Below are 144,179 nucleotides of genomic sequence, written 5' to 3'. Positions count from 1 at the left end.
ACTGGCAGGTCCTAGCTGTAACACAGATAATGCTCATGTGTGTGGAGAAAAAACAAACAAACAAACAAACAAACAAACAGCACTTGAGAGCTGGTTTGTTGCCTGTCTGTTTTGATTTTTTGTTTTTGTGGGGTTCTTTTGAGCTTCTTATTTTTGCTTTTGTTTCTTATTTGCTTTTGAAAGAGAGAGAAAGAGAAGAATATAAACTTGGGTGACTCTGGATGTGGGGCAATCTGAAGCTGAGAAGCTGAGGAAGGAAAAGCATGATATTGTATCAACTACTTTTTCAATAAAGCAATTTGAAGGTATTTTTTCAGTGTTTCCTTGTGTATGTGTACGTGTCAATGCATGTCACATATGTGCATGTCTCTGCAGAGCCTAGAAGGCAGCACTGGGTCCTTTGGAGTTTGAGTCACAGACAGTTTTGACTCACCTGACATGGGTGCTGGAAACTAACTCCCCTCCTCTGGAAAAGTTGCAACCACTTACTAAAAGCCACTAGTCTCATCACGCCTTTAAAATAGCACCCTCACTTAACAGCTGAGCCATCTCTCCAGCACCAAACAAGAGTGTTTAGTTAGACTTGTTCTTTTAAACCCGTACTGTTGATTGCTAAATGTAATAGTCTGATCATGACACTAAATAAATGTGTCAAGAAAGAAAGAAAGAAAGAAAGGAAGGAAGGAAGGAAGGAAGGAAGGAAGGAAGGAAGGAAGGAAGGAAGAAAGAAAGAAAGAAAGAAAGAAAGAAAGAAAGAAAGAAAGAAAGAAAGAAAGAAAGAAAGAAAGAAAGAAAGAAAGAAAGAACAGTTGAGTGTGAATAAGGGGTTGGGAAGACAGAACCTTTACTGAGAGTGTAGTTTGTTATTCTAATCCATGTAAAATATTATCTAACTTCTAAAATTATGTGTGTGTGTGTGTGTGTGTATGCACATGCACACATGTGCGTGTGACAGATACTCAAAAACAGAAGATAGCACAGAGATATGGGTAGACTATCATGTAAAGATGGAAGACCAGAGTGATGCACAAAGATTAGAAACTAGAAAGGAACCTAGGACTTAGCTCGGCCAATATGAAAGAGAACATGGCCCTGCCCTTAACTTCAGTTCAGACTTCAGCCTCCAGAATTATAAAATAAGAAATCTTTTATTTAAGTCATTTGTGGCTATGGTGGTCCTAGGATATGAATACACCTGGATTTACTTAAATCATGACTGCTTAGCTCCAAGAAAGAAAATAGTAAAGAGGTCAAAGTGAGGCACATGTTTTGGAGACCTAGTTGTAGAAGCTAGTAGCTAGTTCATAATATCACATGTTGGGGCAGTCACAGTATTTTGCCTAATTTCAAGGAGAGTAGCAGTAGATGCCTTAAGGGGAAAAGGGTCCTCATAACACAGCATGTGAGGCTAGAGGGATGGCCCAGTGGGTAATGGTGTTTACTGCTCTGCCAGAGGACTATATTTTAGTTTCCTAGTACCCAAGCCAAGCAGTTGGCAACTACCTGTAGCTACAGTGCCATTGGCTCTGTCACCTCTTCTAGTCATGGTAAGCACCTGCACATAAATGGCATACCCCCAACACAGACACACAGACATACAGATGGACACACACATGGGGAGAGAGACAGAGACAGAGACAGAGATAGAGACAGAGATAGAGACAGAGAGAGAGAGAAAGGGAAGAAGGAGAGGGAGAGGAAGGGAGAAGGAGAGGAAGGAAGGGGGAGGGGAGGGGAGGGGGAGGGGAGGGGGAGGGGGAGGGGGAGAGGGGAGAGAGGTTCTGAAAATAAAAACCAAACAAATCCAGCGTGTAGATGATACTATGGTGACCATCTTTGACTAAAATCAACTGCTAAAAGCTCACAAATTGTTAAGAGAGGTGACAGCATCACGAGGAAATGATAAAGGAATTTTGGGACTGCTTGACTCCTGTTTGACTTTGTGAAGTTACTTTTCTCTAGATAAATGAAAGCTGGTCATTATGGGAGTGGAATTAATCAGTGAATTCCAAGTGTATCTCTCATACATCTAAACTCTCTGATGTTCTCTATCTCAATTCCAATAAACTCATGAATTTCAACTCAGTTGGCTTGTTATATCCGGAAAGCCTCTCAAAGCTTTGCCTTCCCACATTACCAAGCTTACATGGATACGATTTGACTAAGATGTACATAAAAATGATTTCATGTTTCCCTCACTGAAACCTTAGGCAGCTAAGAGAACAAAGCTCAATGTGCTTGAGTCACTTTCTCATGTTCTGCAGTGGTCTCTCTAATCTAACTTCAGGCTGCCTAATTGTAGAACTGACATCCTCAGCTATCACATAAGAAATTACAGAGGATTCCCAAGGGTTGTATTAGGATTGTTCAGCTAATCCATTGTAAAGGAATTTTAATCCAGCAGAGTTAGTTTGAGGCCAAACAGAGGAGGAATTCTCTTCTCTCTCTCATGAGAGAAGTCAGATTGAATCAGTCAGCTTGGAGAAGAGTTTGATCTAGAAGAGCTGAGCTTAAGCTGCAAGCCAGAGTTCAGAAAGAGCTACAAAGGGTAATCTTACACAGCAAAATAATCCTCAGAGATGACAGTTACATTGGGCAAACAAAAGTTATTTTTATAATCCATGCAATACAGGACAATACATTGTTTTTTAGAAAAATAAATTTTAAATACTCAAAACAGGAGAATTTTTCGAAAGGAAAATTTAACATCTGAAAAGTAAAGGAACCTGATAGCAATTAGTTCTTTTCCTCCTGGGTAACCCCACAAACTATTTGGATATAACTTTGCATTGTAAGCTACTTTCTGTCATCATGCTTCATTTTTAGTGCCTATGTTCAGTAAAAAAACAAACAAAACACACACAAAAAAAAAACCCAAAGTTTAAAACTGTTACATCTAAATTAGTATACAATTGAAATAAGGTAAATACTTATTATAGACTACAGAATATACTGATTTGAACAAATTTTCACTCTGCCAGTTGATTTTTTTAAAATCAGGTAAAAAGTGACCAAAAAGCTTAGGGGAGAAACTTTAATTAATTCATGATGTGTCTATACATGCTCGTAATAAAATTAAAATAGTAATTCTAATAACAATAATAATAATTCAATGTATTAATTTAAAGAGAAAATTTTATAAGTTACACAGAGTTGTATTCTACTTCTGTAAAAGTTGTGTGACCATGATCAAAATATTGGACACAATCCACTTCAATTTTATTGATCATAAACCTAATTTTTATTTAGTCTAAATTACGTTCCTCTTTTTGTTACAATTTTATGTTGCGTTTGTGGTGCTGAGTCGATTTCAGGAAACAAACAAAAACTAGCTGCTCCTGTTTAAGGAATTCCAAGAAGGGCAGATCCGGGTACGGAAGTACAAGCGTGGAAAAGCGAGTATTTTCAACTTTGCATGATGTGTTGGGAGCAATGAGTCATACGCAGTCACTGCTTACAGGTGCAGTCTGTTTAATACTCTATCTGATAAGGAATAATTCTAACCATGTGAAATAAAGAAAAACTGATTGAGATTAAAAATCCACAATATTCTATTAGAAAAAAAATCACTGGATGTTGTGAAGCACGACTTTATATAGAGAGAGTTGTGGGTCTACGTGGTGCTAATTCTTTATAAACTCAGAATTAACATGAAAAGAAGAACAATAAAAAACAGCTTTTTGCCTCCTTTGTCATCAGTAGGATAAAGTAAGCATAGGATTGTAAATTTTTGAACTGCTCTAACCAAATAATTGATAAAAAAAATAACTTAGGGAATTATTATTTAATTTGTCTTGCAGTTTGGTTATTCAGTGTATGGCTACTTGGTCCCGCGTGTTTAGCAAGACATTAGTCAGTAGGAACATAGGGTATAGAAACTTTTGTACCTCATTATAGGCAAGCAGAGTGAGAAATGTAGTGAATTCTCCACTGATTGTCCACCACAGTACCTGGCCTCAGTGACCTCCTTCCAGCTACATTTTACTTAAAATTTCAAAAAGTTCTCAAAATAGCAACATCAACTGAAGACCAAGTGTTTAATGAGTCCTCTCCTGGGAAACACTCTTTAAAACACAACACTCTAAAAGTGGAAAGAACGTGTTAGAGATTTTCTGTGGTTCATTTAATGTAATTAACTAAGGGAAGAGTAGGTTGAACTTTATTCTCTAGAATACTTGCCTCCTGATTTTTTTTTTTAACTATGCGACTGTAATGGCTAACCTTAATCTTCCACTTTACACACCTCACTTGAAGGTGTAGAAAGAGAAGACGTCATTGAAGAAGTGCCTTCATCAGATTGGCCTGTGTGCTTGTCTGTATGGCATTTTATTGATTGCTACTTGGCATAGAAGAGTCAATGCTCAACCCAGCTGACACACAACCTCCAAAAACACCACACCCCCTAATCCTTACCAAACAGTTCCACCAACTTGGGAACCACGTATTCAAACATACAGGGGGTCATGCCATTCAAACTACCATACTACATTATGAATGAAATCAGTTAAAATGTCTAATTCCATAGAGTTTATAGCAATTCTGGAAGGGACAAAGTGTTAGACAAAAATTACTACAATTTAGTAAATGGATGATAATTTAATCAGAATCTCTACATTGTAACTGAGGTGTTAAAACTCATGCCTAAAGTCCTCTCTAGAACAATTTTCATGCTCTGAATGTGGATGCTACATTTTGTGAGTAGGGGACCGAGACAGAATTAAAAGAGGGAAAGGAGAGAACCAGAGAATACTGACTTCCCCCCTTTCTCCCTGCTCTCTAGCAGGCCATGAGGTGAGCTGTCTTGTCGTGATGGAATGAACCTTCTAAAATAGTTAAACAAAAGTTTTCTTCTTTCAAGTTGTCTATGTCAGGTAATTTGATTATGGTGACAAAAGTCTAGAAACTGGACCATAAGTTAAAGCCATGGCCTGAGCTCACCACTGTCCTGGAAGATTTGTGTGTGGAAGACTCTAATCAGCCTGGAAAACTGGGACAGAGACATTCTCTGAGGAAGCCTGAGGTCTTACAGTCCAGTGCATTGTGAGGAGGGCAGGATTTATGTCTTTTCATTCTAATGAGCCGTTAAGAGGTAGATTGCTCGCACATATGGCACATGTCCATTGGAGTTGGGGGAGCCTATGAAAAACACAGCTCAGTCTTGGAGAGTTCAAAGATGAAAATTTTGATGAGAGAGGCCTGGAGCTATATGTTATGTATTCTACCAAAGCAGAAATGTCTGTGAGTACAATACTGCTATTTAACAGGTACGTCCTGAAGCATGAGCTGGCATTGTCTGTTGGGATTGGAAAGTCTACATAGGTGTTTAAAAATGAAGTTGCTGTGAAACACGGTGTGTAACACGGGCAAGCAATGACAGAAACACCTGGCATTTATTTCTCATTTGATTTCAAAATATTTTTTGATTGTTGAGTATTCAGGAACTTTTCAGTGTCACTAAACTCTTCACAACACCCACATTTTAAGTATGTGGCCTCTTAAAGGGACGCACAGCATTTCATAAGCAGGACTCTAGAGGAACTTGAGGTGCCATCTTGTGACCAGAGGACAAGCCTTACCAAACACTAAACTTGCTGGGTTTTTGGTGTTAAACTCTTAGCCTCCCAAACTGTACGAATAAATTATTTACCTGCTACATGAGTTCTATCCCGGCAGAGTTTTGGAGTTGTTGGGCTTTAATTACAAACTGGTAGTTAGCACAAGCACCGAAAGGCCAAAAGTCTCATCCTAGCACGGTCCTGTTTGAGCCAAAGAATAAAAATGTAAGCTAGAAAGCAGAAATTATTCTATTTTGAGACATGTGAATGGACAAAATACCTGAGTATTTTGAGCCCTGTTTATTTTGAGGTAAACCTTTCTTAGAAACCAAGGGCTCTTCTCAACCTTGGGTTGGAGTACAGCCATGGGGTACACAGCAGCTCGGAATATTGCAAGCATTGTGGTCTGACTTGCAAACCAGTCAAAGGCTACTTCCTTCCCTGCTTGTGTAGGCCTCCATTTAACAGTTAGCCTTTATAGGGATCCTGTATTTCAGGATCTGTACTAAGCCCTCTGCACATTATAACTTATTTAACACTCACAATACTGACACACAGGCTAACTTTTATTTATTCCATAGCTAATCCATCCTGTTTCTGCCATGTGGGGAGATTAACTTCATTTCATGACCTTTCCTTTCAAGTTCTAGCAAAGAGTATGAATTTGATAAAGTAGACATTACTCAAAACATTCACCTTCTTGACAGAGACCTAATCACCCCCAACTACAGCCCTACTACAGAAATTAGTATCCCTCATTTTCAATGTTTTCTTTCCTTTTAGTTACCAGCAATGAGGCAAGAGGGTGGGGGTAAATAGGAAGACAATTTCTTATAAACAGGTACAATTTAATGTTACTTTGCCTAATTTTTAAACCAAACTTGATCACAGGTATGTATAAGGGCACAATATGGTATACGTAGCACCTGGAGTTATATTTCAGGAACTGATTGGAGAGGTCTTGGGACCCTGGGGAGGCTTTAACTTAGAACAGGAGCGAAAGCAAGCAGGTCTTCTCCTTCCTGTTTAGACACCCACCCCTGGGAGAGCACTAGGTAGAGACACGTCCCACCCATGTCCCAAAGCAGTTGATGCAGGTCTTAAAGGCCAACAGGCCATTTCTCAGCCCAGAGAGACTCAACACTTGACTGGTCACCAAAGTCAACCTGAGCCAATGGATCTTGAGTTCACTGTCTCCCATTAGGGAATAAGGATGTGGAGACACAAGCTTTATCAAGGAGAATGAAGGAATGGAGAGAAATACCCACGAGTTGAGAAGGGTCCCCAAATGGGAGAACTATGGTAATCCTGGAGGAAGGGACTAAAGAGGCTGTAACTGTGCTTTTATAAGGCTTATGCAAGACATGAGACAACAACTGAGGTCATTTCTATAAACTGCTTACTTCTCTGAGCTTTTCTTGGGCCAAGAAAGTTAGGAAGTCACACACTCTGTGCATTTTCTTCTGATGCAACCAAGAAGCTGATCAGACACTCAGGGCTCGTGCATTGCTCGTCCCATTGAAGGTAGCTGAAGTGCCCCTTCTGTCCCACTCTGACTTCTGCTCTATCATCTGATGGCTGCTAATATCAGCTGTGCTGATGTTACTGCCAGCATTCCAGTTGTCTCACTAGCTGTTAATCAAATTACATTCATTGTTCTCAGATTCATGCAGCCAGCTTAGAGTTTCAGCACTGGAGGGAATGGAGTCCTGACACAGCTTCCAAGAGGGAGCTGGAGTATTCCTTAATGATCTCTTCTTTAGCTCCTTTATGGGGTAGTCTGGGAAGCTGGACTAGGTGGAGCCTTTTTAGAAATTGTCTTAGTTAGGGTTTTACTGCTGTGAGCAGACACCATGACAAGGCAACTCTTACAAAGGACAACATTTAATTGGGGCTGGCTTACAGGTTCAGAGGGTCAGTCCATTATCATCAAGGTGGGTATAGGGCACTATCCAGACAGGCATGGTGCAGGAGGAACTGAGAGTTCTACATCTTCATCTGAAGTCTGAGAGTCTTAAAGCTCACACCCACAGTGCCACGCCCACTCCAAAAAGGCCACACCTATTTGAACAGGGACACCCCTTCTAATGGTGCAACTCCCTGGGCCAGGCATATACAAACCATCACAGAGACTCCTTATTTACATTATGTTAAGTCTTGTTACAATTGGCTGTGTTAGAAGCAAGACCCTGTGAAAAAGACAGTAGAGCTTTGCTTATGCTTCTCAGGAGGGCTGGGGACAGGGGACAGTGAAAGCAGCCAGAACTGTTTCCACAGAACCTTGCTCAGCTTGGTTACCTCACATGCAAATGAAAGCCCTTTGGTTTCTCCTCCCAATCATTCCTGACAGACAGCACCCATGGTTTCAGTGCTAATCCTTTTAAGCCTAAGGTGTGGCAAATAGAAGCTGACCACAAAGGGTCAAATCGGTAGCTTCAGACATAACTGGAAGCAGAGGGTGTACTTCCAGCAGGCACTACGCACGTTGCTTACCTTACTGTCTCTAACAACCTTAGAATAAAACATACATAATTTTATTTCTTAATTTTTATTATAACTACTTTATTTTAAATTTTTATAGTTTTAATTATGTGTGTAAAGTTGTGCAGATTGAGTGCAGTGCCTGTAGAATCCAGAAGAGGGTGTGTGATCCCCTGAAACAGATGTTAGAAGCAGTTGTGAGTCTGCCAATATGGGTCCTGGGAACAGACCTAGGGTGTACGTGTTCCTAACCACCGAGCTATCTCTCCAGCCCTTGATTTCTTACTTTTAAATAGTTTTCTACCAGAGTTGCCTGATGGATTCACTTCTTAAAGTTTGAAAAAATTATAATGACCTAAACACTTCCAAATCAACTAGATTGGATTGTCTAGAACAACAGCAACTTCTATAAAATTATGTGTATGCAAGTGTATTTGTGTGGGGGTGTATGCATGTGGGTGAAGCTGGCTATGGAGGCCAGAAGAAAGTGTTGGATCCCCTAGAACTGGAGTTAGAGGCAGATGTGTCTTCTGGCATGTGTGTTCCAAGCTCAGATCCTCTGAAAGAACAGTACACAATTGGAACTTCTAAGCTCTCTCTGCCAGCCCCCACCCCCCACCCCCGCCTCCAAAGTTATCTAGAAAGCTATAATGTACAATCTAGGCAGAGAACAACTTTATAAGCTCTGGTAGCTCATACTGCAACTAGTCATAATTAACATTTCGAGTGACTACTTTACGATGGGCAATTTACATAATCGTCACTTCAACTCTCAAACAGGTATGTTAGTCATACAACATCACAGGTGTGAAAAGTGGGGCTTACACAGGCTGAGACAGACAAACGACTATGTGTATCATTCTGTCTCCTGCGCTGGATACTTCACCCTACACCAGGCTGTTCCAGGGGATACCCTGGTCCAGCGATTGTTCCTATAAAATGTATTCTTTCTTCCACGGGGTCATACACACTCAAAGAGCTCATCCCAGCATTCCTTAAGGATCATTTACATTCCTTCCATGGGACTTGAGAAGAATACATTTCATGAGTGTTATGGAGAAATAAGGCAATATTCTGAGATGACTATACCTGTCAAAAGTTAAGTCAGTCTAACTCCTTTGAATAAATAAGCTGTGAGTTTTTGAACAGGCATCTTGATTCATTTTGAGATTGAACCAGCAAAAGCAGAATCTATGGAACAAACAATGGACCACAAAAGCAGAGAGCATGGGAGTCACAGATGTTTATGAACATATGACAAGCCAAGACAAACAGAACAGAAGGCTGGATGGTTGGGAAGAGTCCAAAAGCTGCAAGACAGGTGGCCTGAAGTTCACACCCTGAGCCACCAACACTGAGTCAGTCGATAAAAGGCGACCAAATTATTCAGTAATGCAAACAACTTTAAAATGTGAACACAAAACAAACAGACTCTATTTTGAATTTCTAAACCTCTTCTAAGATATAGTAATACAAGCTGGATCTTGCTTTACAGACGTTTGCCTAAAGTATGTAAGTGTTTATATGTCAGAAAAAATCTAACTCACTTAACAGTAAAAAATAAATCTGATTCTGAGAGTAATTATTATGGTAACTTCTCTAGGGTAAATAGCCACTGTTGTTACCGTGTTTGGAATGCAAATTCTCACATAATGAATATATAGGACACTGGCACTTAACTGCAATTTGACCCAAGAGAAAATCATCTCATTAGCGCCGGTGAATGAAGGAAAAGAATTTCTGCATATAAACGTGTGTCCTTGTTTCATTATTTTTCTGAGTCATGATTCTCTCGTGAGGGTTGAAAGGAGGACAAAAGACACTGCCCATGTGTCAAGGGCTATGCAGCATCCTGCCTGTAAAAATACCAGTTTGTACCTTCAAGGGCTACTTAGCTAGAAAGTTCCAAAACTTGAAAATTTAAAGAAGTTTGCATTTGAATTGAAAGTTTACAGGAAGATTAAGCATTGAAATGCCTTCACATTATCTTTTAGTCAATTAGTGTTTTAATTGTGTGTGTGTGTGTGTGTGTGTGTGTGTGTGTGTGTGTGTGTGTGTGTGTGTGTGTTTGTAAAATGTTGAGTGTTCTGTGGTGACACCCGAGTGGAACTAGGGGACAACATTTGGGAGTGAGCTATTTTGTTCCATCGTGGATGTCAGGACTTGAACTCAGATCCTGAGACTTGTGCTTGCAGTGAAAAGTTTTTATATCTGCTGAGTGTTCCGGCTAGCCCCAGATACAAATGTTAACATTTATATCATGTGAATAGTAAGTACTCAAGGTTACCTGAACAAACAAATTATAGAATTATTCTTTCTTTTAATTATACCAAGTTTTGGTATTCTCGTGGTTATCCTTAAATTTAACACAAAAGGAAGTACAAAAAATATTTACCCATACCATTTAATTATTGGAGTTGTATAGTTTTAAAATGCATTTCCTGAGTGCCATAAGGCATGTTCTAGAACACAGGAGATTAATATTACCTGGAAGGTTCCTCTGAAAAGACTGCTTAGGGGCTGGCAAGATGGCTCAGCGGGTAAGAGCACTGACTGCTCTTCCGAAGGTCCTAAGTTCAAATCCCAGCAACCACGTGGTAGCTCACAACCACCTGTAATGAGATCTGACGACCTTTTCTGGTGTGTTTGAAGACAGCTACAGTATACTTATTTATAATAAATAAATCTTTGGGCCAGAATGAGCAGGGCCAACCAGAATGAGCAGAAATCCTAAATTAAATTCCCAACAACCACATGAAGACTCACAACAATCTTTGCTTGGAAAGATTGCTAGGATTTGGCTTAGATCAATCAAAATCATTATCAGCTATTCCATATGGTTTAACTGGGAAAGAAAAACTGTTATCTTATTACCGAGAGGGCTTTATTACATTGGCAAAAAGTTACTGTAGAAGAGGATGCCCTCAACTACACAATGTATATTCAACATACAGATTGAATGTACAGGCTTTCCACATTCTAAGACACTGCTGTCCAATTCTGACTTCATCTCCACAGTTCACGTTAAAGTCACGTTGAGGTTAACAGGCCAATCCTTTCTAAGTTGCACTCCAGGTATCTTTGTTCACTTAACTTTTATCATGTCCACCTCCTACAGAAGTTGTTGAAGGGAAAGAGTCAAGAATAATTTAAGAACAATGACAGAAAGATTGGAATCCCAGCTACCCAGGTGGCTGAGGTGAGAAAGACTGCAAGTTCAAAGCCAGATTGAACAACTTAATGATGATCTTATGGTACTGAATACCTGTTTATGGTCTAGCAGGTGTGAGGCTGAGGCAGCAGATCAGTTCAAAGTTGGGCCTGGCTAGTTAGTGGATTCGAGGCTATTGTCCTACATAAGACTCTTACACCAAAAACACTAAAGTAAGCAAACAGGGCTATGGATGTAGCTCAGAGCTAGCTCATCTAGTATATACACTGCCTTTTGGTTAATGTACAGTACCAGAAGTAAAAGTAAAAAACAGAAAAGTGTGTAGAGCCGGGCGTGGTGGCGCACGCCTTTAATCCCAGCACTTGGGAGGCAGAGGCAGGCTGATTTCTGAGTTTGAGGCCTGCCTGGTCTACAATGCGAGTTCCAGGACAGCCAGGGCTATACAGAGAAACCCTGTCTCGGAAAACCAAAAAAAAAAAAAAAAAAAAAAAAAGTGTGTAGAAACTCCAGTAACCAGCACCATCAGAAGCAACTTGCCAAGGTGATCTGAACACTGGTAGTTCAGTGGCTAACTTCTCTCCTCCCAGAACACAAATATCCAGTCATTTCATGACGTCTTAGGAAAATCTAGCCACATTAAGAATAACACACAGAGATCAGACCTAGTTCAGAAGCATGTTTCATTGAAGACACTTTGTTTTCCAATGAGACAGGCTTTCCTTTTTCTGCAGTAGACTATGGTAATTCGAATGAGCCCTGTGGGCTAATGTATCTGACCATATGGTCCCCAGTGCTGTTTGGGGAGGTAATGGGACCGGTAGGAGGTAGTGCCTGCTGGAGGAAGTGCTATCACTGGGGGTGGGCTGTGAGTTTAAAGCCTTGTCTAACTTTCAGTTTGTTCTCCCTCTGTGTTACCTGTTTGCAGGTGAAGTTGTGATTTCTCAGCCTCCTGCTCCAGTAACCTCCTGCCATTATGGACTCTGCCTCAAAACTGCAAGCTGAAATAAACGCTCTTACCTAAAACGCTTTGATCATGGTGTTTTATCACTGCAACAAAAAGAAATATACAGAGGAATAACTCATCTCCCACAGAGATCCACATAGACCTCCATCATTTAGCCCCTCATGTTGTGATCTCAAACAATTTAGACACTCTACATGATTCTCTTTTTTATTTATTTTTTTAAAAAAGACAGATTTAGGATTTGGTAAGAAATTACTGAGTTACACTTTTTTGAATCTGTGAAATGCTACAATAATGGAGTAAATAAATAAGATTTTTAAGTTCAATGTTTACAGAAGACATATTATAAAAAAATGACTGAATTAGAAGACATTAAGTAATGTTGATACACACCAGGAAGGGATTTGGGCAAGGAAAGGCACATCATTTCACCACAAGAAATAAAGACCCATAAATGGAGGTTAGTAGGTGGCAGCTACAGCTTTAGATCTTGTGGTGGTAGTACCCCCAGTTCTGGGGGGTCGATATTGGTAGGACCTCCCATATAGTACTCAGCTAGAACAAAGAAGTTGAGGAATTGGCTGTGACTCTTCTCTCACTCTGTTAAAAAGAAAGTACTCTTTAATAAGCCTGGTGTGGGGGGGAGGGGGGAGGGGAGCAGCAAAAATCCACAATGGTTTGGTGGCACTGAAAATCCTGATGAGTTTCAGTTTAAAAAAAAAACAAACAGGTATAGTGTAGTACAATTAGTCAACTTTCCTCACTGAAGTGAAATTAAAAGCACAATTTCAAGTAAACATCATTTTTCACTTTTTTTTTTCTTGTAGACAATCACAGTATAAACAGCTGCCATATTTCACCTCAAATAAAGTAATGTACCAAAGTTTAGGGACACATGTTAGCTCATTTCCCAATTTTATGTGCACACATCTTGAGGAACGCTGGTTCTGCTAGCAACAACAGGAAAGTAAAGATGAAGTCTGACAGTGATAACAGATATCATACAGAAATTCATTTCTAGTTTCATAGTTACTGCACTACTGGACTGAGCAGACGTTAGCAGACCCTGTTTTGGGTCAATTTGCCACTGCTAATATTCTTTTACAAACTTGGGTCACATCTCTACAGTTCTTTCTGTCTGAACTCTGAACCTAGATCAGTGTGGTAAAAAAAGACTAAGTCACTCAGTGAAAACCACACACATTTTAAATGGTATTTAGTGGCACTGTATATAAATAAAAGGGGCTTTTAGAATACAATGGCATATCCACAAAAATAAAAATTAAAGACGACTGAGAGGAAGACAAGGGAAAACCTCAATAGTTAAAAAAAATGTATGAAAAATATTAATCATTAAGCAGGCAGCCTCCCTTCATGCCACACGATAAGCCTTCATTAAGGTGTACTCTTTCCGGTTGGTGTGGGCAGCCCAGATGAAGAGAGCGGCCGCCATGAACTGTAAGGGAGCCGAGACGCAGGCCAGGCAGAAGGACCATCCAAATTCTCCAGATACATCCTTGGGCAGCTCTACTTTCTGATGTAAGAGTTCAATGCCGGCAACATAGCAACTCACGGAGCCCAGTGTGCACAGACCTTAGGAGGAAATTAGACATGTAAAGGTGACTGTGAAAGAGCACAGGGCAAAGCTTCTCAAGCAATGTGACAGGACAGACAGGACAATGACACTCGAACGTTCAGAGGTTCAAGACTAACCTGCAAGGAGATGGAGAATGCCAGTGGCGAGGGTGGGATACAGGCTGCGGCAGATACAGGCACAGAGGCCAATCAACGCCCCAAAGCACATCAAGCCCAAGCTGACGAAGGGTAAAAGGAACTGGCAGCGCCACAGGTCTGGGTTAAAAGAGGAAACACGGATTTCACACCACTTCTCTACAGCGGCAGGTTCCACGTGTTCTAAAGGATCGGCACAGCTCTTCTCAAAAAGTGAGAGACGGGTATTTTCATATCAAACCCTTTAACTCCAAAAGGATTCCAACTTTCTCCTGACACAAAGGGCCACTAGCACTTAAGTTACTGAAGGGTTAGAATGAGCCCTATACTCATGCTTGAATTACACCTTACATTATTGGTGCTACTACTGTTTAGTCTTTGTCACTGAAGAAACTGAGGCAGGGGTGTTAGTAACTTGTACAAATAAAGGGAAGTGAAGAATCACAGTTTGAAGTGAAACACAGCTTCCTTCTATGGACAGACAGAATGAAAGTCTTTGCCTGGTCAAAGGCAGATGCTAGCCGTAACGAATGCCCATGACAATGAGGACATGGTGAACCTGGAGTGTATCAGTCACTTAGTGGCAGCTGTAAATCTCATTTCGTACTCGTTCTGTTTTCTAGAATGTCATGCAAGTCTCTGTTTCTGAATATCACACCGTCCCTTAAACTCCTGCAGCTGACAGACTTCCTCCTCTCGCTCGCATTGCAGAGGTAAATAACTGCAGTGATTCCTTTGACAGCACCGTCTGAGTAAACACAAACATAGCCCTACCGTCTGCAGCTCTGAAGCTCGGATCTGGAGGCAGCAGTTCATGGCAGCCTACCCATCAAGGATTAGAATACTCGTGACACTGTTTCCTCTGACATCTCCTCTGGTTACTGCGGCTCCCTGGCACTGGAAGGGCACTGAGCACAGGCCTGACACCTGCTGAGCCACTGAGGGCTTGCAGCAGCTTCTTCAGGTATGCTCATGGGAGCTCAGGCAATGGCAGTGGGCACTTCAAGTAGAAATTTTATTTGGTAAACCTACTAAACTCCCCCTAGTAACATCCTTTGGTGATCTAAGTCCCACCCTCCACTGAATTCGGTCCCTCAACTACAAATTATTTGAAGTTTGTGAAGTATGTTTCTGTCTTCCGAATCATAGTAGCCATGGAGCAGAGCTCCCTGGAACGTTTCTGAGGAAGGCAGCTCACGGTGACACTGTGTGCCAGCACATCATTCCCACGGCACACCTCAACCCAGCACATATTCTCCAAGTGTCCTGCTGAGAGCCGAGTACTCACAGGTGCGAAGCAGGTCGATGCCGCTATTGTGGTTGCCGGGGTCCACATACTTCTCCATGAACTGCTCGTTTAGTGTGAAACTCATGCATTTGGTAACCACATCAAATGACTCTGGAACAAGAACAATGACTGCTTGTTATTTTCCTGGAAAAGATGCCATAATAATCTTTCAGTGGTTATCTTTGGAAGTAAAAGGTGATGCAGGAAGACATTCCCCCAAGCATGCATAATCTATGGCTCCCAGTGACATACAGATGACTCTGCTGCCATCAATGAGTTTCAGGGACAGTCTCAAGATTTAGACACAAGGATGAGAGAAAGGAAACATAAAGGAACAAAGGAGAACGTATGTTAGGAAACCAGGAAATACGGACAGGGACACAATCTGAGGAATTCTGATTTTCTCACCGAAACATTCCATATCAACCACCGTCCTCAAAAGTTGACATAGTCAACCTTCCTAGGTTTCTGGACAAAAAGCTTCAATCATTCTTACCCATATACATTCTAACAGAAAATCCTAACAGCTACTCCTTCAAAGTAGACTCAAGATCTAGCTACTACCCAGGGTTACTATGCTGCTCTGATTCTAGTGATCTCACATCTGAATTACAACCAGCTCCTAAGCAATCCCAAGCTGATAGCCTTGCACTATGCCCATGGGTTTAGATATGAGCCAGTGACAAGGTCAGCTCTCCTCTTCGGATGTGTCCCGCTCACACCTGCCAGGATGTCTCTGCTTATGAACCGGAGGTTTTACAATACACTGCAGCTGTGTTCCCTTTCTTTGAATGTAAACCTACTTTTCAGATCTGGTATTCCTTTTAATAGATGGAAACTTAAGCGTGTTCTGCTATGATTTGAATACAGTGCTTACTCAGTGAAAGGCCAAAAGAAGTAAATATAAACAAAAATAAACTGTAAACTTTCTAATTTAATACTTGAAAAATTAAAGTCTTTGTGTTGATAGAATTTTTGAAGAATAATTCTGAGAGACAACTTAGATTCTTCTGTAATTTTGTTTAGGTTATTAACTCGTTATAGTTGTACAAGTCTCAAATATGTACAGATTTAAAGGCAGAGTTGGTCAAATTACATTCTCTAAAATACAAGGCAAATGATGGAAACCTACTATAAAATAGGTAATCATTTTTGGTTTTGTTTGCTTTATGAGAGAGTCAGAGCTTCTCTGCATAGCCCTGACTGTCCTGGATCTTGCTCGGTAGACCAGGCTGGCCTCAATTCAGAGAGATTCACCTGTCTCTGCCCTCGGAGTGCTGGGATTAAAGGCTTGTGCCACTGCCGCCTGGCTAACATAGCTAACTGTAAGAGGGCAATCAACTCACAGTTTGACTTGATTCTGCAACTCACATTCTGACTTGATTTTGAATACCACAAACTGTCAAATATTTCAACTGTTCAAGCGAATTCCTCGTGACATGTGGCATGAATAAAAAACAATTTAATTGGCAAATAAGTATGAGGATTCAAGTGTTGATCACAATATGAGGTGCCGTGGTATCATCGGGGACAATGGGATTGCACGGAAGTTGAGGCAAGACAATGATAGGAATAAAACAGATGCAGAAGACTTTCTTAGGGGAAGGAAGCACAGACAAGCTTGCACGTCACTGGGCCATCATTATTAGGACGTAAAGGACGTACCTGTCCTTTCCGGTGGCGCATACCAGTGAGTGTTTTTGGGTATGGTGATGCACCGTCTCCACAGCCCCAAGCTGCCGTTGTATCGGAACAGAACATCGTTGTAAGTCTTCTCATCCGCCTCGTCACCGAGGAAATCTTCCCAGGCGATTTTATTCGAGTCACTTGAATTCTCTTGAATGGGACTTCGATACTCATACCAGAAGTCCGTGCCTATGGAGGCCGCCATGTAGATGGTGGAAATCAGACTAAGCACACAAGCAATCACAAACGCAGTAGCAAAACGGTTATCCATTCTGGCATTCAGACTGCTCTGTTTTAAGTTAAAGAAAGAAAAGTCAGACCTCAAGAGCAAATCAGAATATGCTAAAAAGAAAAAAAAAGCCCCTTTACCCTACTCCCCATCCCTTCTTTCCATAACGCAATGCATTTATCGATGTAAAAAATTTACAAACAAAAGGGCAACAAATGTTAAGTTTAAAACAAAAGGCATTCTCATGAAAAGTACTTATTGAATGCTCACATACCCAAGATGCTACGGAGACAGAAGTCTTGTTCTCTAGTCTATCACCTGCATACTAAAACAGACAACACTGAAAAGGACATACACATTACAGGTACAAACAACAGACATGCCCATGGTCAGCAGTGCAGCGTGCACACCTTAAATGCAGAGTGGATTTTTACACAAGCTATAAACATGCTATGTGTTTTCAGGCTTGTGTGAGAAAAAAGACAGCAGAATAGGAAACGAAGACCCCCCAGCTTTTTTAGTGGGGAGGCTTACAATTATAAATAAGGGCAGAAGTGAGGTGTAAGTTGGAAATCAGAGTTGAAGGTGTTAACCCGAGGGGAAAGTTTAAATGTATGTCATAGCAAAGAGAGCAAAAACACCATGTTAGTTATCAATCTCCTTCAATTCAATTAAAGCTAAGCCAAGCCTCTTGACACAACCGGATTCTTCACTCCTTACTCTCCCCGCCCCCCATTCCATTACACACTTCTCAACCTCCCAAACTGTAATACTGCTCCGTATATCCTAAAATATAGCACAGATCCATAAAAACTAAATAATCCCTACTCGCAAACAGAAAAGTGACTTAGGCAAAATCTGAACACTCCCTAGGCGTGGACAGGGCTCCACGGCGGTAGTAAATGGCCGCGGTAAAATGACTCAAGGCAAGATCACGCTGAGTCAAACCCTGCCAAATGTATGCACACCGTGACAGCACCAAACCCCTCGTCTCAAGCACCCGTGAAAACAGGCTTACAAACTGGGGAGCGGAGTTTGGAAAATGGGGAGTGACTGGGGAAAAGACCGGGGCGACTACAGTCATCAATAGCCCAGCAAGTGCGATTTGTATTCTGATTCTCAAAATTCTCGTCCATCCTGGTGCTCTCGGATGACCTTAAAGGCCGGGTTCTGGAAGCTGCGCCTAGCGCAGTCACCCTGGGCCGCACAGCAGGGCCTGGCATGGGCGGGCGGAGACCGGCAGGGCTGGGCGAGCGCCCTGGGTACCCGAACCCAGCCAGCCCCGGCCCCTTGGCCCGGAGCCCCGCCCCTCCCCGCCCCGCCTGCCGCTCCAGCCCCCGGGCCTGGCCGCGCCAGCAAGGAGCCCTTTCCCCAGGTCGCGAGCCGAGCCGGCCCGCGACCCCGCGAACTCACCGCCCATCCTCTCACTCCACCGGCTTCGCCCTCCAGCTCCGACCACAGCACCCTACTCTCCCCGCGCCTCCTCTGACGTACTTCCCTGCAGAGCCCGCCCCCTCCATAACTCCCGCGCCTCCGCCTCCACCTCCACCCCAGGCCGGGCCAAAGCGGCCCTGGGCCGAGGGGCCTTGTGGGACTTGTAGGAATACTGGAGGAGAAGGGGCTAGAGCCAGAGGAGAGCATGCCTGACGACGCGCGAGGAATTGTGGGGAATGTAGTTCTCTCCGAAGAAAGAACTCTGAAGATCAGTGAGGAAAGCTGAAGTCTTAACTGCGGGATTGTTACACCTCAAAAAAGGAGGGACCAAGCTCCAGAAAGTGATGGGGGAGGATCTTTGGTCAACCATAGTCAAAGGCTTTGATTTAGCCGAGATCTAACGTCGAGTCTTCTGTTTTCCCTACGATAACACCCTACCTCTAAAAATCAGTACTACGGAGTTGATGAACTTTAATGGAACTCTACTCTTCAAATATCAACCCCCCTCCCATTTCCTACATCGTCCCTCCCATTTGAACAACGTGTTCTTCTGTTTTGTTTAAATGTAACTAAGGATCTAACTAAACTAGCATTATAACCTGATATAATTACGTTATTCTTGTTTGAAGAAATCTGTTATTTGCTCTCTACTGTAATCAAGTTCCCTGTTTGTTTCAGTTGTAAAAAACAAAACAAAAAAACAAAACAAAAAAAAAAACCCAACTTGTAAATCCGAAGGATACTAGATTTCAAAAATGTTACTTTAAAGTGTGAATGTAATATGAAATGGAATTTAGAGATCATTTTCAACAGAAAAAGTTGTGGGTAGCCTCGGAGACAGATGGCTGTGTGACATGGAAGCAATGGAATGATTCTAAGCCCTCAAATACTTCACAGGAATTTCTAAACAGGTAGAGAAGATTTTTTTTTTTTTTTTTAAGTTAGAAATCGTTTGCCTTTAGCTTGTGGTTCCGGTTCACCATCACAGGCTGTGTCTGGAAAAGGACTTCTGGCAGAGCCCAGTATCCACAAGGCATGACTAGATTTTCACGGATAGCATCAAATGAAAACGTAATTTGCCTCAGGTGTCATCTTGAAAGCTCGATGAGTGTGTAGAGTCGAATAGTGAATCCACAGTAAGACTTGTGAATGCACTTATGCAGCAGATGTCTTCATCCACCGGCCTTCATGAGACGTCTACTTCCTGAAGTAACTTGTGCAACCAATTCTGGTAAAGAGACATTTTTTAAGAAGAAAAGAAACAGCCTAAGTTTGTAGACAGAGAAACTGAAGCCCATGAAGATGAACTAACTTGGCAAACATCAACACTGAGGTTAGTAAACCAATCTTAAGACACTGGACAATTTACTTCATAATCTTTAAGATAAGATTGCCTTTGGTTTTCAATATATGGACTTTTGAAAATAGAATCTATAGATAAGAAAATGTAAAAAATGTCAGGCAGAGGACCTGAGGATTGTTAAGGAATCATTAAAGCATTATTTACAATTGAATGTCCAGTGTTTGAATAAGATCAGTAGAAGTAGCTTTTTACAACTCCCGATTGTCCCAGATGAAGAGGAGAAGCCTGTCATAAATAGTGGTAAGTGTTCTTGCACACCTCAGCTGGCTTCCGGACCTGTCTGCTAACTACCCAGCTGCTAGACTTGCCAGGAGGGCATTTCAATGTGTTTGTTTAGTCGTGTGCTCTGGAAGTTCTAAGTCCTGGGCTCACAGTACACTTAGTCGTCATGACACAGGAGGTACGAGGTTCTGGAGTCACTCTACAAAGGACAATGATGCCTTCACCTTCCAACAGCACAGAACACCCAGAAAACGCTCAGAACCCTGTTCACTCACAAGCTTAGGGTCAACATGGAAGTGTGTCCTTGGGGTTTTGGCCACCCTGAAAGCCACAGAACAGAAGACCTCAACTTCCTTCTCAAACACAGTCCCACAGACCACACATTCACATTTCTGAGTTATCTCTGTATCTTTGGTGTTTTCCAATTTTTATTTATGCTATGTTCTGTGGGTAGCAATCATCTGTAATCAATTTTTAGAGTTAAATGTTTACTCCTACTTTTTGCTGGGCTGCTAGTCTCATATGTATTATTAATGAACCAAGTAACTTAGCAACTATCACAGATTATGGGATATAGGCTTCAAACAGTGTTGAACTAGGCTTCTGGCTAAATTTTCTAAAGCTGATGTTTCTAGTGTTCAGAAGGAAAGTGTTGTAGTTATGGTGCACTATAAATGAGCCCAGTAACAGAAAAATCTATATGGTTAGATAATGCTCTTTCCACAATAATTACCTTCCCTCTCAGGTTCCCTAATATTCTTAAATACAATTCTTATTTAAAATGTTCACTGTTAACTTGTGTTAATCAAAATATAGCAACCTTGCATATTCATCTTAAATATTTGTTCTATTTTTCTTATAAACTTTGGTGATCAGAAAGGAAAATAGAAATAGTTTCTGAGTTCTAGCCAAAGGCTAAAATTGTGATCAAAATTGCTTTGTATCTGTCTACTATAGAACAATGGCTAACCTTGATTCAGAAAAAAAAAAGCAAATAAAAAATTGCATCTTAAAAAAATTTACAAATTGCATCTTAAAATAACTGTGGGGCATTCACCAGAAAAGACTGCTCAGACATGGGTTTAAACCAATAAAAAGACTTTATTAGCAGGCTGCTGACTACCCTGGGTGTTCAGGATACCAGTGTATATCTGAGCCTTTCTCAGGGTAAGCTTTTCAGCACAAAAACCATATTCTAGATTGGCATACTTCAGTTAACAAAAATAAGTAGCCAGAAGAAGAACTACATAAGCTAAGAAGAAAGCAAGGTAGAGACTTTCCCAGAACTATAGACTTTGATGGGCTACGTGTTTGTTTCCAGGTGATACTGTGTACATGCCGAGTTCTATGGTCTGCGTGGCCTTAATGGAGTCACCTGTGCTTAGGTCAGGGGCTAAGTTCTGGGCTAGTTTGTCCCTGTTATTTATAAAATCCTATTAAGTGTCTCAAAGTGAAATAAATTATAGTTGTTTGATTCCTATTGCTTGTGAATGATAATATAATAAATAACCATTTGGAGATGAGAAATTTGAGTTAAAATTGTACTTTATTTTAAAAGACTATGGGTCTTTCTGGGTCCGAGTGACCTCATTAGTTAAATAGCTATTAAACCACTACTCAAGTCCTAAATTGTATGACTCATAATTCAATTGAAAAGATATAACCGTAACTTCAAATTACAGTTATCATAGATTTGGCAGCAGCAGAGATTGAGGTATATACATAGTTGACATGTATTCAAGTTTATAGGTTTGTGAATTTCTTCTGACATAACAAGATATATTAAGTTAAAACATTGGTATAAAACAAAAAAGTATGCTATGTTAACTAGAGACATCTTTCTGTGTTAGTTTATGTTGTGATGAAATTGGTAGGGCTATTGTAGAACAGAAACTGTCCAAAAGGATTGTGAAAAGTTCTTGTTGGTTAGAAATGGCTCCAAATCCAAGCATGATTCAATCTAGACTTATAAGCGTTTATTGGCTACCTACTGCAGCCAGACCCTGTTGAATTGCTAGGGACACCAACATAAATAACTTTGTTATGCATATCATAAATGACTATCAGATCTATTTTTTTTTATTTGTGTGAGTGTGTATATGTATGTGGGCATGCAGATGCTATAATCACACTTATGGAGGGTAGAGACAATCTCTGATAGTGGGATGTCTTCTTCCATGATGTGGATCCAGAGGATCAAAATCAGGCTTGGCAGCAGGCATTTTTTTATCCAGTGAGCCATCTGCCATCCCCAGATCTACTATTATAAAGAGGCCTAAAGCATGTTCTTCTAGAATAATAGCGTAATTTATCCATGAGTAAATATGATTTAGCAAGAAAAATAATAAGCTAAATGTGGGTTCCCTAATAAGAGCAAATGTATCCCTCCTAGTTTGGCATGCTATTTTAATAAATTCTAAATTCTCCAAGTAACTATGGGAATAAAAAAAAAAAAAACTCTTAGAGTATGAACTGTTTCCTTAAAGGTAACTATTTAAATGATTGCATATTTTATTATATCCATATAGGAAGTGAAGAAGAGAGTATTTTTAACATAAATAATCGCATGTCTGTAAGCACAAAGAGAAATAGTTTGCTTCATGCTATTTTCCATTTATCCTGGGACCTGTTAGCAGAACACACATCAGTTATATTCAAGATGGCTTTGTACCTTACTTTTGTGTGTAATCTGATGACATATCAATTGTGTCAGCTTTGGAAGGGGGCAGAGTTGATGAGTGGAAAGAAGCCAGTAATTTAATCCCAATGCCAAAAGTTAGAAACAAATTGGATTGGCTCTTTTCTTACAAAATGCTTAACACTTCAGAGTTGGTGGCTACAGACTGCAGTTATAGCCATATAATGGGGTAGTAGACTTAACTGAGAAAATGTCTCAATGGAGTAAATCTACCGTCTTCTTGTTCAACATCTTATACATTCCTGAATGTATTTTAGGAATTAAAGTAGAAAACAGTTTGGTTTTTATTTTTTTTTTTTTAACATCCCGAAAATGTGAACTCTAGGCTAAAAGCATTCTGCAGATTTCAGCTTTTGACATACCTTTAAACCTCCCAAAAGTAGCCAACATAATTACAAAGCACAGTATATCATGGTGGTCATTTTATGCAAATAAGCATAGTATTCTAAACTTTTGTGTGTTAAATATAGCACTCCAGGCTACTCAGTCCATAAATTCTAGGGTTGAAGAATCTATAATTAGTAGATAGCATATGTAACTCTAATGTGAGCAGTGGGCCTTGGCATACACAAGTTCAACACTGTAGCTTTGAAAGTTTAAAAGGACTATTTTCAGAATAGTCTGTTTTCAACTTAAGAACTACAGGAGGCAGAGGAACAGAGGGGCAGAGGGGCAAAGGAAGGCAGATTACTGTGACTTTGAGACCAGCTTGGTGTGTATAGTAAGACCCTCTCTCAAAGGGAATAACAAATAAAAAAATAAAAATCCAATAGAATCATTTCTGGCAAGGATTGTAAAGAAAACTTCAGTATTTTGCTGTTTTGTTTTGTTTTGTTTTGTTTTGTTGGATTTTTGGTTGTTTGTTTTAGATAAATCAGTCCCCAAAGGGTACATTGATTCAGTTATCAGTCCTTACATCCTTCTTTTTCTTTTTGAGGGAACCTTGTCTCCATTGTTTTTTCCCATGTTAATGGACTCGCTGATGTTTTTGAGTTTTGAACTATGTTCCACTGTTGTTGTTTTTTTCAATCATTAGTATCTACATGTTGTATTTCAAAGGATGTTCAAAGTGCTATAAACATGACCCTTGCACTCAGGTTTCTTGGAACTTCCCTATTTTATAGCCAGCCTTTACTGTGGGTTTTCTTTTATGCCAACATTGTATTCTGAGTTACTAAAATCCCTAAATCATCATTATCTTAAGACACCCCATAGGTTTCCTAATGTAGGTGTAGAGATACTATCAGACCACCATGGATATTCTCATCATGAAGAAGGCTCAGACTCATATTCTCACCACACGTCATACCTCAGGTTGCCACATAGGCTAAAGTGAGTCGCCTTATCTGTAACTGCTTCAAGAGTTTGCTGTGAATGTCAGATTCATTAGATAAGGTTTACACCACCAAGTCAGCAACTTCAGAAGCTTGAAAACAAAAATTTAGGCCTACAGAGATTAAATAATATTGTAAATATTTATTAATTTTCTTTTCTTGTTGTTCTTCTTCCTCTCCTTCCTCCTCCTCCTCCTCCTCCTCCTCCTCCTCCTCCTCCTTCTTTTAAGACTGGGTCTTTCTGTATAGTCCATCATGTCCTGGAACTCACTGTGTAGACCATCCTGACCTTGAATTCACAAAACTCAACCCATCTCTACAGCCTGAGTACTGAGATTAAAGGTGTATGCTTCCATGCCTGGCTAGCAATTCTATTTTCTTTTCTTTTTTAAAAGATTTATTTATTTATTTTATGTATATGGTGCATTGTAACTGTCTTCAGACACACCAGAAGAAGGCATCAGATCCTATTACAGTTGGTTGTGAGCCACCATGTGGTTGCTGGGAATTGAGCTCAGGACCTCTGGAAGAGCAGCCAGTGCTGAGCCATGTCTCCATCCCCTAGCAATTGTATTTTCATCTACAGGTATGCAGTCTAGTAAACTCAGGTTATCATGCTTGGTAGCAGAAGCCTCCAAGCAGCTGAGCCATCTCACTGGTGACAAGAAATGTTCTCGACACATATCTAAGAACTAAAAACTCTTAGCACTCAAGGGGACTGCATGAATCTCTCTGGGAAGGGGAAATAGAATAATAGATCTTGTGGGTGGACTGGAGGTGGGTGGGAATGGGAACAGGAGGGATCAGGTGGAGGAAGAATAGAGGAAGAGAGTACTCCTGGGTGAGATGACTGGAATTGAGGGTGGGGCATTTCAGGGCAAGGTAGAAACCTAGCACTATGGTAACTTCCAGGAATCTATGAGGGTGACCTTAGCTAAGACTCCTAGTAATGAGGGAAGTAGAGCCTGAATCAACCATCTTCTGTAACCAAGCAAGGTTTCCAGTAGAGGAATTGAGACACTAACCCAGCCACAAAACTTTCAACCTACAATTTGTCCTGCCTGTGGCGAGATGTGCTGGGGTAAAGGTGGTACAGAATTTAGGGGGGGGGGTTGGAGAAGGGCAACCAATGACTGGTTTGACTTGAGACCCATGCCATGAGAGGGAGCCCACACCTCCACTCCCTGGAGGACCATGACCCAGAGGCTGGATAGCCCAAAGGCCTAGAATAGAACCAAAAAGCGGAGGTTGGGGGAGATGACTCTTAATACTCTTAATACTTGTAGACCAGAGCCTATCATAACTGTCATCAGAAAGCCTTCATCCAGTCACTATTGGAAGCAAGTGCAGAGACCTACAGCCAAACATTAGGCAGAGCTCAGGGAATCCTGCAGAAGAGAGGAAGGAGGAATTGTAGGAGCCAGAGGGGTCAAAAACACCAAATTATTCAACTAAGCAGGGCTCTTAGGGACAGAGACTAACCCAACAATCAGGGAGCCTATATAAGTCTGACTTATTCCTCTGCCTGTATGTTAGGGTTGTGTACCTTGGTCTTCTTGTGGGATTCCTACCAGTGCGATCTGGGACTGTTTCTGAATCTTTTGCCTGCCTTTGGGAGTCTTTTCCTCCTAGTGGGTTGCCATGTTCAGCCTTAATATGAGGGGAAGTGCCTAGTCTTACTGCAACTTGATAAACATGTTTGGTTAATATCCTTGGAAGGCCTGCCCTTTTTTGAAGGAAAAAGGAGGAGTGGATCAGGGAGCAAGAGAAGGAGGGGAGGGAGGGAAGGAGGAGGGGAGGGAGGGAAGGAGGGAGGGAGGGAGGGAGGGAGGGGTGAGGGAGGGACTAGAAAAAGAGGATGGAAGAGACACATGGCATCAGGATGTAATATATGAGAGAAAAATAAATTTTAAAAACTCCTTAGCCCAAATAAGCCTTTGTGTTATCAAATGCACAGTAACTTCTGACTGAGCCAGTTTAGTGTTACAACTAAGGCACAATGAGAGAACATTTCTGTGATTAGTCCTTCAATATATGCACATATAGATACACTGTCTAAATATTCCATTTTAAACAACTATTCTTTTCCATGCAGATATAGTTCTATTTTGAAATATTTGGGGGGTGGTGGTGAATTATTCTCTTAAATAATTAAAGTTTACCCAGTGGGAAGGATTTCTGTCCCAGAAATGTCAAACTGTTAATTAGTTTCTCTGAACTGCAGCCTATATTTAGTGAAGACTATACCCTCCATGATGTGACTGAACATTACAAACAGTTGGGGACAACGGGGAAGGAAAGGCATCCTGCAGGTCAACCCCTGGTGAATTCTTGTCTTGCTCCGGAAGAGGCAAGTCTCCACCCTCCCCTGATTGTACTTCTCTGGTGTAGAGATGACCTTAAACCACAAGGAGGGAGAGCCAATTGCTGCCTTCAGCATACCAATTATTGAAGAAATTAAGTTTCAGTAGAAAGGATTTTAAATAGACACTTTATATATATGTATATAATGTATATATAGTTATAGTTATATATATAGTTATATATTTATATATAGTTATATTTTCATCTGTCAGTATCCCTTCTTATGGACAGTAGTGACTACTGTCAAAACTGACATTTAGAGCATTAAATGAGATGGCTAGGAGGAGGAGAGGAAAGGAGAGGCAAGTGCAAGAGTCTCCCTGGGCCATGAAGAATTGAAGTTAATGAAATAAATGTCAAAAGTTGCTATATTTTACTATAGTCTTTATGTATGAGAAACACACATGAAAATGTGCACTTGGGAGGCCTTCAATTTTAGTTTGTTTCTCAAATATCTTATTTTACTGAAATTCTAGGGCTAGCGTCTCTCTTCTGAAGGTACTTGGTGTGGTATTTACTCCTGTTGCCATGTCACTGATGTGAGGTGACACTTAATGAGAAGTGATAGGTCAAAACTTAAAATAACACATGCTGGATGCAATAGCAAACATTTTTCCCCCCAGTACTGGATAAGATGACACAGAAAGGTCTTAAGTTCAAGGCTTCTCTGGATAGAAGTAGTACAGTACAGAGAGCAAAGATAATCCAATGTCTTTGTACCATAGCAGGTGAAGGTAAAAACAGCACCTAGTGTTTTTTAATTCATCTTTCACTACTTATAGAATTGCAAATTGCTGATGAAGATGCTGTTTTCTCCCAATATATATGCATGCATGCATCTCAGAGTATGTATATATGTGTATCAATACTGTGAGAAAGCAGAGTCTTCATTAGCAATTTGCAATTCTATAATAACTGTATCTTAAAGGTGACAGAAAAGGCCTTAGAGTCAAATAATTTGGTGTCAAAAAAAAAAACCTTGATTCTTAAAAGAAGTGAAAATGAAAATATTGATTCAATTTTTTTTAATTTTCTGAATTTAAGAAAACAAATCAAACATCTTGAATAAAGAAGTTTAAAAAAAAAAAAACACCTAAGTTTCACAGGCGAGTAGAAAGAAAGAAAACCACAACCACAGCCAATACCAATCACAGGGTGCTTCTTGTGGGCCTTCAGAAGACTGGCAGTAACTACACTTGAGTCTGTTTTCATGTTCATCCAAGATCTTGAAAGAGAGGGGGTGACGGAAAGAACAGTGAACAGCAAGAAAGGGTGTACATCAAGACGCTCCCTTGGTTTCTCAAGTTCGTAAGACGCAAGGTAAGGCACTTACCAGATTCAGCGTCGAACCTCCAGTGATGGAACCAGCAACAGCCCTGCTGATTGTGGATTACTATGACTACACAAGCCCAGATCCTCCTTTCCTGGAGACTCCCTCCCACCTGTCCTACACATCTGTCTTCCTCCCTATCTTTTACACAGTTGTATTCTTGACTGGAGTGGTGGGGAATTTCATCCTCATGATAGCTCTGCATTTCAAACGCGGCAACCGAAGATTGATCGACATCTTTATCATCAACCTGGCTGCCTCTGACTTCATTTTCCTTGTCACAGTGCCTCTTTGGATGGATAAGGAAGCCTCTCTAGGACTATGGAGGACTGGCTCTTTCCTGTGCAAAGGCAGCTCCTATGTGATCTCCGTGAACATGCACTGTAGTGTCTTCTTGCTCACATGCATGAGCATGGACCGTTACCTGGCTATCATGCACCCAGCCTTAGCCAAGAGATTACGAAGGAGAAGCTCTGCATATGCAGTGTGTGCCGTCGTCTGGATCATCTCATGCGTCCTGGGGTTGCCCACTCTTCTGTCCAGGGAGCTCACTCACATTGAAGGCAAACCATACTGTGCAGAGAAGAAACCCACGTCCTTAAAACTGATGTGGGGCCTGGTAGCCTTGATTACCACCTTTTTCGTCCCCCTCCTGAGCATTGTGACCTGCTACTGTTGCATCACAAGGAGGCTGTGTGCTCATTACCAGCAGTCGGGAAAGCATAACAAGAAACTAAAGAAGTCCATAAAGATCGTTATTATTGCGGTGGCGGCCTTCACCGTCTCCTGGGTACCCTTTAACACTTTCAAGCTCCTAGCCATTGTTTCAGGGTTCCAGCCAGAAGGCCTTTTTCACTCCGAGGCTTTGCAGCTGGCCATGAATGTGACTGGGCCCTTGGCCTTTGCCAGCAGCTGTGTCAACCCTCTCATTTACTATGTCTTTGACAGCTATATCCGCCGGGCCATTGTACGTTGTCTGTGCCCTTGTCTGAAGACCCACAACTTTGGGAGCAGCACTGAGACATCGGACAGTCACCTCACTAAGGCTCTTTCCAACTTCATTCATGCAGAGGATTTCATCCGGCGGAGGAAGAGATCTGTGTCACTCTAAAAGGAACTGTGACATGTCAAGCTCTGTTGGCACTCTTTGGAAGCTGGGGTTTGTCAGCAGCAGAGAAAGAGAAGAGCATTAAAGATGACATTCATTTTGATTCATAAATCCAAGGAAGTGTTGGCTTTTTTTAAAAAGCCTCCCTGAAGAGCTCTTGTGCTGTGGGTCTAATCAGAACATATGCAGTGTGTTCACCTTAAAGGTCTTCTTACTTGGTAATCCAGCCAACCAGACAACATACAAACTCCACTGTCTTTGAACTCAAAGGCTGTTTTCTTCATGCATGCATTGGGACCTTTCTGAACCATCCGCTGTTTGTACTGGGCTATGTTTGGACGAGACATTTTGATCTGGTAAGAAGTGTAGTGGGATGCTGGATAACAAAAGCAAAAATACTTGTACTCTGTAACTCACTGTCCCCGAGTTACTGAGATTGACTCTGGTCCCAATTAAGAATCTGTCTGGTTAGTCTTCCTCTCTGTCCTGCATTGGCTTTCAGACCATAGCTTTGGACTGGGAAAAACAAAAGAAAGAAAATCCATATGAGGAAAAAGACACTGTGCATTGTGTTTATGAATCGAGAGTCACGTCATCACCTGATCTGAAATGTGCTAGCAGGTATTCATTGCGTAAGGCTTGATCTTTGCCTTGTAAGAAACACTGGTAACAACAATTCAGCTTATCATATGCGATGGTAACTGCTTTTTAAAAAGATTTTTAATATGCTGTTTGTTTTCATTGCCTTTATAAATTGGAATTTGACTTTGTTGTAATTACATGTTTTGAATTACCTATCATCTTGTTATCAAATGAAAATGTTACTACTAATGTAATTGGAGCCGGGAGGCTTGGGCCAACCCCCATGCAGATGATCACTTAAGGTTCTAATTAAAATGTTACTGTGCACATTCTTTGAACAATTCCTTTGCTTGGTGTATATAATTTCAAGATGATGTGGGATGCTCTGTATCCAGCTGAAATAAAAGACCTATCAGAGAAGTGGTGCTAGTGTATTCCATATGATTTCAGTCTCCAGAACCTTGCTGAGTCTCCTCACCTAGTGCAACCCTCACTGAATCAGCTTGTGCCCGTATTTAAAGCAGAACAGCACAGCAGTCCAGTGGGTTGTTCTAAGCTTGGGCTTTGAGTTAAGAAAAAGTGAGGTTTTATTTCCATTGTTGACCCAAACAAAGTACCTATTTATTTATGGGCTTAGAACTAAGAAAATACAGATTATTTTCAGAGACTAGCTTACTTAATTTCCTCCCAAGTACCTTTCACAGTAAAAAAAAAAAACCTCAAATACTGGGTTTTTCCTATATTGAACCTATTTTTGAAGCTGAAAGTACAAGTTTTGGTTTGACAAATTATTTGATTTATTTCTCTACACTGTTACTAAATAAAATATTACATTGTATAAGTATTCTTCATATTAAAATATTAATTTTAATAACATTAATACCAGTACCAAATATAGTAGCAGCTACTTAATAGATTGTTTCGTTTATAGAAAGAAGACTGTGTAAACTGTAGCTAAAAAGGTTTTCTGAAAACTTCAAAATTGAATACAAAATAGTTAAACAGTTCTTTAAAGCTTAAGTAAAAACAGAATACAGAACATCGAAGACGCACTTTTATAGCACAAAACAGTGAAACACCTTACTAGCCATGGAAGTTACTGCTCTTGAGAAATGCTTCTAAAAATTAAGCAGAGATAGAGATTCAAAATGAGAAAGGCTGGGACATTCCTTTAAACATTGCCATGATAATATCAGGTCTTAACTATTCTTAAGACCAATCCAATCAAACAACAGACATTGCCAAGAATCTTCAGAAAATAAACCTGACACCCTAACACATTTTATCTTTCGGGTTGCACCCAAAGTTAATAAAATGAGATAAAAGTAATAATCTCAAGGAAAATATATAGTAAGGCTGCTTGTTTTCATTTACGTTAAGCTATTCTGTCTTTAACAGCAAAGCCAACAGTACACCAGCGTCCAAAGCATTTCTACAGTAGTTTTCTTGAATTTATTCCCAAAGAAGCCCTCCATAAAACCTTGGTAAAGTGTTGCCTTATAATCAATGGTTAGTTTTCAAATAAATATAATGAAGACTGCATAGACCCAGGATACATCTAAAGATTCATACTAACCTGATACCTGATGCTTGTTGAGATTAGTATATTTGTGTCCACTCTGCCAAGCCAAATCACCTCTGTGCTGACCATAGCAGTAGGGGCCATGAGAGAAGAGCATGTGCATGACTGAGAGCGAGATATTGCAGGGGTCACAAGTTAATTTCTTTTTTAAAACTGCAGATAGCACAATATGTGGTGATGGGCAGAAGAAATCCTGTCCTGTGATTCATCTCAAGCCCTCAAATCACTCTCCTTTCACGCTGGCAATCTCAGAAGTGAGAAATGACTCGCCTGCTTTGTCTGGCCTCATAAAAGAGTAAGCCTCGGTTTTTCTACAGAGCTCATTCACAAAAGCCAAGCAATACTAAAATAACTGTAAGTTTATTTTAAAAAGCCATGTCATTGGTGTAGCCTGCTAACAGGATGATGGCTGAAGCCTTGTCAGAGAGACCCAGAGCATCACATTGAAACCACTGAACTATTTGCATTATCAACTACTTGCTTTAAGTCAACACTTTTTTTTCTTTATTGGAAAGAAAGTAATTATGGCTAGAATTTACATAGACTTGTCCAGGAAAAAAAGTCTACCGATATTATGATTCTATTTTACAGATGTAAAAAGAAAAATTCTACTTACATTAGAATAAGTTGCCTACATTGTTTCTGGTTATTTTAGTCATTTCCATAATAGAGCTGTATTTCATAGCCAAATTGGTAAATGAAAATCATGTCCTAAAAGGGTACAGCAACCCACCCCCACCCCTAAAACACCTACTTTAAATGTCTAGTACACTAAACAATTAATGTATGAGTTCTTGGGACAAAGTGAACTACAAGTACTGATAAAGAGTCTATTTGTGTGGGGCATGGTGGCGCACACCTTTAATCCTAGCACTTGGGAGGCAGAGGCAGGCAGATTTCTGAATTTGAGGCCAGCCTGGTCTACAGAATGAGCTCCAGGACAGCCAGGGCTACACAGAGAAACCCTGTCTCGAAAAAAACAAACAAAAACAAACCAACAAACAAAAAGAGTCTATTTGTTTTATATATATAGTATAAAGTAAGTATGCACAAAGTTTCTAAGTTTTAAACATACTTTAAGATTATCGTGGGATTTCGTTGTTATTTGTTTATTTGTGGTTTTCCAAGACTACAGGGTTTCTCTGGCTGTCCAAGAACTATAGCTGTGTAGCCTGAGTGCTGGGATTAAAGGCCTGTGCCACCACTGCCCGGGCATGGAACATTTTTTTAAGTTGGCTCCACATGAGTAAGTTGAAATACATCCAGTTAGACAAGCATTCATTCAGAAGACATGCAGTACAATGTTGGCCTTACCCTTATGATTTCTTAAATGTCTGATGTTGACAATCTAACAGTACTTCATTATTTCCACTCCTTTCTAATTAAGAAGGTTTAATAATTAGCTGATCCCCTATCACTCCCTTCTAGTAATTACTCTTCGTCAATAATACTTTATACTTCTTAACACTGATAGGAAATATAATACTTTTGTTATTGTTTATCAATTCTTTTTTTAAAATGTTACTTTTAGCTCAACACCCATTCAAAGGAAAATGTAAAATGGTCTTCCTAGCATATTGTAATCTATGTTCACTAAAAGCATTTTTTCATTTCCTCTTGATTATGTATAAGGCACAAGATATAAGCTATTTGTATATCAAATAAAATTTTATGTATAAAAAATGATACAGCACTAAAGACTATTTCAAAAAGAAACTCTCTGTTAGTGCTCTGCAAACTCACCTTTGCTCTGTCCCTTATAAAGTTCAGATCATCTGTAATTAATGACTATAGATTTTGAAATTTTTACATGTCCTTGAATGTGTCAATTCCAAAATAAAATAATCAACTCCATAAAAAGTTAATGAAATGTAAGGTTTAGAATCTGTTTGGATTATAGAAAATGAGGTGTTAGTGCTCAGTGTATGGTCTCACTCTACTTCAGTGACTCATTTCTCATTATGATGAATAAGTGGGTGGTCTGAATTTATGATTTTTATGCTTTAGATCCATAGGGTTCTTTGAAAACAATCAAATATACACACTAAACACATAGTGTTAACCATACACAATGTATTGCCACAGTTGTTGAATCTCCTTGCTGTATGCAGGCCAACAAACTGCAAGTACTCACTCTGCTGACAAAGCCATTTTCTATAAAGCAATCACAGACAATTAGTGTCTATTAAATTTTGTTACTATGATTAGATATCTTACTGTGTTTTCGCAGAACACAAATCTTTCACCTTTTACCAGTATTCTAGATGAATTACTTGAACTGAATGCAACCACTCTCTATTTCCTTGCTTAAATATGGAAGGCAGTGGGGCTGTAAAACAAAGAAAAGAACACAGCAAATGCAAACTACAAAGTGACTTGTGTACATGCATCAACGCTTGCACGACAAATGCAAATGGATTAAGGTGCCTGGTAACAGTTTAAATAAATAGGTTCTCCTCAATCTATTTTATCTATCATTCATATGTCTATTCTCCCCCATCATCTATCTAGGACTTTATTAGCATGTGAAGATGCCAAAGTAGAACTTGTTTCTTCAAGAAGTTTACCACAAAGCTGACTTTTTTTTTAATAACCAAAGAATGAAAAACTAATACTCAAAAGAGTCTCACATTTAAGATTACAAGTCAATTACATTTCTTTGGTCTTTTCTGATGCTGACAAAAAACATACATTTGCTTATTCTGTATAGCAGTCATTTCTTACTACTTTAGATAATAATAAGACAGCTATAGTCACCTCCTAAGTTGTGGTCAATCCCTCAAGGAAATGTTTAAGTTGGCATTTCCAGGAAAAGTGCTGCCTCTGATCTCAAAAATTGTTTTAGGCTCTAGAGACTATTTTAATAGATTGTTCACGCGAAGAAGAATCCTGACCAACACTAAATTTCAATTTACTTTGAAAGGACAAACTAAACAAGCACGCAAAGCAAAGCAAGGCGCGTCTGAAGAACTTTCCAGATTCTCTGGTGGGGTGAGATGCCCTCTCGCTTGCCCTCAATCTCCAGCAAAAGCAAAACTAACAGCTCGGGTAGAGAAGTGGTAAATGAGAAGCAGAACTCCGCCTGCAGTTTCACTTTTGAAGCAAAAAAATACAATCTCCCAGGGCTTGCAGGCAGATGGAAAAGCCTACTCCATTTGTAGTGGGAAATGTTCTTGAGATGCAGACCTGACATTGGTAACACTAGCTTAAAATCAGAAAAATTAGTCAAGAATTGAAAGAGTCAGAGTAGAGCTGCCCAATGTATGTGGCTCAAAGGATTTAAAGTCAAAGCCATTTCATTCCTGTGATCAAAACAAAACATACTGGTAATAGTCTTGTGAAAAATATTCACATAAATATTTAAAGATGACCATAGTAACGTGACAATACACAGTTTTACAGGTAAAATCTTGGAAAGCTGACAACTATTTAGAAATTAAATACTGTTTGGCCAGGAATAGACCTGTGCAATGCAAGGGGGTGTTACTAAGCATTGCTTGACTAAGCTTTCTAAATGCAATTTAGAAATATATCAAGAGCAATTCCACTTCTAGGATTTGACCCTGGGGAACAAATGTGGACAGTGCAGTGCATGGACATGCACAAGGAAGTCTCTCCTTGTATTTTTATTCAGCATTGCTTGCAGAAGTAGGAAAATAAAAACTTTTATGTCCAGGATTGACCAAGCAAGGTCCATGTACACCCTCACTATCAAATACTATGCAGTCATTAGAAACTATTCTGAGACCTTTGTCATTTCAGGGGCCTGGTATCATATCAAGCAATACCTGATTTCTTAAAAGCAACCATTTGAGAACTGTTATGTATTTAAAATCTTTAAAGATGGTTGTTAACCTGAAGTTCAAGCATCCTTTCATTTTGCATTAGTACACTTAATTATCAAACCTTAAATTTTTATGTCTATCTCCCAGAAGGAGAGAGCATTCTCTCTAATCCTGTATCATTAGTGGGGTCTGGAGAACTGTTCTAGTATTTGAAAATCCCATTTCTTTCTTGGTTCTACATGAAGCACTTAGCTAAAACTAAATCAGAATATTATCTACTAAAATTAAAATGGAGAAATTTTATATTAAAAATTCATGTTTTTGTTTATTTATTGATTTTGTTTGCTTCTGACAAATTACGCTCATGAAAGGTAAGGTGTATGCTTCATTATACATAATTTTTAAATTATTTGAAGTTTCTTGGCCATTCTAGCTATCATATGATTAAAGAAATGGATGATTCTGTAAACTTCCCATTTGATTCCCATTCAAACCTTTCTCTATATTATAGATTTATTATTTAGTGGAATACTTTTCTAGATGTAAGTTCACTATGACTGTAGCTAAAAATAGTGATACCCAGTCACCATGTGATAGAGTAGTGCTTCCAGCTATGACTGGGGTATTATAAATTTTTCCACAAGCTCCAGGCCTAGATTCAACATTTAATGTTGCACAACTTAGTTGACTATGAACTTTTGAGGGTGGGATGTTATAAAGATAAATAAGGCAAATTTTGTAAAGGCTCTAAGAAACACTATACTGGAAAATAATCACTTGCTTAGTATTCCTTTAAGAAGACAGAGAAAATTCTACAAATAATATTTTTACATTTCTACTGAATATATTTATCATTTAACTCTAGTGACTCTGGCCAACACGTATTTGAAAACTCCTTAGACCTGTGAATCTATGATTTCCTTCAGAAGTTCCGGTAAGGTTGTATCTGGTTGCTTAGCACAAATGTATCTACACTCACAGTTAAGTCATAATCATACACAAAGATGAGAAGAAATGCCTAAGGATCTCCTGAGCCATAGCTATGAGGTGGAAGCAAGCAAGAGATTCTTTCTTCAAAGGTCAACAGACTTTCTTGGTTTTGATGACAACGTGCAAAATAATCTATAAACATAAACATAAATGGTTGAAATGTTCCATCAAACAGATTTTAAAAAACATTGTAAATACTCCAAACATTTATGTCAATACATAAAAATTTAAAATAATCTTCTTCTCCTCTCCTGTCTCTAATTGTGGTGCCTACCAACCTGCCCCCTGGAATAATAAACTCTAATTTGCATTGTGCAGGGAAGAGAGAACAAAGAAATATCTAGGAGGTGGAATCAGTACCATCACTGTTGCAGGGTTGTTTTGTTTTGTTTTGTTTTGTTTTGTTTTGTTTTGTTTTGCTTTGCTTTGCTTTGCTTTGCTTTGCTTTGTTTTGTTTTGTTTTGTTTTGTTTTGTTTTATTCTAACCCCTCTTCCATGTGTTTTGTATGCTAGACACATCAGGAACTAAAAATAGAGAATTTCCATAAATGTTACCTATGAAAAGTTCATATTTTAAGTTTTTTATTGATGTTTGGTGAAGCAAAACCTAAAAAGACTGTGTAAAAGTGTTAATAAATGTCAGTATAAGCCAGAGAAATCCTTGGGAGTTAGGGGCTGGGGGAATCCATGTACCATGGAGGATCTTTGGCCTGGCAGGAGAGGGTTAAAATGTCTATAGCCCCTTCCCTCTCCCTTCACTTTGCATGACCCTGTCAAGCGCAGTTAATGAATCAATTCACCCATTGGAACATCTTCACACAAAGAAATACCTTTGTTTAACTGTAATTTTTCTGTAACTATTTCAGATTTTTTGTGTTTACCTTCTCTCTCTTGAGGTCAAAACATTAGTGGTTTTTGAGATGTCAAATGAATATTTTTCTCTCCCCCTTTCTATATGCAAAACATAGAAAATGAGAAACCAGAAACCGCCTGTGTGCTTAGGAACAACAGTTTAAAAATCTGTGTCAAGCTCCAGCTAAACTCAGTTATAGTTAAAGTGCCAAATTTCAAATGGAAATTTGGTTCTGTGCATTTTAAGTAGCGTAAGGACTATTGATTCTAGAACAGGCATATCCCAAATGTGCATTATAGATAGAACAAAAGCTCGTTTATATAAAATGTTACAGATTACAGCACAAACATTTTTTTCAGGGGAATAGTTAAGACTAACTCAACTCACTCATTTTTCAAATAAGAAGACTAAGAGAAATAAAGAATATACTCAAAAATCCAAATTTCATGTTTCTTTCAAAGCTAGAACTGTGGATATGATTGATAACAAAGGTGTTTATAGTGGTGACCTTTAGTTAGTCTGGTTGGTAACAGCCACAGAGCTGAGTGTTCTGTGCGCCCCACCCAACCATGACCTTGCACCTGCTCTAGTTATTCTTCTATCTCTCCACATCAAGTAGCTAGGGAGTTAACACCTGAAGTAAAAGAGACCTTAGAGATCTAGGCTCCTGCACTGAGAATTGTGTCCTTTAGGTCTGGGTGTTGTCTACAAGGATGGAAATTTGTAGTCTGCTGGTATCAGCCCTGCTGCCATTGGTAACGAAAGTTCAAGTCTTTAGCTCTAAAGACCATTGTTGGGGAGGCCCCAACACCCATTCTCACACTTTCTATTTTATGCTAATAGGTTAAGGATTTGAGGACTCTCACCCTCAGGCAATTAACTGCCTGTACTTTCCATTGTTGATAGTGTGCTTCGGTAAAACTTAACTCTCACCTACACAGTAAAACTTTGGTAGAATTCTGGTCCTCCATGCTCCTATACCATAGCCACAGTCACCACAGGGCAAGTTAGAGGCCATCAGGCTGTTTGAGAGGCCAGTTTCTCTTGTTCCCTCCCACTGCACCACACTGAAACATGTAGCCCCCTTGCTGACCACAAAGGAACTGATCTTAAAGTGTACTCAGTTCCCTGTAAAGAAGAAGATAAAAATACTAATCAACTCAGACTAGAAACTCTGAGCCCTTCCTGGCATGGCTAAGCCTGCAGATAAATCCATTCCAAAGTTCCTCCTGTATCTATACTTTCCAAGTAATTGGACTTGAAAACACTTGCTGGAGCGTATTTATTTTAACTTTCTTTCACTTGAAATCACGGGACCTAGTTCACACCAGCTCCTCAGGAGGTCTGACAGCACCGCCTATAAGTTAGTTGTACCACAAAGTACAAGTTTTCCATATTTGTCCCTAACAGCATAAATTCAAAGAAAAGGCAGTAGTCATGGTTCAGGGAAAGAACTATTTAGTAAACCAAGTTAAATGGGGTGCTTGGGATTATTTAACAGAGTTGTACTCATTTTTTTTTATTTAAGTTCATTCCTATTTAGTCCTTTAAGGGCATATTCAGTAGGGCACTGTTCCTACACAGGTCCATTGGCTTGTGCTTGTTAATGTGCTTAGAACCAGAAAACATGGTGCCAGTTGAGAAGTTACAGAGCAACTCATGCACTTTCCCACCCCTCACTGATCAGCTGCTCAGGGAAAAGAAGACTATGATCCAGTTGGCAGATTTAGTAAATTGAAATAGAGGATATATACATATGTATGGATTTTAAATCAATAGCAAATAACATTCCAGTATAAGTATATCCCAAGGGTTGCTTGGGAGATTCTTAATGACAAGGTGAGTTTATTATTCATCTGACATTCGAATTTAGCTGAGTGCTGTGTTTTATGTGACCATGCTGTGTGAGGATAAGAAGGGAAGAGAGGACAACTGCAGGCTTTTGAGCACTGCAACAAACAGACCTCTTCCACATCAGCTCGCAAGCCCTGAATGGTGCTCCTCATTTCTAGGGTGTTCACAGCTGCTGGTTTTCCATCCAAGAAGCTCTATCGCACTCACCTCGCCCCTGGGAGTGAAACAGGCCCTCTTCAGTTACCAAGTCCAGCCTTGCTCTAAAGTGCAAGTGAGATACTTTCTCACTGAAATTTGAGTCACCTATGCCCAGTATCCCTGGCCCACAGGGAACACACTGATCTCCTCAAGTCACCACACTGAAGCACCTGCCTACTGAGCTTCACATAGAAAGCAGTGCCTTTCTCCAATGGCAAAGACTAGGCTGCCATAGCAAAGGCACACCCATCCCCTAGGACTTCCTGTGCTCTCTGTAGGGTTCCAAGCTTCATGGAATATGTTCCCAGGAGGCATACTTACTCATCTGCATACTGTGATTTTATTTTCAACCCACATGGGGATCTTGCATTTATTTTATCTGGATGTCTACTTGAAATTTCAGTTTCACATTCTGTTATATAGGTTTCTTTTCTGGGAAAATTCTCACAACTTTTAATATAGCACGACTAAAGTAAAACCTGAAGGAGGAAATCAACCACATTCCTTGGAGGACTGTCTCCTGCATGGGCCCAGTCAATCCTGGGATATTTATTAACAATATCTTCCCTATTTAAAAATGCAAGGAATTTTAGGGGCACTGGATTGTTAGAGGATTCTTGATGAACCACAAGTCTCAAAAAAAAAAAAAAAAGAATCAAACAAACAAACAAAAAAACCTTTAAAAGTCTTGTATGAACTAAGAGCTTTTTTTATTCTATTCTTCCAGCTATCTTGTCTTATGAGTTTTGGTGAAGAACACATACGAGACTTTAATGTTTTATGTATAGTAGGGGTAAATTGGACACAACGGATCAAGTAATAAGGAGGAATGTATAGACACTGCAAAGGCTATTTTTAAGAATTAAAAGAACTCTTGATTATAGTGACAGAGGGACGATAAAGAGATCTGTATGGTAGATTAAAGAGGAAAATATTATAAAATTAAATGATCACACTTGGGAATGAAAGAGTAAGACTTCCAGCTGTAATCCAAGCCAAACACAGGGAGTAGATTCCCTGGGTAAATAGAGAAGTTGGTGGCTCTCATACAGCTGGCCCATGTTTGATAGTCTTTACTACATGAGATTGGAGGATGGAGTCTCCTTTTAGAGAGAACTGCTGTGGAAGCAGCCTGATAGGGTACCTCAGGAGAGTAAGTGCCTTGGATGCCTGCTCAAGGAGGAAAAGTACCTCAGCCCTCGCCAAAATATCTCAAGCAACAGTTCCCTACCATCATCTCTCTGTTGAAAGTGAATCCACAGTGAGGAGAAATCAGAAGTAAAATATTCTCTGGTGTATGCAATGGTGTCTGAGTTTGGAGGCTGATTACGCCAGCAAGATTTTGCTGAAAGGACCCTGATAAGCTGTCCCTTGTGAGGCTATGCCAGTGCCTGGCAAACACAGAAGTGGATGCTCACAGTCATCTATTGGATGGAACACAGGGCCCCCAATGGAGGAGCTAGAGAAATTACCCAAGGAGCTAAAGGGGTCTGCAACCCTATAGGAGAGACAACAATATGAACTAACCAGTACCCCCAGAGCTCGTGTCTCTAGATGCATATGTAGCAGAAGATGGCCTAGTCGGCCATTATTGATAAGAGAGGCCCCTTGGTCTTGCAAACTCTATGCCCCAGTAGAGGGGAACACCAGGGCCAAGAAGTGGGAGTGGATGGGTAGGGGAGCAGGGCGGGGGAAGGGTTTAGGGAACTTTCAGGATAGCATTTGAAATGTATATAAAGAAAATGATAAATAAATAAATAAATAAATAAATAAATAAATAAATAAATTTTTAAAAGATAATAAAATAAAAAAGTAGAGAAATTTAAAAAAAAATATTCTCTGGCAAATCCGCACTCCTAAGGACTGAGGTGAGGGAGAAATGTGTGTGCACGTCACGAACCTAACAGGATTCCCTAACTCTGCCCCTCCTCAGGCTAAGGGACTAGGGAATACAGTTTGTTACTCATTCTGGTAACAAATTGCACAAGGGACTGTTTTTTCTTTGGATGCACTCATTGTAAGTATACTTAACACACACCGTGACTAAAAGCCCAGATTTAAAACAGGGAGGACATCAGCCCTGAAGCCCTCCCTCAAATGCCCATCATTGTGTCCAGAAGGCTGCTGTAGTCAACCTGACAAGGCCTTGCCATAGAACTATTTGAGTCTGAAACCCTTAATGGAACACATCCTCCAGCCAGTATTTCCCTTTGTCTCAGTTGGCTTCATCTCTTTAACTGCCTTTCTACCCAAAAGAATAAGCTAAGTTTTCTCCAAGTTCTAACTAAGCCAGATTGGCAAATGATGCAGCAAAGGGCTTCCATTCTCCATGCCTCTGCTCCATGGGTGTGACTAACCAGCTGTACTGGTTTCTGCAAATGGTAAAATACAGTCAGTAGACTTTTTCTCTGTGAGCAGTGTCTATTGGCCAAAGGGTATTGGCTTCTGCTTCCTTCCTCATTTAACATGGGCCTTTAAACCCCTCAGTAATACAGACTACAAAGGCTTTGGCAGGGTCCCTTGCAATAAATCCATTTCCACAGAGTAATAACATATGCCCAGTAATTAGCCTTCTCTCAGCATTGCTAATAAACCAGCCTTTGCTATCTGTTCCTGCTCATCTGTGTCACCCCTGAATTAAGAAGTAGTCATAACTAATTAACATCCAGCCTTCAAGAAGGTCATAGTGCTTGCTATAAATACTCTGCAAAGCAATGTGTCTTCTTACAGGCTTAGGGCTTATAACCTAAGCCAGTGTTTTTCAACTTCCTAGTGAGATTGGGGTTCAACTGGAGTAGAAAGTATATAAAATAGGAGGGTGCCATTGCTTTAATATTAATCATATACCACATCTTGAGGGAAAGTAAGTTTAAAGCCTGTCTAAGACATTTAAAATAAAAGCTTTGTGACACACAATGTGTAGCAGGGGACTAGTTGAGAGAAGAATGAGGATAGTTACATGACAGAAAACATCGTCCTTTATTTTTCTGTTCTCAAATATGCAGCATTACTAAGTCAAATACTGACAAGTCACTAAAAGTGTTCTGTGGAAGTTGTTCCTAAATGTTAGAACCTGTTTAGAAGGAAACCAGCAGTCACCATGGGTATTAACCCCAGGTCTGAAACTGGTAGGATTAGAGTAGATGGACTATAAATGTGCTCCACCTTAAGCCATCTGGCAACATTCGTCTTGTGTGTCTTCATTTATTCAGCTGATCATCAAGATGCTAACCTATCTAAACACTGTGGTCTAAGTAATCTTAAAGAATTTTCATAAAAAGAAAAAAATAAGCAGTTGGGCCAGGATGTTACCTGCTTCCTTGATCAAAATTGTGTTGGTTTTTGCTATCCTTCTCTACTGGGCTATAGAATTTTCTCCAGTTTCTAGCACTCTCATGCACCATCCTAATTTCCAAATCTCCTGTGTTCAAAGACTCACTCTATCCAGGCTTATACAATAAAATCAGGAGATAAGAAAAAAAAAAAAACACTTTGGAATAGGGCTTAGGGCTAAGGGAATCCAAAGCACTATTGGTTTGCTTTCCTCCCAAAGGATACATGAACTGAGCAATAAGAAAAAATCCTTCCCTACTCTCTTCTTATGTGACCAACCATCTCCTTTATAAGCAGGTGATTATTTACAAATCTGATCTTATAAAGTGGTTTAGAACTGAGTCCCATTTGGAGTCACTCCACACTGTATTTTTGTGTTTCTCCCGTGACTTATGAGAGTGATTTAACTGTGAAACATTCCAAGCATTTAAACAAAGAATGGTTGTAATTTAAAAGATAAGAAAGCAACCGTGGCTAAAACACAGGGCAAGGGTTATGAAAACACTCACCTAAGCCAAGTTTATCTCAGAAGGAAGAGGAAACAGAATGCAGGCTAAGCAGAGTTTTCTAAAATTGGACCAGGTCACCCGGGGCGACTGCGAATTAAGAGTAAACACCTCTGCCCTCCTCTTTTCAAAATGCCTTGTCTGTATGTGCAGAAATGTACCTTAAACGACAAAAAGTCACAGAGTACTGCTTTTCATATTTCAAATAAGATTCATATTTGCCAGTTAAAACAGTTCTGTGGAATCCAGAAAGACAAATGAGAGGCAAGAAGAGAGAAAGAGAGGGAAGTGGGAGAAGCATCCCAGAAGGCTTTTTCTGGAACCTCTTCAGCTACAGAGGAGGTGGGGCCAGCCTGAGCCTAGCGTGCCATTCTTGAAGCACCCTTGGGGTGACTCATTTGTTTTATCGTTTCTCATGAAATCGAGAGGTGGTGGCCATCACTGGAGAGTAAAGTGTGACATGCTGACTGATCTCATTACTTAACAAAGGAAAGCAATCACACGCAAGGAGCAGAAACTCCCCACTCCTCTACTCCCAGGGGCTTCATAGAAAGGCTATTTCCACCCAAGAAGACAGGTGTCAAATGAAAACATGGTCAAGAAGAAGAGAATAAACATCTTTTTATAAAAATGTAACACTAGTAATGAACAATCGGGATTTCCACCACTCCCCTCACTGCAGAATTTATCTTCGTATTTTTAAAGTTCTCTCCTTTTCTAAATGTAACACACAGCTTTTAATTGTCCAAAGATCCCCTTGTGGTTTACTTCCTCTCAAATAGATACAACTCTAATAGAGCAATAGGATAAAAATGTCACATGTCTGTCCTAGAGATTGCTGGGGTTCGAGAAGTAATACCCCAAGTATGTCACTTGAGCATGCTGAAAACTTTGAGCTAAGCAGAATAGGAAGACCTCGGAACCAAGGTCTGTAACCTTCTGCCCTCTCACTCTAACTCCCTATTCTCTCAAGGTGTGGGGAGAAGCTTTTCCTGACATGTTTCATATGCCAAAAGATGCACAAGTCACTGCCATTGTCCTGAGTCCCCTCTGAAGGAATTGCCTCCATGTGGAAGAAAGCAAATTACATTGCAGAAAAGATGGAAGATACACCGTCTACTGTGACAGGCAGGCTCTGTCACAGACTGTCACCAGGTCTTCAGAGAGATGCTCAGACACAACTTGTCTGTGTAGCAAATCGGCCTTGTTTCCATTCCACTGGCTCAGCACAGGCTCCATCTCAATCTTCTTGAAGATGCTCCAAGCTCCTACTCTCTTCATCCTCAGGGTGCTTACCTGCAAATATGAGCTGTTCGTCATGTATCATGTCTGCGGGACGTTTGTGCATGCGTGCAATTTAAATGGTTTTTCTCTGGTCAGTCTGTCTATGGTCCGTTTATTTAGATTTATTTATTAAAACATCAAAGAGAGTGGGAGGAGGTTTCCATCGTCATCAGACACCAATGAGCTAAAAGAAGGAAGTGATCATACAGCAAGGAAACACGGAAGAAGTCAGCTTCCCTCTCTCCTGGAGCAATGGGGGCATTAATTTAGCCTGAGCTAAAATAAATGGCAGAGACAGGTTTCTGATGTTGTGCCACACTTGGAAAAGAAAGAGCACAGCTTTCGTGGGTCATTTACTGGGGTAAAATGGATAAATGTACTTCACTAAATATGTTCCAGACATATCTAAGTTGTCCTTAAAACAATAAGATAAACTAATTCTTCAGTCTTATAGATGGGAAGGTAAGCGCATCCCATTCAGGGACAAGCAGAGACAAACTGGCAGAATCCAGGCAGGCAGACCTCAATGCATGTCTGCGGCTTGCATGCTTCAGGGGCATCGTTCTCTTTGTGAGTAATAACCAAAATCTTGGCATCACTTCAGAGCAAAGAGCAGAGGATGTACTGTACTGCAGAGCCTCCTTCACTGTGCTGGGAAGATACTTGTCACTCAGGTAAGAAAAATAAGTCTCGGGGCGTTCTCACAATCACTCACACAGGAAGTAATCCAGCCATGGCCAGGACCCAGAGCCGATGCCTTCAATCAGTGTTTCCTCTTGACTCTGGGGGTTGCCCCCTCCCCCCCTGGCGATCTGTGAGAAAACTGTAGATCACACCAGCTCTCACACCCATCCAGAGCCAGAGCCAGAGCCTTTAGCCCAGCAGCTTATGGCTTTCTTCTCCCTACAACGATTTTTGTCTTTTTTGGACTTTAGCACTTGACTCTTTCATAGGCCATCTGCACTTCCAAGTAACAAAGGATTGGAGGTGGTATTTTGGTATGGTTTTAATGAAGGCTTTATTTTATACAGAAAGTTTAGCTCCCCAAAAGACTGCAGGGAGGTGCACTCATAACCTCTCTGTTATTTACCTCCCAGCAGCCAGTTTGAGGTAAATCCATTGCAACCGATGGACATACATTGCCATGTCTCTCCCATTTAGTCTCATAGAGCAGCTTGGGGTTCACATGTCACATTATATATTGCATGTTTTGGGGCATCAGCATTATAAGCCACAGAGTGGTTCGCTGCACTAAACATCCTTTGTATTCTTTCTTTTCAACTCCCTCACTCCTCAGCTATTGGTCTTTTTCACTGAGGAGTTACTAACAGTTTGTGTGAAACAAAAAATAAACCAGCAAGCTAGTGTAAGATTCCAGAGAGCCTTAGATTACCAGGGAGCCCCTGAGTGAACCACGTGGAGCCAGGATCGATGCAAAAAGCAAGAGGAATTTGTTGTTCCAGTGCACTGGGGTCGTCCCAGACCCGAAGGAGAGGCGGCGACCCCCAGTACCCATTCGGTGAGTTTTTGTATGGTTTCCAGGGACAGAACAGAGCATCAGCAACTAGGCACAATAAGATTGGTGGAACAGCGCACCCTTTAAACTGATTGGTCTTTAGGGAATAAGGTGACAAGGTCTTCCCTTGTCTGAAGGTGAACAACGGTCAGTCCTGCAGAATGTGTTCCCATCTGAAGGTGGGTTCCTGCCCTGTGGTCTGAGAAACGTTAATTAGTCTCTCCCTTCTGGAGGGGTGAGTGTTTCATGACCTTCGAAAAGTTCCTGAGCAAATCTTATCACTAGATGCCCAATGTAATGTGTCTGCAACTTGGAAGAGTCGTGAGGATCACTTGAGGTCTACTTGTAAGCCAGCTTGGGCAATAAAGCAGATTCCATCTCATACAAACCTAATTAACTTCTTAATTGATTAATCAATTAATTAATTAAAAAAATAAGATGGAGAAAGTAAGAAGAGAGAAAGGCATTAATAAGTATAGAAGGTAATATAGATGCGGCCTAAAGAAGACCTAAAGAAAAACTTCATTAACTTTATTCATGACTTAAAGGCACACCTCTGTGTCCCATCTGTCCCTACATCTGGATGAAAGAATTACATGGTGACTTTGAGCTGTTTTGTTGTTGTTGTTGTTGTTACTTTTATTATTTTACAGCTCAGTCATTGCCCTTCTCCCAGTCTGCCCTCCCACAGTTCCTAATCCTATTCCTCCTCCTCCCTGTCTCCAAGAGGATGTTCTGCACCCCTCCTCCACTGCCAGGCCTCCTTCCTCCCCGGGGCCTCAAGTCTCTCAAGGGTTAGCTGACTGAGACAGGTGCAGATACTTACACCCAACCATTGAACTAAAGATGGGGACCCTTGTGGATGAATTAGAGAAAGGCTGGAAGAAGCTGAGAAGGGCGAGCCCATAGGAAGACCAGCAGCCCCAACTAACCTGGATCCCCGAGATCTCTCAGACGCGGAGCCACCAACCAGACAGCATACGAGCTGTTTTGAGCTGTTTTAAGAGTGACAACCTATGTTGAAAGAAAAGTTCGCTTTAGCACACAGTATATTAAAATGCCAACATGGCTGTAGTAAATTATGTTGGCCTGAGGTTTAGTTATTTTAATGACTTCCTAAGTTGGTTAGAAATAAAGGAAAGAAGAAACCGGGTTCCCAGCTCTCCTGTGATACCGTCTTCAGTGGAACCTGAGAGCCACAAGAGACCGGCTGGCCTGAGCAACGTGTGCAGAGTTCTTTGAGTTTTTGAAATTTTCTTTTTTCTTTTTTTTTTCTTTCTTTCTTCTTCTTCTTCCCCACCCCCCACCCCCCGAGACAGGGTTTCTCTGAGTTTTTGAAATTTTTTAACTACCTCTGTTTTGTCGAATCGCGTTGTTGGCTTGAAATCAGACACGAGGCAAGCACTTAGACACTGGAAACTGGCAGATAATGGAAATCAGAGCTTTTGCCAGTTTTTGTTGAGAGCCGATTTCTCGGTTACCATTGTTGACAGGGAAAGCATAAAGGCTACAAACTAGAAGATAACTTTGTATTTCTTACCCTTAACAGTTAGAGATTGTTTGGGTTTCTTTTAGGGCAAGGTCTCATGTAGCTCTTGCTAGCCTAAAACTCTATGTGGCTGAGACTTACCTAGAACCTAACACTTCTGCCTTCACCTCAAAGTGCCAGAATTGAAAGCATGGTCCACTGTGTCTGGTCTCCAGAACCATTTTTTAAAATGATACACTATACCAAATTAAGTTTTTGAGACAAGGTCTTATTTTGTAGCTCTGGCTGGACCAGAACGCACTATGTAGACTGGGCTGGCCTTGAACTCACAAAGATCCACTTGCCTCCTGTTCAGTGGTTGGACTAAAAAGAAAAAAAAAAAAAAAAAAGGTGTGCCACCATGTTCAGCTTTTTAATGTTTATTTATTTTTGAGAAAGACCTGCTTGTATAGTCGTAGCTTGGCTTAAACTTACCATATAAACAAAACTGGCTTCAAACTCCTAGCGGTTCAACTGCCTCTGCCTTCCAAGTACTGGTAAAAATACCAATTTTTAAAAGTAAAGAATAAAGGCAAAATAAATAAATTTTTTAAATCCACAAAACAAAACCCTTTATATTCTGAAAATAATGCATAATGTGCAATAAAAAGTTCACAGTAGGGAAAATATGCACACATATAAAAAGAGACCAACTTTTCACTGGAGAACGAGTTGTGAGCTGCAGAAGTTCAAGCCAATAAAATCCAGGCATGGATAGGGGAGGAGGACACTGTAGCTATGGAGCTATCAGATTAATAGGCACTGGGCGAGGAAGAATCAGTTTTAGGGTATAGTCCCTAAATGGTTTATCCCCTTTGTGTTCCGGTAGCAAGTCATACATCTAAAAAGTAATAGGACTTTATAGGCAAAATTAATTAATTAATTAATAAGAAAGACACAACATTGAGTAGTGAAGGCAGGGAGAGTAGAATGCTATATTTGAGAGGTATTGGGGAATGTAAATATATGCTCAAAACACATTGCACAAAATTTTCAAAGAATTAATAAAAATGAAGAAAAAAGAAAAATGAGCACTCTATGTATAAAAGACATTAATTTCCCGGTAACATAAACATAAGTATATAAAATATATAAAAGTCATCTCATGCTTTTAACTATGAAGTGCAAATTCTACAAAAGAAAAAAACTACAAAGTACATAGTAATAATTTTATAGATAGATAGATAGATATAGATAATTTGACATTTCCCCTCTTCCCTTTCCTCCTTCCAGCCATTCCCATGTACACCACTTTTTCTCAATCTCATGGCCCTTTTTTCTTTCATTGTTGCTGTTGTTGTTGTTGTTGTTGTTGTTGTGTGTGTGTGTGTGTGTGTGTGGGTGTGTGTGTGTGTATTTCTAAATATACACATACAACCTGCTTAGTCAGGATAATGTTACCTGTAGGTATGAATTTTCTGCTTAGTCAGGATAATGTTACCTGTAGGTATGAATTTTCTGCTTAGTCAGGATAATGTTACCTGTAGGTATGAATTTTCTGCTTAGTCAGGATAATGTTACCTGTAGGTATGAATTTTCTGAACTGAGCATTTGGTATTGGGTAAGAATAGTCTCCCTAGGAAGACCATTTCTCATGCTCTCAGCATTCCTTATTGCCTGTAGTTCTTTCTCTAGGGTTGAGGTCTCCTGAGCCTCCTCCTTCCATATTAATGTGCTATTGGTGTTGTCTTTGTTCAGGTCTCTTTTAGTCAGCCATGTTGGTGAGACTTCATGGGAGTAACTTCTATGACACTTCTAGGAGACACAATCTTATATCAAACTCTCCAATTTTCTGGATTTTCCAATCTTTCCACCCCTTCTTCCACAATGATTCCATAGTCTTAAATGTAGGCATTGTGTCAGTTGGGACTGGGCTCCACAATTCTGCATCTTGATTGGCTATGGGTTTCCTGTAATGGTCTCCTTCATTTGTTGCAAAAAGAAGTTTCCTTATGAAATGAGAACTGTACTTATCTGTTACATTAAGTATATTTAGAATGTAGTTGGGGATTGTGCTAGTTTAGCAAAATAGTGTCTGTAGGTTCTCCCCTAAGATCCATGACTTCAGTAGCCTTGGGTAGTCAACAAGGTCTGCAGTATCAGGCATGGTTTTCTTCTTGCGTAGAAGAGCACTGGTTACAGCCAAGGTGTCACTATTGCACTCTTAAGGTATTGTGCTATGTTGCTCATTCTTCTGCATTTGACTCCCTCCTCCTCTCTAGTTGAAGCCCTTCCCCCACTTTTCCACTTTCCCCATTCAGGTCACTTGTACCTTGCTTTTACCCTCTCTACCAAAATGGCAAAATTTTAATGTGAGTTACAGTGTATAAAGCTACTCATCCATGATGAGACACTGTTCAATTAAACAGGACATCCATGTTTTAAATCTTTTCAGTTCTACTTCTAGGAATTTGTCTAGGAGACTTGCATATTTTAATAGAAATAACCAGATGCGCATGGCCATTGTGGTATTTCTTGTCTATTAGCTATGCTTTAATCAACGTAGAAAGCCATAATGGCAGTACTGACTCCAAGAATGCCACTGCCTCAGCCATGGAGAGCAAGCTATAGCTGCCATGTGGCAGAGGCTGGTGCAAGAAGGTTCAATTTCAGTCTGACTCACTCAGAGGCTGCCAAGTTGCAGATGTTACGTCTCACCCCCCCAGACCTTTCAATATGACTACTGGAGAATCCCCATGACACCATAACTGCTGTCTGCCAGAGTGAATGATCCCAGAGAGTAAGGCAGAAGCCACCAGGCTTCCATGGCCCTGTCCTGGAATCAAATGTTAACATTTCCACAACAGCATTCCATATAGGTCATCTGAACATCCATGAATACATCCATGAAGCAAGTAGAAAGGTGAGCTGTTAGTGGGAGATAGGGTTTCTGATAGGAGGGGAAGAATGAGAGAAGGAAAGAATGCCCCAATGCCCATTATTAAGGTATCGGTTAAATAAATGTTTACATTTTGCAAAATGTTATAGAGCCTCGAAAAGACAGCCTGTGTATGCTATTACAGGAAATGCCCAAAATATAAAGTACGTGAAGTTCATATTTGTAAGATTTCTTCAGTGTTTTATTGAAAGGGCTATTTGCAATAGTTGTAGCAGAAGAGTAAGAAATGTCTGTGGCACATTTAAGGATATTTATCAGTGCGAAGTGAAGCAGGGAAAATATTTAGGGGGGTATGCAAGCATTCTATTTTATGCTTTACACTTATACCACTGTTTTTTTTTTTAATATTTCAGTTTACATACAATTGGGAATGAGTGTCCTGAGCTTCGTGTAGCTAACTCCCCAACATGGGGAGGTTGCTGTATAAAGAAGACCCTGCTCTCCTGAATGGTTGAGTGGGTTACTGGGGCACATCATCATGGTTACAAAGTGGACTAGCTAGCATATTTGCACTGTCTTCAACTAGGATGTCCTGTACTGTCTCAGGACTGCAGTGCATCAGCACCAAGGTCCCTTTGCCTGAGTTTGCTTGACTTTGAGTTTGGGGGCCTCCAGAACTGTAAGGAATACATTTCTTTTCTTAGTAAATTATCTAGTGCGTGCATTCTGTTTTAGCCATCAAATGGACCAATGCGATTAGCTCTTCCAAGACTAAAGATTGGATGAGTCTAACCCAGAGGTTTTTCAACCTTCCTAATGCTACAACCCTTTAAGACAGCTCCTTGTGGGGGCTGGTGAGATGGCTCAGTGGGTAAGAGCACCCGACTGCTCTTCCGAAGGTCCGAAGTTCAAATCCCAGCAACCACATGGTGGCTCACAACCATCCGTAACGAGATCTGACGCCCTCTTCTGGAGTGTCTGAAGACAGCTACAGTGTACTTACATATAATAAATAAATAAATAAATAAATAAATAAATAAATAAATAAATCTTAAAAAAAAAAAAAAAAAGACAGCTCCTTGTGTTGTGGTGATCCTCTAGTGTAAAATTATTGTTGTTACTACTTCATAACTGTAATCCCGCTACTGTTGTGAATTGTAATATAAATATCTGATATGCAAATATCTGATATGCTACCCCTATGGTGAAAAGGTAGAGGAGCTTTGACCCACGAGTGAAAATCCCTAATAAAATGGGATAAGATAAAGATAGTCTCAGCTTTCTGGTATAACCGAGTCAAAATTATTGTTTACAGAAGACCAAACCAGGACTAGTAACTAAAACGTGGGATCTGAATGATAACTGTGAATACTTATTATGGATCTAACCTGTGTTATACATATATTAACGTATTTATGCTTTCTCCCACTGTATCAAGGTACCTCCCATTTCCAGGGGATTCTGGCCTGAGTCCATACATTCCTGCTTTCTTTGATTTTCATAATTTGTCTGATCCAAGTAGTATCTTAGTTACAAGCACAAGCCCCTAACCAGTGGGGAAGACTTTGGCTCAAACATTGCAAGTTAATGAGTAAACATGCAGAAAGTGGGTTGGTGCATAATAGTTTCTATCCATAGTTCTATAGCTGGATAATCACACATTGATACTTTCCAAAAAAAACCAGCACCAGGAAGACCTTGATGTTATTAATATTTGTTAATTCCAAGCTCAGCAAAGCACAATTATCTATTTTTTATTTAATATGGAAACAAAAGATAAAGAAAGAAAATGACAGACTTTTTTTCATAACTATAAGATGTGTTTCCCAGAATCCCAGCTGCAAGACATTTATAAATCCTCAGATAATGCAAATCAAGATTGGGGCCTAGATACAACTGAGATATAAGGAATATACTGGATGTCTCTCCTCGGTGACTCAGATGCATCTCCGAGATGGCAGAGCTGGGCCAACATTTGGCTATGAGATATCCCATTTCTTCCTTCAGTGGGAATGAATCCCCCCGCCCCCCCAGAATTACTGCAGATTGTAAGGATGTTGACATATGGTTCCATAACAACTGGTACAGTCACTCCTCAGTGTGTCTTAGTTTCAGGATTAGGCAACGAGAGACAAAGGGCGTGGTGGTGCACACCTTTAATTCTAGTGCTTGGAAGGCAGAGGCAGGTGTATCTCCAAGTTGGAGGCCAGCTTGGTCTAAAGAGTGAGTTCCAGGACAGCCATGGCTACCCAGAGAGACTATAAAACTAAAAAACAAACAAAACAAAACAACAAAAGAAACAAAGTAGATTATTTAAATTTACAGAGAGATCAACCACATTTCTAAATGTCATGAGAGAGTCAGATGAGACATAAAAATATCCAATAAGCGTGCGTTTAAAGTGGGTGAGTTGTTCTAGGTGGACCAGTGGGGTAGAATGTCAGGGTAAGAAACCTTGAGTAGATACAGAAAACCTTCTGCTTTGTCCGCCTTTGATGTGGGCCAGGTTCACTTGCTGTCTCTGGTGTGACACCCTCAGCTCCACCTAGATGGCCTTCAGTTTGTTCTCAACCACAAAGACAGCACAAAGAGAAAGGAAAGCCAAGAAATAGACGTGAAGCCGACACAAAGTAAAACAGCTAGCCCTCTGTGGAGAAGATAACATCTTATTTTCTTCCCAAGCAAAATATATATATATCTACAAATACGCATCTAATATTTTGACTATGGGTAAATACCCATCACTAAGTTGCTCTGTACTTTTTCAGCCAAGTTCTACAGATTATTTCAAATTTTTAACTTAAGAATCTTTATGACGTGATGTTCGATGACCAGAGAAAGTAAGAGGCACCCTCCTGGTGCTTCTGTGAATATGGAGTGAATGGATTCTCTCATCTGTGTTTCACCTGGACGGAGGGAAAGCCGAGACCGAAAGAACCAAGTTCTCCTCTCTGTGTCTTCTTCCTATCTTTAAGTGCCAACCAATCACATGATTTCCTCTGTCATAGAATTGGTTTATTGCTTGTATTATGTTAACTGGGTTCCCAAAATTACATGGAAATTCACATACCTGCATGTAAGATGCTGAGGGTCCCTGCCCCAACTTGGCTTTGATTGGTAAATAAACTTGCAAGTGGCCAGTGGCTGGGTAGGGAGACAGAGTCGAGACTTTTAGGATTCCTGAACGGGAACCCCCGGAGGGAGAGAAAGCAGAAATTACCATGCAGGAAAAGGAATAAGATCCAGGCTTGGGGCTGCAGAAGAGAAAGCATGCAATCATGTAAGAGCAGAGGGAGAGTGGTTCCAGCCCCACCCCCAATTGAGTCTAAGGTAGCAAAGATGCAATATAGACTTTAGTAAGTAATAATTCAGGAGTATTGGAGGTGAGGCACTAGCAATGTGGAAGTTTGGGAGTGTCCCAGTCACTGAGTTGTTTAAGGCATATTAAATATAAGGCTGCAATGTGTGTGTCTTTCTTTCAAGAATCCAGAACACTGGGGCTGGTAGTAAGGAACTTGAGCTGCTGTCTCCACTGCAGCCGGGGAGAATAGAGTGGGTTAAGCTATTACAGCAATGATTTACCCAGGTGAAATATCTGGTTATTGGTTTTAATGTTTTCAGTATGCCTCAAACGGATTCACTTAAACAGTATGGGTAGCCACTCATTTTTTTTTTTTTTTTTTTAGCATGGGTACTAAAGATTTAAATTTATCAGTTTACAGAACTTTGCTCCACATGCTATTTCATTAACCTCTCATGGGAATGTTTGCAAGTACACATTTATCACACAAGTTAACTTGAGAGCAGAATCTCCCTTGGTTCACAGGAATAAGTGAACTGAGATACAGGCTTGATTGATTGAAGGTAGCAAATTTAATCTGACCCAAAACCCTTCAGCAGAAATGACTCATTAGGGTCTGCAAACACATAACGAATTTAATCAAGAGCTAGGGTTGGCAAGGACAAGGAGGCAAGAACACTTGCAGGAGAGCCAATTGGGCTAACCCAAGGTCCAACATGGTCCAAGGTTATTCAGAGACATCCATTGCCCACAAGGAGACTGAAGCTTCACTTAGCCTGGGAATTATAAGCATAGGGATTGATAATTCTGAAATCCTGAATCTCTGAAGTGCAAGTATGAGGAAGAAAGAGTGAAGTCAAGAATAAGTGACACTTCCTGAACTAGACAAATGAGAAAGGGCACACAGAAGAGAAGAAAGACCAGATGGAAGGCAGTGATAAGTGAGAAACTATGTAGTAGAATTTTATAAGTTGGGCAGAGTGCCTAAATTTGTCATCAAAAGCTGTTTGTTATTCTAGATGCAGAAGGCAAGTGTATTTTTTCATTATTCTTATATATTTGCTTTATTTGTTGTTTTGTTTTATTTGAGGCTGGGTCTTATGTAGCCCAGGCTGGCCTTGAACTTACCTGAAAAAACATCTGATTCCCCTGCCTCTACCTTCAGAGTGCTGAAATTGAAGACATGTACCTGATACCATACCTGGTTTTGTTCTGTGCTGAGAATCAAATCCAGGGCTTTATGTGTGTTCTGTGAGTACTCTGCCAAGAGCTATATACACAACACCTGCAAGACTCTCCTGTGTATTTTTTTAAAGTATGAGTGCTCGGGGTGTAGGCACACATGTTGGGGTACTTATGCAGCAGCTAGAGAAGGATGTTGAGTGGACTCTTCCATCACTTCCTGCCTTGTTTGAGACAGCTCCATCAATGAACTGGAGATTGGTCCAGCCACTCCTCTGTCTCTGCTTCCCATAGCCTTCCTTTTTTGAATGCTGGAGGATCAAACCCAGGTCCTAGAGCTTACGTTCCCTCTGAACCATCTTCCCAGGCTTGCAAGGGTAGTTGCAAGAGAGATCTGCATTCAAATATGTGGACTCTGAGGAAGGTAGTTTGTCTTCAGAAATCATCTAATTAGTGGAAACTCTAAATTAAACAAGATTGGCTTTTACACACACACACACACACACACACACACACACACGAGGGAATCTACCAGCGAACAACTGTGGCGCCTGAACTTACCAGCTTCCATACTCATATGAGTCAATTCCATCAAACTGATCTCATTCTTGGCATGCACATTACACGGCCTGTGGGTCCTGCTTCTCGAGAGAACCTTAATAGCAGGAGGTTCTGCCCATCTATGTACAAAGAGATGTGTAGGAAGCTGCTCAACAGAACAAGGAGATGGCACCAGTCAAACTTATGGCCCTGGATTTATTGACCTCACTCTTTGGTTCATTAGTAGCTACTTCTATTCCTTTTGTTAGCACTCATATCTGAGTTTATCCCATTGTGTCTTATGCTTCATTATGTGTCATGCTAATTCTTTTAAGGGGACAAATTAAGAATCTCAACAAATAGAACCTTATCACATAAAGAAGTTACATAATATATATTTTGACATTTAACATTCACTGGAGGAGCATAAAGATTACACAAATCTAAAAAAAGATGATGATGACAATGGCAACGATGATGAGAAGATAAGAAGTCCCAATGTGCAGGCCTGGGAAAGCATTTTTTATAATAAAACAGGAGTCTTGAGATCAAGTTAGAGGCTTAAACATCAAACCATAAAGCTGTAATTTAGACCCCCCCAAAAATTATAAAAGATGAAGTGTTGGGCATTCATGCTATTCCAGCACTCAAACAGATGAGGCAGGAAGATTGTAGTAAACACAAGATAAGCCTGTGAGACTCTAAATAATAATAATAATAATAATAATAATAATAATAATAATAATTCTTAATCAAAAAGTTGAATAGCAGTAAAGGAAACATGAATTTTGTTTGACCACCCCTACCTGAAGTTTATAAGTACTATGCAACCAAAACATTTTCTGGTGGGAGAAAATTAAAGTGTCCAAGGGCAAAATAGTATGAGCAATGAGAACACGAGGCTATGTTGTCTCTGTACACACCCTTCACTCTAAAGCGTTTTTCTGTGCCAACAAATATTTGGCACGGTTTTATGCTTGTCAATAAGAGAAGCCAAGAGCCTTTCTAACTGTATCGAGGAGTTCAGAAAAACACAACCGGAATTGAGGAACAAATACTGATGAGCTGAGAATGTCACCACAGTGTGAGACCCAGCATGGAGGGACTCCACCCTGCCTGCCCACACAAGACTCTGGTCAGAGCAGAAACCAAACCACGAAACAGCACGCAGAACAAGCTCAGAGATTTCAGGAGGAAACACTTATTGTACAACCCACTTGTCCTAAACAGAAAGTGTCTTTCAATCCCCTGTGCTTGTCTGTTACATCTCACACAAATAAGACCATGAAGTGAGTAACGGCTCACGTACTGTGACTTTTCAGTGAATGGAACACATGCTTTCTCTGTGCACCGGACTAGCTACTTCCTTCTGTTGTGCTCCTTCTAATCTGTGAAGGACAAAGGAGGAGCAGCAGAGGCTATAAGGACTTTATTGCATGACCTACCTTTCATTTCCCTATTCTGCCGATGGCCAAGAAAATGATGTTGAGGTTTTTGAAACTGTTTAGATAGCATCTCTTTCAATTTGTTGTGAAAATATATACTTTGAAAAAACATAACACGGACTTATAAAAACCACAATATGCTTTTTCCAATGTCCTTCTGTGGAAACACTACCCAAGGAGTCCTACTGAGCACATAGGATATTTCAATGCCTGGGCTGGAGGACGTCGGAGGTGAGGAAACAACACCAGAAAGAATAGTCAGGTTGTTCCACAGTTGTTACCTTCAATGTAACCCTAAACCAGGAGATGAAACATTTCAAGAGATCATACATCTCTTATCATTCGGTACCCACCCTAGGGAGTACATTTCCCATGACCTTTGTGGCATGCAGAAGCTGTGATTTAACAAACTGAATTTTATGAACAAAAGTTGTATTCAATAGCAACAGTAGACAATGTAAGAGTTTGGCGGGTCCTTGAGAACTACTAGGACCTGTGGAGTAACTCTTTCCTCTGACTTCTTAAAGCCAGTTGGAAGCTGATTCATGTTCATTATTCTTAGCAGTAATGAACAACAGGAAGAGGTTTTTAGAACCGAGATAAATTGGTAGCACTTCATGATATAAGTATTACTATAACAGGAAGGAAGCCCTTTCCAATAAGAAGCATGAGCTGATGGAAATCTACATGTGATGTTAAAAACATGATGTCTTTGAGGGTCTTTAATATCTAACTAATCTAACCATGTTTAACAGTTTTTAAATGTCCATGGTAATAAAGGCTTTTAAGGGAAAACGCCAGTCTTTCCCTCATCTTGACTTTTCGTCTTTTATCCTAAAGCAACCACTCTTAAATCTTTTCACCTTTTTTTTTTCCTCCATCTTTCTTTTCCCCCTTGAGTCAGGATTTCTCTGTGTAGCCCTGGTTGTCCTGGAACTCACTCTGTAGACCAGGCTACCCCTGCCTCTGCCTCCTGAGTGCTGGGATTAAAGATGGGTGCCACCACTGCCTGACTTACCTCTACTTTAAAAAAATATTTTTATTGTTTGTGTATGATCATGTTGCCTGCATGTATATAAGTGCATATGAACATGCCTGTTGCCAATGGAGGCCAAAAGAGGGTGTGGGATCACCTGTAAGCGAAGTTACAGACTGTTGTGGTCTACAATGGATGCTGGGGCCAGATCCTGGGTGTTCTAGAAGAACAGTAAGCAAGCACTGAACCACCAGGATATCTCTGTTGTTCCTATCTCTATGTTATATATCAAGTTTAATCTCACATTTGTCTGAACATAATAATTACATATTTTGCTTGTCTTCCTTTGTTTATTTTCCTTCCTCCCATATTTGGAGATTCTCTACAGGGCCTAGTGACCCCCACCTGTCTATTTGCATACATAGGCTCTAAGACACTGCACACTCTTAAGAATGCACAAAGCTAGAGGACAAAAAAGAGCTAGACAGTTTGGTGGGCCACCAAAGCCTCCAAAGTAAAGCAATTTTCTTCAGAACTATTTTTTTTCCTGCAGAAACAAACTTATGAGTCTCCTGCACAGAGGGAGCCCAATATCCTCTGAGGAAGGGAACAGGAGTTGGGTTAGAGTCCCCAACTCCTGATAACTTTCAAAATGGCTCAGCGGCTAAGAACACTGACTGCTCTTCCAGAGGTCCTAAGTTCAATTCCCAGCAACCACATGGTGACTCACAACCATCTATAATGGGGTCTGATGCCCTCTTCTGGGTGTCTGTAGAGAGCAATGTGGTATACTCACATGCATAAAATAAATCTTTTGTAAAAAAAAAAATCCCTTCTTTTCTGATTTCTGCCTCTGATGTTTGTTTCTCTTTTCTTTATTTCCGATAATTTTGTGTGTATGTATGTGTGCATGTGTGCATGTGCACTTGTGCAAGCGTGTGTGTGTGTGTGTGTGTGTGTGTGTGTGTGTGTGTGTGTAAGAGAGAGAGAGAGATCTAATGTAACAATAAAACCCATGAGAGAGAGAACATGAAAATGATTCAGAGTCTGGTGTATTTCACAAACATGATGCTCTCCAGTTGAAGCCATTTTCTGCCTGTAGACAACTCAACTGTGTGCTCCTTATGGCTCCCATCTCCACTCGGTACATTCATTTACTGAATCCATGTATGTGCTCACAGACACTGAGCCTGATTGGGCTACTGTGAATCTTCTTTTAAAAAATTTTTTTTTATTTATTTATTTCATAATAGTACACTGTAGCTGTCTTCAAATACACCAGAAGAGGGCATTGGATCCCATTAGAGATGGTTGTGAGCCACCAAGTGGTTGCTGGGAATTGAACTCAGGACCTCTGGAAGGAGCAGTCAGTGCTCTTAACTGCTGAACCATCTCTCCAGCCCTGGCTATGTGAATCTTGCAACACAGAAGTGTAAGTCACTCTCTGGTGTTTACTGTCACAGGAGTAAAATGCTTTACCTGCTCCAAGTGTGCTTAAGTCTAGTTTCTTCTCATGTTTATCTCCGTGTTTGTTCACTTTTCCCTGTGAATGAGGTGATGGTGTGTAGTTCTTCGGTATGTAGTTCTATGTTACCACATTTAAATACTCTGTTTTCTTCCGGTTCTTTGGATGTTCATGTTCTTTCTATTTTATCTTAACTCCTTTTTAAACTTCTGTACCTGCCTAGAATAGCTGCTGTGTATTACGTTCTAAAGCACTGTGTCTTGAGTTGTCTCTGCTACACATTACCTCTTAGTTTTATTTTATAGTTTCATTTAAATTATTTTAATAAATGCTGTGATGCTTTTATTGATATACGATGATAGATAGGCTTGTGATAGGTCTATTATTTTGTATTACCTGTTCTAAATTTATGTTTTAAAAGTTCTCCAGTTTGGATTGGTTTACATTTCTACATTATACTCTACTTTTATTTATTTATGTTCCTTTAGATAGCACCTATGAGGTTTTAGATAGTACCTATAAATGCCCTTTAAATTATGAGTAACTACCATATTTACATTTCCTCTGCTTTAATTCCAGCCAAAAGAAACCAATTTGAACTATCATATTCTCTATCTTTTTAAAGACCTTTATGTGAATGAGTGTTTTTCTGCATGCGTGTGTGTATATATGTGCACCTTTGCTGGCCAGAAGAGGGCATCAGGTTCACTGAAACAGGAGTTACAGTTGGTTGTGAGCCACCATGTGGGTGGCTGGGAATGGAACCTGGATCCCTGCAATAGTGGCTGGCGAGTATTCTTACAGCTGAGCCATCTCCCCAGCTTGATTTGTCAAGATATTTTGTATCCTGACTTCTCCTCTTTTGGTTTTTTTTTTTAACTAAAAATGTAAAAGTCTAGAGTGTGTTTGAATAGATAATTTTGATTGCTTATTTATTGTATGTGCACACACACAGGAGCATATGCCCAGGGATGGATGCCTGTGGAGGTCAGAGGATGATTTGTGGAGATCAGTTCTCTCCTTCCACCATGGGAAGTCTGGGGATTGATCTCAGGTTGTCTCGCTTCTCAGATGTGTCTTCATCCATCGAGTCATCTTACCAGCCCAAAGGAGAAATAAATTTTGAAAATTTTGGTTAGGTGCTGATGATTTTTGTATTCATAAATAAGCTTGATGATGTAAATACATACAGGGTTGTGATGATTTATAGTGGAAATAATTTAATGGCTCACAAAAATAGAGACTTGAAGTCTTGCTGAAACTTCTTGCTGAAGTTTCAAACACACCCTGTGGTGTCCAGAAACTACACACTAGAGATGCCTCTTTGAATAAGTGTCTTTTAAATTTTCTTCAATGTCATTTATTATTCGAAAGTCAAGATACTATGCTTGTTCCTTCTCAGAAAGAGGCAGACACTTTCTCATGGAGTCAGACAACTCCGGATTGGAACCTGTAGGGATTCTGATAAGAACCCAGCTGCAGTCGTTCCGCTTTCTTGCAGCTGTAGCACACAGCAAACGCTGAACTTCAGGCGGTTGTGGGAAACCTGGTGGAGTCACGTGACAAGGCATGTGTAGCAGGCACACTGTGTTGAGTTGCTAACAGTAGTCTGGAAAATCTCTCCAGAGAAGCGCAGTTTAAGAAGCACAGGATTCAAAGGCTCTCACATCTTGTTTTATTCTGCCTTGTCCTTCTCCAGAAATCTCTCTGCCCCCTCCCCCTCTCCCTCTTCCTTCTCTTCTCACTCTCCCTTCTTCCTCAGTTTTCTTCATTCCCCCTCCACCTTCCTCCCCCAAACCAAGAACTACATTTGAGCAAAGCTGTTCCGCAAGGTTCTTACAAGATTGCCATGTTCATGCACAGTTAGAACCTGAAGACACTGCGCACAGCAATGAAAATAATTTTTATTTAGCTTTTACTACCGAGAAAACCTTGTTGTTAATGGATTACACTGTTTATGAAATATTGTGATTCCAAACTGACCAGGCGTGTTGACACAGAGCACAAGCTACATTATCGCCTTCCCTTTCCTCCACAGACAGCAGCTGTACAGTCTTCACCCCGTAGCAGTCACACCTCGTGTAGCCTTTCAGTTTCTCTCTTCTCTGTTTCATTTATATGAGCTGTTTCTTACGCTTCCTCCCCTGGGATTTCCTCCCTTGATTTCTCTGCCCTGATTCAGTCTGTCGCGTCCTTTCTTAATACTGCACTTACTTCCTTGGCCAGGTCTTCTTCTACTTTTTCAATTACCACCTTTATATGAACAATAGGTATGTTTATGCTTCCGGGTTGAATTTCCTCAAGAGCTATAGATTCGCATAAACACTAGCATGGGTAGCTTGTGGGCATTTTAAGCTCTTCCATAACCTCCCCTCATTTTTGTTAATGGCACTTAACACATTCTAGTTATCTATGGCTATTTAACAATCTTTACATTTAATGAACTATCACAGCAACTACCTTATCATGTACAATGATGCTGTGGACAATGATTCTGGAATCTCAGCTATAGCTTGACTCTGCTCACATGCTAGGTGGGTGTCACCTGAGAAGACCGCCTTTGGTTGTCAACAAGGCAGGTCCCATTCCTTACTAAAATGAGGAAAAGTAGGTCCTTGTTCATTGCTTCCTTTCTTATTTATTTATTTATTTATTTATTTATTTATTTAGTGCATTGATGTTTTGCTGCATATATACCTGTGGTGGTGGGGGGGGGGGTTAGATCCCTTGGAATTGGAGTTACAGTTGTGGGCTGCCTTTTGGGTGCTGAGAATTGAACCCAGGTCATCAGGAAAAGCAGCCAGTGTTCTACCTGCTGAGCTGTCTCTCCAACCCCAAAATATATTCTTTTAAAGTATCCCTTCATGTTGAATAGCATAAAAGAGGAAGATAATAAAAACTACCTTGAGTAGAAGCTGCCGAGTTGTATTGCTGGAGATACTAATTAAAATATTTTAAAGGATATTTATTTATTGGCTGGTTGGGTTTTTGGTTGGTGGAGCTGTTGGTTTTGGTGGGGGGCATGCATTGGAATTTTTTTGTTTTGTTTGTTTGGTTGGTTTTGTTTTCTTTAAGGTATATTTATTTAATGGATGAGTGCTCTATCTGCTTGTATACCTGTGTGCCAGAAGAGGGCATCAGATCCTTTTATAGATGATTGTGAGCCACCATGTGGTTGCTGGGAATGGAACTCAGGATGTCTAAGAGAGCAGCCAGTACTCTTAACCACTGAGCCATCTCTCCAATCCTTTGTTTTGAGACATGGTTTCTCAATGTCCAGGAACTTGCTCTGTAGACCAGGCCAACCTGAACTCATAGATCTGCCTTTCTGCCTCTGCCCCTGCCCCAGCCCCAGCCCCTGCCACTCAAGCACTGGGATTAAAGGCATACATCACTATCCCAGCAAGGATATTTATTGACCCAATTATTTTCACAACAGAACTTCAAGAATTTGATAAGCTGGGTGGATTCACATATTATATGTGTTGTTAGCAGGATGTACATCCCAGATGGAACAGATCATGTAAAGGGCTTTCTGCCTTACCCATCTGAAAACTGGAAGTGACCTTAGTCACACCTGAACATGGAAAAATTGCCATGAAGACTAATTTATATATGTGTTTTCATGCCAGATGATGGTGGCCTGTGCCTTTAATCCCAGTACTCAGGAGGCAGAGGCAGGCTGATCTCTGAATTCAAGGTCAATTTAGCCTACAGAGTTCCAAGACAGCCAGGCTACACAGAGAAACCGTGTCTCAAAAAAAAAAAAAAGTGTGTGTGTGTGTGTGTGTGTGTGTGTGTGTGTGTGTGTGTGTGTGTACTAAAATGAACTTTTTAGTTGGGGGCCTTACCAACCACTTCATAAGCAAATTACCTATGACAGGGTAGTGTGGCAACTCTCATCCTATGGCCAGCTTTGTGGTAACTTATTGAGAATACGGTGGCTTAGATCGTGACAAATTGTGTGTTAAAACGTGTTTTTTTAATTATTGGATATTTTCTTTATTTACATTTCAAATGTTATGCCCTTTCCCAGTTTCCCCTCTCCCCTCCAGAACCCCCTATCCCCTCTCCCTGCTTCTATAAGGGTGTTCCCCCATCCACCCACTCCCACCTCCCCCCCCCCCTGGCATTCCCCTACACTGGGGTATCAAGCCTTCACAGAACCAAGAGCTTTTCCTCCCATTGATGACCAACAAGGCCATCCTCTGCTACATATTTAGCTGGAGCCATGGGTCCCTCCATGTGTACTCTTTGGTTGGTGGTTTAGTCCCTGGAAGCTCTGGGAGGAACATATATATATATCCTTTATTTACATTTCAAATGTTATCGCCTTTCTTGGTTTCCCCTACAACCCCCCCTATCCCCTACCTCCTTCCCCTGCTCACCAATCCACTCACTCCCCCTTTCTGGCCCTGGCATTCCCCTACACTGGGGCATAGAGCTTCATAGGACCAAGGGTCTCTCCTCCCACTGATGACTAACTAGGCCATCCTCTGCTGCGTATGTAGCTGGAGCCATGAGTCCCACCATGTGTTTTCTTTGGTTGATGCTTTAGTCCCTGTGAGCTCTAGGGGTACTGGTTAGTTCATATTGTTGTTCCTCCTATGGAGTTGTAAACCCCTTCAACGCCTTGGGTCCTTTCTCTAGCTCCTTCACTGGGGACCCTGAGGAACGTGTTTCTCAAGTGTGAAATAGATACGAGACTGCAGGGGAGAGTTCAGAATACCAGCTGAATGAGCTTAACGTGTAGACTTGAACTTGGAATGTGGTTTAATGACCTTGCTCTGCTGGCACACCTCGCTCATAGAAACTGGTCTGTGAGGTTCTCTATTGTGACTGGGACTCCAGGAACGCAGGAGGATTAGTCAAGCATTTGTAAGCCCTAGGCTCACTAACTTAAGTGTCCTGGTTAAGGGTTATTATGAAGTTAGACCTTCTATATTTCTTTGGGAGGCACTAAATTTTAAAATGCGGGCTTTCAAACACCTAGCTAGTATTTATGGTGGGGAACACAATTTTTAAATGGACTTTTCTAGATACACCCTTGGAACTCTGCTTTCATGGATTAGGAATCACATACAGTATTAGGTTTGATATCAAAATATTCTGCAAAAACAGTTGTAAACAAAGGATTAACAGGGTCCTCCTAAGTAATGTGAATAAACCACATCTAACACAATTTGTTTATAATGAAATTTACATCGAATGACTACTGTAATGACAGTAATAATAAAAATAAGAAATATGTTGCACAAGATAAGACTATTTCCAGGGCAGGATTCTTAGAGATATGACAAAGTGTGAAACAGTCCGAGCAAAGACAGCAAGTACCAAAAGACCAGAGGGGACACAACTGAGAGGATGCTCATAAGACAGTCTGAAGGCAAAGTGCACAGGAGAAAAAGGACGAGAGGCCAACATCAACAAGGGCCGAATAATGGACTGGTTTCAACGTCAGGATAACTTAGAATTGTCTATAGGACTTGCTTTGACTATTCAGGATGGAAGTGTCAAGGGATCTAGATAAACAATTCTGAAGGACCAGAGTGACTAGAGGCAAAGCAAGCTTTAGGGAATAATTCTGCGCCCCCTGCCCTCCGCTGTGGGAACCAGAAGAACACATAACAACACAGAACTTCAGAGGTTAGACCAGAACACAAGACATGACACTTCCCTCTTGTCCCATGGTGGGTGTGCTGAGCTACCAGGAGGCACCACGCCCTACTGTCTAATATGGAGGGGACTTTGAGTTACCCAGGCAAGGCTCCTCACACAGTTTCAAACTTTCAAGTAACGTATATCTCGTTAAAATATAACAAAAGACCCATGAAAGATTGTGTCCTAATGAAACGCATTATTTGGCTCAGATCTGGGCATGTCAAAGTATTACACTTAGTTGACCATTGTTGTTTGACTCCTGGAAGTTCACACGATGCAGATTTGGTCCTCTCTGTGGGTTTTTCAAGATGGTGGAAACTTGAAGAGATCCAGATTAATGTGAGGGAGTTAGGTCACCAGATACACTGTTCTGAGAAGGGATAAATGACGATTCCTCAGAAGTCAGTTGTCATGAGAATGATACAAAGGACATCCCCTGCACCTGCTTGGCTTATACTGTAGATGGCCACTTCTCTCTTCTCTGACACATTGTGAAACAGCCAAAAAGGCCCCGTTAAAAGGCCAAACTGATGGAGCTGCCTGATTCTCAATTTTCAGCATCCAGAAGGACAACCTAAACCTTTCCTTATGAAATACCTAGCCTTTGGTATTCCATTACAGTAAAAGAAATCCGACTAATCTAAGCAAGCGCAGTGCAGTAGTAGGATGGCAGTTATATACGTGTCCCTGTGTATGTATATCTTGCCTGATATACCCTTATAACCAACAACACGCCTGTGTCAGACAACAGGAGTTAGGTGTTTATACCACATGGGGGTGTACCTTCACCTTGTAAACTCAGAACAGATGTCAATAAGATTTTGAAAGAGCAATTAATTTTGAAGAATAGGGCTAGAGAGATGTCTCAGCGATTAAGAGCACTGACTGCTCTTCCTAAGGTCCTGAGTTCAAATCCCAGCAACCACATGGTGGCTCACAACCACCTGTAATGGGATCCAATGCCCTCTTCTGGTGTGCCTGAAGCAACTGTGTGTGTGTGTGTGTGTAGCAAATGAAAAAAAAAAAAAAAAAAAAAGAATGTTCTTCAGGTTTACATCTGTTCCTGGTCTTCCAGACAGAGTTCAGAGTGGATACTGAAGAATCCAAACAAAGGTGGTAGGATTTTAAAACTTCATCTGTGTCTGTGTCTAACACCTACAAGCCTTAAATACAATTAAATCAGCCAGGGATCTTTGTGATCCACCACCACCACCACCACCCCAGTTCTGGGAATAAAATTCAGGACTTCATGCATGCTAGACAGGCTCTGCCATTAAACCATATGCTCAGCTTGACATTTTTAGCTCTTTAAAAGGTATCCAGACAGGGGTATGTGAACATCTGTTCTTATGTCTTTCTTTACTGAAAGGTTACCTACAGATATAAGAAAATTCTCTGATGTTGTAATGCTGAGTTCAAGGGAATTTGATAAATGTACAGAGTATAATCACCTTTGTCACCTCAGCCACAGAACAGGTAACACCTTAGTGCCCCACCTGCAGCCGCTGACTGCTTCCCTGGTGAAGTCTTCACAGGTGACATTGGACAGCAGGCACTTTTCTGACATCTTCCTGATGCCTTGCACACTAGCATTTCTCAGGCAGTACTCCTTTCTGTTGCTGAGTTTTAATGTCTGCATAAGTCACAAACTGTTTATCCATTTACCTGCTAATCTGCACTTGAGTTTTTAATTTTAACTATTTTTAGTAAAATGGCTAAGAAAATAAAATGAAAAAATGGATCTCTCTCTTGGGTAAAATATCTAGTAATAAAGAACTACTACTATACCGAGAAATATTTGTACTAAGTTATCACAATAAAGGAAACAAATACTTTTCTTATGTTATAATAAAATTTATTAGCTGAATCTATGTAAGACATGTTGAAGAATCTGTAGATTTTCTTACCCTAAAAGTGGCAAACACAATCACATACATCCAACATATTCCAGGATAATATTTAAATATTGTTCTTTACAAATTCAATATATTATAAATCAAGTAACATAGCGCAGTCAGACTATTATTTAGACAAGTAAACCACACATTAAGAAATCGGCTGCATATGTAGCAGAAGATGACCTAGTCGGCCATCATTGGGAAGAGAGGCCCCTTGGTCTTGCAAACTTTATATGCCCCAGTACGGGGGAACGCCAGGGCCAAGAAGTGGGAGTGGGTGGGTAGGGGAGTGGGGGGGGGGTATGGGGGACTTTTGGGAAAGCATTTGAAATGTAAATAAAGAAAATACCTAATTTTTAAAAAAAAAGAAAGAAAAAGAAATCTGCTGTGACTTTTAAAAGAAAAGATAAAAGTTGAAGAATCTCTAATTTAAAAAGTAACACAATTTCTATTGGCCCATTTTTTAAATAAAAAATATAAAATGCCCAGGTTAGACTCCATTCTCTTTAATTAAAGAGAAAAAAAATGTGTTTCATTTGTCCTTAGGCTAATCTCCCATATCTAAGTCTCTAAAATATAAAACTTTTAAGTATCAGAATCCAGGGATATAAGCTTTCACTTTCAAAATTACATAGAATCCTAATGTTAGCTAATTATGATCTCACAAAAACCTTACCACTGAAGATATCACTTATTTAAATAATAATAATGCCATCTGCAGTTGTAAACTAGGTCATCATTATATAATACAAAAACTGACTAAAGAAAATTTCCAGAGCTCTTAAATAGCTATCTTTAAAAAAAAAATGAGTATTTTTTTATAATATTCTGGAATATAGAGAAAGATACATGAAAATTACGTCAAAGAAACTTCAAAAGCAACAAAGAAAAACATGTTTCTTCAAATTGCTTTCTTTCTTTCTTCCTTTCTTTCTTTTTTTCGTTTTTTTTTTTGGGGGGGGGGGTTGGTTCTTTTTCAAGACAGGGTTTCTCTGTGTAGCCCTGGCTGGACTAGAACTCCCTTTGTAGAATAGCCTGGCCTCAAAATCACAGAGATCCACCAGCCTCTGCTTCCTGAATACTGAGATTAAAGGCAAACATCACCACGGACTGGCTTCAAATTGCATTCCAAAGTTCCCAAGAAGGGCATCCTGACTGAACTAATGAAGATAAAATGTATTCCCTGATAAACTTCTGTAGCAAAAACTAAAACTTCAAGCAACATATAAAATGAAGAGTTTCCTGGTACCTATCATAGTATTTACATTCCCTTATCTCAAAGACCTGGAAACACAATGTCAAACTGACTGGTCACAGAAAATTATTCTAAAAGTACAAATGGATGTCACAGACAAGGAATCTGACAGTTTGACATCCCCACCCACCTCTGAGCCACCTCCTCCCACAGCACTGGAAAAGATCAAAACCGCCTGCCACAGACGGGGTGCCCAGGGTGAAGAAGGCGGGGACAGTAAGGCACGGAAGACACTGCCTGCCACACAGTGGCCACAGTGCACGAAGACACCACCTGTGTCCACCAGGCCCTGGAGCAAGGCTCTGTCTGATGCATCAGTGCACCCAGTCCTTTGGATGGCGCAACACTTCCAGAATTTCAGCTTCTTTGGAATTCTCTGGGGGAGAATGCATGTACTCCCATCTACGCATGTCCAAAACGAAACAAAAAAAAAAGCAAACAAAATAACAATAAATGACATACATAACTAATGGAGAATAAAACCCTAAGAGTAAAAACAATGCATAGTTCCTCCACCCCACTGTGACTACTGTGTCTCTACTATATATATATAAAAAAATCAGCTACTTAAGAGAGTAAATTTCTTAATAAGTCTTAGGAATATCTGGGTTAATACTAAGATCCTTTCATTACAAACTTGGGTTTCATAAAGTATAGAGCCTTGGGTAGTACACAGGTAGCTTAAGTTTTACACTACAAATGTATCTTTCTAGAAAGAAGGCTGTGAGGAAAGGCCAGACTCAGCTTCCCACTTGCTCTCTCCACATCCTCAGATACAAAGCGCATAGGACACACATCCTGTCACTTCTTACAGAATCCAATCTGGGCTTTATTCTCTCACAGTTTTCTTATAAAAATCAGACAAACATAAATGAAGTATTAGGTAACACCCTGTCAAGGCTAATGTGCAGATTCCATGGGGCACAGGAAGTTACTATGACAGGAGTTACTCACTATAGGACACTGAGTTACTATGACAGAGTTACTATGTCAAGGGTTACTATGACAAATCAGCTTCTTACCTTGCTGTTAGAGGTAAAGACATCAAGATACTTTCGATCCTGGATCCTGGAGTAAAGAGGCCAAACTTGGTGCCCCGATCATACAACAGATTAAACTCCACATACCTGTCAGAAAGACACCAGATAGTCGTAAAGGTGTGTTGAGCGAAACTTTCTAGAAATCCTTAAGGAAAACGAAGAGTGGCCCTTCTCCCCATATCTCATACCAACTAGCTTACACACAGCACACAGCTTACACAGCCCAGCGAGCCCTCTCCTCTGGAAAGCGTAAATAAAAGGGCATTCTACCCGCCAAACAATTGGATGCAGATTGTGCCCAACACAGAGCCCAACACAGAGCAACCACAAATCAGCAAGGTTATGTTCTCCCCATGAATAAACAGTGCAAACACAAATTGGGACCAGGCACGCACAACAATTAAGAAAGAAGCAGCATTGTTTCCTGGGTAACCCAGCCTGGGTCCTCACTGTTGCACAGGCATTCAGGAAAAGGGCTTCATCAGGGGCTCACAATACTACACTAGGAATACCCAACTTCCATAGGTTAAGTGCCAGGAACTGCTGAGCAAGGAACTTACGACTGCTGCTACTGCTGCTGCTACTACTACTGTTATTATTCTATAAGGAATAGGTTTATGTTATTCTATAAGCAACAGTGACTAAAACAGCCGGGATCTGCCTCCTTCCCTGCCAGAGTTCACAGCATCAACAGAGATGGGACCACTCATACCTCCTCTCTTTACAGCCATCACTGTGAAAGCTACAGCCTTGCTCTTCAGTGCTTAGCTTAACTTGGTTTTGTTTGTTTGTTTTTGTTTTTGTTTTTGTTTTTTTGCTTCTTTTCTTCATGAAAATATCTTGGTATCAAGTAAAGTTAGGCTCAGTGTATTGTCCAAATTTTCTACTAACTGTTAGGGAACCAGATCTGAATTCTATCTAGCTTAAACATCTGTTTCTGATGTTAACATCACAGGATTCAAAAATCTCTTCAGATTTAAACTTGTACTTTCTACTGTCCTAAAGAATTCAGAATGATTCATAAAAATGGTTTTTTAGGGGTAGGGGAGGGACGAGATCTATATAGGGGATATAGATGACAAGTTATGACTAGACTAAGAAACTGAAGCCAGCGCTGACCATAAAGGGCCTTTGCGATGATGCTGGAGCTATCTAAAGCCCCAGAGTCTACTGCTATCTTCCAAGCCAAAGATAACAGTGGCAGACAGCTTCTCTTTTGAACATCAGTGACCTACTAAGCTATGAGTGAGTAACCTCAGGGGACCCAAGATAAATCTAGAGAAAGGGGGTCAGAATGGGAAGCATATGGGTGACAAATTGGCAGGGGTGGGGGCCTTGTATTGCTTTAAAATTTTCTAAAAGAAAACTGACTCTATTCTCACTTCATTAGGCTGTTACACGGGGACCTGACAGGGCACACAGTTATGTGAGTAAAACAAACACCCAAACTCAGAAAGGTAAATACAAACATATTTTATCTTTAAACATGGAACATGTAAGTTGACTTCTTCAAGGCCTCTTCAAGGCACAGCTTTAGCTCCTTAGGGCTCAGGTGCCTGAGAGTTAACAGGAATTAGAAGAACTCGGGCTATGACTGCGACTTATGGTACACATGCAATTAACATGAGCAAGGAAACTGCCGGGGGCTGGGAGAGTGGGTGTGGCGAGCTGGCTCACGAGGGTCACTGAGCCTGAACACAACCTATCTTGCCACCTATGAATTCATCAATACAATCAGGGGCCGAGGTTAAGGATGGGTGATACAGGAGGACTTTCACATCTGGTGTGCCATCAGACCTGCTGTGTAGTTTGGGCTTAAGGACTTACTGGTAAGGACACCTTATGGTCCGTATATGATAACACCATATATACCACAGGCTTCCTGGGAAAACCAGACACACAATGGCTCCCTCATACAGGGGTTGTGCATAAGAGGTCCAAAATAAGTAAAGGTGATCACGAAGACTGTATTACAATAGCTTCTTCATAAAATATTTAAGACGAATATTTTAAAGTGTGACTCTGAATTTATAAGCAAAAGAAGAAGAAAAAATAATCTTAAATGATGCCCTCATCTTAGCAGAAGGTAGAAGCTGTCACTGGGAAATGAAGAGAAAAATATTCCACAAGTTCTTACCACGTAAATGCCTACCACAAATACACATACAGGTGAATTAAGTAAATCTTGTGACATTGATTATACAACGTCGTTAAGTTAATTTTTTTTTCTTAAAGATTTATTTATTTATTTATTGTAAGTACACTGTAGCTGTCCTCAGACACTCCAGAAGAGGGAGTCAGATCTCGTTACGGATGGTTGTGAGCCACCATGTGGTTGCTGGGATTTGAACTCCTGACCTTCGGAAGAGCAGTCGGGTGCTCTTACCCACTGAGCCATCTCACCAGCCCATTAAGTTAATTTTTAATGTTCGTCTACTTAAGAAAAAAAAATCACCGTGGATTAATATGACTAGTTATAAAGTATTTAGCCAAAACAGCACAACAGCCACTGTGCCTGGAGGCCCTCCAAGTCTGTGAGCTGTGTAGACTGTTCACCCTCCTGTCACTCACCGCCCTCTCCTCAGCTGCTGCCACAGCTTGTCCCTGGGGGTGTAGGAGTCATCGCAGTGCTTCTTCACAATGGGAACATAGGAAGGGACCACAGCCTCAGCACACGTCTTCACGAAGCGGAAAGCCTCCTCCTTGGAGGGGGAGTCAAGATCGTCAAAAAAGATGCCGCCGATGCCCCTCCGCTCCCCGCGGTGAACTATAAAGAAGTAGTCGTCACACCTAGAACGGGCAGCAGAGAAAAAGCATGGACTAAAAGATGAGAGATGCGTGCGACTTGAAACGATCCGTTGGGTTCAACGCCCGCTCCTCGGCTCACCCCAGCAGTATCTTTGTTTTCTCTAGGACTACAAAACGAGGACTCTAGCCAGACTTTCTACAGCTACCAAGCAATTCAAACCAAGCCAATCTAAAGGACAAGCAATACTAAGAACTTGTGCAGATAAAGCGACAGTGCAGCTGGCTACCATACTTCCTAAGACTTCCGGGGGCACCGCTGCTTTTACAGGGGGCAGGGGATGAGGGTCTCCTAACATGGGCACCAGCTGGGGTACGAGCCTGAGCTTTCATGTGCCTAGTCTCAATTCAGCAAAAGCAGAATGCTGTCAACAATTTTAGTATTTAGTATCTCTTTCAGTGTTAAAAGCGGTGACTCTCAAGCATGCACAACTAGGGAAAAGGCTGTCAGAGGAAACGCTTACAGAATGTCTTCACGTGTGTTCAAGGTTAGCCTCCTGACCAGCACAAGAAGCCATCAGTCTACTCTGGGTGCTTTCATCTACCGTCTAAAAAAACAAGTCTCCCAAGACATCACTTACTAATGCTAAACATGGAGAATAGACCTTAACTTTGAAAGAGTTCTTTTGATGATCTTTATATAAATCAGGCCTACGGGCAAGTCTTTTCAAACAAACATAGAAAATACCAGTGTCGACAGCTCACCATTTTTTAAACTTTGGGTAGATGTCTGGCCCATGCTGATCGCAAGCTTCCTTTAGAGTACGGTGGAAATGGACAGCATCCTCTTGGTTCAAGTATGTCGGTGTGAGGTCACAGCCACCCCCAAACCACCAGTGTGTGTTACCTATGAAAGCGAGGAAGCTCAATCTCGGTTGCCTTGAGACTAGAGCGCACCACTGTTTATACTAGCAAGCTTAATTCAGCAAGTTAATTCATCACCATGAAATAGGTGGCAGTCAAAGAACATCTAACCGAAAATAGCGCCAACAGCCGGTAAAGCTGAGGCTGGCGAGACGCAAAAGCAGAAAGGAAAGGAGACAGGAAGTCAGGGAGAGAGAAGAAGCCAGCAGGGAAATGGGACGGAGGGCCTCGAGTATTAACGGTCTGGACAGTTGGTCTCGGCTGTGAATCTCAATGGTGGCTTAACATTAGGATCACACAGCTCAAACGCTGATGTGTGCATGGGTGCTCATGCGTGCATGTTCATTGGTATAGAGGCCAGGAGTTAATGTGAGATGTCTTCCTCACTCATTTCGCCATCAGACTGGCTTTGAGTTAGTGTTTCTCACTAAAACAGGTTACTAATTAGCTATAGTGCCTGGCTCTAGATATCCTCCTGTCTGTTATCCCTAGCTCCTGGCTTTTTAAATGATTGTGGAGTGGGAACTCAGGTCCTCATGCACTGTATATAGGAGAACACACACACATACATACACACACACACACACACACACACACACACACACAATTTGTATACACGCCCCAGTGGCAAGTCCTCAATTTCAGAAATAAGAACTTTATATTTGCAGAAACTTTGTGTGTGTGTGTGGGGGGGGGGGTGAAGTTTGTGTTCACAAAACTCATTCTGTGAGGAGGAAACATTGGATGAGAGATGGAGTCCCATTCTGATGTTTCGGGTCCTATACATCCCGCCAAGGCTAAGCCTCTGGGATAACCCTGGAAAATCCTAAATGTTTGTACTTTCTCTCTTTTTGATAAAGTACCTTTTGATTTTTTTTTTTAAATACAGTCTTGGAAGAGCCCTTACGAAGCTTACCGTCAGCTTCCTCTACTTCAAAGTATCTGTAGTTGAAATGCATGGTGGGCGCATAAGGATTCTTGGGGTGAATCACAGAACTTACACCCATAGCAGTAAATGGCAATTTACCTGGAAAGTAAAACAACACAGTTAGATGCATCTGGCCGCCTGGCTTGACACAATTTACTCCCTCCTGATCTCTGAACCCACTATCAAAGGCTGCTTTGTAACTTGTCTCTGAGTCACAATTTTCACAATTCACGCATGCGGACACGCTTACTGGGTGTCTTAGTCAGGGTTTCTATCAACATGACCAAGAAGCAAGTTGGGGAGGAAAGGGTTTATTCCGCTTACACTTTCCACTTTGCTGTTGATCACCAAAGGAAGTCAGGACTAGAACTCAAGCAGGTCAGGAAGCAGGAGCTGATGCAGAGGCCACGGAGGGATGTTACTTACTGGCTTGCTTCCCCTGGCTTGCTTAGCTTGCTTTCTTATAGAACCCAAGACTACCAGCCTAGAGATGATCCCACCCACAAGGGGCCTTTCCCCCTTGATCACTAATTGAGAAAATGCCTTACAGCTGGATCTCATGGAGGCACTTCCCCAACTGAAGCTCCTTTCTCTGGGATAACTCCAGCCTGTGTCAAGTTGACACACAAAACCAGCCAGTACACTGGGCATACACATCCAAGGGTAGTTCCAGAAAATAAATAAATAAATAAATAAATAAATAGCGCTATTTTTAAGTAAAACTGGTGGGAAAAGAGTTGGCAGGGAGAGTTATCGGACTTACTATCTTTCGTCTTCAGAGTTTTGCCTCTGCCTCTCATTTGGTTCGCTGCTTCCTCAGAAAGATTCCCATGAACGACGGAAATGCTCACCCCGGCCTTTTCAAACACACGCCCGTCCTGAAGCACACAGGTGATGCCACCTCCTCCTGTCCATAGAAACAGAAAGCCAGAGGATAGAGCACCGTCATATGGGAGACAACTCTCCCATGAACGTGGCGACATGAGATGCCTGCTTCCTCCCCTACTTCCTGAACCATCTACGACAGCATATATATTTTCTATGTGTGATAAGTTGGCCTAGCTTTGTGTCTTAAGCTCCTTATTCTAGGAAAACATTGCATCCAGATACAAACCACTGAAATGGCTGCTTCTTCTGTGTTCTCGTGCCATGGCCTAACAACTCCAAGGAACTTTCTCCAGATATCACCAGAAAGAATCCGTTTGTTATTCACAAGACAGAAAGCTAATGTTACAGGCAGGAATGGGTTTACCGAATGGTGTTTTACTTTCACTGAATACAAGAACTCCGTATTCCTTCACATTTTTCGACTCTCAATTTTACCCTATTACCTTTAATTTTTATATGCAATTCAAAAACATAGCTATTCAAACTCTTAAGGGGTTCAGAGTTTAAAATTAAGTAAAATTTTATGTGTGTGTGTATATATGTGTGTTTAATAGGTTTTTTTTTTTTCTTTAAGGCAACAGGTCACCGTAGAGTCATTGTTCTCAAAGACTAATGTCTGAGTTGTTTTATTTCTAAGAAGCAGGGCACCATATTCAAGATCACACCACCGGAGTGATTTAAGTGCTGACCATGTTTCTGACATTCTGAGTTCTCGGCATATATTCATTAACTATGAAACAGAGGTGGAAAACAGTAACTTCCAAAGGTTACACAAAGCTGGCTATCTAGTGTTTGAGATTGTGTCTGGGTCGGTCAGTGACTTTTACCCTAAAACATTACAAGATGAAAAACCATGAAAATCAGACTGACTCCCATTTAATATAGACGTGGTAGCATCATAACTCACAATGGATTGATGATATACTGTTGTATTTCCAGCTTGGAAAAAGTCAGAAATCCTCAAGTTTAAAATTAAGGCGGGAGGGGAGAACAGGGAAGGACTACTCTGTTTGGAACAACATGGCCACCAATACATGACTCAACATGAATGGCATTCTAAGGAATCCTTCAAGAAATTTGATGATGCAATTTAGTAAGAACTACTGGAAGACTAATCAAATATTCCTTATATAACCCGCCAAAAAACAGTAGGGAGACTCTTGACATAGGGAATCTAGCAGACATAAAGGATCAGTGTTTCTTCTGCCTCTAATAGGGCAGGGACAAATGCACCCAGATGGATAAATAAAAAATGTGTGTGTTGGGGGGGGGGGGGGGGGGAGACGTGTTCAGTAACAAACTGAACATGAAAGCTTCACTTTGCTGCCTGCAGATGTTCTTTAACAAACCTATAGAAAAAAAAGTGCAACTATGAATTGCCAATATTTTCAAGTGACTTGTCCTACATTGTTGGCACCTCTGGGTCCACATCTGCAAGTAGAAAGCGAATGGCTCTCTCAATGTCAGTCATTCAAGTCTGTCCCTTCTGACAGATCACCCCCCACCCCCACCCCCCTGTAAAAACTGTTCTACTTTAAATCCCCAATCCTAAACTGCAACTGGTGCCCAACCAAGAAACAGGAGCTCTCTCCTCACCTTCTTTCCTCTCCCACCGGTCCACAGTGAAGTCGGCAACGCCATCTACCTGCGCCAGTGCCCGACACACCTGAGCCTGGGTCTCCATAATCATCAGCTCCATCTTGGTCTTCATGTCCTCCGGCCTCCTCCGCAGCTCCCGCAGCTCGGTCACCGGCGAGGACATGAAGGTGCTGCAGCGGCGGGCCAGCTCGTCCCCGTCCTCCTCCCGCCGTCCAGGTGAGGGGCTCCGCGCCCCCGAGCTCTTGGGCACCATCTCCGCCCGCTGCACGTGCCCAAAGGCGGCGGCTGCCAGCCCTGCCAACCCCGCCAGCGTCGCGGCCAGCCGGGTCCCCAGCCCGGACCCGCCTCTAGCCCAGGGGCCGTAGCCCAGCCCGCGGCGAGGCTGGGGACCAGCCGTGCCAGGCAGCTGGCAGACGCGGGCGGACGCGCAGCGCGGGGACGCGGCGCGCAGCTGAGCATAGTCGCCCAGCACCGCTCGCCACCAGGGGTCCGAACCCAGGCGGCCCAGCCGCAAGGCCATCTCCCGCCGGGACTGGGCAAATCCGATCCTGCAGACCCACCGGAGCTCCCAGGGTCCTGAGACCCAGACTCCCCAGCACTGCTACGTGGAGTTCGGAAGAGCTGCTGCGAGTGTAGGTCGCAGGCTGCTGGCGGGAGCCGAGGAGGCTGCTGGGAACTGTAGTCCCGTCCTATCGCCTCCTGCACTCGCCTGACCGCTCCCGGAAAGAGCAGATAAGACTGCACCCTGCGCACAGAGGTGGGTCCTGCTGCTCGCACGCGGGCCTCCTGTGCTGCCAGAGGACTGTGGAGGTGCTTGGACTGATAAGATAGGCGCTTTAGTCACGTACACCTTGGATTGCCCTGCTCGCTCACCCACAGTGAGCAAAAGTGGGGTTAGAAGGCTGACGACAAACGGGCAGAAATAACAACTCGGAGACACACCCCTTGTCTTCGTCCTGGCTGTGGGTCTGGAGGATGCACCCTTGTCCCTGTGCTTGGCTTACCCAAAGAGTTCAGGGTAGTGGGCTCCTGAGTAGATCCAGAGAAAATATTCGCACTCCGGTTTACTATCCTGGATCTCTGTTCTTCCCCATAGCCCTACCCGTTGAAAATATGAGGACAGAAGCTCACACATTTAATAGTTTTGTTCCAAGCATATATCATTGCCAGCATTATTTTATAGTATCAGAAGGGCTCATTTGCCCTTTAACTATCCTTGATGATTCTAATTTCTACTAACAAATAATAATCGAGGCCACTGGTTATTCTTTCACAAGCTTCCATTCTGGCTGTAGCAGGAATTGGAGCTCAGTGGGTATGGTTCTGACCGATATGTTCACTCCCCTGCTTCTTACACAAATGCAACCACAAACTACCTGGAGCAGCATGCGTGCTCAGGCCTGGCAGATGTGGCAGGCAAATGAATTCACGAGAAGTGACAAAGCTTGCAGAGGAGAGAAACCCTTAACTTTTAGCTGTAGTGTGCCCTGGCTGGAGGCCGACTTGGAAGAGAAGGAAAGATAAGAATTATCTTTTGGAAGGTTGCCTGGGTCTGGCTGGGCCTCCTGGTGATAAATGAAGCTCTTTAACGAAAAGGAATCTCTCTAATTTTCTGTAAGAAACTTCTCCTTTATGATCCTGCTCTGCTAATGTGAAGCTAGCCAAGAATAAGCCAAATGGGAAATTCAGGAGACTTGCCCAGACAAATAACTAATTGTGTACTTACCCTGAACAAATTGTGTACTAGCTTCCAGCCTGTTTGGATGTCTCTCTCTCCTGTTCTCTGATTCCACCTTAATCTTAATGTACAGTGCTTACTGGAATCCTTAAAAACAAACAAACAAACAAACGGATTTGTATGAGAAAAAAATAAAAGCCACCATCTTCCTAGAAGGGCATAGTGGCACACATATTTAATCCCAGCACTCAGAATGCAGAGTCAGGTAGACCTATATGAATTTGAGGCCACCCTTGTCTACTTAAAGACTTTCAGGATGGCCAGGGCGACATAGTAAGACCCTGTCTCAAAAGAAACAAAACCAGTCACACACACACACACACACACACACACACACACACACACACACACCTCTTCCTGGTAAATTACTCCCAAGTCCTATTTGTAGTATATGAAGATGTTCCCTCTATAAGCAATTTGATGCATCCAAAAGCTGCCTTGGACAAATAAGAAGTCAGTAAGTTGTAAACAGAAGCTATGCAGTAGGGGTGCTCGTCTGCGTGTAAAATTGGCTCTCTATTGTGTACTATGATTTCATTCTCTGTGTAACCCCACAAGCCAGGACATTCTGATGAGCTGTATGCTATCTCACTAGGTACAAACATACAACTCATCTTCAAACTCCACATGCTTCTCCGAATCCTTGCTAATTTGATCCTTCCCCTGTTAAAAATAATGAATTTTATGCCCTGATATCAGTGTATTCATTTTCCCTTTTAAGAGAGAGTTTGATGAACCCACTTTATTTCTCTGGTATTTCTCTTTATTTCTATGCATGCACGCATGTGTAACAATTAGTAACAAGGTATTGCTAAACTTGACCTTGTTAGAACTCTAATGCCGTTGAAAGAGAAATTAAATTAACAGAAAGTGAAGGTTTTGAGATTTTAATATTTTGCCCTAGATTTACATTTTAAATTTGTCATCTTCTTACAGATTAAAAAAATCTTAAGGGATCATATTTGACTTAAATCAATATACAGTTAGGCATAGTACATACCTGTTCTCCCAGCACAAGTGAAGCTGACACAGGAGGACTACTCAAACTGTAAGTTTGAGACTAGTCTGGGCTATTACAACCCTATACATTAAATATACAATTAATTTAGTATGGTTGATTTAACTTGCTCTTTCTTTAAAGTAACTTTAATTGGCTGTTCAGAGAGATATGTGAAGAAACCCCTCAAATATTCCAAGAAAAATTTATGTATGAGACAGATTCACAGCGCCTGTCCCTTCTAACTTATCTTTTGTCCTTAGCTTCTCTCTAATTCTTTTTCGACAGTAATCTGGATGCAGTTTGATCACAGTGACTCTGTGGCCGAGACTGTGGAAGTTTCATAGAATGCCTTGGACAGCAGGTAGTTGAGCAGAGCCTGTGTTCTGAGGGCATCTTTGAGCACATACACTAGGCCACGGTGCTTACTGCTTTTAAATATCATGTGATTAAAGCGCAAATAATTTAAGGAATGAATTTGTTCCTTAAGTCTTATAGATATAGACTCTGTCCATTTTGGTTCCGTTGCCCACCTTGGGAACCAGATAATGTAAGGATTTGTAACTTCCAAATGTAATTAGTGTTTGGGACTTGGGAAGGGGATGGTGAAACTGTACCATGTTGTCTCTAGAAGACAAAAATGAGAAGACAATAGCACAGACTCACATTAAAAGGGTGGATAAAACTCAGGCCTAGCAACCCGAGTTTGATCCCTGAAACCGATATGGTAAAAATTGAACCAACTTCTGTAAGCTGTTACCTGACACACGGGAGTTAAAAAAAAAAAAAAAAAGGAACTGGGGAGCACACAGAACAGTTGTTTATGGATGGGGACGGAGGAGAGAGCAGGAGACAAGTATTTAATTCATTTGGCTAATAATATAGATATTTCTTTCTAGTTAGCCAAAGTTCTGAAGGTGTTACATTTTCAGGGGTTTAGGGCTTTGTGGCCACATGACCCCATTGATAGTAAAGGCTCTTCTCCAACCATTCTTCTGCCAAGGGTCAGTGGGCAGGTTGAGTCACTTGGGAAGAACTTGGGAACAAGGTAGTGGCATGTGAGCATATGTGTTTGTTTAAAATTTTTATTTATTTTATTTATATGATGGTGTACTGGCTGGTTTTGTGTGTCAACTTGACACAGCTGGAGTTATCACAGAGAAAAGAGCTTCAGTTGAGGAAATGCCTCCATGAGATCCAGCTTTAAGGCATTTTTCTCAATTAGTGATCAAGTTAGTATCAAGGGGGGAGGGCCCATTGTGAGTTGGGCCATCCCTGGGCTGGTAGTCCTAGGTTCTATAATAAAGCAAGCTGAGCCAGCCAGGGGAAGCAAGACTGTAACATCCCTCTATGGCCTCTGCATCAGCTCCTGCTTCCTGACCTGCTTGAGTTCTCGTCCTGATTTCCTTTGGTGATGAACAGCAATGTGGAAGTATAAGCGGAATAAACCCTTTCCTCACCAACTTGCTTCTTGGTCATAATGTTTGTGCAGGAATAGAAACCCTGACCAAGATATATGAGTACACGAACCAGAAGAGGGCATCTAATCCCATCACAGAGGGTTGTGAGCCACCATGTGGTTGCTGGGAATTGAACTCAGGACCTCTGGAAGAGCAGTCGGTGCTCTTAATCACTGAGCCATCTCTCCAGCCCATAAAACCAGTCAGGAGTAATGACTCTTGGGTACCTGTAGAGGAGCCCTCCTCAGACAACAATGAGAAATTCAACGTTGCTTCATTTCCTTCATGTCTTTATGGCACTCACAACAAAAGGTCCTGACTCAAGAAAAGCAAATCTGCTCCCAAGGCTACCCCTAAACATTCATCTCATCGGCAGGGATGGATCACTCTTGGAGAGCACGCATTCAAGAAGTTCTGTGTTTAGCCATACTGACATCGTTTTTAACTTGGATGTCAAGGATCGGTTCTCTTTGTTTTCAGCATCTATCCAGAGTCATCTTTCTATCGAATTCTTGGAACCTGCTTCTTAGAAGTAAAGAGAGTTAGGTGAAAGCAGAGAGGCGAAAACCACACTTGAAAGGCTTTTTGCTGCAGATGGGTTGCTGTATAAATGGGGGTGTGGACGTTCAGGGGTCTAAGGATGAACAAGCAGGCTCACACAGAAGCCTGCATAGAGCAAAGTGTTCAACAAGAGCAATGGATCATATCAAGGACAGAGGAAAGCAGCTGGAGGGCCTCAGGTGTAGGGTCACTGAAGCAGTGGAGGAGGCCTCATAGAACAGAGTGAATCAGTGCATTATTTACGTATCTCTGTCTGATCAACAGAGAATACAAGTGCCAAATCAAGGGAAGTATTGGATCTAGGAGGTCTCCAAGTATTGGATCTAGGAAGTCTCCAACTGCCTTTGAGACAAGAGCTTCAGAAACAGAGAAGCTTCTAACTTTCCCAGTACAGAATCAGAAGCTCAGGTCTTCAAATGAACTCTCCCTTCTGCAAACCTCACTTGGCGTGGTGCTGCTGAACTATACAAGTCACCCCTAAGCAGAAACCAGTGTGCTGTTCTTAATAATAAATGGAAAGTGTTATGTCCTTCTGGGGTCATTAATACTTTTGCCAACACATCACATGCAAGTGATAATAAATTACAAAGAGAGATGTGAGTTGTTAATTACTTATGTTGAAAAGTAGAATGTTTTAGTTCTTTGTACTTTCTGAGCATAACTTGAGCCAAGCTTGCCCTCTTCTTACTGTGTAAGATCCTAGAGCAGGAATCCTTCCTGAGCCTTCCTGAGTTGTCACACTAGTCTGGATCACTTCACTTTCTCTGGGCCATCTTTATTCAACACAACCAGGTTCTTAGTGTATGTTAAGTTTGACTTCTTTGACTGCTTCTTTAAACAAGTGTATCCAGGGCTGGAGAGATGGCTCAGTGGTTAAGAGCACTGACTGTTCTTCCAAAGGCACTGAGTTCAAATCCCAGCAACTACATGGTGGCTCACAATCATCTGTAATGAGATCTGACACCCTCTTCTGGTGTGTCTGAAGACAGCTACATTGTACTTAGATATAATAACAAACCTTTAAAAAAACAAAAACAAACCAAGTGTATCACATTTTAGTGTGGTTGTGTGTGTGTGTGTTTGTGTGTGTGTGTTTTTCATGTTTACCACAGCACCCTATGGAGGTCAGATGACAATTTGCTCCTCCTACCATGTGGTAACCAGGGACTGAAATCAGGTCATCAGGTTGGGGGCAAACACTTTTACCTGTCACAGGATTTCCCCTGTCCAATTACACTAGGGCAGCAGGAGGCCTGTGACTGGACAGGGAAAAGGGAGGCAGAGCTAAGAGTTGCAGAGACAGAGAGCATCTCAGGGGAAGAAGAAGGAAGGCCAGCATGGAGGTGGATGTGAACCAGCATGGCTTTAACCAGCCATAAGTAGTTATTTTATTATAAGGATAGAATAATTCAGATAAAGCTTTTATCATTATCAGCTGGTTCTGAAATTACTGTATTGGCATCTTGAAAAATTGGGAATCTGTTGATACATAAATCTGATTGGTTAATTATAAGCTTCAAGAGTCTTGTTTCTACTAGGTAGATCAGTGTTGTTGTGGCTGACCATGGGGTGAATGCAAGAGGAACTTGGAAGCTCCAGCCCTGCCAGAGAGTTGGTGGGTAGAGACAGAATTAGCAGGGGCCCAGAGTTGCCAGCACCTGTTCAGGAACATGCCGGTTCTTTTTTAATATTCCCCACAACATTTACCTGCTAAGGAATCTCACTGACCCTTTCTAGAAGTTCTTAGGGATGTTAATATGATGTATCAGATATACTGAGACACATTTCCTATATATTTTGTCAAATATTTTCTGTATGTTCATATAAGCGTAGTTGCACATGAAACAAATGTGTATTGGTGGGCATTCCACCTTCCCAGATGTGTATAAATCTAAGCCAATACTTGAAAACTCAAACAGAATAATGGATGAGCTCTCTAAACAATAAGAGTCTTTGCACCTTTACTCCCAGCACTCAGAGGCAGAGGCAGGAGGGTCTCTGCCGGTTCAAGGCCAGCCTAGTCTACAAAGCAAGTCCAGGATACCCAGGGCTACTTTGAACCTGTTCTACTTTCAAATGTGTAGTCTGAGAAAATTGATAGAGCAGCATTCTGCACCCCCAGATCACTGCCTGTTGACAGTTGCATCAGAGAGAACAAATAGCATTGCTGTTTGATCCTCTGTCCTTGGGGACTTTGGACTATGGGCACTTGGCTCCAGTCTGGCACATTTTACATGTCACCTCCTGTTTGGAAATAACGATCTAATATGGAAACAGGGAGATCTACACACATGTCACTGAACAGTTTAATAAATTCTCATCCTTCCACCTTCCATAGAAAAAGGACAAGAGGAGAAGATAAGAAGCACAGATCTGAAATTATTCCTGTTGTCAAATATACTGAGCAGATCCTACTTAAGATGACCGGTGGAGGAAACCCCTGTAGCTGTGGTCAGACTGCCTCTGCCCATAGTGTTTCCCTCATGCGAGTTGGGATATAGACTTCTAGTAATAAAATTAAATTTTGAGCTGAAGAGATGGTTCAGTGGGTAAAAGCGCTTGCCCCAAAACCTAATTTTGATTAGGGTCCCGGGGACCCACTAGGTAGAAGAAGAGAACTGACTGGCATAAGGTTGCTTCTGACCTCCACAAGTGCTCTGATGCATACAAGCACATGTGCATATATACATTAATTAATTAAATGCAATTTAATTTTTAAATGAAATTTAATTTCCAAGACTACATGAGGGTTGATGACAGTCATCTGGCACTATTCATAGACTATCGACAAATTTGAATTGAAGGTAATTTAAAGGGTCAGTCATTGTAATGAACATAATTTATCTTACGACAGCTGTAGAACACATGTATCGAAGTTTGGCTCATGCATGAGAGGATATGAAAGGAGGAAAGAGAAGAGGGAGGTTATGTAAATATTGTATTATGATCTCACATAGTGTAACAGTAGAGTATATCCACTAGATGGTGATCATGTACTAGCAATACTCAAATATTTATCGATATATGTAAATATTTCTTCTGGTTGCCAATGGGCCTGTGAATTTGCAATTTGGTGAAGGTTACATACTAGCATGGTTAAGAGGATGGCCTATGGAGTCTAAATGGCAGGCTTTGAAACTTAGGTTTTCCAATCGAGAACTAGGGCAGTATTTATTTGAATTTCCTGACCCTAGGCTTCCTGATCCATCAGGAAGGTTAGAAATAGAACCTATCTTTTAGAGCTGTTGTCACAAACTCCTTAAAATTCAGGTTAAGTTAAAACACAAACATGGGATAATTATAAATACATTATCACGAGTACTGTTGTAACAAAGGTGTTCACAGATTTTCTCTGTGAACTATAGAATACATGGTTATTTTAAAAAATAATGATGATGATGATTCTCCCTCTGGTAGTACAGCCTATCAAATCCTAAGTTCTGATCCTCAGCCTCAATGATTATGGAATGATGGCCACCAAAATTACAAGGTAATGAATGGGTGAGGTGAGGCTGGTTTTACACTTTGTTTCAGACTTTATACTTTACTGAGAAGTAGGTGGAATCTGTTACAAAGGGCACTAAGGCAGAGGTCAGATAGCAAAACCAGATTTGTACTTGACAGGATCACATCAATAAGAGGAGGAGGCTGTGGAAATGAAAGGTGGGTCTGGAGTCAAGTAAACAGGAATTCAGGTCAATAAAAGATTGCCTCATTTCTAATCTAAGGATGAATCTTTGGAAATGCTAGAATTATGCAGATCTATGACTCTAATGATAACTTGAACCTCACAAATGTTTTCTTCTTATGGGATAAAAAATCTTGGGAGTATAACAGGTTTAGTCTAAAACTTTGCACATAGCTTCCCTGACACAGTTCACATTGCAAAATAATCCTGCAGGCTCTTCCCTAAGTTTTGAGCATTCAGCCCCACAAAGAGGTGTCTGTGAACTTTGCAACCACAAGGAAAAGCTGGGCTGCTTTTCACAGAACACACCAAGAAGGACCAGCACTCCTCAGAGAGCCAGGCTGAGCTTACCTAATATGATGGATTTCCCAGAACTGTGGGCGCTTTGAAGTGTCTGACCCGAGAGATACTGAAATATATTTCGGTTTCCTTTTATCATCCTGAGCCAGAATGGGTGAGGCTGCCTGGGGTGGGGGTGGGGGTGTGGATCTAGCGAAGAAGAGAATAATCATTGTGGTTGGCTTTAACAGTGTCCTTTTCACACTTATGTCTTGAATGCTTCCTCCCAACTGATGAGGATACTCTCAGAGCCTGTGGAATCTTTGAGAGGTGGAGCCTAGCTGGAAGAAACGTATGGCCATCAATAGCCTTTGAAAGCAATAGTCAACCCTTGTTTCTCCCATGTTGTCTGTTTCCTGACCCATTGTGCTGTGAACAGCACTGCCTCATGTGCCCTGGCCTCCATGAACTGAGCTGCCCCAGACTTCCCTGCCATGATGAACTGAAACTCCGGAAAACAACAAACCCAACTAAATCTGCCCTCCTGGAAGCTGCCAGGTATTGTGGTCCCAATGCTGTGCAATTAACTATTACAGATGACTGGTACCATAGAAGTAGAGTCACTGTTATGACTAATCTTGATCATGTGGCTAAGTCTTTGAAACTGGTGTTTCGGATGAATTTGGGAAAACGTGGAGATGTGGGCTTGAGAAACCATAGAATGACTTAAGTGGAATTTGGTAGCCATTCCAGTTGGCATTCAGAAAACCAAAATGCTGAAAGAAAACAAAGATAGTCAAGGTTATGTTCATACATTTTCAGACCACATAAGATCTCTGTTGGGATGAATGGAGCTAGAAACTAGCAAGTTGTGTTACTGTCTGGCAATGAATGGGTCAGTGCTTTGCTGATGTCCTGGCAGTCTGAGTGAAGCTCAATTCAGAAGTAATGGACCCATTAACTTGGAAGAGGACATCTCGCTTAGGATGTGAACATAACATAACACTTAGGATGTGAAGTGATTATTGATAATTATACAAGTCTCAAATACAGCAAGTTCCAAAGAGTGGCCATGTGGGCTACAAGCAGGAAAGCCACAGAGATGGGTCTGCCAAACCCATCAGTGCTCATATCATGATACCATAGGCCCCAGCGCTGAACATGGAATTATAGAAAATAAAAGCTACTCTGATGGGTTTTGGTTGGTGTTGTTCCCATCCCTCATTTCTATGTTCCTCTTTCTCCCGCCTGAATGGGAATATTTCCTCAGTGCTGCTGTAGTTTACAAGTTTTTCTTTTCCTGTCTGTATTGTATACAGAATCACAACTAACAGACGGCCTCGAGTCTCAGTAGAGACACTGGACTTTGAACAATGGAGGAACAGTTACGATCATGTGGACTTGAAACTGGTCTGAGTGAACTTTGCGTTTGGAGGCCAGAGATGGGATGGTATACTTTACATCTGAAGACTCCTCCTCGGGCTTCTGTTTTAAATGGTCCCTTGCTGACAGTGCCATTTTCTTTCAGAGAGTGTGAAACTTCTATGAATTCTGGCTTAAAAAGGTAAGCATGTCGTTGGGGACCAGTCTTTGAAGATGATACCTGGACCCTGCTTCCTGTCATTCTGTGTTTTCTGACCCACTGTAATAGCAACAGCTATAATCCTACATTCCCAATCCCCAAAATCGAGTCGCTCCACAGTGCCTTCGGAGCCATCTAGGAGACAGCATTAACAGTTTTCCTCTTAGGAGGTTTATGCATGGGATTGTGGTAAGAGTATCAGAAGTAACTAAAGTCTGGGATCTTCTTGGTTCTACCTAGAACTCACTAATATTTGGTATGAGGGAAAAGCAGGTACATTTTCTCTCTGACATCTTCTCTCTTGTACCTGAGTAATAAGTAGAAATGGCTCCACGAGGAAGGATTTCACTCCTCCTTGGCATTCTTTCCTCTGGCCTTCATTTATCATCCGTGCACCTAGTCTCTAAGCTGAACATGTGTAAAATATAAACAGGCAAACTGTTCTCCCCCAGTTAAAGTTTTCAAAATTACATCTACATAGGATTTTATCTTAGACCGCTTATTTTTTTTTTAAGATGAAAGGAATTCAGGGATGCTAGAGGGGTGAGTTGGGGGTGGATGAGTGGTTTGGAGAGCCTCCTCTTAGAGGCAAAGGGGAGGGAAGATGGGGTGGGAGACTCGTGGAGGGGAGACTGGAAAGGGGGGATAACATTTGAAATGTAAATAAATAAAATAATGAATAGAAATATTTCTTCTAAATAAAAAAAATGAAAGGAATCCAAATCATAAAATTATTTTCTTGCTATCTCAAATCTGTAATTTTGCTACTGTTATGAATCGTAATGTAACTATCGGATATGCAACCCCTGTGGGGTCATGACCCACAGGTTGAGAAGCACGGATCTAAATCATTTCAAGTCGACAAGTATGATTAACCATCACAATTCTGCTCCTTGTTAACTTAATACGCAAGCACAATATTTTAAAACTGAAATGTCCCCCTCCCCAGCGCCTACCCGCTCATGGTCTCCTCATAAGAGATTGCAAATGTCTCAAGTCATTAACAGCCACAATGTTCTTTAAAAGTCCAACATCTCATCATGAACCCCAGCCCAACTCATCTCCATCCCTTCATATCTGCCCTCCATCCTGGCCATCTTCCCTACCAAGACAAAACAAAACAAAACATAAAATAAATAAAAAACAAAAATTCACAAAGAATCAATACAAATTTTTTTTAAACCAGCAAATTATGAACTTTTAGTGAATGCAATGCAGTTTAGCAGACTGGATAGAACTCATTTGTGATGAATAATGAGCTCTTTAGTTTCATCTTTCATGGATAGATTTTGTTACATACATACATACATACATACATACATACATACATACATACATAATAAATCCAAAGTCTCTTCTGAGACTCCAGCCACTCACTCTCCTCACTGTGAGCCTCTGTGAAAGAAAATGTTTCAAAGGTCTTAACAATTGGAACAGTGTTAGAATATAACATTTTTACCATGGCACTGAATAAATAGTACCACCCCAAAATGTAGGAATGGGGACATAGCAAGGAAAGGTTGGATCAAAACAAGACCCAAAACCACATAGAGAAAACACCAAGTCGTATAATTGCCACATCTGGCATCTCTGGACTCCACAGGGCTTAAGCCCTCCATGCTTCTATCTGTGTTTCAGTACACACAGCCTCACTCCCGAGCCGACTACACGTTGTTCCTGGATTGTCTTGTCAGAAGTCAGGTGTTTCATCTTGAACGTCCTGTGGTATCTACTGCACCTTAAGCTTTACCTTCATAGTTTCATGCAATGGCCTCTGGGGACCTCCTTGCAGACACGCCAGCCCTGCCACACCTTGCCTATCTACAGAATCCTTCTGGAACCTTGACACAGCTTGGATCTTTCATACCTGCAAAGCCATACTACCAGGCAACACCGCCAAGTTCTCTACCAGCTCAAGGGGTTCAGTGGCCATTACATGCCTAAAAAAAAATATTCCTCATGTAGTTCAATTTGGTCCATCTCATTTCAAATGAAATTTCATATTTTACAACCCTGGAACTTTGATGGGCAGGCTTAGCTTCATAGCATCTTAGTATTGTCCCAGGAGAGAGGAGTAGGAATAGCATCTTCGATGATGCTAATAGCATTAACAATGACAGATGAGAGCTGTTTTCATATTAACCCTGCTTTAAACTCAGTCTTTCTGTACCCAGCTGCACAGTATTCTGCTGTTTGTTGTTCTGTCTCATCTGTGTACCTGGGTGAGAACAGTGGGAGGTAATGGTGACACAGACTGAATGCCACCCTGTTTTGACACTTCTTCCATCTCACAAATTACCCCATTGCTTCTAAACTTCGCCTCACTTAAGTTGTGAAGACCCAGGCAGGATGCAGCTGGATTCTTTACCAGACCATAAAGCAAATAGCCACCAGTCCTGTTCTCCATAGCATCCTTGTCTCAACCTAAAATCACATGTCAGGCCTCCAATGCCTGCATCTCTCTCCATCTTCCAAAACCGCACAGAATGGACCATTAAGTTGCACTTACTACATTCTAGCACTCTTTCAATTCTTCCCCAACCATCCCACACTGAGTACCGGTTTTCTGTCTCAGTTTCTTTTCTCTTAACAGTGACAAAATGCCTGACAAAACAGCTTAAAGAAGAGTCTTGCTCCACCAAGCAACCAATGGAAAGAGATGCGGAGACCCACCACCAAATGTTAGGTGGAGCTCAGGGAGTTTACGGAAGAGTTGGGGGAAGTATTGAGGGACCCAAGGAGGACAGTGACTCCACAGGAAGACCAACAGAGTCCACTAACCTGGACCCTTAGAGGTTCCCAGAGACTGAATCATCAACCAGAGAGAGAGTACAGGCTGGACCTAGTCCTTCTACACATATGTAGCAGATGAGCAGCTTGGTCTTCATGTGGGTCCCTAAATAACTGGAGCCACGGCTGTCCCTAAGCCTGCTGTCTGCCTCCCTGCCTGTGAATCCCACAACCCTAAACGGGGTGTCTGGCTTCAATAAGAGAGGATGTGCCAGATGTGAGGGGAGGCTTGGGGGATGGTGATAACTAGAAGAAGGCTTCCCTCTTCTTAAAGGAGAAGAAGAGGAAGAAATGGGAGGAAATCTGTATGAGGGAATACTGGAAGGAGAGGGGGACTGGTATTGGAATGTAAAGTGAATGAAGAAAGAAAGAAAGAAAGAAAGAAAGAAAGAAAGAAAGAAAGAAAGAAAGAAAGAGAGAGAGAAAGAGGGAGGGAGGGAGAGAGGTAGGAAGGGAGGGAGGAGGGAAGAAAAAGAAAGAAAGAAAGAAAGAAAGAAAGAAAGAAAGAAAGAAAGAAAGAAAGAGAGAGAGAGAGAGAGAGAAAGAGAGAGAGGGAGGGAGGGAGAGAGAGAGAAAGGAAACAAGGGAGGGAGGGGAAGGAGGGAGAGGGGAGGGAGGGAAGGAGGGAGGGAGAGAGAGAGAGACTTTTTGCCTTGTGGTTTAAGAAGAGATATTCATCCACCACAGCAGGAATATCAAGGCAGAATACATTCAGGTTATATATAGGCAGTGATCTTTTATTCAATCACAAGACTATTCTTTTTTTTTTCTTAAATGTGATTTCATATGTTAAGAAGAAGGAAGACCAAAATGTGGATGTTTCAGTGCTCCTTAGAAGGGAGAACATAATACTCACAGGAGGAAATATGGAGACAAAGTGTGGAGCAGAGACTGAAAGGAAAGGCCATCCAGAGACTGCCCCACCTGGGGATCCATCCCATATACAGCCACCAAACCCAGACCTTATGGTTGGATGTGGGGAAGTGCTTGATGATAGAAGCCCTGATATGGCTGTCTCATGAGAGGCTTTGCCAGAGCCTAACAAAAACAGAGATAGAAGGTGGCAGCCAGCCATTGGACTGAGCTAGAGGACCCCTGATGGAGTTGGAGAAAGGACTGAAGGAGCTGAGGGGGTTTGCAGCCTCATGGAGGGAGCAACAGTGTCAACAGGCCAGATGCCCCCGGACCTCCCGGGGACTGGACCACCAACCAAAGAATACACACGGGGCCATATGTGACAGAGGATGGCCTTGTTGGATATCAGTGGGAGGAGAGGCCTCTGGGCCTGAGTGTGTTTGATGCCCCAGTGTGGGGGAATGCTAGGGCGGGAGGATAGGAGTGGGTGGCTGGGGGAGCACCCTCATAGAGGCAGGGGGAGTGGGGATGGGATAGGGATTTTCCAAAGGGGAGACCTAGAAAGGGGTAAACATTTGAAATGTAAATAAAGAAAATATCTAATAAAAAAAAAAGACAGAGAAAAATCAGTAGGTATCTATTGGAAAGTAATTCTGCCTGCTCTCTTACATTTTTTCCTTTTAATTTTTTACTGTTTGAGGTTTTCTTTATTTTTGTTTTTCTTTTGTGTGTGTGTGTACTTTATTCTTTGTATTTACTTATTTTTGTTTGTGTTCCTTTTTTTAAAAAATCAGTTCTTTGTGAATTTTTGTATGTGCTCTGTTTAGACTTACCAATCTGTTTTCTTTGTTCTTTGTATTTATTTATTTTTCTGTTTATGTTCCTTTTTTAAAATCAATTTTTTGAGAGTTTTGTATGTATTGTGTTCAGACTTACAAATTCCCCCAGTTCTTCTCATATCCATTCCTCTTTCCTTACCCATACAACTTTTTGACTTAAAAATAACAAACCAAACAAACCAAGCAAAACAACTCTCAAGATCAATGTGTACTGCCAAAATAAACTTGGATGTGTTGTCTTCAGAAAAAAAAAATGTGATTTCATATGCTTTTCTTTGAATTATATGTAAGAAAGTGCTAGACTGTAGGGATTTATTTAGGGAAAAAAATAGGCATGCTGAAAGTTTACAGAATTAATTTCAAATATGTATTATTCTAAGTAGGATTATTTATTAGTTATCAAATTTTATATTTTGTTCATTATCTTTCTATTTTGAAAAAGAAAAGAGTTCATACATACCTAATTAATTTTTGTTTGTTTTGTTTGGTTGGGAGATGAAACCCTCATGACTATTGAGTAAGCCCCCTGCCTGAGCTACACCTTAGAAGTCATTATGTTTGAGTGGGTATAGTCCAACAGAGCAGGGAAGCCATGAGTGCTACAGCAACTGTGCCCACAGCAGTGGTCGATTAGTGTACAGCTTGCCACATCTCAGCAGAGCAACAGCAAGGAGCTTAGGTGTTGGGAGCCGCCCCCACATTCGCCGTTACAAGATGGCGCTGACATCCTGTGTTCTAAGTGGTAAACAAATAATCTGCGCATGTGCCAAGGGTATCTTATGACTACTTGTGCTCTGCCTTCCCCGTGACGTCAACTCGGCCGATGGGCTGCAGCCAATCAAGGAGTGACACGTCCGAGGCGAAGGAGAATGCTCCTTAAGAGGGACGGGGTTTTCGTTTTCTCTCTCTCTTGCTTCTTGCTCTCTTTTCCTGAAGATGTAAGAATAAAGCTTTGCCGCAGAAGATTCTGGTCTGTGGTGTTCTTCCTGGCCGGTCGTGAGAACGCGTCTAATAACAATTGGTGCCGAATTCCGGGACGAGAAAATCCGGGACGAGAAAAAACTCCGGACTGGCGCAGGAGGGATACTTCATTCCAGAACCAGAACTGCGAATCAAGGTTATAAGGTTCCCGTAACACAGACTGTTGAGAAGGATTCAACTGCCGAATTCAGAACTCATCAGCTGGGGAACGACGGTGATAAAGGTTCCCGTAAAGCAGACTGTTGAGAAGGATTCAACTGCTGAATTCAGAACTCATCAGCTGGGGAACGGAAGTGAGAAATGGCTTTACCAGGTATGTTTGGCCTTGAACTTTTTCTAGTGTTAGGAGCCCTTTTGTTCCTTTTCACATGTTATATAGTGCTTAAGATAGGGCTGAAAATTCTAGAGGAAATTCAGGACAGTCTATCAGAAGTAAAGCGGGGAGAGAGAGTAGGAGCAAGGAGAAACGGTAAGTATACAGGCCTTTCCAAGGGTCTTGAACCCGAGGAAAAGTTAAGGTTAGGTAGGAATACCTGGAGAGAGATTAGAAGAAAAAGAGGAAAAAGGGAGAAGAAAAAAGATCGATTAGCGGAGGTCTCTAGGAGATACTCGTCACTAGATGAGCTCAGGAAGCCAGCTCTTAGTAGTTCTGAAGCAGATGAAGAATCCTCCTCTGAGGAAACAGACTGGGAGGAAGAAGCAGCCCATTACCAGCCAGCTAATCGGTCAAGAAAAAAGCCAAAAGCGGCTGGCGAAGGCCAGTTTGCTAATTGGCCTCAGGGCAATCGGCTACCAGGTGCACTCCCGCCCTATGCGGAGTCCCCGCCCTGCGTAGTGCGTCAGCCCGTAGTGCGTCAGCAATGCGCAGAGAGGCAGTGCGCAGAAAGGCAGTGCGCAGACTCATTCATTCCCCGAGAGGAACAAAGGAAAATACAACAGGCATTTCCAGTCTTTGAAGGAGCCGAGGGTGGGCGTGTCCACGCTCCGGTAGAATATGTGCAGATTAAATATGGAATCAATGCTAATTTTACCTTGGTGCAGTTAGACAGGCTTGCCAGCATGGCACTAACTCCTGCCGACTGGCAAATGATTGCAAAAGCCGCTCTCCCTAGTATGGCCAAATATGTGGAATGGCGAGCTCTGTGGCAGGAGGCGGCACAGGCGCAGGCCCGAGCAAACGCTGCTGCTTTAACTCCAGAGCAGAGAGATTGGACTTTTGACTTGTTAACGGGTCAGAGAGCTTATTCTGCTAAACCTGATAAGAGGTATCAATGGAAGGTCTTACCACAGGGGATGTCCAATAGTCCTACAATGTGCCAGCTTTATGTGCAAAAAGCTCTTTTGCCAATGAGGGAACAATTCCCCTCTTTAATTTTGCTCCTTTACATGGATGACATCCTCCTGTGCCATAAAGACCTTACCATGCTACAAAAGGCATATCCTTTTCTACTTAAAACTTTAAGTCAGTGGGGTCTACAGATAGCCACAGAAAAGGTCCAAATTTCTGATACAGGACAATTCTTGGGCTCTGTGGTGTCCCCAGATAAGATTGTGCCCCAAAAGGTAGAGATAAGAAGAGATCACCTCCATACCTTAAATGATTTTCAAAAGCTGTTGGGAGATATTAATTGGCTCAGACCTTTTTTAAAGATTCCTTCTGCTGAATTAAGGCCTTTGTTTAGTATTTTAGAAGGAGATCCTCATATCTCCTCCCCTAGGACTCTTACTCTAGCTGCTAACCAGGCCTTACAAAAAGTGGAAAAAGCCTTACAGAATGCACAATTACAACGTATTGAGGATTCGCAGCCTTTCAGTTTGTGTGTCTTTAAGACAGCACAATTGCCAACTGCAGTTTTGTGGCAGAATGGGCCATTGTTGTGGATCCATCCAAACGTATCCCCAGCTAAAATAATAGATTGGTATCCTGATGCAATTGCACAGCTTGCCCTTAAAGGCCTAAAAGCAGCAATCACCCACTTTGGGCAAAGTCCATATCTTTTAATTGTACCTTATACCGCTGCACAGGTTCAAACCTTGGCAGCCACATCTAATGATTGGGCAGTTTTAGTTACCTCCTTTTCAGGAAAAATAGATAACCATTATCCAAAACATCCAATCTTACAGTTTGCCCAAAATCAATCTGTTGTGTTTCCACAAATAACAGTAAGAAACCCACTTAAAAATGGGATTGTGGTATATACTGATGGATCAAAAACTGGCATAGGTGCCTATGTGGCTAATGGTAAAGTGGTATCCAAACAATATAATGAAAATTCACCTCAAGTGGTAGAATGTTTAGTGGTCTTAGAAGTTTTAAAAACCTTTTTAGAACCCCTTAATATTGTGTCAGATTCCTGTTATGTGGTAAATGCAGTAAATCTTTTAGAAGTGGCTGGAGTGATTAAGCCTTCCAGTAGAGTTGCCAATATTTTTCAGCAGATACAATTAGTTTTGTTATCTAGAAGATCTCCTGTTTATATTACTCATGTTAGAGCCCATTCAGGCCTACCTGGCCCCATGGCTCTGGGAAATGATTTGGCAGATAAGGCCACTAAAGTGATGGCTGCTGCCCTATCATCCCCGGTAGAGGCTGCAAGAAATTTTCATAACAATTTTCATGTGACGGCTGAAACATTACGCAGTCGTTTCTCCTTGACAAGAAAAGAAGCCCGTGACATTGTTACTCAATGTCAAAGCTGCTGTGAGTTCTTGCCAGTTCCTCATGTGGGAATTAACCCACGCGGTATTCGACCTCTACAGGTCTGGCAAATGGATGTTACACATGTTTCTTCCTTTGGAAAACTTCAATATCTCCATGTGTCCATTGACACATGTTCTGGCATCATGTTTGCCTCTCCGTTAACCGGAGAAAAAGCCTCACATGTGATTCAACATTGTCTTGAGGCATGGAGTGCTTGGGGGAAACCCAGACTCCTTAAGACTGATAATGGACCAGCTTATACGTCTCAAAAATTCCAACAGTTCTGCCGTCAGATGGACGTAACCCACCTGACTGGACTTCCATACAACCCTCAAGGACAGGGTATTGTTGAGCGTGCGCATCGCACCCTCAAAGCCTATCTTATAAAACAGAAGAGGGGAACTTTTGAGGAGACTGTACCCCGAGCACCAAGAGTGTCGGTGTCTTTGGCACTCTTTACACTCAATTTTTTAAATATTGATGCTCATGGCCATACTGCGGCTGAACGTCATTGTTCAGAGCCAGATAGGCCCAATGAGATGGTTAAATGGAAAAATGTCCTTGATAATAAATGGTATGGCCCGGATCCTATCTTGATAAGATCCAGGGGAGCTATCTGTGTTTTCCCACAGAATGAAGACAACCCATTTTGGGTACCAGAAAGACTCACCCGAAAAATCCAGACTGACCAAGGGAATACTAATGTCCCTCGTCTTGGTGATGTCCAGGGCGTCAATAATAAAGAGAGAGCAGCGTTGGGGGATAATGTCGACATTCCCACTCCCAATGACGGTGATGTATAATGCTCAAGTATTCTCCTGCTTTTTTACCACTAACTGGGAACTGGGTTTGGCCTTAATTCAGACAGCCTTGGCTCTGTCTGGACAGGTCCAGACGACTGACACCATTAACACTTTGTCAGCCTCAGTGACTACAGTCATAGATGAACAGGCCTCAGCTAATGTCAAGATACAGAGAGGTCTCATGCTGGTTAATCAACTCATAGATCTTGTCCAGATACAACTAGATGTATTATGACAAATAACTCAGCAGGGATGTGAACAAAAATTTCCGGGATTGTGTGTTATTTCCATTCAGTATGTTAAATTTACTAGGGCAGCTAATTTGTCAAAAAGTCTTTTTCAGTATATGTTACAGAATTGGATGGCTGAATTTGAACAGACCCTTCGAGGCTTGCCATCATTCAGGTCAACTCCACGCGCTTGGACCTGTCCCTGACCAAAGGATTACCCAATTGGATCTCCTCAGCATTTTCTTTCTTTAAAAAATGGGTGGGATTAATATTATTTGGAGATACACTTTGCTGTGGATTAGTGTTGCTTCTTTGATTGGTCTGTAAGCTTAAGGCCTAAACTAGGAGAGACAAGGTGGTTATTGCCCAGGCGCTTGCAGGACTAGAACATGGAGCTTCCCCTGATATATCTATGCTTAGGCAATAGGTCGCTGGCCACTCAGCTCTTATATCTCACGAGGCTAGTCTCATTGCACGAGATAGAGTGAGTGTGCTTCAGCAGCCCGAGAGAGTTGCAAGGCTAAGCACTGCAATGGAAAGGCTCTGCGGCATATGTGAGCCTATTCTAGGGAGACATGTCATCTTTCATGAAGGTTCAGTGTCCTAGTTCCCTTCCCCCAGGCAAAACGACACGGGAGCAGGTCAGGGTTGCTCTGGGTAAAAGCCTGTAAGCCTAAGAGCTAATCCTGTACATGGCTCCTTTACCTACACACTGGGGATTTGACCTCTATCTCCACTCTCATTAATATGGGTGGCCTATTTGCTCTTATTAAAAGAAAAAGGGGGAGATGTTGGGAGCCGCCCCCACATTCGCCGTTACAAGATGGCGCTGACATCCTGTGTTCTAAGTGGTAAACAAATAATCTGCGCATGTGCCAAGGGTATCTTATGACTACTTGTGCTCTGCCTTCCCCGTGACGTCAACTCGGCCGATGGGCTGCAGCCAATCAAGGAGTGACACGTCCGAGGCGAAGGAGAATGCTCCTTAAGAGGGACGGGGTTTTCGTTTTCTCTCTCTCTTGCTTCTTGCTCTCTTTTCCTGAAGATGTAAGAATAAAGCTTTGCCGCAGAAGATTCTGGTCTGTGGTGTTCTTCCTGGCCGGTCGTGAGAACGCGTCTAATAACACTTAGGCAACATGCAGAAATGACCTATTGCCTCCAAGCTCCACCTCCAAGGCCTAGTCTCTGCTACCTGCACTCATTTCAAAAACATTCCACAACCTCAGAAAGCAGTGCTGCCACCACCTGCAAAACATGACACTACGCTGTAAGCATCAGTGTGGGCGGCCCTGCTTTAAATACAATTTCAAAATACTGCCAACAAAATGAGATAAAAAGGGACCACACGAAATCCATCCGCTTCTGTTCTATAGACATGGAAATGACCAGTGCAGTGCAGAGACGGAGGAAGAATCACAAAAGTTGCAAACTACTCAAAAAGGGATATATAAAAATCAGAATGTAAAATAGAAAATAAAAATCTCAAAAGCGAGAGTTGAAAAATCAGATTTTAAAATACATGGGTGGTATGAATATACATCTCTTCAGAAGATATTTATAAGCAGGGAGTATATAAAAATGATCAACATCACTAAAGAATATACATTAAAGCCACAGAGAGATAGTATCTGGCTCCATTTATAAGATTTGTAAAAGGTGTTGGAAAAAAAAAAAACAGAGAAAGAGAAACTCATGTCCTGTGGGAAAAATAAAAATAAATGAATATACACCATTGGAAATTAGCACAGAGGTATCTCAAAAAACTACACTAGAAGCCAGTAATGGCTCAGTGAGAAAGACACTGGCCACTCAAGCCTGGTGACTTGAGTTCTATCCCAGGAACCCATGAAGAAGTGGAAGGGGAACTTAATCTATTCTTTGACTTTTTCTTTCTGTATGTTATTATTTTTTCCTTGCATCGACATTATAGACTTTGAGGACCTCATCAGACCAGTTTAAAAGTGAGTATGGGAGGGAAACGACAGTCAACATATATTTTTTTAAAGATCTTTAAAATAATGCTTCTGTCTGGCATACCAACAAGAAAGCGTTGATATTGTAAACATTTGTGATATGTGTATTAATAAATAGAGCAATTCAAAAAAAGAACAGGTCATAGGAAATCAGACTCTTCTGACTATTTCTTCTTTGGTGACCAGCTTTCCACCTTTGACGGCCTTTTAACAATGTTTTCAGGCAAGCATAATTCACTATATGGCTCTGAAAGGAAAGGCAGTCTATAAAGTGGTCTAGGAAACAGGAAGAACTAACACCAAGTCCCCTTCCTTCACGAAGTTTATAAAGCAATGAAGCACCTTTATCCACAAAGAACACAATAAAACAATAACTGCTCTGCAAAAGTTATTCTTAATGATAAGGACTTCCCAGTTAAAGAACCCCTTGCTTCTTCTTTGTTAGAGATGACAAGATAGAGTAACACTGAAAACACAAGGACTTGGATTACGTTTTTTAAAATGTAAAAGGAAATATAGAACACACATGCTCACAAAGTCTTCTTCATTTTTTTCAACATACACACACACACAAAGCCTTCTTCATTCTCTTTTCAACACGTTCCAGGGATGAAGATACAAGGACATTAGATAACAAAATTGATCTCACATGCTAATCTGAAGGCCAACCCCAAAATATAACAGTTTGGAGGAAATCATACTTTCAAATATATATATATATATATATATATATATATATATATATATATATATATATGACAGCCAAAGTACTTGTGGAAGAGCTTCAATTTCTACCTTATATATTTCTGTAATGTTGGAATATTTTATAATAACCATGCTTTTCATTTCCAATTAGAAAGAGAATATGTCATAAATGTGTATATTAACATCTATTAGGGAATGATATTGGAATAATTCCTTAGAATGGTTCTGTTACTTTCCTTTATCATAGCAAAAATGATTACAAAAGCTATAAAAATATGGAAAAAAATTTTAAAAAAATCACCAAAGCTCTTTCAAAATGGTTAAATTGAAACATTAACAATGTTTTTTAGTCATGTCTGACCATGGGACAGAGCTAGTATTCATACATATGAGTGTGTAAATATACATAGCATATATGAATATAGATACATATATTCAACTTTATGCAGAAGGAATGGTAGAATCATTAAATGTTTGTATTGAAGTATCATAAGGATCATGGAGAGATATCCAAATGTTCATAAAAATCTTTCTATGAAATCTATAGCTCGTGGATTCATTCTCATATAAACTTTATCATATTGAGAGTGATAAGCCAAACTTCTTTATCAGTAGCCCCTGTTTCTTGCACAGTATTCTGATCTTTTGAAAAGTGTCAAGAAATGGGGGAGGATGAGTTGGGTTCTTATTCTACTGAGCAGTGAGCAGAACCAGTAGACAAGCCTCTCGGCTACTGTGTTCTTGCCCCTTGGCTTGTTTTGACCTTCAGAGTCAGGTACCCCCAAATGTCTGAGCACTTCTGCTTCCCAAGGACTCTACCATGGAGATCTTGACAGTCCAGACATGTCAGGGCAGCACACTAGCTTCTAGAAAATGTCTCCTTCCTCAAAGATCACCAGCAGTGCGATTTCTTTCTTTTCTTTTTTTTTTTTTTTTAATTTTTAATTAGGTATTTTCCTCACTTCTATTTCCAATGCTATCCCAAAAGTCCCCCATACCCTCCCCCCCACTCCCCTACCCACCCACTCCCCCTTTTTAGCCCTGACGTTGCCCTGTACTGGGGCATATAAAGTTTGCAAGTCCAATGGGTCTCTCCAGTGATGGCTGACTGGGCCATCTTTTGATACATATGCAGCTAGAGAAAAGAGCTCCGGGGTACTGGTTAGTTCATATTGTTGTTCCACCTATAGGGTTGCAGTTCCCTTTAGCTCCTTGGGTACTTTCTCTAGCTCCTCCATTGGGAGCCCTGTGATCCATCCAATAGCTGACTGTGAGCATCCACTTCTGTGTTTGCTAGGCCCCAGCATAGTCTCACAAGAGACAGCTATATCTGGGTACTTTCAGCAAAATCTTGCTAGTGTATGCAATGGTGTCATTGTTTGGAAGCTGATTATGGGATGGATCCCTGGATATGGCAATCACTGGATGGTCCATCCTTTCCTTACAGCTCCAAATTTTGTCTCTGTAACTCCTTCCATTGGTGTTTTGTTCCCAATTCTAAGAAGGGGCAAAGTGTCCACACTTTGGTCTTTGTTCTTCTTGAGTTTCATGTGTTTAGAAAATTGTATCTTATATCTTGGGTATCCTAAGTTTTGGGCTAATATCCACTTATCAGTGAGTACATATTGTGTGAGTTCCTTTGTGATTGGGTTACCTCACTCAGGATGATGCCCTCCAGGTCCATCCATTTGCCTAGGAATTTCATAAATTCATTCTTTTTAATAGCTGAGTAGTACTCCATTGTGTAAATGTACCACATTTTCTGTGTCCATTCCTCTGTTGAGGGGCATCTGGGTTCTTTCCAGCTTCTGGCTATTATAAATAAGGCTGCTACAGTGTGGGAGCGCTTTGCCTGAGCATCGGCAGCAGACATCTTGGTTCCGGGACCCTGCTGAGTGTATTCTGCACAGCTCCAGAGAATACCAGGTGGCGAAAGGCAAACGTAAGAATCCTACTAACAGAAATCAAGACCACTCACCATCATCAGAACGCAGCACTCCCACCCCACCTAGTCCTGGGCACCCCAACACAATCGAAAAGCTAGACCCGGATTTAAAAGTATATCTCATGATGATGGTAGAGGACATCAAGAAAGACTTTAATAACTCATTTAAAGAAATACAGGAGAACACTGCTAAAGAGTGACAAGTCCTTAAAGAAAAACAGGAAAACACAACCAAACAGGTAGAAGTCCTTAAAGAAAATCAAGATAACACATCCAAACAGGTGATGGAAATGAACAAAACCATACTAGACCTAAAAAGGGAAGTAGACACAGTAAAGAAAACCCAAAGCGAGGCAACGCTGGAGATAGAAACCCTAGGAAAGAAATCTGGAACCATAGACGCGAGCATCAGCAACAGAATACAAGAGATGGAAGAGAGAATCTCAGGTGCAGAACATTCCATAGAGAACATCGGCACAACAATCAGAGATAATACAAAACGCAAAAAGATCCTAACTCAAAACATCCAGGAAATCCAGGACACAATGAGAAGACCAAACCTACGGATAATAGGAGTTGATGAGAATGAAGATTTTCAACTTAAAGGGCCAGCAAATATATTCAACAAAATTATAGAAGAAAGCTTTCCAAACCTAAAGAATGAAATGCCCATGAACATAGAAGAAGCCTACAGAACTCCAAATAGACTGGACCAGAAAAGAAATTCCTCCCGACACATAATAATCAGAACAACAAATGCACTAAATAAAGAGAGAATATTAAAAGCAGTAAGGGAGAAAGGTCAAGTAACATATAAAGGCAGACCTATCAGAATTACACCAGACTTCTCACCAGAGACTATGAAAGCCAGAAGAGCCTGGACAGATGTTATACAGACACTAAGAGAACACAAATGCCAGCCCAGGCTACTATACCTGGCCAAATTCTCAATTACCATAGATGGAGAAACCAAAGTATTCCACGACAAAACCAAATTCACACATTATCTTTCCATGATTCCAGCCCTTCAAAGGATAACAGAAAAAAGCCAATACAAGGATGGAAATCACGCCCTAGAAAAAGCAAGAAAGTAATTCCTCAACAAACCAAAAAGAAGACAGCCACACGAACAGAATGCCAACTCTAACAACAAAAATAAAAGGAAGCAACAATTACTTTTCCTTAATATCTCTTAATATCAATGGACTCAATTGCCCAATAAAAAGACATAGACTAACAGACTGGCTACACAAACAGGACCCAACATTCTGCTGCTTACAGGAAATCCATCTCAGGGAAAAAGACAGACACTACCTCAGAGTGAAAGGCTGGGAAACAATTTTCCAAACAAATGGACTGAAGAAACAAGCTGGAGTAGCCATTTTAATATCAGATAAAATCGACTTCCAACCCAAAGTTATCAAAAAAGACAAGGAGGGACACTTCATACTCATCAAAGGTAAAATCCTCCAAGAGAAACTCTCAATTCTGAATATCTATGCTCCAAATGCAAGGGCAGCCACATTCATTAAAGACACTTTAGTAAAGCTCACAGCACACATTGCACCTCACACAATAATAGTGGCAGACTTCAACACAACACTTTCACCAATGGACAGATCGTGGAAACAGAAACTAAACAGGGACACAGTGAAACTAACAGAAGTTATAAAACAAATAGACTTAACAGATATCTACAAAACATTTTACCATAAAACAAAAGGATATACCTTCTTCTCAGCACCTCATGGGCCTTCTACAAAATTGAGCATATAATTGGTCACAAAACAGGCCTCAACAGATACAAAAATATTGAAATTGTCCCATGCATCCTATCAGACCACCATGGACTAAGGCTGATCTTCAATAACAACATAAATAATGGAAAGCCAACATTCACATGGAAATTGAACAACACTCTTCTCAATGATATCTTGGTCAAGGAAGGAATAAAGAAAGAAATTAAAGACTTTTTAGAGTTTAATGAAAATGAAGCCACAACATACCCAAACCTATGGGACACAATGAAAGCATTTCTAAGAGGAAAACTCATAGCTCTGAGTGCCTCCAAAAAGAAACTGGAGAGAGCACACACTAGCACCTTGACAACACATCTAAAAGCTCTAGAAAAAAAGGAAGAAAATTCACCCAAGAGGAGTAGACGGCAGGAAATAATCAAACTCAGGGGTGAAATCAACCAAGTGGAAACAAAAAGAACTATTCAAAGAATTAACCAAATGTGGAGTTGGTTCTTTGAGAAAATCAACATGATAGATAAACCCTTAGCTAGACTCACTAGAGGGTGCAGGGACAACATCCTAATTAACAAAATCAGAAATGGAAAGGGAGACATAACAACAGATTCTGAAGAAATCCAAAACACCATCAGATCCTTCTACAAAAGGCTATACTCAACAAAACTGGAAAACCTGGACGAAATGGACAAATTTCTAGACAGATACCAGATACCAAAGTTAAATCAGGATCAAGTTAACGATCTAAACAGTCCCATATCCCCTAAAGAAATAGAAGCAGTCATTAATAGTCTCCCACCCAAAAAAAAGCCCAGGACCAGATGGGTTTAGTGCAGAGTTCTACCAGACCTTCAAAGAAGATCTAATTCCAGTTCTGCACAAACTATTCCACAAAATAGAAGTAGAAGGAACTCTACCCAACTCATTCTAAGAAGCCACAATTACTCTGATACCTAAACCACAGAAAGATCCAACAAAGATAGAGAACTTCAGACCAATTTCCCTTATGAATATAGATGCAAAAATCCTCAATAAAATTCTCCCTAACTGAATCCAAGAACACATTAAAGCAATCATCGTCCTGACCAAGTAGGTTTTATTCCAGGGATGCAGGGATGGTTTAATATATGGAAATCCATCAATGTAATCCATTATATAAACAAACTCAAAGACAAAAAACACATGATCATCTCATTAGATGCAGAAAAATCATTCGACAAGATCCAACACCCATTCATGATAAAAGTCTTGGAAAGATCAGGAATTCAAGGCCCATACCTAACCATGATAAAAGCAATCTACACCAAACCAGTAACCAACATCAAAGTAAATGGTGAGAAGCTTGAAGCAATCCCACTAAAATCAGGGACTAGACAAGGCCCTCCACTCTCTCCATACCTATTCAACATTGTACTTGAAGTCCTAGCCAGAAAAATTCAACAACAAAAGGAGATCAAGGGGATACAAATTGGAAATGATGAAGTCAAAATATCACATTTGCAGATGATATGATAGTATATATAAGTGACCCTAAAAATTCCACCAGAGAACTCCTAAACCCGATAAACAGCTTCAGTGAAGTAGCTGGATTTAAAATTAACTCAAACAAGTCAATGGCCTTTCTCTACACAAAGAATAAACAGGCTGAGAAAGAAATTAGGGAAACAGCACCCTTCTCAATAGTCACAAATAATATAAAATACCTTGGTGTGACTCTAACTAAGGAAGTGAAAGATCTGTATGATAAAGACTTCAAGTCTCTGAAGAAAGAAATTAAAGAAGATCTCAGAAGATGGAAGATCTCCCATGCTCATGGATTGGCAGGATCAACATTGTAAAAATGGCTATCTTGCCAAAAGCAATCTACAGATTGAATGCAATCCCCATCAAAATTCCAACTCAATTCTTCAATGAATTAGAAAGAGCAATCTGCAAATTTATCTGGAATAACAATAAACCTAGGATAGCAAAAAGTCTTCTCAAGGATAAAAGAACCTCTGGTGGAATCACCATGCCTGACCTAAAGCTTTACTACAGAGCAATTGTGATAAAAAGAAACTGCATGGTACTGGTATAGTGACAGACAAGTAGACCAATGGAATAGAATTGAAGAAGCAGAAATGAACCCACACACCTATGGTCATTTGATCTTTGACAAGGGAGCTAAAACCATCAAGTGGAAGAAAGACAGCATTTTCAACAAATGGTGCTGGCACAACTGGTTGTTGTCATGTAGAAGAATGCGAATCGATCCATTCCTATCTCCTTGTATTAAGGTCAAATCTAAGTGGATCAAGGAACTTCACATAAAACAAGAGACACTGAAACTTATAGAGGAGAAAGTGAGGAAAAGCCTTGAAGATATGGGCACAGGGGAAAAATTCCTGAATAGAACAGCAATGGCTTGCGTTGTAAGATGGAGAATTGACAAATGGGTCCTCATGAAACTGCAAAGCTTCTGCAAGGCAAAAGACACTCTCAATAAGACAAAAAGACCACCAACAGATTGGGAAAGGATCTTTACCTATCCTAAATCAGATAGGGGACTAATATCCAATATATATAAAGAACTCAAGAAGGTGGACTCCAGAAAATCAAATAACCCCATTAAAAAATGGGGCTCAGAACTGAACAAAGAATTCTCACCTGAGGAATACTGAATGGCAGAGAAGCACCTGAAAAAATGTTCAACATCCTTAATCATCAGGGAAATGCAAATCAAAACAACCCTGAGATTCCACCTCACACCAGTCAGAATGGCTAAGATCAAAATTTCAGGTGACAGCAGATGCTGGCAAGGATGTGGAGAAAGAGGAACACTCCTCCATTGTTGGTGGGATTGCAAGCTTGTACAACCACTCTGGAAATCAGTCTGGCAGTTCCTCAGAAAATTGGACATAGTACTACTGGAGGATCCAGCAATACCTCTCCTGGGCATATATCCAGAAGATGTCCCAACCGGTAAGAAGGACACATGCTCCACTATGTTCATAGCAGCCTTATTTATAATAGCCAGAAGCTGGAAAGAACCCAGATGTCCCTCAACAGAGGAATGGACACAGAAAATGTGGTACATTTACACAATGGAGTACTACTCAGCTATTAAAAAGAATGAATTCACGAAATTCCTAGGCAAATGTTTGGACCTGGAGGGCATCATCCTGAGTGAGGTGACCCAATCACAAAAGAACTCAAATGAAATGTAGTCACTGATAAGTGGATATTAACCCAGAAACTTAGTATAGCGAGATATAAGGTACAATATGTAAAACATATGAAACTGAAGAAGAACGAAGACCAAAGTGTGGACACTTTGCTCAATCTTAGAATTGGAAACAATCACCCATAGAAGGAGTTACAGAGACAAAGTTTGGAGCTGAGACAAAAGGATGGTCCATCTAGAGACTGCCACATCCAGGGATCCATCCCATAATTAGCCTCCATCGATGACACCATTGCATACATTAGCAAGCCTTTGTTGCAAGGACGGTGATATAGCTGTCCCTTGTGAGACTAGGCCGGGGCCTAGCAAACACAGAAGTGGATGCTCACAGTCAACTATTGGATGGATCACAGGGCCCCCAATGGAGAATCTAGAGAAAGTATCCAAGGAGCTAAAGAAATCTGCAACCCTATCAGAGGAACAACATTATGAACTAACCAGTACCCTAGAGCTCTTGACTCTAGCTGTATATGTATCAAAAGATGACCTAGTCGGCCATCACTGGAAAGAGAGGCCCATTGGTCAGACAAACGTTATATGCCCCAGTACAGGGGAATGCCAGGGCCAAAAAATGGGAATGGGTGGGTAGAGGAGTGGGGGGGGGGGACTTTTGGGATAGCATTGGAAATGTAATCGAAGAAAATACGTAAGAAAAAAAAAGAAAAAGAAAATTGGACATAGTACTACTGGAGGATCCAGCAATACTTCTCCTGGGCATATATCCAGAAGATGTCCCAACCAGTAAGAAGGATACATGCTCCACTATGTTCATAGCAGCCTTATTTATAATAGCCAGAAGCTGGAAAGAACCCAGATGCCCCTCAACAGAGGAATGGACACAGAAAATGTGGTACATTTACACAATGGAGTACTACTCAGCTATTAAAAAAATGAATTTATGAAATTCCTAGGCAAATGGATGGACCTGGAGAGCATCATCATAAGTGAGGTAACACAATCACAAAGGAACTCACACAATATGTACTCACTGATAAGTGGATATTAGCCCAAAACTTAGGATACCCAAGATATAAGATACAATTTTCTAAACACATGAAACTCAAGAAGAATGAAGACCAAAGTGTGGACACTTTGCCCCTTCTTAGAATTGGGAACAAAACACCCATGGAAGGAGTTACAGAGACAAAGCTTGGAGCTGTGACAAAAGGATGGACCATCTAGAGACTGCCATATCCAGGGATCCATCCCATAATCAGCTTCCAAATGCTGACACCATTGCATACACTAGAAAATTTTTGCTGAAAGGACCCAGATATAGCTGTCTCTTGTGAGACTATGCCGGGGCCTAGCAAACACAGTAGTAGATGCTCACAGTCAGCTATTGGATGGATCACAGGGCTCCCAATGGAGGAGCTAGAGAAAGTACCCAAGGAGCTAAAGGGATCTGCAACCCAATAGGTGGAACAACATTATGAACTAACCAGTACCCCTGAGCTCTTGACTCTAGCTGCATATGTATCAAAAGATGGCCTAGTCGGCCATCACTGGAAAGAGAGGCCCATTGGACATACAAACTTTATATGCCCCAGTACAGGGGAATGCCAGGACCAAAAAAAATGGGAATGGGTGGGTAGGGAAGTGGGGGGAAGGGTATGGAGGACTTTTGGGATAGCATTGGAAATGTAATTGAGGAAAATATGTAATAAAAATATATATATTCAGCCCGCAAAAAAAAAAACAAGAATAGTTTTGCTAAGGGGTGGGAGAAGAAAGGGGTATTTTCATGCTAATATAATTATGGTTGTTCCACTAAATTGTATACTGGGTATATTTTGTTCTTCATTGAAATTTTATTTTGTATTAACTTACTGAGTAATCCCTTTTAGCAGTCCTGCATCTCATTTCACAGATACTACCTCTGAAACATATTATCTCCTTAAAACCATATCAGCTTGTAATGTGAATTTTTTTAGTTTTTATTTAAACTTTCATACATGCAATAAATGATTTCCAACTAACAACAACAACAAAAAAAAGGCTCCTATGAACATAGTAGAGCATGTGTCCTTCTTACCGGTTGGGACATCTTCAGGATATATGCCCAGGAGAGATATTACGGGATCCTCTGGCAAATAACCCCATTAAAAAATGGGGCTCAGAGCTGAACAAAGAATTCTCACCTGAAGAATACCGAATGGCAGAGAAGCACCTGAAAAAATGTTCAACATCCTTAATCATCAGGGAAATTCGATTTCTACCATACAGAACTTTATTAGAAGTTTTTCAAGAATGTTCTTATAACCGTTTCTCTCAAGTTGTGTTCTTGCATTGGCAGCAGCAGGTTAGAGATGCAGTGTGTCAGGCTCCACCAATCAGAGGTTTGCACTTGAACCAACACCCCAGGTGATTCCTATGCAAAAACTATGGTTTGAGAAGCACTGTCTTAAACCACCTCTCCTTTCTAAAAATGGAAGCATCAATTCAACTGGGACAAGGGCAGTGTTGAATCAGGAATCAAAAGAGACAAGTGAAGTAACATTTTTATAATCATTCCTTCCTTAAGATGACCTTGTATGTGAAACTCAGTCCTGAATGCTTAGCTCTTAACATGGCTCCTCCTCCCTCTGGAGGCTGTTAAGCCCCTCACCCTCTCATAGAGATGAACTTCTGGACACATGTTATTCCCATTTGCATTCATCTAGACATGAATTTAAGTCCAAGTAGAGATCCACCAGGCAGATAGAATAGTTTACCCTTTACTTATATGGAAAATATAATGTAATCAGCACCAATTCAACACATTGCCTAAAATCACCCCAGTATAAGCCATAGAAATAGTGAAATAAGTACAACAGCCCTTGTGCTCAGGAGATAATGAAGAAGTTGATGCCAGGATACACAGAGACTTCAGAACGATGGAGTGAAGCCAAAGATCTCACAGAGGAACTGGGAAATGATGACCTCATCGTTGTCTGCCACTATTAACACAAATTCGAAATGTATACTTACCAGAGACTCTGCCCTACTCTCCCAGCTGCCATGATTTTGATTTTTCAGATCTCTCCCACATTAAGCTCAGCTGTGTCTTGCTGAGGCCTTATGTACTAGGTTTGGAGTCATGGGGTAGACTAACTGTGGAGCCAGCATGCTGCTATCCTAGGTTTTAAAAGAGAGGAGTGAGTGAAGGAAATGAATTACATTACGTCACTACATCACTATCCTAGAGTATATGAGCCTTCTCTAATCATCTTCAGAAATATGAGCAAGAACACTGAACATGGAGGTAATTAGAAAGAAAAGCTCCTCCCACAGACAGCTCCTTCCGGTATCCTTTGACTAGAGTCATTCTTTCATTGAGAAACGGTGTCTTTCTTGGTTGGCTAGTTACTATTCATCCCAGCTGGAAGAAAATTCACCTTGTTGCTAGAAGCGGGCTAGCACATCAGATTTAAGAAGCGCTCTAAAACCGTGAGAAGCTCGTTTTACGGTCGAGTTCCCCTAATGCTGAAATGTTTTCCTGCCATCCCTTCTCTGAAGAATGCACAAAGGCTTTGAACCAAGTTGTGGCTTACCACCTGCACACCTCCCATGTGTATTTTGCAATGGTTAGTATGGACTCTTAAGGAGCTGCGTGGGAGGGGTTTGCTCTCATCTGGGTGATAATGGATTTGCTATCCTTGTAGAAATGCTTGTGGCTACATCTGCAATTTGATATTAGGCAAAACGGCAACTCAATGGTTAGGATGTGGATGATTTGTGGTCTGTTGATTTAGAACTCTAATCATGGGCTACGAGAAGGAGAAAGCCAACATTTTCAGTGGGTGTTTCCCCCACCAAATACACAGGCATTAAACAGCAGAGAGAGGCAGAATAAGTGGGTTTATACCAATATGTGGTTTTGTTTTAAGTGTAGACATGTTGGGATTAATGGAACTTTCACTGCACCTCTGTTCTGAATCTAACAATTACTGACTGCAAGTGTTAGTAACAAAACTAATCTTTCCTCGTGCCCAGTGTCCTCATAGTCTCATCTCTATCCTAGGCCCACAGTTTCATGACTGGCAAGAAGGAGACTTTTCCTTTTGTCCAGCACTTTGAAACCCTGGCTGATTCAAGGAGGGAATATGCAAATAGATTCCTAAACCATCTATGGACCCGTAACAAAAAGATCTGCCCTCCTCCAACGTATGAGGTAACGACAATTTTGCTGTGATCATCTCTGCAGGGCGTGGTCTAGTCCAGGAAACAATGCTTGCTATCTTAGCTTACTCATGTTGTTAGATGGCCTGCTTTGTAGCTAAACTCAAGAGTAAGCATGTGTACCTTTGGGGTAAAACTTGGTCACTGAATGCTGTTTAGTTTTTCTCAGTGAACTAAGCCAAGGGTGCTCTCTACATCAGGAGCACTAGCTCCACCTGAGGATCCTAAGAAATGCAAATTCATCAACCCCAGTCCTGGACCATTAACAGTTTGTTTGGAGTTGTGTGTTTAACAAGTTCTTCATTCCATCCTAACTTGATCCAGATGTTGTATAGACTGAAAAACAGCATATTTACAGACCCACTAACACCCTCTTTTATTTCACTAATTTATCCACAGGTTCAGGTATTTATTGCCTGTCTTGTCAGTGTCTTATTCTGCCTTATTTCTCAGGGAAGACACGCAAAACAAATGGTCTGAAACTCAGGGACGTTACATGCCTGGTTATCTAAAACATTGCTGTTGTTTGTAACCGAAGCTTTATAAAAAGAAATGTCTGGAATTGAGAAAATAGTCCTATCACCATAGAATTCCAAAGCTAGTGAAATAGTTGAATATATACCCGCACCATTCACCCTCCATGTCCTTGATCTGTAGCACAATAAAAATGATCTCTGTAGGTAAAATATATGATTTTATAAATCCTTTCAATTAAAATCAGTGTTTAAAGTGAGCCACCCAGACTCAGCTGATTCCAAAGCACTCCAGCTTGTGGGAACTATCGGATTGTGCAAGTCTCCTCATTATGTGTAATGCAGAATGTAACACTGCTCTGCGGAAGAAAATTAACCAGTCTGTTCCTCTCCAACAGAAGGTTGATATGAAGGAAATAACTACACCTAAAAGTGCCTTACTAATGGCCCAGAATATGGAAGAGACATTAACCAAAATCCTGCTAGCCCTAAAGGCTGCTGCACGTCGTGAATCAGATGTAAGTAGTTAATTGAGTCTCATGGTGCCACCTCTCATTTTGGGCTAGCAATTTTCCTATGGAATGGGCAGATACAAGTACAATGTGTGGATTGAAGGGTCAAGAGAATTGATCAAGAGCATTCAAAACCTCTAGGTGAATACGGGCACCCACCCACTTAGAGCATGCTGGGGTTTTTCATCAGTAGTGTAGATCCCTTCATGGAACAAGCACTCACATTATGTGTGTTTATCCCCAAAGAAGGGCAGAAACTTCTTGCTAAGAGTGACTGGGGCATGAGAGGTTAGAGATCTTAATAATCCTTATTAAGATTGCAACACATTATGGAATAGACTTCTCAGAAATAATGTGCCCTGGACAATTATACAAAATAATGGTCTGGTGCCAGCTTGCAAACTTCATTCTGAAATACCTAAGCTCATCCGTCTCCTGAAATATTTGGAGAGCTCACTACCAAAAACTGCTGGCATCCACTCACGAGATGTTTTGTTTGCTAGGCTTTGCATAGGGTCTCTAATTTGCCTTTGAACTAAGTTCCAGGGAATGCTACTGCCAGCTGGGAGGTACCATTTGAGATGCTATTATACTCTAGTCTTGATGACATCTTCCTGCCAATTGATAAACTAACTCTTCCTCTGCAACGTAGAACTTACTCATCAAGCCCATGGCATCTCAGGAACCCAAAAGGAAGAAATCACCATAGCACAAAAGTTCTCCACCCCAGTTAGACAATACACTCAGCAAGGGAACTCTAAAGAGATGTAAATAGCTGGGCTTTAGGCCTGAATACTACATCTAAGTCTTTGAAAATGAGCTCTGGGTACCTAGTCAAAGTCTCCATGTGATTCAAGTTAAGGGAGTTGAGAAGCATGTGTTTCTTAAAGAGATCTACACCCCTGAAGAAATACCCAGGCATGCTAAGTGCCTATACTCACCCAGAGATTTTGAATGTCTTTGATCTGCATGCTTGTCCCTTCGGTCTACAAATGAATTGCCTGGTTCTTAGTGCTCCGGGAGTGATTTGGTAGGTTTGGGCAGAACTTGAGATTCTGGGTATCTGCAGTGCTTTGGACTACAATTTGGGCATATTGCCTCATGTTTCAGACATGGTCCTTAATGAAAGTCCTTTCCTGTTGTTTATGTCTGTAGCTCTTAAAATTTTTAACATCGGTCCTCTGTAAACAAAGAGAGTTTAAAGAGTATCTGGAAAGTCAACTTTCTCCTCCGCAAAAAGGTAAAAGAAAGAATGAGAAGGAAGCCCAGACTGAACAACCTTCTACTTCATCGGGTGTAAAAGGGTACCTCAGTAGCAAAAGAAGCAAGCCTGGAGATCATAAAGCCACCACCACCTCCAATTGCTGAAGACTGCTTTCTTTTTCATTTTCCTAATGCTCAATGTTTAGATAAAAAAAATAAATCTGTTTTGCATCATAAATGTGCTTAAGAGTTTAATGCATAAGAAGGGGCAGATGGGGAACTGATAAAAGTATCCTGAGGGTATGCATACATTAAATTTGCTTTCACTTATGGTTCTCAAACATTCTGTGCCGATCAAGATTAGGGGAATTCAAATACAAGTGATTGTGTAGAAATTAAGTGGTAAAACTCTTCTTTTTATCTTATGTGTATGGGTGTTTTGCCTGCATTGCTAGCTACCATGTGGGTGCTGAGAATCAAGCCCAGGTCCTCTAGACAAGAAGTCAGTGCTCTTAATATCTGAGCCATCTCTGCAACCAATGGTTAAAGTTCAAATCCCCGTATTCTGCCCTCATTCCTGTATGTATTTTAAATTGAAATTCTTTTCTTGTCTTTTTTGGTTTTCTTTCTTTTTTGTTTTGTTTTCAAATGAATGCAGTTTGAAAACAAGAGTTGTTCATGTAGAAAGGACAACCCTCACCTGAAGGATGCCCAGCTAGTGCCATCTTGTGCCTTTTCATAAGCAGAGATATGGGTGGAATGAAACAGAGGCGAGGAAGTCACTACAGTCCAGCATATGGCTTCCTCAACTCCAGTGAGCTAACTAGCAGCTACTGGAGCAGGTGTTTTCAGGAGCAAACACTTAGAATGTAAACTTAGATGGGACTTGCCATGGCTAATGAGGAGGCCAATGCAGGCACAGGAGGCTTTATAGCATGTATTCTGACTCCAAGCCTTGCTAGCACTGCATCTACACTCCAGTCCCCTCTTCCTGTCTTCCTTTCTCCTCAGCTCTGCATTCTGAAAACATGAGGGCAGAGGTTAGTGCACTTGATAGGCAGGATTCTGTTCCTGTAACATGCCGAGCCTGAGGAGAAAAGGCAAGAGGAGGATTACCACTCCTGGAAGGGTCACGTCTAGGGCCTCCTGCTTAAGAGAAGCTACATTCAAATTAAGCAAAAATTTCTCCTGGTGTGATCCTAATTCTTGGATTTTAGTTAATTCCAGAAGTAGTCACGTTGAGTAGCCAAGAATAGTAACCAGCTCATCTTAGTGCCCTAGCTAATACAAGATTGAGGTGACTTCTGCTCCTGATAGCACTCAATTATAAGATTTAATTTTTCATTTGAAAATTGTGCCTGTCTGTCTATGGCTACGTATTCCTTTTAGTGCAGGTGCCCAGGGAAATAGAGCACCGTATACCCTGGAACTGGAGGTACAGGCAGTTGTGAGCTGCCTGATGTAGGTACTGAGAAGAGAATCCAGATCCAGTGTAAGAGCATGGGGAACTAAGAATTCTTAACTCTCTGGCCTCTTGAATGGAAGGTTCCTTCCTGCCTGACTGCCTTACTTTTCTTTCTTTCTTTCATTCTTTCTTTCTTTCTTTCTTTCTTTCTTTCTTTCTTTCTTTCTTTCTTTCTCCCTCTCTCTCTCTCTCTCTCTCTCTCTCTCTCTCTCTCTCTCCCTTCCTTCCTTCCTTCCTTCCTTCCCCTCTCTCTCTTTCTTTCTTTCTTTCTTTCTTTCTTTCTTTCTTTATCTGTTTTTCTTTTTTTTATAGAAAGCTGCTCTTTTGGTTATTCTTGTAGGATACAATCAATTCACATAGCAGTTCTTTTGGAGGTCGGGGGTTGAGACAGGGTTTCTCTGTGTAACCCTGGTTTTTCAGGAACTCACTTTGCAGACCAGGCTGGCCTTGAACTCCCAGAGATCTGCCTGCCTCTGACTCCTAAGTGCTGAGATTAAATGCATATACCACCACTGCCAAGAAGTAATTCTTTTTACATATATATATATTATTAGGTATTTTCCTCATTTACATTTCCAATGCTATCCCAAAAGTCCCCCATACCCTGCCCCACACTCCCCTACCCACCATCTCCCACTTTTTGGCCCTGGCATTCCCCTGTACTGGGGCATATAAAGTTTGCAAGTCCAATGGGCCTCTCTTTCCAGTGATGGCCGACTAGGCCATCTTTTGATACATATGCAGCTAGACTCAAGAGCTCAGGGGTACTGGTTAGTTCATAATGTTGTTCCACCTATAGGTTTGCAGATCCCTTTAGCTCCTTGGGTACTTTCTCTAGCTCCTCCATTGGGGGCCCTGCGATCCATCCAATAGCTGACTGTGAGCATCCACTTCTGTTTGCTAGGCACCGGCATAGTCTCACAAGAGAGAGCTCTATCTGGGTACTTTCAGAAAAATCTTGCTAGTGTGTGCAATGGTATCAGTGTTTGGAAGCTGATTATGGGATGGATCCCTGGATATGGCAGTCTCTAGATGGTCCATCCTTTCGTCACAGCTCCAAACATTGTCTCTGTAACTACTTCCATGGGTGTTTTGTTTCCAATTCTAAGAAGGGGCACAGTGTCCACACTTTGGTCTTTGTTCTTCTTCAGTTACATGTGTTTAGCAAATTGTATCTTATATCTTGGGTATCCTAAGTTTCTGGGCTAATATCCACTTATCAGTGAGTACATATTGTATGAGTTCCTTTGTGATTGGGTTACCTCACTCAGGATGATGCCCTCCAGGTCCATCCATTTGCCTAGGAATTTCATAAATTCATTCTTTTTAATAGCTGAGTAGTACTCCATTGTGTAAATGTACCACATTTTCTGTATCCATTCCTCTGTTGAGGGGCATCTGGGTTCTTTCCAGCTTCTGGCTATTATAAATAAGGCTGCTATGAACATAGTGGAGCATGTGTCCTTCTTACCGGTTGGGACATCTTCTGGATATATGCCCAGGAGAGGTATTGCGAGATCCTCTGGTAGTACTATGTCCAATTTTCTGAGGAACCGCCAGACTGATTTCCAGAGTGGTTGTGCAAGCTTGCAATCCCACCAACAATGGAGGAGTGTTCCTCTTTCTCCACATCCTTGCCAGCATCTGCTGTCACCTGAAATTTTGATCTTAGCCATTCTGACTGGTGTGAGGTGGAATCTCAGGGTTGTTTTGATTTGCATTTCCCTGATGATTAAGGATGTTGAACATTTTTTCAGGTGCTTCTCTGCCATTCGGTATTCCTCAGGTGAGAATTCTTTGTTCAGCTCTGAGCACCATTTTTTAATGGGGTTATTTGATTTTCTGGAGCCCACCTTCTTGAGTTCTTTATATATATTGGACATTAGTCCCCTATCTGATTTAGGATAGGTAAAGATCCTTTCCCAATCTGTTGGTGGTCTTTTTGTCTTGTTGACAGTGTCTTTTGCCTTGCAGAAGCTTTGCAACTTTATGAGGTCCCATTTATCGATTCTCGATCTTACTGCACAAGCTATTGCTGTTCTATTAAAGGAACTTTTCCCCTGTACCCATATCTTCGAGGCTTTTCCCTACTTTCTCCTCTATAAGTTTCAGTGCATCTGGTTTTATTTGGAGTTCCTTAATCCACCTAGATTTGACCTTAGTACAAGGAGATAGGAATGGATCAATTCGAATTCTTCTACATGATAACAGCCAGTTGTGCCAGCACCATTTGTTGAAAATGCTGTCTTTTTTCCACTGGATGGTTTTTAACTCCCTTGTCAAAGATCAAATGACCATAGGTGTGTGGGTTCATCTCTGGGTCTTCAATTCTGTTCCATTGGTCTACTTGTCTGTCGCTATACCATGCAGTTTTTATGACAATTGCTAAATTGTAGTACAGTTTAGGTCAGGCATGGTGATTCCACCAGAAGTTCTTTTATCCTTGAGAAGAGTTTTTGCTATCCTAGGTTTTTTGTTATTCCAGATGAATTTAGAGATTGCCCTTTCTAACTCATTGAAGAATTGAGTTGGAATTTTGATGGGGATTGCATTGAATCTGTAGATTGCTTTTGGCAAGATAGCCATTTTTACAATGTTGATCCTGCCAATCCATGAGTATGGGAGATCTTTCCATCTTCTGAGATCTTCTTTAATTTCTTTTTTCAGAGACATGAAGTTCTTATCATACAGATCTTTCACTTCCTTAGTTGAGTCTCGCCAAGGTATTTTATATTATTATTTTATATTTTTTTATTATTTTATATTATTTCCCTAATTTTTTTATCAGCAGACCTGGGAGACTAGCTCTCTCCTCTGAGTTTCAGTGGTCAGTGCACTCTCTGCAGGCAAGCTCTCCTCTTCCAGGGAAGGTGCACAGGTACCTGGCATTCCGACCTCCCTTCTGGCCGAAGATGAAGGCCCAAAACAGAACCTTTCCCAAAAGCTGTGTTGTGTTGGCCTATCACAGAAGCTGTCAGCTTCTTTGTGGACACTCTCACCTGTGTAGACTACTTTTTGGTGAAGTCCTGGAACCAAGATGGCTCCCGCCGTTCCTGACAGTAATTCTTTTAATGAACAGCAGATCTTAATTTTTTCAAATATTACCCTTTTGGTATAAAAATAATAGCACTATACTTGATAATCGCATCTGTCAAATACTTCAAAAACAAGTCTCTCTCACAACTCCCAGAATCCAGCATGGTTGTTAGTCCTTGTGCACTCTCCCCAGAATGCCACATCCATAGATTCTAACTCTGTTGCTCCTATTCTCTTCCTCCTTTTTCCCACACCCCATGGACCCCACTGCTCAATGTGTCCCCACCACCCAGAAGGAAATGGATCTTTTTTTTTAAGAACCACATAAAAGAAATCTTTCTAATCTATTCTTTTCTAGAACAAAGAAACAAAAACCCTTTGCTAAGATAAAGTTAGTAAAAATAACTTTTGAACATTAGACAAGTCACAGAAGTCGCTCGTGGGCAAATGGTGTATTACCTTTCAACTATTCCCATTCTAGTCTCACTGGGCAAAAAGCTGTCACCTTCAATGCTCAGTTGAGTCCTTAAGTAGCCTAATTAATGTGAGTTGAATCATCTCCCTGGGGTTTCAGATTGTCCCCTTTATCAGTCGCTTTTGACAAAATACATGCCAGAAGAAACTTAAGGGAGGACAAATGTATGTTGACTCTCAGGCTCAGGGTGGGAAGGCAGAGCAGTGTTCACATTGACAGAAGTGACTTCTGTCGTTGGTGGCAGGAGCACATGGTATCTGGCTCGTGTATCTATTAGGAGTAGAAAACTTGAAACAGAATGAGGATTAGCTGTAATCCTGCATCCCCACTCACAGGGCCTGTTCAGCTGACCAGATCGCAAGTCAAAAAATTTCTCTGATCTCCCAAAGAATACAACCAACTTGGAACTAACTGTTCAAACAAAAAAAGCTTTGGGGGTCGTTGGGGTGAGGGGGCTGTGGTAGTTTGAATGAAAATGGCCTCATAAGAACTGGCATTGTAGGAAATGTGGCCTTGTTGAAGTAGGTGTGGTCTTGTTGGAGGAGGTGTGTCCCTGGGGGCAGGCTTTGAGGTCTCAGAAGCACCTAGGCCTAGTGGACTATTGACTTCCTGCTGCTTGCTGATCCAGATGTAGAACTCTCAGCTCCATTTCCAGCACCATGTCTGCCTGCACGCTGCCAAGTTTCCCACCATGATAATGGACTAAACTTTGAAACTAAGCCAGAGCCAATGAAATGTTTCCCTTTGTAACAGTTGCAGTGGTCATGGTGTCTCTTCACAGCAGGAAAATCCTAAAGTGGGGACATTTCACAATCAAACCATAGTAACTTCCAAGAGGGACACCCTTATTTTAGTCCTAATTGGTTACTTGGTAGACTGTTTTACTGTCTTGGAAAATATACATGTAAGATATTTTATCTTTGTCCTTTTATACTTAGAAGTCAAGAATCCACTCTCTTGGGTTTTGGTAAAGACTTGTACTACCCTTTGGGCCTTTGTCTACTTACCATGAAAGGTGAGTTCAGAGCTGAAGAGGTTGAATGATCCAGAGGGAGAGAAAAACAAACCCACACTTATCTCTTACTATAGGTTTATTGCACTGGCTGACAAATGCAAATGTGTCCCAAGAAGAGGACAGGACAGGTATATATGAGCCTCACAATGCTGAAAACTTGAGTTCTCCCAGAACAACTGAACAGGTCACTGTCAATGTCAGAACATAGGGCAACAACAGATAATCTTAAAGAAAACAAGAAGCCTTTGGGGCTTCTGCTGCAGTGTCTTGGGAGTGGGGCAGAAGACAGCACTAAAAAGGAAAAGGAAGAGGTTCAGGGGTGATAATGTTCACCGTCCAACCAATAGAGAATAAACAAGAACGGGCCGAGTGCAGAAGTCTATGTAGTGGCTGGCTATCATTGAAGCAGGAGTTTCAGATCACATGTGAATGAAGATGGGAAGTTATGGTACTGTCTTTTACTGAAGGTTGACGATCAGTACTTTTTCCTTGTTTTGGTAAAAGAAGTGAGGCGATACAGAATAACTAAATAAGAATATACACTCTAGAGACCTCACAGATACCCAATGATTTCTTTTCTTCTCTTTCTAAATTAGACCAGGAAGGTTCCATCCAGCAAGCATAGAAGTCAAGATGAATAAAGCAGGGTTGGAAGTAGTAACATAGCCACATCCAGTCCCAGTATGTATCCTTTCAAGAGACCCCTCTCTCTTGCTCCAAGTATTTGTTCAGATTTTCACTCTCATTGTCACCAGAATCTGTGCAGTTTCCATATCCATATTCCATATCCATAGTTTTAAATATGACATGGCTCAGGACTCAGAAACTAGAGTTTGGCTGCCAGTTGATGGTCTTTGAGAAGTGATAGGACCTTCCAGGGCTCTACCCTCATCAAAAGATTGTCTCCTAGGGGGTTATTAGAAGGAATGTGGTAAGAAGTAGGTGATGCAAAAAAGTCACTGGAGATGTAGCCTGGGACTAAATCTCCTGACTACGCCTTCGCTTCCTCTCTCTCTCTCTCTCTCTCTCTCTCTCTCTCTCTCATTTTCTTCCTCCCTCATTGGTCCTTTCTCTCTTCCCTCATTCTCCTTCTGATATGACATGCCCAACTCCTGCTGGACAGCCACAGTCCATACCTGCTGAAACCCAGAGCCAGAATAAACCTTTCCTTCCCTTCAGTTTTTTTTTTTTCCTGGCATTTCTCCTGGCAATGAATGTCCTGTGTTAGATAAGAGCTAACCTCAATTGCAACTGAATGTTAGGAGAACACCACAGGGCAAACATCATTGACCCATCTAAACCCAAGATCATTGATTTTTTTTTTTTTTTTTATCAGCACTTTCTTAGTTCCCATCAACCTTATGTGTACAGAGGGCCACGGCAGCCACACTCACATGTTAAGTGAGGAAACAATAGCTTGGGAGGCTTAGAGGAGACCAAGTCTGGATCTTGTCTTTAATTCTCTTAACATTATTATACTTATTGCTCTGCCTTTCACCTGGCATAATGTTACCACTAATTCGATGTCATTGATATTTATAAGCACGTCCCTTACTGGGAACTTTGGGGTTACAAAGAAGCTACCAGTCCCCGCCCCAAACCAGTAGCAACAATCCCTTTGAGCCTTGAGAATCCTGTCTTCAAGTGCATGATCTCATTTTGTAGAATGCTCCAGGACCATGAAAATGATTCCCAAATATTAGCCCAGTCATTCTTAATAGTCAGTGTGAAATACTAGCCCCATCTAGTGGCTTTGCTAATATAAAAGAATAAGGTTATACTAAATTATGAGTAAAGATAGATAAAAGTACATAAAGTATTATTTGGCTAGAATGTTTTCTTTACCCTTTTGAGAATGACTTGAGCCATGCTTGCCTTCTTTTCCTTACTCTGTGTACTGGCTGGTTGTGCATTGTTAACTTGACACAGCTGGAGTTATCACAGAGAAAGGAGCCTCAGTTGAGGAAATGCCTCCATGAGATCCAGCTGTAAGCATTTTTTCTCAATTAGTGATCAAGAAGGGAGGGCCCAGTCCACTTCAGGTGGTACCATCCCTGGACTGGTAGTTCTGGGGTCTGTAAAAAAGCAAGCTGAGCAAGGCAGGGGAAGCAAGCCAGTAAGCAGCATTCCTCCACAGCCTCTGCATCAGCTCCTGCCTCCAGGTTCCTGCCCAGTGTCACTTCCTGTCCTGACTTCCTTTGGTGATAAACAGCAATGTGGAAGTGTAAGCTGAATAAACCCTTTCCTCCCCAAATTGCTTCTCAGTCTTTGATGTTTTGTGCAGGAATAGAAACCCTGACTAAGACACTATGCATGGCACAGATGGAGCAGGAATCTTCCCTGGCCTTTGCTGAGTTGTCACACTCATTTCTACAAGTGAATCAATTTGTCAGATTAGATTCCCTGGGCTTTGATTCTCTGAAATAACCTAATAGGTCTTTTGATGTGCTTTTGATATTTTTTTCTTTTCTTTTTACTTTCATTCCTGTGTTACTGTGCTTATCCCATGTTCATGTAACACAAACAGGTTCTTCATGCATGCCCAAGAGTTGACCTTTGGTCAGAGCCTGTGGTCATTAATTTGGTGAATCCATGTTGGATCACATTTCCTAGATATTTAGCCAAACCTTATCCTGTATGCTCCTGTTAATTTATATTTTAGGTGAAATGAAGGTTTATAATGTGGACGGTGAGTCTCTGTTTATCACCTGAAGACTGTTTCCTGAGCAAGAAAGGATACTGCAAATTCTCTTTGCAAAGACACTTGAACCAGAGCATGCTCTCCCTAGCTCTCCAGCCTGCTGGCCCCTCCCCCATCCCTAGAGATAGTGGACTTGCCAGAGCCCAAAGTCCTTAATATAAAGATCCCTTCTCCCCTCTACCTTGTCTTAGTCTCCCTCTTTTTGTCTTACTTTGTCTCTGTCTCTCTACATAATAATACATCTGTGTTTGTTCTATGTGAACACATGTATACCCAAGATCACTCCTGGTTCTGCTTCCCTGACTAGAGAGAGAGAGAGAGAGAGAGAGAGAGAGAGAGTTAGAGAGATAAAGAGATGTATTTACCCTATTATCTTCTATAATTTCATTTAGGGTTGACTAGATTTTCACCCCTCAGTGTTGTCATTTTCCACTTCCTTCTTTCACTCTCATCCATGTTCCTTCTCCCTATCATTATTTTTTTTAAGATTTATTTATTATTATAAGTAAGTACACTGTATCTGTCTTCAGATACGCCAGAAGAGGGCATCAGATCTCATTACAGATGGTTGTGAGCCACCATGTGGTTGCTGGGATTTGAACTCAGGACCTTTGGAAGAACAGACACCAAGCCATCTTGCCAGCCCCGCCTATCATTCTGTTTTATAAACTGGCACATCAGTCTACTCCAGGGAGACACAGAAATAATACAGCTATGTACCTCTATGCACTGTGCATGAACTGAGCAACATACCAACAGTAGCCAAACACTAGAAGCTTACTTTCTAAGTGACAGGATTAATCAGTGAACATTGAAGACACTCTTATTCCCTAATGAACTGTGGACTGAAGAGCTAACATAAAGTTTGTATCTTTCACAATAAGCGCATTGTCCTGCACACAGTAAGTAGAATGGGGTAACTGACATTTGAACAGTGTTCTTGGGGGGACTGGTGACATTTAATTAAAAGCAGGGTAACAAACTACAATTTGTGCACAAGAAGACCAGAAATACCATCACAGCCGGAATAGATTTTTCAGTTATCTAGGTTTATAATTACTCAGGTGACTATCATGAAGGCCTCTAAAACAAAGAAAATAGGGGTTCCCATGAGAATCAGTAGCGCCTCTCTAAGAACACAACCATTTCATTAAATGGAATTCTACAGATAGCTAACACCTCTAGCTTAATAAACAATTGGCACTTTGAAAATTCACATTAGAACACGCAAATATGCAGCACGACTTGTGGTAGAGGCAGTTTCATCCCTACAATCGATTACTTCTCCCTTTAACAGCAGAACTTTAGGTTTCAATATGGACAAATGGTTTCCTCTCTGACATTGTTAATTTCCCTGTCTTTTGAAGCTTTTGACCAAACATGGAAGAATCTGTGTTGTGCCACTCCTGGATTTGACCATTAGAGGCACAGCAATCCTTTCCTCTGGCCTACTCTCTCCGACTAGGATACGGACAAAAGGTAAGGAATTAAATCAGACAGTGTGAACCCAGAAATGGAATCTGAAAGGCCATGCTGAAGATGACTAGTGGTTCAGTGAGCTACTGTAACTGTGGTGAAGGAAGTCTGCCTCTTGCAGAATGACCCACTCGTTCCTGGTCTACACAAAGGCTACAGACTTACATGATGACACCAAACATGTTGGAGCTGTAGGGACAGCCTCTTGTGCACCGTGTGGAAACATCACCTGCGAATAAAAAGCTGGTAACCAATGAACTGAGGCAGTATTAGAAGGTGGGACATCCAGCAGAGAGAGAGAGAGACAGAGACAGAGACAGAGACAGAGACAGAGACAGAGACAGAGACAGAGACAGAGACAGAGACTAACTCTGGGAAAGAGTGAGGCGCAGAAAGATTCTCTATCCAGACTCTGAGGAAGTTGAATATATGAAACAGAGGAGCGGTTACAAGCCACCATGTGGCAGACATAGAATAGTATAAATGGGTTAATATAAGTTACGATCTAGTCAGGGAACAAACCTAGAATATGGTCTAGCCATTCATTCATTAATAATAAACCTCCAAGTCATTATTCAAGAACAGGAGCTTGGGAGGAAAAGCTTGAGTTATATAGAACAAGGGAGAGCTTTCAATATACAAACTGAATTTCCTAGAACACCTAAAACTCAGTGGTGGGGCTGGAGAGATGGCTCAGTGTTTAAAAGCACTGACTGCTCTTCCAGAGGTCCTGAATTCAATTCCCAGCAACCACATGGTGGCTCACAACCCTCTGTAATGGGTATCTGATGCCCTCTTCTGGTGTGTCTGAAGACAGTGACAGTGTATCCACATACATGAAATGAAATAAATAAGTAAGTCTTTAAAAACAAAACAACTCAGTGACATTCATTGTACAGAGTTTTGTGACGAAAGCAAATTTAGGGTAATACTCACTATTCAGTGAATTACATGGAAATCACCTATCCTGTATGCTGATACAGCTGTGCATGTGCACCAGAACATCTGGCTCTGGCATAGGGAATACACTTTAAAAACAAAACAAACACAGATTTCCTGCTGAAATTCAGGAGTAGCCACAGCCATTGTGTAATGCTCTGGGTACCCATTAGAGGGCATACACCAACTAGTTTTCAAATCTTAATGGGACAGAATCACAGATTGTGTGTGTGTGTGTGTGTGTGTGTGTGTGTGTGTTTGCACACCAGCACACGCGCATGTATGCGTGCGTGTTTTAAGAAAATGGCACCAACTGAGGATGGGCAGGTGAACATTCATTTTAGTTCACTACATAAAAACATGATTCTGAAGTTGCCTCATACCGCCTAAACGTCACCCTGAACTTGGCTTGGCCACTTGTAAATTCAGGCAATTACTTTACTTCTCTATTATACCTAGGTTCTTTCATTCACCAGAAAAAAAAAAAAAGTTGCAGATAACACCTGTTTTTTATAGTCATGATGATTTTTAAATGAGTTCATTTAAAACATAGCACATAAAATGCATTGAAGATGTAATAAGGTTCATGGTCCACATGAGAAATTCAAGAGTTATAGAACACAAGCAGAAATCCCAGCATTAAGAAATCAATACAAGGAAATTTCAAAACACAAAGTTGAAAACCTCAATAACAGAATAAGTCAAGCAAGAAAATTAATTTCTAAGCTTCAGGAGAGGTCTTTAGTGTTGGGTTCTCAGGGCATGCAAATAATGAGGAAAGGACTACCAAGTCAGAAATAAATTTAAAAAAAAAAAAAACTACTTTATTCACCATGGGAAAATGCTTCTAATCTGTTAGGGTTATGGTCAGTCTCGGGAGTTGACACAATGACCTTGAAAGGGTGTGAGTAGTCCCTGTTTGAAGTGTAAACTCATGAGCATATGTTCAGGGGATAATAAAGAAAGAATTCGTAAATTGAGGGTTAGTTATTGAGCCCAGGGCATGGCAGATTGCAAAGTGTTGGTACAGGCTCAAGGCTATTCTAAGGCAGTGATCTTAACTCAACCTTTATGAACCTCACACAGGTCAGGAATTTTTACTACAACTAAAAAGAATGTAGGCCTTGAGGACATGCAGCAAGAAGGCAACGGTGGCAGACCAATGCCTGGAATTTCTCTGGGCTCTTCACTCCCCCCTCTAATTTGTAACTGAGTTAAATCCTTGATTTGTCAGTTTTCTCAAGGTCTCGGTCATTGGCCAAGAGGGTAAATGGGCTCTTAAGTTTATATTGTAATGCAGGCCTGGATAAAGTAGGTAAGGGGGTTTCTGAGGAAGGGCCCACAAGTCAGGGCAAGTAATAGAGAGAATAATAGTCCAGCCATTGCCAAGACTAGGTAGTTATCCAGGGAACCGTGAGAAGAGGGACTGAACTTAACTAGCAAACGCAGGGGTGGGGGTAGGAATAGGAGGGATAAGAAAAGGAGAGACCAATAAAACGTTAGGCTTTGGGTCTTTGGGGTGCTGAGGGGCTTTCAATCTGCTGTTCTTTTACCAAGACAGGTAGAGTGTAGTCAACTTATACATTTAAGATCAGTCAGAAATAAACATGCAGTGGCCACATACATTTAAAAAACAGACAGACAAAACTTTCCTTACTTCTTCTAGCTGTCATTTCAATAGAGGAACACCTTGTCACCTGCTGAATCCAATTCTCACAGGCGCAGAGGTTTTGTAGCAGGACTAGCCAGCAGCTTCCTTACCAGAGAAGCTGAGAGGCTGCCTGTGCCCCTTTTAAGAGAGGCTTGTGCAAGATCAAGCACCCCCTGGGAAAGGCTCCAAGGGCAGTACCACTTTATCAGTTTTCCTTGTTCCGATTTAACTGCTTTTTTTTTCTCTCCCCCCCAAAATCCTTGAAATGAGTTAAAACTAAGCTAAGGACTAAAAGGTCAACAGACGATGCTTTAACTGTTTACCCTCTAAATACAGAACACAGAGCAACAATCAAACACCTAAACAAACCAAACTATAGACACCGGGGCTGGAGAGATGGCTCAGTGGTTAAGAGCACTGACTGCTCTTCCAGAGGTCCAGAGTTCAATTCCCACCAGCCATAGGATGGCTAACAAACATCTGTAAAGGGATCTGATGCTCTCTTCTGGTGTGTCTGAAGACAGCTACAGTGTACTCACACACATAAAATAAATAAATAAGTAAATAAAAACTATAGACTCATGTGGACAGAGGGGTAAGCCAAGAACAACCAATAGAATTGGAGAAGAGGGGAAATGGATCCAGATGTCCTGCCAAAGTGACCCAGACATCCCATAGTGTAGGAGTTAACGATAGAGGAGAGAGGCACCAGAAAACACAAAGAAAGTAGACGACAAACACAAACAAAACCATGTTTTAAAGATAGCACTGTACGTCAGCTCCCAAAAGTTGCTGGACCTGTACCAGTCCTGAACAGTTTCAAACGAACAACCCAATGACCAAAGAAAGGGTTGAGGCATCTTTTCTACCCTTCCAGCTCTGAGATCGATATTTAAGATCAGTCAGAGCTCTGAGATCGAGTCTGCCTGTTCTCCGTTGAGCCCCAATTGTCGCAGAACCTCTGGGCCCCTTTGTCTGCGTGGAATGGGCCTCCAGTCACAGGTGGGCAAAACGTTGGATGAAATGACAGACAGATGCACACAGGAGAGGTTGTGTAGAATCTGAATGTATTCGTCAGGTCAAGCATCCAACTTTTTATAGTACAGAAAATACAAGGGTCGGAAGTCACAGCAGGCAAGGTACATTGAAGTTACCAGGTACAAAACAAAGGAATGACTTCAAAAGGATTTACAGGAACCAGGTAAATGTTTACAGTAAAGATAAAGCAGTCCTGCCTAGGATCAGTTTAGTAACAGGCAAGGATTTTACACTCTAGTGTTATACCTTTGAACCTTGTGAAGGCTAGCACCAGGGGGTTCTGCTCTTGGCAGACCTTAAGAATAATGCAATATCACAACCCCCCTAATTTCCTAGGCCTTGCTAAATTCTTATATGAGTGTAACTTTTAAGTGTCTGGAGAATCTCCATTTGTCAGGAGAATATACCAACTTGCTTTTAATATGCAATGTAGCCTTACTGAAGATTTCTATCTCAGTGAGATTCCCTGGCTCTTTCAGCAGACCAGTTGAGCCACTGGCTCCGTCTATTGTAATGCTTAATTAGTTACTGAATAGGTTAACTTCCTTACTGCCTTCTCACAGGACTCTAAGCTCTGCGGCTTCTGGGATCTTGGAACACTGGGGAGACTAACTATAACAGAATTTAATCTGAAAAGGCATTTATAATAAAATATTAAAAGAGAGCTCGTAGATCTATACACCAGACTAACGAGGGAATAGAGTATGAGTATATGGATAAATGAGACCACCAAAACTCAAAGGAGGTGAGCTTCCTTGAAACTCTCTGCCTCGTGAGTGGCTTTTAGGCTTCACAGCCTGTCAAGCTGACTCGACCGGAGTGCATGGCACCCAATTTGCCTGGACACCAAAAGAAAACTTGGGTCAAGACCAAAAGAACAAAGTTGCCAAGAGACTTGGGGTCTCTTTTCCTCAAATTGCATGATACCTGGCCAATGCACCAAAATGTTGAATTCACAGGGTGTGCAAATAACGAGGAAAGGATCGCCAAAGTCAGAAATAAACTCAACACAACTTTATTTACTGCGGGGTGAAGGGGGTGCTTCTAACCAGTTAGGGTTGCGGTCAGTCGGGACCCAACACAACGACCTCCAAAGGCCTGAGCAGTCTCCTTTTGATGCCCAAATCCACAGACAGATGTTCAGGGGATAATAAAGAATGAATTTGTAAATTGAGGGTAGGTTCTCCAGCCCAGGGTGTTGGTACAGGCAAGGGAGTGATCTCATCCCAACCTTTATGGAACTCACACAGGCCACGTTTTTACTGCAACAGAAAAGAACGTAGAGTTTCAGGCCATGCTACCAGTAAGATGGCAGCCATGACAGAACTATTCCTGGAATTACTCTGGGCTCTTCATTTGTTAGTCATTCAAGTCAGACAAAAAACAAAGGAAGAAAGGCAAACAAAGCAAAAGAAGAATATGAATAAGGAAAAATGAAGGATGTCTACCAAACCTTTGAGAGCCCTCTGAAGACAGTGAAATGCAGAGTAAGAGAATCAAAAACACAGAACCTACAAGAAGAATTTCTACCCTCTCCCAGTCTTGGGAAATATCCAAGTGTAGGAAGTTCAAAGAACCCAAGTCAGATTCAAAGAAAAAAATTTTTTGTAACAAATATCATAGTCAAATTGTCCACAGTGGAATAATTATTCACTGTATATCTGTGTCAAAATATCACACATGCCCCATAAATTTGTGTATAACTATGGGTTGATTGAAAACAGTTAAGCTGGGGAGATGGCCCGATGAGTAAAGTGCTTCGTGCACGGGCCTGATATGCTGAGTCCTGATCCCCATTATACACATAGTACCATAGCATCTGGAGCCCCAGCATTGTCCTAGCAAGAGATGGGAAACAGAAAGACTGTGGAAGCTGGCAGGCCAACTAGCCCAGCAAATACAGCAGTGAGGAAGAGAGATTCTATCCCCAAGTCAAAGGTGAGGACTGATGGCAGAGGTTGTGCTCCACAGGTGTGCCATCAAACATGCATGTCCAAACTCACACACACATATACATACTACATATACATATCTGTTCATTTGTCAATGATTAAAAGTATAATTATAAAAACTTAACAGGGCTATGGAAATGGCAACGGCAACTGCTGTCAAGCCTGATGATATGAGTTTGAGCCCTAGGACCCATGGAGTAAAAGAAAAGAACTGACTCTCACAAGTTGTCTTCTGACATTCACGGCATGTCCCCCCCCCCCCACACACACACACACTAATTACTAAAGATGTGATATGTTTCCATTAATTCATGCATATGTGTGTGTTTGTGTGTGTGAGAGAGAGACAGAGACAGAAACAGAGACGAGAGAGAAAGAATAGTGTTAGATTAGCAAAAATCCTTAGTTCCATCTCATTAAAAGAACAAAACTGGGTTTATAAATATGCATTCAGTTCTCTGTTGTGGCTGTATAGTACAATCACAGAATGTTTACAAGGAAAGTTCTTTAAACCCACCCAGAAATATCCAAATTCTCAGACTATTCTATTCCAGTAACAAATCCATGAATTCCAGGTTTACTAACTTGTAGGTTAGACAGTATAAACTTGTCACCGTTACCCACAAATTGCTGATCTTCCAAAAAAGAACCACAAGGTTTGAAGAGGAGGAATTGTGGTCACGTATCACCTAGGCAAAAGCTGGACAGGAAGCTGGAGATGGCTCGGGGGTTAAGAGCATTTGCTGTTCTTGTAGAGGCCCTCAGTTCTGTTCTCAGCACCTACATGGGGGCTCACAACTACTCTGGCTTGAGATTCAAGGGATCCAATGGTGTCTTGTGACCTTCTGACCTTCAGAGGCTAGGCACACACATGGCGCATATACATGTACGTAGGCAAACCCTCATACAATAGCATTCAAAACAACAGTGGTCAATCTGCACAGGTGCCACATTCTCAGACGAGTCTAAACTCTAGAGCCCAGCTATTCCAGAATTGCTAGCACGACTGCCTTTCCAGGAGGGCTGCTGTGGAGGACCTGATACCTTGGGGAATGCTTTTTTCTCTAGAAAATGCTTTTCTCTCCCTTCTTAAGCAATGATCAACACCTGTGCCATGAGCGCCCTACAGAATTTCCCAGAATTTTTGGGAATATTCTTATACCCTTTCCCCTGAAGGTGTGTCCCTGGACAGGCACTACCTGGCAGTAGGTTAGAAATGCATTGCCTCAGGCTCCACCAACCACACTTCTGCATTTGAACAAAGTTCCCTGCAAATGATGTTTTGAGAAGCACTGACTGAAACCACCTCTCCTTTATAGGAGTAATCGGAGACTCAATTGGAGTCTGTTGAGTCAAGAAACATGGATCTGATCATTTCTTCTTTAAGACTACCTTGTTTGACTCCAACCAAGTTTCAAAGTTTAACTTCTCCCTCAAGGAGGAAAAAAAAAAGAGGTTTTTTTTTTTTCACCCTTCTCCAGGGGTGGACTTTGAGGCAATTGCTATTCAAACTGTCTCCCCAAATCAAGATATTTGCTGCTCACCCTCCAGAATAGCGTGGACTGCAGGGTAGCACCTGCCTAGACAGATGCCATTTCCATTCATTCCAAGAAGGCAGGGGTTAGCTCAAAGTTGGGATCTTAATTTTTTTTCCTCTACATGTATGTCTGTGTAAGGGTGTTAGTTCCCTGGAGCTGGAGCTCTAAACAGTTGTGAGCTACCATGTGGGTGCTGGGACTATCCGAGTCCTCTGGAAGAGCAACAGCTCTGGAAGAGCCCCCCCCCATTTATTCATTCATTCATTCATTTTGCATACCGATTGATGCCCTCCTCTTGGTTGCCCCCTCTCAGAGTCCCTCTCCCCACCCCCTTTTCCTATGAGAGTGGGGCTTCCCAGATATCCCCCCACCCCTAGTGCATCAAGTCTGCAGGGTTAGGCACATCCTGTCCCACGGAGGCCAGACAAGGAAGTTCTGTCCCCAAAGCAGCCAGTGTTCTTAACTGCTGAGCCATCTCTGCATGTCCTGAATTTTAAGCTTTATTCTTATGTCAGATGTATTTTTTTAACAGTGACTCAGTACATTTCTAGAAGCACCCCATTATCAGCCATAAAGAATGGTGAAATCTGTACATGCCAAGCCACAAAGAGACCCTTGAAAGAAAGAATAAGGAAGGAGCCAAGAAGATGCCAATTGCAAAATTGGGAAACAGCAGCATGGTCTTGTAGCTACAGCTGTGTGTGCTTATTACAGCTGCAGGGGGGAATGCCTTTTTTTCTGCTTCCACTTCTCCATCTTCTGTCTGCTCACAAGGCCAACTTGAAGTGCCAGTTTACCCACAAAATCTGTATGCCTCTTCTAGCTGGAATAGGAGATTTCAGAACTCAACCATATTCCACAGTCAGCTCAATTATGTACGAAGAGGGAAGGGGTTGTAGTGTTTCCTATAAACAAGTGTTTTTGTTTGTTTGTTTAACATGCTCCTTAGATTTGATGTATATCAAGCAGGCTATGCCATCATCATTCCAAGAAAACTGAGAAATTTAAAATAATTCGCATTACCCTTCAGAACGAGTATTGAGAAAATTAGAAGCTCCAATCCCTCTTTGATACATTGTCTCTCTGCTCGTTTTGGTTTCTTTACCCAGACACAGTGTCCTTGTTGGTAGATTAGCAGCTGCAGTCTCAGGTGGCGGTGATTTCAACTTGTTACAAGGGGTGGGTTGTATCCACTCCTTAGTATTTAAGAGCCTTTCCAGTGAAGTGGGTAGCACATCTTCTGGCTGAATTCTCCTATTGCTGAGATGGGACCTAAGAGAAGGAAGCCCATTCCGGAAGAGGCTTTAGCTTATATTCATCGAATTGCCTGTATGCAGATGAACCTCAGTGATGCTTATATGTTCTTGGTTAGTAGAGCTCTTGGGCTACTATGAGGGTAGACTTTGTTCTGATCTGGGTGATGACACATTTACTACCTTCATATCATTGGGTATCTAACATTCACATCTTCACATCTAACATTAGGTGAGAAGGTAGTTCAATGGCGAGGCTTTGGTGATTGAGAACTGTGACAGCAAACTACAAGCAACAAGAAGGGGAATCAGTTCTTCACTTGGGTTCCCAAACAATAGCCAATGGTAGCAGAATAAGCCCTTTTATAGCTAAATGCAATTTCATATTCACGGTCAACATGTATGATAAATCTGCTCTTAGCTTTTTAGTAAATTTGTGCTAGGCTTTTTTTTTTTTTCCTTTTTTGAGACAGGGTTTCTTTGTATAGCCTTGGCTGTCCTGGAACTCACTCTGTAGAACAGTGGGGGCTTTGAACTCAGAGATTCTCCTGACTCTGTCTCCCGAGTGCTGGGATTAAAGGCCTAGCCTTCTGGTAATGTTTGTCTGTTTTTAATGTATTTATTTTTTAATGTACAGTAACGTTTTGCCTGCATGTATGTCTGTATGAAGATGACCAATCCTCTGGAACTGTTAGATGGTTGTGAGATGCCTTGTGGGTGCTTGGAATTGAACCAGGGTCCTCTGGAAGAGAAGCCAGTGCTCTTAACCACTGAACCATTTCTCTAGCCCCCTGTGGTAGGCTTCTGTCATGGATCTATACAGTCAGTGGATGAAACTGATAATGTTAACAGGTCTGATCCATAGAAAATCCATACTGTAAAAAGATTAGAAACTTCTCTGAGTGGCTGCTCTTTGGGGCATCCTGAGTTCAAGAAGATAGAAACTTCTGGAATTCAAAGGACAAGCAAGACACTCGGAACATCCAAGACCTCTTCTAGATGACCACTGAGACAAGAAACTCTTTTCATGAGATTCCTACCTGAAATTTTAACTTCTGTTACCCTTCTCCCTTCCCCCAAATCCTCACCTCCGTCCTAGGCTTGCTTGTACAGCGATGACACGACAATGACTAGTTTTGGAGCATATTCGCAGGACAAGGCTTCAGTGAAATGGTTTTATGCCAAAAGAATCCTGGCATACATCACCGAAAGAGGTAATAAGGTCTGCATTCCGGAAATTCAGGTGACTGTAATTCTACTTTAACAATTTCTGCTGGGGCTTTTTTCTAAATCTAAAATATAGGTGCTTGCTATTTAAATGTCCTAGTTAGGTTATTCATGTTCTTAGTAACTGGACGTGAGTCAATAGCTTCAGGGATGAAACATGTCCATTAAATACCTGTCTGGCTTTTCTCAATCAGCCAACCACACAAATCTCTGCATCTGCAGCACCAGCATCATAGGTGAATGGTGAAATATTCAAGTTCATGACTCTCGCCTTGCCCAAGAAACCTGATTGTGAGTAGGGCCAAGAAGCTGTGCCTTAACAAACTCCTCAGATGGGCCTAATGCTCTGAAGAGCTTAGAAGCAGGGCTCTCGTGAGTCTTCCCAGAGCTATTACCCTCCTTTTTCAGTTCACAGAAACTTTAGGTAGACCCTCAGGTATTCATTATGTTTGTCTTGTCAGTGTCTTGAACTACACTGTTCTCACTAAGTGCTGGCACTCCAAAGAAACTGTCTGATCTTCAGTTAAGACTTGTATCCTAGCTCAACGCACACCTTTAAGTCCCAGCACTTAGAAGGCAGACACAGGAAGATTTCTCTGAGTCTGAGGCTAGCCTAGTCTATAAAGCAAGCTCCTGGATAGCCAGGGCTACCCAAAGACTGTTGCATCCATTCGTCTGTAATGATTTAGGTGCATTTTAAAAATAAATTTAGTACATATCTAATACATAACAAAATGAAACCAACATTATAGAATTTCAAAACCAGTGGAATAATTACTAACCTGTACCCTTGTTATGTAGCAATGGAATTTGTCAAGGGTCTTTTTAAGGTCCTGAGGCCCATATCAGTTAAACAAAATGACTGCAGGTGAACCAGGTATCTGTCTTTAAAACTCTCAGCTGACTCCACTACACTATGCAAAATTCAAAAGCCTTCTTATCTACAAACCTATTCTTCATTTTACATAGAAGTTACCTGAGAGAGTAAGTTGGCTGCCCGTTCATTTCCAACAGAGGCCTGAAATAGACACCCAGGGCTGCATCCAGTGTGCGATAGATATTCTAAACATGGAAAATGAATTAACCGAGATCCTGCACGACCTGCAAGATGTCGCCTTAACTGTTAAAGATAACACTGTAAGTAGCTAACTGGTTCTAATATCCTCTGGGATTCCTTCCTCATAGTTTGTGAGCCCTCTGGCTCAAGATGGACCTTCTCTCTCTAAGCCCATACATGTCAGGAAGTCAAAATGAAGAAAATGCTATAGCACAAACGTTCTCTATCTCAGTTAGACAATGCTTTCACCAAGGGGCTCTAAGGAGATTTGAAGAGTTGAGCCTTATGAAGAGCACTTGCATCTAAGTGTTTGAAAATGGTCTCTAGGCATCTAGTCAGTCTCCATAAATTGCAGGCAAACAGGACTGAAATTATGACCAGTAGAACATGGTTCCTTAAAGTGATCTACACCTTTGATATTCTCCACCACTCATTGCAAATAGGCACTTATGGGTTCCTAGAGATTTTAGATATCTTTGGTCTGTTCTCTGTAGGACTTTCAGTATGCATATGAATCGCCTGGTCTCTTGGCACATGTAGGTGTTGATTTAGTTGGTCTGATAGAGCTTGAAGATGCTTTCCTGCTATGGTCTGGGCATGGCTGTTTCATGATCTAAGATCTGGGTCAACCACCTCTCTATGCAGATATGGTCTTTAATGAGACTCCCTTTCTATTTTATTTATGTAGACAATAACATTTACAAAAGAGTTGATATATACACAGAGAAGGAATGAAGACCGTTTGGCATTGGAAATTGTTGAGCTGAGGAGGAAAGAAAAACTGGCTCAGGAGGAGGATGATAAAAATAAAAGGCGTTTGAAAGGCACTCGAAAGAAGCCAAGGAGATGACCAGGTGATAGCGAGTAGGACAAGCCTTTCTATTGCAAGCCCTAGATCAGCAAGTTAATGTCTTGTCATTTCCCTTGCCTGAAGAATGCTTTTCTTTTCATCTTTCTAGTTCTCATTGATGAAAAATAAATCTGTTGTGCACTATAATTATGCATAAAGAGGTCACTGTGTACAAGTGTCCTGAGGGTTATTTAGTATACTAAGCATTTCAAGAGGTATCTGCGACCCCTTTCTATGGTCCACAAACACACAGTGACAGTCAAGATTGGGTAAATTCTGAAGTTGGAAGAAGGAATGTGGAGGGTGGATATGATGAAAATATGTTCTATTTGAAATTCTCAAAGGATAAACATTAGGGCAAATTTAAGTACAAGAGATTGCAGCAGAATAAGTGGTAAGACTAAGTATGAATGTTCTGCCCTCATTTGGAAAGGGGGAGGTGTTCTTCATATTAAATGAAGTTTTAAAAGGAGTTTTTCATGCAGAAAGGGTGACCCTTACCTGAAGCGCATAAAGCAAATACTGCCAGGTACTTTTTCAAGGTAGCAGTAAATGTGGCTGGGAATACAGAAGTAATTAACTCACTACAGTCTAGTGCATGACTTCCTCTATTGTTCTGTACCGAGCCAGCCAGCAGCTGCTGCAATAATTTTCAGAAGCAAACAATAAAAGATGCTGTGGTGGTTTTAATATGGTTGGCCCAGGGAGTGGCACTATTAGGTGTGGCCTTGTTAGAGGAAGTGTGCCACTGTGAGGGTTGGCTTTAAGACTCCTTGCTGTGTCGGAGACAGTCTGCTCCTGGTTTCCTTTGGATGAAGATTTAGAACTCTCAGCTCCTCCTACACTATGCCTGCCTGGAAGCTGCCATGCTCCCATCTTGATAACAGGAACCTCTGAACCCATAATCCAACCCATTTTAAATGTTGTTCTTTAAGTGTTGCCTTGGTCATGGTGTGTTGCAGACCGTCCAGCAGCTCGCAAGAAACGGGGTATGGCTAAAGAGGCAGACTCAAGCTGAAAGAGAGGGAACTAGACGGATGAGAGAAAGAATGGAGCTAAGTCAAGACCTTCTGATCAAAGCTCAATTTTAATATCGGAGAACTCGCCTTATAAAGAAGGGGGGGGGGCATTCCCGCCAAATCATCCTTGGAGTCCAGCTGCAGGTGACCACGTGTAGTCTCCAGAACAGCTAGGCTGCAGGTAGCAGCAGCGGCAGTGGCAGAACAATAGGGTGATCCAGGGAGGCAGGCTCCACCCCAGGTGATCTCCTAGTGACCACAAGTCAAGCCTGGCTCAGCCTGCTTCAGGCTGTGGGGGGAGGTTACAATGGTGTCTCTTCATAACAATGGAAACCCTAAAACAGAAGTAAACTTAGGTCAGATTTCTTGGGATTGCTGTGGGTAGAATTATGATTGATCTATCTCTCAGGGCTGATGGGGATAGAGCAGGATAGAATTCTTGGGACTGAGGTGGGTAGTATAGACTAGACCTTCCAGCACTGATGTCCCTAGCTCCACCTGAGACCAAATGGGAACTCTTTATGATTGTGTCCCAGTTCTAAAGCTTACTACCCCAAGCTCATGAGCTTTTACTCCTCTATTGCTTCAGTTTAACCTATAAAATAAAGCTAATATGTCATAAAGCATAGATTAAATACAAGAGAAGTACTTAGAACGGCATTGTCTGGATTATAGATCCTATTTATATACTACTAGTTACAAGCATGGAGGAAGCTGCGATCTAAGAAACATTTCTTGTAAGAAAACAGCACAAGGAAAACAGGGGGACTATCTTAAGGAAAGACAAATCCTGTTTGAACAAGAAGACATGGCTATTAGAATCAGCCATAGACATCTTTCAAAAAGTGAAGATGTTCAATACTCAAACTGCCAGTTAAGCACTCCAGATATCATCTCGGATTCTCAGCCAAAGGGAGAAAAAAAAATGTTCAAAATGTAAACAAATAATCACAGGGAGGGAAAATCTACTTGGACATTCAGAAGGAAATAGGAATTGAAAACAAAATTCATAGTGAAATGTAGCTCATTGGTCATAAAAGCACCCCAGGAAAGTTGAGCAGTGGCCACAAAACTGAGGGACTGGAAACGGCTTTCTCATCAAAAAATAGAATGAAAGAAAAGTCAGAGTTTTGAAATGTAGAAGTAAAAAGTGATAACATTGAGTCAGAAAAAAAGCTATGCAAATATAAGTGATGAGAAAAACCTCCCAAAGCCAGCCATCAACAGAAGGTCACAGTGTTTTAAAGGCATGGTGTGTGCGTGCAGGTCCTTCGCTCCTGTGTGACCTGCTGAGAACAGCCAATATTTTTTTATTAATCATTTCACTTGTTTACATTTCAAATGATATCCCCCTTCCTGATTACCCCTCTACAAACCTCCTATCCCATACCTCTTCTCTCCTTTCCTTTTGCCTCTATGAGGGTGCTCCTCCACCCATTCACCCACTCCCACCTCATCGTTCTAGCATCCCCCTATGCTGGGGCAGCAAGCTGCCTCCCCTCCCATTGATGTAAGATAAGGCCATCCTCTGCTCCATATGTATCTGGAATCATGGCTCCCTCCATGTATACTCTTTAGTTGGTGGTTTAGTCCCTGAGAGCTCTGGGTGGTTCAGTTAGTTCTTCGTATGGGGTTGCAATCCCCTTCAGAGAGCAGCCAATTTTACAGAGAACTTTCTTTGTCAATGGTTGTCATGAGGAAGGGTCCCCCCACCCCCCACCCCCATCACTGATGGTGTCCTGTAGTGAGCTTGGCATATTCTCCATTTACATCTTTTCCCTAACCCTTCTGTGCCTCTGTGAACTTGCCTCTGCCTTATAGATTACTGGTGTTCACTAGTCTGCAAGTCACTCTGAGTAAAGGCCTCATCTTTATACTCATCAGTAGTTCTTATTGAATCTCATACTTCTTCAGGTTGTAGGTATCTCCATTAAGAGCCAGGTGTGGTGACATGGACCTGAGAGGGTGGGGCAGTAAGAGGATGAGGCCAGAGGATTGACTAGCTTGGCTAAATAGTAAGACCTGTCTCAAAATAAGAGGCAGGAGGAAAAAAAAATACACACACACACACACACACACACACACACACACACACACATATATATATATATATATATATATATATATATCATTTTACTACCTAGTATTTTTCTAAAACTCTCAATCAATCTCACCATTTAAAAAATATACTCATTTTTGACACAGGATCTCATGAATTTATCTGAGAGTGGTCAAGGAGCCTGTATGGCTGAGGAGCTTGCTTGTATAGCTCCTGCTGGTATAGCAGGCATATGCTGTTACTTCCAGTTGTATGCAGTGCTAAGGATGGAACCCAGTGCCTCGTGGGTGTTAAGCAAGGACTCCACCAACTGGTCCACTTCCCCAGGGTCCTCAGCACTGTGGACGGCTTGTGATGGATGACAAGCTCCTGCTTTTGCCTTTAGCCAGGGTGCAGGGGTGTTGGGGGCATGGAGTGTCCTTTGCATCCCTCTGCTTCACATAGGGTATCTCTTGCACTTGGGACAACCCAAAACTTCTCCAGACATTATGAAATGCCCCCTTAAAAGGCATAACTCCCCTGTTTGAAAAACACAGATTCTCACCTGTAAAATAAACACCCATTTGAAAGAAAACGAACATAGGGTGCAGAGATAGTGGAGTTGACTCCCCTTCCCCTCTGATGAATTTCCAGGGTCCACTGTACTGCGTCTGCCTAGCAGCTCCAGGAAGAGGTGAGATGAGCAGAAAGGAAGGAGACAGACAGTAACAGGATACAGAGACCAGAGGAAGCCAGACACGTTGGACCTTAGTTTGTAAAGGAAACAGCAGAGCTTACCTTGGAGCACAAAACATAGGCCTGAGCTGGCTGAGCGGAAAAAGATAAACAAAACAAATCAAGCCAGGAGAAGCTCCACAGTTTGTGCAAAGTCAAACACAAACCACAGCTCTCACCTTAGTGGGAACAAAAGACATTTCATTCCCGAAACAAATGTGAGTGAATGGTGGGCCAGAGATACAGATTTGGGTTATCCCTAGTCTCAGGTTTGAATGTAGTAACAGTTTCATGAAACACTTGCAATAACAGAGCAGAGGAAGTCACTGTCAAGATGCTTTGCAATTGAGTCATCGGTGGCTGCATCAGGTACTTTAACAGCAAACCAGGAAAACTCCTATTATAGGTCCCAGATACTAGAACACTTTTTATTTTTAATGAACTTTGATGCTTTGCCTGCATGTATGTCTGGGTGAGGGTGTCTCATCCTCTGGAACTAGAGTCAAAGACAGACCTGAGCTGCCATGTGGGTGTTGGGAATTGAACCCCATACCTCAGGAAAGGCAGTGTTTTTTAACTGCTAAGCTCTCTCCAGCACTGCTAGAACACCTGTAAATTAGTGGAAACTAGCTGTTTGTAGATTCCAGTAGGATTACCTATGCCACAAGCATATTAGGTCACATACAAAGAGGTAGGCTAGGCTGGGCAGTGGTGGCGCATGCCTTTAATCCCAGCACTTGGGAGGCAGAGACAGGTGGATTTCTGAGTTTGAGGCCAGCCTGGTCTACAAAGTGAGTTCCAGGACAGCCAGGGCTACACAGAGAAACCCTGTCTTGAAAAACCAAAACAACAACAACAACAAACAAAACAAACAAACAAAAAAACACAAAAAATTAAATAAAACAAAAACAAAGAGGTAGGCAGTAAGTAACATCTGGGTGCTTGTACTGGCTGGTTTTGTGTGTCAACTTGACACAAGATCGAGCCATCACAGAGAAAGGAGCTTCAGTTGAGGAAATGCCTCCATAAGATCCAGCTATAAGGCATTTTTTCAATCAGTGATCAATAGAGGAGAAATCAGCCCATGGTGGGTGTTGCCACCCCTAAGCTGGTACCCTGGTTCTGTAAGAAAGCAGGCCAGTAAGCAGCACCCCTCCATGGCCTCTGCATCAGCTCCTGCCTCAAGGTTCCTGCCCTGTGTGAGTTCCTCTCCTGACTTCCTTTTGTGATGGATTATGATCTGGAAGTACAAGCTAAATATACCCTTTCCTCCTCAACTTGATTTTTGGTCATGGCTTTTCCTCCTGGTCTGGCTCCAGTCCCTATTAGAAGCTCTCTTCTGCAGGTATCCTATAAACTCTGGCATCTCCAGCATCTTGGAGTCTCCAAGGCAATCCAGGCTTCACCTTCACAGCTTCACACAGTGGCCTCTCTGTGTCTCCATGCAGGGATGCACCTGCCACACACTTGGCCTCAGTGGCTTCCCTTAGTCACAGAGAGAGATTCCACAATCCCCTTCTTCTATCCTTGACTCTAAAGTTAGAACCACGAGGCCAAAGCTGCCAAGTGATGCCATTGTCTAGCACTGGAACATGGCCCTTTCACTCAATTACATCGTTTGGTTCCTATGATTTCCTTCACTGCATATGCTTGGATGTACTGGAACTTGCTCTGTAGACCAGGTTGTCCTCAAACTCAGAGATCCACTAGCCTCTGCCTTCTGAGAACTGTGAACACCACTGAGCCTAAAGAGGCAAAGAACACTGACTGCTCTTCTGAAGGTCCTGAGTTCAAATCCCAGCAACCACATGCTGGCTCATAACCATCCATTATGAGATCTGACGTCTTCTTCTAGTGTGTCTGAAGGCAGCTACAGTGTACTTACATATAATAATAAATAAATCTTTGGGTCAGAGCAAGCAAAGGTCCTGAGTTCAATTCCCAGCAACCACATGATGGTTCACTGTGGGGCAATGGGCTATGCAGACAGCCTGGTCTCCAGTCCAGCTGAGGTCTTGAACCCCGTGGGACTCAATGGGTGGTAATTTCCACCTACATGGGACAGAAGGTTCCCTCATGTCTCCTGGACCCCCAGCTCCTGTCAAAGTTACCGCTCCCATAGCCCCCACAGGAGAGGCTTATGGCTTTCAGTCACGTAGACAGTGTCCCAAGCTTCTGGCCTTCTGACTAGACTCCTCCAGAGTTACCTAGCAACAGCAAGATAAGCAACCCACTATAAGAGGGGCTGCTTGGCCCCTCCTCACTCTCTTAATCTTTTACTTTCTTTACTCTCTTTCTAAGATTTAACTTTCTCTCTCTCTAAGCCTTCACCTTTCTTACTTTCTCTTTCTCTCTTTCCCTTCCCCCTTCTCTCCTCTTGGCCATGGCTGGTCTCTGTCTCCTTTTATCTTCTCTCTTTCCCCCTGCCTTTCTATATAAAGCTCTGTCTCTGTTCATCAAGGCCTGGACTTAACACACTTGTCTGCGTGGGAACCACCCAGCACCCCATCTCCCTCTGACCTCTCTTCCTTTCCCCTCCAGGGCCAAGTGTCGCCCAGGGGCCCTTATTCTGTTCTCAGCTCCTCTGCTCTATCCAGCGTGGGATGCTGGAGACTGAGATCCTGGTACTGGGGACTGCCCCTTGTCCACCCTCCACCATGTAGGGTCAGTGGCTTCACATAGCCAGATGTCCACCCAGGGCCGAGTGGAAAGCGTCTGGCAGTCCTCCCACATCTGCCCACCATCTGGCCAGACTGGGGCTCTCTCCCTCCTCCCTCTTCCCCTACACCTACGGCCCACAGCTCACACCATCTGTACAGCTACAGTGTACTCATATATGTAAAGTAAATAAATAAATCTTTAAAAAAAAAAAGGTAGCACCACCACACCTGGTCCTAAGATTTTCTTTAATTCACTTTCACAAGTTAGAAGCTTAGCTGAGTGGGGTCTTCTCCTTTATTCCATTTAATATCCGGCTTTTCTTGAATCTTATCGTCTCCCTAAAAACAGGACTCAGCTCCATTCTACTTCCTGGTGCCACTTTTCACCTCAAACTGTACATTTTGTATTTTTTCTTGCTAAGCTTGCCCCTTCTGATCTTCATAGGAATGAACATAAATAACCACACAACAGAGTCAGTAATAGGCTATTTTGAGATTTCCTCTGCCAGTGGAATTAATCCAAAACTTATCACATTAGACTCAGGCAGACTTTTCTGAAAAGGGCAAAAAGCAGCCATATTCTTAGTCAAAATCTCACAAGAACAGTCTCTAGGCCACATACTAAAATTCTTCTCTGAATCTTCTTGAGCTAGGCCCCCACAGTTCAAATCACCCTCAGCACCACTATCTTCCATGTTCCTACTATTATGATCCATTAAACCCTGATTAAAGCATCCCATTGCTTTCCTAATCCAAAGTCTCAAAATCCACATTGGTCCAAAGAAACTCATGAATACCCTACTCCTGCCTGGTACCAACTTCTGTCTTAGTTAGGGTTTTATTGCTGTGAAGAAGCACATGACCATGGCAACTGATAAATGACAACATTTAATTGGGGCTGGCTTGCAGCTTAGAGGTTGAGTCCTTTATTAGCATGGCAGGAAGCATGGCAACATGTAGGCAGACATGGTGCTGGAGAAGAAGTTCAGTGCTCTACATCTTGACACACAGGAAGCAGGAGGAAAACTATATACTACATTGGGCATAGCTTGAGCATAGAATAGCTCAAAGCTCACCCCACAGTGACATACTTCCTCCAACAAGGCCATATCTACTCCAGCAAGGCCACACCTCTAATAGTGCTACTTCATATGGGTCAGGCATTCAAACACATAGGTGCCATACCTATTCAAACCACAACAAAGGGTAAATCAAAAACATGAGTGTTTCATGAGTCGTCAGCTTGGCCATACTTCTTTTCACTCTATATTTTTACATTGGCTGTTTTTGTTGTTGCTCCATGTATGTTTGTGTCAGTGTCAGTTGTCCATGTTGTTTTCTAAGGGATAAATTCCTCTAACGAAGTGTATAGATCTTTCATATGGACCTCCACTTCAATCTATGGAGAATTCCATATTAACAGCTGAGAAATCATGGTGCATATTTTTCTGCATCCTTGTCCTCTCCCAGTCAATACCTTCCATGTGAATAAACACCATTTACAATTTTACCACAAAGATAATTTTGTCTGTTTGTTATTTTGTTTTTAATCTTTTTTTTTTTTCTAAGACAGGATTTCTCTGTATAGTCTTGGCTGGCCTGGAACTCACTCTGTAGACCAGGCTGGCTTTGAACTCAGGGATTCACTGGCCTCTGCCTCCCAAGTGGTGAGATTAAAAGTGAGTACCACCACCACCCTGAATTTGTTTTGTTTTGTTGCTGTGTAGGATATTGGACCTATCATTCCCACGTGTCTTTGTTCTATTCTACAACATAATTCCACCATGTGCAGAACCTTGCCTCTGTCTTATTTCTCTGAATATTATGTTCAAGTTTACAAGTATTGATATTTTCTTTCTCATTCTTATTCAGCACATCTTTTTTAATGAAGGCATCACTGTGTTATTCTGTTTTTGGTAGGTAATTAGGTTTTTTTTTTTTTTTCCAAATTGAGATATTACAGAAAAGCTGCTATGTACACTCTTGCACACTTTTGATGGCCCTGTCCCTATGCCCTCATTTTCAGGGACTGTATTTCCAGATGGTAGGATTTCTAGGATGTTTAGTTTATGTCACTGAGAATCACACCTCCAAGACGGTTCTACTGTTTTATACTTCCATAAGCCGTAAAAGAGGTTTTCAGTTCCTTGCTAACCGTATGTTCATCCATACGGTTTTTGGTAAGTTTTAATCTAACTATAAATTTAAACATCTAAAAAGTTGTAAGATTTAATCTGGATGCCAAGAACTGATCTACACTTCCAACCCAAAACTCTTCTGTGAGAGGTAGCCTGTGACTCACAGCCCCTGTACAATAGAATACTATCTTAGCATACCAGCATCAGGCAAGGTCACTCTAAGATCATAATAAAATGAGAGAAATCCACACACCACTACCTTCTCTCCTGACTAGTACAAGTGCTACAAATATAACTTTCTCCTCCCTCTAGGTTGCTCTCTGTGTGAATAAGATAATAGTTGCTCACACCAGACACCACTAACCAATGGTGTTTTAGATCAAACCCACAATGACATAGCATCTCATGCCTGTTAGAATCTATGAGAGAGATAAAAATAATAAATGTTGGCAAGAATTCAAAGAGAAGAAACACTTACAAATTGTGGTTTGTGGGGAGTAGATGAAGTCCCAAGCAAATGTGTGTTGTTGGCATGAGTATGGTTATGTCAATGACCCCAGGGACTCAGACCCATAGTCATAGCAAAGCCTTCCCCTGGTCCAAGCCCAGATATTGACACTGTTTGTAGAAAGTATCAACAACTACAGCTTCTATGACTGTAGCCTGAGAATGCCCCCTACACAGACCCCTACCAAGGTTAGCTAACCACCTTCTCATTCAGTTGTATATAATAAACCTGACTCCTTGTTCGGTGATATGTAATAAATATCTTTCAGGCTGCTATTGCATCTCCATTAGAGCTCACTGACTAACCAATGGCAGCTTTTCTGTATATGTGTGTCATTTATCCATTCTCTATCACCCCAGTCAGGTCAATGCCCTGTAGGTTGTTGCATAAGGGACCAATGTGAAATAGCACAACAATTGTAGAAACCAGTATAAAGGTTTCTAGAAAAGTTGAAAACAAAACTACCATGTTAAGTGCGCAGTTCCACCATGAGGTTATATATCTAAAACATATGGAATAAGCATATCAAAGAGATACGTGCAAGCCCATACTTACTCCAGTACTATTTATAGCAACCAACTATGCCATCAACCATGGTGTTAATCAGTTGATGAGTAGATGAATAAGTGTGATATACATGCACAATGGACTATTGTCCACAAAACCTTATCACTGGTAGCAATGTGGATAGAACTAGAAGGCATTATGTTATGTAAACAGATAAGAAAGACACATGGCACATGTGCTCACTCATCCCTGGAGGCCAAGTGAGTAGAGTACATAGAGATACAGACTACAACGGGCTCACTGGAGTTTAAGGGATACTCCAGAGTGCTCACAGTGAAAGGATGGGCATGGGTACCAAAATACATTCAGAGGGGAGGAAGTGGCTCTCTTGTCCTAGGATAGTGGGAAAACTACATCCCACAATTACACATTTTGAAATAACTAGAGGAGAAGAGTTTAAAGGGCCCTAACATGATAATGATAATATTTGAGGAGACAGAAATACTAATTACAATCAGGTGGTGGTGGCTCACACCTAAATCCCAGCACTGCAGGAAAAGGCTGGTAGATCTCTAAGTTTAAGGCCAGTGTGGTCTACAGAGTGACTTACAGAACAGCCTCATCTACAGAGTGATTTTTTCAGGCCATCCAGGGCTAGTCCTAGAAACTCTTGTCTCAACAATAACAACAAACAAACACCAAATACTGGTTACCCTGTTTTAGCAATTACCTATTATATTAAATATATCAAAATACTATGTTATATACCTTATGGGTGAGTACAAATTTTATATGATAATTAAAATGGTATATGATAATTAAAATGGTATATGATAATTAAAATCATATATGATAATTAAAATGGTATATGATAATTAAAATTAAAATTCAGTTCAGTGTACAGTACCCAGTATCCAGAAAAAATAATGTCAGTTGAAAGCATGTATAACTTTCTTTGAAAGGATGCCAAATTATAGATTCTAACTTTTTTTTGCCAGTTTTCAATCCTGAGGCAAGTTCTACTCTCCAGCTCCACCCAGAAAACATTATTGTGTTAACAAGTTTAGCTGTCTTTACCTGCATGTCCCTACTGAGAGCTCACTTCCTTGCTGCAGAAATAACAAACACAAGTTATGTGCATCTCTGGTGGTCTTGGCTACAGGCAACTGACACCAGTTGCTAAGAATGTAAACTGCAGGGGGAAAGGCGGGGCACATTTCCATTTTTTAATACTGTCTTTCTAAAAGAGAAAAAGAGAAGCAGTGAATTTTTAGAATGATTCTAAGAAGAACAAAGCAAAGTCATGAATAAACAGTTTTATAAAGAAAAAAGAGGGTATAACAAACATAGCCAAGAAGTTGTTGTTGTTGTTGTTGTTGTGTTTGTTTGTTTGTTTGTTTGAAGGGATTGTTCTTGTTTTTGTTTTTTTCAAGACAGGTTTTCTCTGTGTAATCCTGGTTGTTCTGGAACTTCTTCTGTAGACCAGGCTGGCCACGAGCTCACAGAGATCTGCCTGCCTCTGCCTCCCGAGTGCTGGGACTAAAGGTGGGTGCTACCTCTACCCTGCTAACTTTTTTAAGGTTACGATGAAATTGTCACCTATGTTAGGAACATACATTTGAAACTTGACTGAAATAAATAACATTTAATAAGAAAAATAAAGAAATACATGAAACCCCAAAACAGAGTGAAAAACAAGATGGAAAAATCTCTATAATCTCTATAATCTATCCAGATAAACATTAGAATGGGGCCTCGCTGTGCTCCAGGGCTTCTTTGTCTGCTAAATCTG

At 41.4% G+C, this 144,179-nt stretch overlaps 5 protein-coding genes and 1 long non-coding RNA gene across 13 annotated transcripts; 4 read left to right on the top strand and 2 right to left on the bottom strand.

Moving 5' to 3' along the window:
• Positions 1 to 12,356: 12,356 nt before the first annotated feature.
• Positions 12,357 to 18,694, bottom strand: Cldnd1 (claudin domain containing 1). 7 transcript variants are annotated; one of them, NM_001356488.1, is made up of 6 exons: positions 18,520 to 18,694; positions 17,381 to 17,446; positions 16,857 to 17,166; positions 15,192 to 15,302; positions 13,886 to 14,023; positions 12,357 to 13,765 (listed from the first exon to the last, which is right to left on the bottom strand). In NM_001356488.1, exons 3-6 carry the CDS (start codon positions 17,146 to 17,148, stop codon positions 13,545 to 13,547), a joined length of 762 nt encoding a protein of 253 aa, NP_001343417.1. In that variant the 5' UTR covers positions 17,149 to 17,166; positions 17,381 to 17,446; positions 18,520 to 18,694; the 3' UTR covers positions 12,357 to 13,544. The 7 variants fall into 7 exon arrangements, 5 of the variants coding, with proteins under 5 accessions (NP_001343417.1, NP_741968.1, NP_001239379.1 ...); NM_171826.3 differs by having other exon boundaries at positions 17,381 to 17,431; NM_001252450.1 differs by having other exon boundaries at positions 17,381 to 17,424.
• A 9,037-nt stretch (positions 18,695 to 27,731) lies between these two features.
• Gpr15 (G protein-coupled receptor 15) lies at positions 27,732 to 29,961 on the top strand. The gene has a single exon (NM_001162955.2). It carries the CDS (start codon positions 27,880 to 27,882, stop codon positions 28,960 to 28,962), a length of 1,083 nt encoding a protein of 360 aa, NP_001156427.1. The 5' UTR covers positions 27,732 to 27,879; the 3' UTR covers positions 28,963 to 29,961.
• A 36,251-nt stretch (positions 29,962 to 66,212) lies between these two features.
• Cpox (coproporphyrinogen oxidase) lies at positions 66,213 to 76,396 on the bottom strand. Its single transcript, NM_007757.2, has 7 exons — positions 75,654 to 76,396; positions 73,933 to 74,076; positions 73,158 to 73,268; positions 72,083 to 72,224; positions 71,144 to 71,362; positions 68,555 to 68,659; positions 66,213 to 67,934 (listed from the first exon to the last, which is right to left on the bottom strand). Exons 1-7 carry the CDS (start codon positions 76,174 to 76,176, stop codon positions 67,847 to 67,849), a joined length of 1,332 nt encoding a protein of 443 aa, NP_031783.2. The 5' UTR covers positions 76,177 to 76,396; the 3' UTR covers positions 66,213 to 67,846.
• Positions 76,397 to 83,151: 6,755 nt separating this feature from the next.
• Positions 83,152 to 89,119, top strand: Gm41464. Of its 2 annotated transcripts, none has more exons than XR_876123.3 (3): positions 83,152 to 84,937; positions 85,699 to 85,943; positions 88,555 to 89,119. It is a non-coding gene; the product is annotated as a predicted gene, 41464 (long non-coding RNA). The 2 variants fall into 2 exon arrangements; XR_876124.3 differs by lacking the exon at positions 88,555 to 89,119 and having other exon boundaries at positions 83,155 to 84,937; positions 85,699 to 85,829; positions 85,908 to 86,554.
• Positions 89,120 to 108,200: 19,081 nt separating this feature from the next.
• Positions 108,201 to 111,342, top strand: Ftdc2 (ferritin domain containing 2). Its single transcript, NM_175011.2, has 4 exons — positions 108,201 to 108,326; positions 108,764 to 108,913; positions 109,793 to 109,912; positions 111,062 to 111,342. Exons 1-4 carry the CDS (start codon positions 108,231 to 108,233, stop codon positions 111,272 to 111,274), a joined length of 579 nt encoding a protein of 192 aa, NP_778176.1. The 5' UTR covers positions 108,201 to 108,230; the 3' UTR covers positions 111,275 to 111,342.
• Positions 111,343 to 129,625: 18,283 nt separating this feature from the next.
• Ftdc1 (ferritin domain containing 1) lies at positions 129,626 to 132,918 on the top strand. Its single transcript, NM_001033404.2, has 4 exons — positions 129,626 to 129,762; positions 130,748 to 130,891; positions 131,890 to 132,012; positions 132,621 to 132,918. The coding sequence occupies exons 1-4, from the start codon at positions 129,661 to 129,663 to the stop codon at positions 132,780 to 132,782; spliced, it is 531 nt and encodes a 176-aa protein (NP_001028576.1). The 5' UTR covers positions 129,626 to 129,660; the 3' UTR covers positions 132,783 to 132,918.
• Positions 132,919 to 144,179: the final 11,261 nt, after the last annotated feature.

The sequence above is a fragment of the Mus musculus genome, chromosome 16 (assembly GCF_000001635.26).
Source record: "Mus musculus strain C57BL/6J chromosome 16, GRCm38.p6 C57BL/6J".
Classification (NCBI taxonomy): Eukaryota; Metazoa; Chordata; class Mammalia; order Rodentia; family Muridae; genus Mus; species Mus musculus.
Note: the sequence above shows the minus strand (reverse complement) of the source record. Positions and strands in the feature narration are given on the sequence as shown.

Bases quoted from the DNA above. Each gene is read 5' to 3' on its own strand.
- Ftdc2 (NM_175011.2), top strand. From the start codon at position 108,231: ATGTTTTCCTGCCATCCCTTCTCTGAAGAATGCACAAAGGCTTTGAAC. The intron at 108,327-108,763 runs GTTAGTATGGAC...TCTCTATCCTAG, and splicing joins CCCATGTGTATTTTGCAATG to GCCCACAGTTTCATGACTGG. The intron at 109,913-111,061 runs GTAAGTAGTTAA...TTATGTCTGTAG, and splicing joins CTGCACGTCGTGAATCAGAT to CTCTTAAAATTTTTAACATC.
- Ftdc1 (NM_001033404.2), top strand. From the start codon at position 129,661: ATGGGACCTAAGAGAAGGAAGCCCATTCCGGAAGAGGCTTTAGCTTAT. The intron at 129,763-130,747 runs GTTAGTAGAGCT...CCTCCGTCCTAG, and splicing joins GTGATGCTTATATGTTCTTG to GCTTGCTTGTACAGCGATGA. The intron at 130,892-131,889 runs GTGACTGTAATT...CATTTCCAACAG, and splicing joins TCTGCATTCCGGAAATTCAG to AGGCCTGAAATAGACACCCA.
- Cpox (NM_007757.2), bottom strand. From the start codon at position 76,176: ATGGCCTTGCGGCTGGGCCGCCTGGGTTCGGACCCCTGGTGGCGAGCG. The intron at 74,077-75,653 runs GTGAGGAGAGAG...TTCTATGGACAG, and splicing joins CCGGTGGGAGAGGAAAGAAG to GAGGAGGTGGCATCACCTGT. The intron at 72,225-73,157 runs GTAAGCTTCGTA...TCGCTTTCATAG, and splicing joins TGAAGTAGAGGAAGCTGACG to GTAACACACACTGGTGGTTT.
- Gpr15 (NM_001162955.2), top strand. From the start codon at position 27,880: ATGGAACCAGCAACAGCCCTGCTGATTGTGGATTACTATGACTACACA.
- Cldnd1 (NM_001252450.1), bottom strand. The intron at 15,303-16,856 runs GTACGTCCTTTA...TTCTTGTTCCAG, and splicing joins TGCGCCACCGGAAAGGACAG to AGTCATTTGATGTGGTTACC. The intron at 13,766-13,885 runs GTTAGTCTTGAA...TTTCCTCCTAAG, and splicing joins CATTCTCCATCTCCTTGCAG to GTCTGTGCACACTGGGCTCC.